Source organism: Maylandia zebra, linkage group LG10 (genome assembly GCF_041146795.1).
Source record: "Maylandia zebra isolate NMK-2024a linkage group LG10, Mzebra_GT3a, whole genome shotgun sequence".
In the NCBI taxonomy this organism is placed as follows: Eukaryota; Metazoa; Chordata; class Actinopteri; order Cichliformes; family Cichlidae; genus Maylandia; species Maylandia zebra.
In genome coordinates this window covers 3,649,413-3,783,242 of record NC_135176.1, presented here as the reverse complement: position 1 = coordinate 3,783,242, position 133,830 = coordinate 3,649,413, and the positions used below count along the sequence as shown (strand labels likewise).

The window sequence follows — 133,830 nt, the reverse complement described above, 5'->3', positions numbered from 1 at the left end:
TCGGTTTGATCAAAAACAAAAGTTTCAAAAGCAGTGACGGTGAATTTTCTGAATCCAAACCGGGAGCCGGTCCCACAGACGGCTTAATAATGCTCGGCTTCTGACTAAACTTTTATCAAATCTAGGAACCGCACGTAAGCCACCAGTCTGAGAACAAGGTGCTCTGTTAGGAAAATAAGGTGTTGTGTGACCTTTCAGAGCCTGAGTGTGCGGGGAAAGGTTTCAAATTCACCTGTGAATTTAACAGAGAGCCAATGAAAAGAAGCTAATATGGGAAACACATGGTTTCTTTTTATAGCTCCAATTCTGGATTAACTGAAGACTTTTCAGGGACCTGTTAGAGTGATCTGGTATTAAGGAAGCAGAGGAGTCGTGCCTAGAAGGTTATTTACTGGCACCTCAAAAACCCGTGGTACATGGCCTGATAATAAAGATGAGTTAATCATGTTTACAATTGAAGGATTAATTAATGGTGGAACTTTATTAAGCAGCAGGGATGGGGTCTAAAAGACACAATGATGGTTTTTAGGAAGAAATGATTGAAGTTAGCTTGTTCTTGGATTGGTCTAATAAAATATCATCATTTATCATAACAGAGCACTAAGTTAGACTTTAAAAAGTCTGAGAAATCCAATAGAAATTGAGTAACTGTTAGAATGGATATGCTTTTAGTCAGTTACTCTGCCAACTTCTAACTTTAGGTGCTGTGACCCCTGATCACCGGAGGGTCAGACATGCTGTCTAGCACTGTGTTAAACAATACATACCAAGTGGTACTCTGACAAACAGGCACTGGACCGACACACAATCTATGTAGCCAACGCATATACGCCCACCTACACATAAAGTCTTTGTTGTTTATCTTAAGAGTAAGGCTGCTTTGTTCAGTAAACAGAGCTTTAAATATGGAGCTCAAGAACAACGACTGCACTGTCTTGCAACAAGAAGGGTCATCCAACCCGGGGCCAACAACGGGATGTTTTTTACTAAACAAAGATTTCCTGTTGTCCGCTGAGGTGCCAACGGATGCTTTTATTGGAGCCAAGTTTACGTTATGCACTAGGAGGGAACTTCCCTTCTGCTGCTGCCGCTGAGCTTTTTCATGTCTGAGCTGCTCGTGGGCTTACCATAACAAAGTTGGCCAGCCCCAGCAGGGGTCATTCTACATGCCGACCTCTCAGAGGATCTGTATTTGAATTCTGAATGAGTGGCCGTGTGCTTTGAAATAACTTGGGAGGTTTGCCATGAGCGTGTGGGATTTCACAGCAGGTGGTGGGATATATTTATTTGAAAAGCATGGAACTGCAGATGTTTGGCCATCTCCATGTCCCCTTACCGCAGTAAGGTCAGTGTAGTAAAGGGTGGTCACACGACACGATCCAGCAAGTTTATTTTAAGTGCTTTTGGTAAATTTACATTCACATATAAGCTTGCTGCTTCACATTGATTCATTTCAATTTCTGATCATTAGAAATTATTAGTAATTATTCAATAATAACCATGTATTCCATTTGGAAATATTGACAGAAAACAACACATTTAGTCCTGCAGACATGTTTTCAGATAAAAAGTAAGAATCCTCTCCACTCTGCCACTAACCTCACAGTAGAACAGTCTTTGTCACTACTATTAATGCAGCTCTCAAATCAGCTTTTTATACTCCCTGCTATGGTTTCCATGTATTGATCAGTGGTAAAGATATTTCTTACTGTGTTGATTTGTTGCGCATTTTCAAAAAGGTATTTTCAACCAGACAACTGTGGCTCATAAGATATTTGGTCATTTTTGTACCATTGCCTCATTGTGTGGGAAAATCCATTAGAGTCAAGTAGATCAGCACTCAGACCAACAACCATGCCACTTTCACTCACCTTTCTTCCTGATGTTCAGTTTGAACATCAGCAGCTTGTTTTGACAGGTGTAAGTAATAAAGTGGCTGCTGAATGTGTGCAGTGTGACTTTATTGGACTGTACAGTAGTTAGTGGTATGCTCTCCGATTGCATACATTTGCCTTTTCTGTTTTCTGATCTGTAAGTATAGTAAAAAAATAAAAAGTCTTAAAACAGTGGTTTTATTATAAAACCAAATAACTCTAAAATGATAATATAGAAAATAGTAACAGCACTATTACTACTGCCCGTCTGACAGTCATGTTGGAGTGTGATGAAGCAAGGACACAAATGTAGAGGTGGAGAGAGAAGGAGCATTAGTAAATAAATACTGGGCCATTTATTAAGGCTAGTATAAGTAGATGGTGGCAAAACAATGTTCAACTAAACACTAGAGCTCCATGAAAAATACTAGGAATGAGGAATTACAAATAGACAGAGTAAAGACAACAGTATGACATAAGAAGGACAAAGGGAGGGCAAAAGCTATATATACACACAAAAGGCTAATTAGGGGACTGAGGAACAGGTGGGTAAACACACAGCAAGGGATAAGGGGATAAAGGAAAAAAAAAAACTCTAAAGGCAAGATATAAGGGACAGAAGACTGCCAAAATAAAACAGGAAGTAATATAACACAGAGCCAGAGACTAAACAACAAGACATGGGGACGCAGAGGAGGCAGGATAAACTGAAACTCAATGAACTGAATATAAACTTTAACTCTAACCCCAAACAGAGACAAGACCGCAGACAATAGCAAAGCTAAAACTAAGAAACTAACGAGGAAATAACAAGTACATGAACAGAATACAAATCTCAAAACATCATAAACACAGGAATCCAAAATTAAGGACAAAACTCAAAATTCAGCAGAAACCCCACACTACATGACACTGACAAAGATCTGAGTCACCATCCTGGGACACACTGTAGCTGTTATAAAACTCAACCTGCTCCACTAAAATGGATATTTAATTTAGGGCAGCTACATTGTTGGATATGCTGGCCAATCACAGGAGAACGTTCAGTGAGAGACTGAGATTACCAAAAAGCACCATCATTCCTGCCTGTGGCCATCTCCCTGTACAACTCCTCCATCTAACACACTGTGAACACTGCAATAGTTACACCCTTTTTATACACGCTCTTTTCTACTCTGGAATATTCTTGTCAATTTTCTTGTCAATATATATATATATATATATATATATATATATATATATATATATATATATATATATTAGGGGTGCAACGATATTCGTATCGATATTGAACCGTTCGATACAGTGCTTTCGGTTCGGTACGCATATGTATCGAACAATACAACATTTGTAATTTATTTTATCAATTTTCCTTCTGACGATGCTGTCTGTGTGGAGCGCTCAGTGAATCTGTGTTCGACTACTCTGCCTAGGCTGCACTGTCGAGCGCAGATCCCCTGAGCGCTCCACACAGACAGCATAGTCAGAAGGAAGAGCACAGGGCAAGCTAGCGAGACAGAAGTAAGCTCTCCCTGCAACAGGCAAATTGAACCTCATTCAGATCTGGCGTTTGGAATTATTTTGGTTTTCATGTGACGTATGACCCTGAAGGTAAGCGAGTCATGGACTAAAGTAAAACAGTATGTTGGATGTGCCACGCAATGCTCAATTACATTGGTGTGAACTAGTGTGTTAGCGCAGTTAGCTCGTTAACGTGTTGGCCGTCTAGCCCCATGCACGGAGCGATCGGCGGTAGCTCGTTAACGGAGATTTGCCGTGTTGTGGCGTTAAGGTCATTTCAACGAGATTAACCTGAAAGCACTAGTGGGAACACAACAAATATGACTGCACATTTACGCCGACATCATCCTAGTGCAAAGACAAGTGGAAGCAGACAAAAAAAAGCAAGCATGCTACTAACTTTAGCCGAGTCATTTAGACAGCTGTTAGCACATGATTCTCCTTATGCTGCTGAGAATATAGCCCAGAAGAAGCGGATAGTATAGCTTTTATTTTGGAAAGAGCCATTTCTCTGTAATAAACTATCTTTTCCAAAGATGAGTGATTCCTCAATCAGATACAGGGCTTGCAATATTGCTAGCCCGACGTCCCGGAGCTAGCGATTTTTTCAGTCGGGCTACCAAAATCTATCTCTGCCCTGCCCGTCGGGCTATTGTAGGAAAAATATATGTCAATGCTTTTGCATTCTTTCAGAAATGTAGCTGGGTAATTATGTCATTGGCATCGGTGAGCCACTGTCAATATGTGACATATTGAAGTTGCGTTTGAATTTGCGCTTGTTTTTTTGCTTTCACTTTGCAATCGTGCGAACTGTGTATAGAGAGCGACAGCACTGATCTGTGAGTGATGATAATTTGTGCACCAATTCCTCTGACATCGTCTTATTAATCGTTAGCTTACTATGCAAACATGACAAGTGAAATTTCCCGCAGCTTAAGCATGTGAGAGGTTGATCGCGCAGAGAATCGCTGAGCTTATGTGAGTGAGTGTGTAAAAGCATTTCAGTTCTGCTGAGCCAAATAAGACAGGTCGGGGTGAAGAAGTGACAGCCAAAGAAAAGCTTACCACAAAACGGAAAAGTTATGACAAATCAGACTATAAGGCAAAAAGAAAGTGCAGCTTTATGGTTTCATGGACAAAAGAATTTCTGTGGCTGCAATATGACGAGCTAAATAACCAGGGCTGCACATAAGTGGTCCGCAGGTGCGCATTCGCTGTCAAAATAAAAAACACGCACAAGGGTTAGGGTTAAATTTAAAGACTGTACTTTTGAGTTAAAATATATATTTATAATTTTAATAAATGACAAATTAAAAATGCATGAACATTTTTTTTGTATCGAAAAAATATCGAACCGTGACACCAAAGTATCGAACCGAACCGTGAATTTTGTGTATCGTTGCACCCCTAATATATATATATATATATATATATATATATATATATATATATATATATATATATATATATATATATATAGCATATATATCTTAATGCTATTTCTTAAATGTGTAAAATCTGTAACATTATGTTACAGATTTTACACATTTAAGAAATAGCATTAAGATATATATGCTATATATATATATATAGCATATATATCTTAATGCTATTTCTTAAATGTGTAAAATCTGTAACATAATGTTACATAATGTTTGGAGTTTAGTCTGTTACTGTTAAGTATTCTGATTCTGATAGTTTCAGGATGAGCTGCCATTATCCAATCACACATCTGCTTACCTGCATCTTTTGCTCTTTTCTTCTCCTCTTCCTTTCTCTTTTTTCTAAACTGAGCACCTGATGGCTTTGAACTTTTCTTGTCCAAACCTCCATTGGTTTTAATTTTGCACTCCAGTATGAACAATCACCCCCCAACCTGAGGATCACCACAACATAACCTCATAGACCTACACCTTAGTTCACAGAATCACTTTGTCTAGTGTTTATTTCTGAGATTTCGCACAACCCAGGATTCAAATCATGAATACATAATGGGCTTGGATTTACAATATTATAAATGAAATGTGCTCTGTTTGGAAGCAGCCGGCCCCCTTCCCCTTTCGATGGGTTGTGTGTGAGACTTTAAATCATCAAATATAAATTTTAAATTGTTATTGATCCCTTCACCCCTCGTCCTAAAGTGTATATTTATTTTCTTACTCTAATTATATTTATTGTTTGTTTACTTGCACTGTTGTAACTGGAGCCTCGTCGTCTCGTCTCTCTATATACTGGACTGTATGTAGCGGAGATGACAATAAAGTTTACTTTGACTTCAGCCGCAAGCAGGCCAGGGGCGATTCTAGAATCACAGGTTTGGGGGTGCTGAGCACCCAGAGAGCTGCCCATCCAGGCAAGATAAACTTTATTCGTCACAATGAGACTTCTTCCCTGTCTCTGTCAGTCCCTGCATCCTTAAATGTCTCCAGTTGTCCTGAGTTCCCTCTGACTGTCTCCTTGGTGCATTTAAACCTCTGTTCCTCCCTCTTCGTCTCCGTCATCAGTCATCATAATTTTACCATCTCTGTGCAAGTCTGCAAATTTCTTTATTAAATCATAACATTCTTAAATTCATCAAGTCTCTCTGTGCCTAGGTCCTCGTCACAAAACATGACATCACTGTTTTGTACATTTTAACACAATTTAATCCCCACATTTGTGAAAGAAAAGCAAAACACTTTTTTGAAAAGTTTGTAACAAAACCATCAAATTTGATAAAGGTTATTTAAATGCTGCTAATGAAGAATGGACTGGAATTTTAAAAAAATATATCCTAACCTTAATTACTGCAGGAGAATAATGAATGATGCTCACAGTGAGTAAGAAGTAAACTGAGTGCATATTTTGGACAGAGACTCACTTTTAAAGTGTATGTATAATACAATACAGATACATAAAAATACACTCCAAAAATAGAGTCCTTGAAATGTACAAAATATTATTAAAAAATTAGAAAAATTGAGACACCTTGGCCTACGGTACAATGTATACAATGTATGAAAAGATCTTTACTGCAGATGCTACTATTGCTCTGCAGATCTTTTCTTTTAACCTATGTCGCCTCAGCTTGAGGTTGGCAAATCTGTCTATCACATTTTGGTGGTCAAGTCTCTCAAGCATCTTTCTCAACTGACATCACAGCCAGTTGCTGGAGTCTGCTTTGACCCATGGTCCTTCTCAGCCAGGTACTGTATGGAGCTCACTCAAGACACTAAAAGACCTCTCACAGCTACAGCTGCTAACTGGGTTTGTTAGGGCAACCTGAATAGCAGTTTTCAGTGTGGGGAAGATCTGATTATCCAGAAGATTGCACAATGTTAAACATATCTGGGATGGGACCAGCCTCACTCTTGAGCTTCAAAAAGTTTTTGGCAACCGTGACTTCCTCTGACTGAAGCTCAATATGGTAATGCAGTGCCAGGGCTGACAACCCAGTTTGTTTAGCAGATTCTGTATAGCAGCTTTAATATAGGGAGAACACAACTTCCAGATTGTACGAGTAAAATTAGTTTTTTTTTCTTTGCCAGTTTAACAGTTTGTGTTGTGCCTGTTAGTATTTCCTGCCTGTTTTCTTACCTGGTTCTTCCTGACCTTGTACTTTCTCCTCATGTTCTCCTCTCTCCCTCTTTGGACTGACAATCATACACAAATAGATTGTATTCAATTAGATAAAAAAAACAAAAACTATTAAGATCACTAATAAAAAAGTCCTCTCTCAGTGTACTTTAAACCAAAAGGCAAATAACCAAACCACATGAACATCTAATAAAAGATATAAATATTGAAACACTGATCCAACATTATCCTTTATCGATGGATCATTTGATTTTACACTTTTACCTGAATGTGGCTCCTTTTTTTGAAAAAAACTCCTCATATCCATTATTAACCTGGCTATCTCTCTGTACACACACACACACACACACACACACACACACAAAACAGGAGTTATAAGGTTAATGGGCATCCAGTCAGTTAGCTAGTTAGTACCTTGGGTTCAATATCAGCACATGCACATATGAGAAAATAACCAGTTTCTCTCATTAGATTTCAAACAGGACAGTGGTAACAGCAGCAGGCTACGGACAATTATAAGTTTTAGATTTTAAATAGGCTGTATACATTTCAATGGGAGCAACAGGACGGTCGCTGATTTTACTACAGAGCAGGACGGATTGTAGGGTGGCAACCGTAGTTGGGAAAACACGTTTTCAACACTGCAGGTTACCTGGTGTAATGTTTTTCAGCTAAAAAGAAACATGGTCTGACTCCTACCTAACTATATAAAGAGTAACTGAAGGTTAAATGCAGCCAACATGTCCTGTTTTAAGCCAGGCACTTACAACTCCGCTCTGCTGTGTCTCAGCCACCATCGCTCTGGCAGAAAGGGCGCTAGAGCCAGAGCAGGGGAGAGGTGAGCTGGAACAAACCACTTTGGGAGGGGGGGAGGTTATCTATACTTTTGTTGTTAAAGTGTTACGTCTCAACCAAGTACTGTATGCTTTTATATTTTTAGTAGTGTGTCACACAAACAGCAAATATTGTCAACAAAATCGCCCCTGAAGCGGGCGCACCGAGGGCTCTCACGCTCACTTTTCGCGGCATTTTGAAAAAACAGCGGTGCAAATTATAAATCTGTCTTATAATGTCTGTTGTTTTCGTGTTTGGTTTGTTTTTATTTTGTTTTATTTTGCGAGTTGGTTATTAGATGCTGCTCCAGCCAGCCAGAGAATCCCCCGCCGCCCTGCCCTCTCCTACCTGCGCCGCAAGCAGCAGGCGCACGTCGCAAGGGCGCCTTTACTCCCAGCAAATGGGCGATAGAAAACCGATTGGTGCCTATGACTTTCCCAATATGCGCTGGCATGACGTCGGGCAGCATGAGTACGAGTAAATGGGCGTGATGCCGCCCCGGGCAACCGCCCGTGTCGCCCGTATCAAAAACCGCTACTGGGTGGTAGTCTGATGAAATTGGGGGGTTTTTTGTAGCTTTCCTACAGTACCGCAGCCACTGTGGTACTGTGATTAGACTTTCAGCTTTAATACAAGTGGTTTAACTAAAGTATTGTTTAAGTTTTACTAGAAATTTTTCAGGTCAATCAAATTCAATTCAATTTCTATAGCACAGTTTTTGTGCTTTTCCAAACACAAAAACTGTCTCCCCAGGACGCTTTATATGGTAAAGACTCTACTATAATACAGAGAAAAGCCCAACAATCCCATGACCTCCTCCGAGCACTCACTTAGCGACAATGGGAAGGAAAAACTCCTTTTTAACAGGAAGAAACCTCCAGCATAACCAGACCCTGGTTACGACCTGCTGAGGATGAGAGGAGGGAAATGGGAAGAAAGACAAACTGTGGAAGAGAGCCAGAGATACTTTTCTTCATATGCAGAATGTCTTTTACACATAGAATTTACGAAAGAAACATCATCACTGGATTTCAAAGCAGCTATGTCAAAAAAACAAAGAAATCCCGATTAAAGGTGAGTCTAGAGAAATGTTCCCCATCAGTTAACAAATGTAAAAATGAAACTCTGAACACACGTCTTTGTCCTTTTTATTTCTTTAGACAACCTGTTAGAGTTAGGATTTCACTGGGTTTTCACCTTTCTATCAAAACAGAGTCAAAGTGCGAACAAGTTTTGGATGCGGTCCTTTTTTCTTCCTGTTATTGGTCTTTAGGAGAGAGCCCTGCGGACATTCTAGCTTCCTCCCGCATTTCAAAGACATGAATGTGAGTTTAAATGATGATTCTAAATTTGCTGTCAGTGTAACTGTGAGCACAAACGGTTGTGTGTCTGTATGCATTATCCCTCTGACACACTAGCAAACTTCTCCAGGGTGTACCCCGCCTCTGCGTTCATAAGAGTTGGGATAGACAACAGACTCTATTGCAGATGGAAGATAAACAGTGGGCTGTTTATCTCCTTTGCCCCACTTTTATTGGTTTCCAGTGTGTGTGTGTGTGACCAGCCGGAGAGAGGTGTACCACCTTCAAGCTAACGACATGTGTTTGATTTAAGACTTTGTATGATCAGTTCCAAGACTGCGAATGCAACAAAGACTCATACATGTGTTAAAAAAAGATTTCAGACATATCTAAATATTTCTTCAAGATGTTTACCCACAATAGCTCTCGGATATTTCTGACCTTAGACTGCACTGTGCATTTTTTTTTTAAATATGTTCCACGAATTTGTAGGCCAGAACAGGAAGAACATTAAGTGGAGTTGGCATCAACTAACTGTTAAGTTTGGCAGTTCAGCTTTTGAGTCATACATATACCTAAGAGCATTATCAGACATCCTATTATATAGCAGGCTGAAAGCGGATGCTGGACGGCTGTTTTCAAGTGATCCCATGTGGGGATTACCATCTCTGACTGAGAAGGGCAGGTAAAAATGAGGGCCAAACTCTAGGAGGTTTCCCTCGATCAAGCAGTTAAGGTGGAGTGGTGCACGGGTTCACAATGCAATCCCTGGGAAGCACTCCTCTGCTTCCTCTCATTAACACAGCTCTGCAATGGAAAATCCATCTGGCTGTATTTGCTGTTTGTTTTTGGAAGCAAGCTGTACCCTGTCTTTGTTCACACTGTCATGCACTTTTGACAGTTAGAAGTTTTTCTTTTTGTTTCTCAAGCAGCACTCTGTTTGGTTTCTATTAAAAAAGAAGCAAAAGAAGAAAAAACACCCCTTAAGATTGTGTTGATGTCAAGAATGGCATTTGTTTTGGCTCAGCTCCGGGCACTGGGTTTGGTTTAGTCTAGACAATTCATTCCAGTGTTTGTTTTTTCCTCTCTAAATGAGTGCTCATAACTCAGTCTGGACTGATATGACTGCTTACTGAAGTGCTGGTCTGATCCGCGGAAATAAATCTTGATTTGTTTCTGCTCAGAGGGCAAAAGTTTTAACAGCATGTTTAACACGAAACCAAATAGCTTCCATAGATATTATTTAGCTTTCAGAAAGCTTTAAATGAACTTTCAGGAACAGAATTTGGGGCAGCCTTAACCGTGAAGTACTGGTTTTTTTTTCCTGCTGTTGTAGATGCAGACTTTCTCCTTGACACGTGCTAATGCACTTGTGCAAACAGCATCCTTTAAACGCAGGAAACAACTGAATTAACACAGACCGTTTTACAATAGCCATGTCAATTTATAGTGTCTACTCTGGATTTGACTGTTCAACAGAACATCTCAAGAATCTCATGAATTTCCGCAGAAAATGGTCAACTCTCGAGTGTCAGATCATCCTTGAATCCGTCATCAGGTGACTTTTTATTACATTTCCTGCTCTCGGCCCTCAGGAACTAGAGTCTAAAAAGGATTAAAGAGAAGAAAGCTCCACTTTGTTTTCCTTTATTGGTGTCATTCTTTCTGAACGCTGTAAAAAAGCAGGCGATGGCAGTAAAGTTCTACTTGCACCAACTCCAAGGCACCACTGTAGTTTCTCTCGGTCGCTTCGACCCATTTCTCAGAACTCTCTGAGTTCTTCGGGGCATAGATTCAACACGCTGGAAACACTGCTCAGAGATTTGGTCCATGTTGACATGATGATTGAGATGGTGCAGTTAGGCGAGCCTGTGCAAATCGTAGCCTCAGTTTCCTGTTTGTAGCAGCACCTGATGTGGTTGTCTGCTTCAAGGGTCAATCACAGTTGCTCTTCTGCATGACTTTGTTGTAACAAGTAGTTATTTACTGTCTGCAGTGGCCCCTGGAGACAAAGCACATACAAACACAACAGAGGTGCTCCAGGACGCTAGGCGCAGTGTTGAGCTCGATTTGCAAAATGAGAAATCATGCAGGGGTAGAAAAGCGCTATTTAAGAAATTGTCAAGTTATCATGTTTAACACTGGCCAAATGAGCCAGACATGGAATGAACCAACAGCAGATGCATGTAGGTGATATTGTATAGCAGCACACAAAAATCATACTTTTCTTCAACATTTAGTCAACAATTAACAGGAATAGTTCAACATTTAGGAAATTCTCTTGTTTGTGGTGAGAAGACAAACTTTCAAAAACTCCCGGGTGTCATTTTACAAAAACAAAAATAAAGAAATCCTTTTTTAATGTTTCTGTAGTATTTAATCCATCAGTGTGGACAAATAATCATATTTATTATCAATAATCATATTTATTAATCATATTTAATTATTTAGAAATAATTATATGCTTACTGGTTTGCTCATTTTTCGTTAAGCTGCCAAAAATACATATATTTACTTGCATCCCTGAACAGAAAAATCTGTTTTATTGTGCAAATGTTATGCTCGACTAATTTCTCAAATTTGGGTGTAAAAATGTGAATTCAGTCACTTTTACTTCTAAACAAGCTTTCTATATTTCAATCTAAATATCATGATCACATCCAAAAATGTAAAGACTGCTCTGCATTCAGACCGTTTGCGCAAACAAAGTCTGCTCGAGTGTCAGTGAGATGCGGCCTGCAAACGCAAACATTTACCTTACCCAGCGCCTACACATTCTGCATATTCATATACCTGTTTATGAAGATTATAAAACATCTGTTCCTTCAAACGGAACACAAAAGACAGTTCTGTCGTCAGAAGATTTCATAACTACGTGTGAAAAACTGCCTCTGACCTGACCCATCAAGGAAAACTCAATAGAGAGAACCTCCTGTCCTCTCCCGTGTCCAGTGTACACCGTCTGTCAGGATGGCTGCCCACTTGAACCAAAACAATGGTGCACTTCGTCACTCCTCTTGGGATATCCTGATTTATGTTATCAGAGTTTATCCATCAAGTGGATCTTTATTTAGCGATGGGGGGGAATGCAGGACCCTGCCTGTGTGTGCCCGTTCAATCCACGCTGCGCTGAAGCGGCACACCAGCCTGTTTGTTTCGCAGCGGTCATATTAAATCATCGTTCTCAGGACTCAGAGGAAGTTCACCTTTGTTCAAAGCGGGGACGTTATCTAAAATAAACTCTGACTATATCTTAAAGTATTTTTCTTAAAATTAGTCAACAGTCCTTACACAAGCATGAGAATTCATTCCGTTTACTCTTGAGCCATGTGATCAGTGTTAAAAGTGACACTGGGTGGATCCATGGATATAAATATTTAGCTTTGGCCTGAAGCCACTTACACTGTAAACATCCCAACCTGTAGAGTTATTTGTTTTCCTTTGTTTAAACCATTTTGACGTCCATATAATAGTGAGAAAAAAAAACAAGGGGATGCTTTTTTCGCCCCGATTGTCTGTATTTATGCAAGCACATCCCCTAACCTCACAGACCTGGCAGGATGCTCAGCATCACCGCCAGTCGAGCAGTGATACTTGAGTAAATAAGCAGAAGGAAGACCTCTGCCCTCCAGGTAATGATCATAATAACAGAAGTAATGAAAGTGAATTATAAGCCTCAAAAACTACGAGACTGTGTTTTGGCAGTGCTATAAGTGCGGCTCTAGATGTGTATTGTTTTGTCTGACTAGTTACAGATGCACAGGCAAAACGTGTCGACAAATGGTGGTTGGAAGTGTCAACTTTTATTTATCCCAAAGTTGGGATATTCCTCCGCTCTAATATGTGTCGGTATGTCTTCCAAAAACAATTGGCATAAAAAGGTAAGGTGTAAAAAACAAAGAGCGCACAGCTGCTTGCTGTGTAATAAGTCCAAAAATCCCAAATTGTGATCTATGGGAGAATTGTGCAAACAGCAAAAAAGAGCATTTTCAAAAGCTTTTTTTTTTTCAACTTAAACATTATCTTCCCAAACTTTTTCTTTTTTCATATTTCACAAGTGCATCTAAAAAAATACAGATCTTATGCCTCAGAGGGAGACCATAGAAATGATAGTGTATTTAAAAATGATTATTCAAAGTGGGCAGCACGGTGGCACGGTGGTTAGCACTGTTGCCGCACAGCAAGAAGGTCCTGAGTTCAATTCCACCATCAGGCCGGGGTCTTTCTGTGTGGAGTTTGCATGTTCTCCCCGTGTTTGCGTGGGTTCTCTCGCCAAAGTGCTTGCTCATAGGGGGTCATATGATTGTTGGGTTTTTCTCTGTATGTATTATTTTAGGGTCTGCCTTACAATATAAAGCACCTTGAGGCGACTGCTGTTGTGATTTGGCGCTGTATAAATAAAATTGAATTAAATTGAATATATATAACATAACATATTGACAGGCTGATGAAACACATTTACACTCATTCCATGTTTTATAGTCCACTGACAGTCACAGCTGTTTCACTGTGAGTCCTCATAGTGTACCTTTACATTGCAATCAACCCTGTACAAGATTAGCTGACTGTTCAGCATGCAGTGATTTGCCATGCAGAAAATAAAACGAATATAATAATGATTTTGCTTCTGTGCCATGCAAATGTAATTAATGGTCTCAGGCTCACCACGCCTGTGATAAAAGTTAGGCTCAACCACTGCTTATAGACCCAATCTGTATCTGGAAGTTCACAGGAGACTGAAATACCAATAAACGCACAAGTACATGCACCCTCCATGTTAGCAGCCAATCTCCAGCTGTATTTCTTTTATTAATCAGATATTTTTCCATAAATTCTGCTCTGCTTGTACACAACATTACCTGTCAGGAGGCTGAGAGCTGTACACTTCACAGCTGCACCAGCTTATTTCACATTTATAGAACAGCCTCAGTCATGAACACTGGCCGGAAGTTATTAAACATTACAAGAGTCTCAGTCAGTGTGGTGGAAACCCACATCACACAGCCATGGCAAAATCAACGTCTGTAGTCCTGCAATATGAACTAATGATTTCAGCTTAGACAATAACAGTACCCGGAGTCTCTACACGCAAGGATATATTAAAAAGTGCAGAAAAGTCAGTGTAAGGAAGTAAAATTAAAGGGCAAGCTTAAAATAATTCAAATGCACTGTTTAATTTAGAGAAACATTTAGACTGATGATCCGAAACATTCCCCCGAGGTACCATGCACATTTAGTTTTTCTCAGACACAAAACTCTCATAAAATTAACGATTGTTTTCATGTGTTAATTATTCCTTGGCAGAATTACTCATTAGCCTTCTCCCTTGTTATCTGCTAGTTGACATTTGCAGCGTTTTTGGAACTTGACACTCACAAGAGGGTAAAAATAGGTGGAAGGCAAAAGATAGAAGAGAGAGTGGATATGACAGTGAGTGACTGTGAGGCTCTTTTCATGGAAAACAGGGTGGACAAACGGACATCCTTAAAGGCTGTATTTATGAGGAAAGCCTCACCTTTAGTCTCTGGAAACATAACACACAACTGTAAGAAATTCAAATGTTTGGACTGTTTGTGTTTCTGTTATGTTCTGCTCCAAATTCACCATTTGGGAAACATCAAAAAACTGAAACGGTCACTTAAACTTTAACACATTCTGGAGCAGTTTCCCGATGAAGGCTTGTTTGTGTCTGCTGGTGTTTCTGCCCACAAACAGAGGTGATAGACTCCCAGTTTGTTTTGTCCTGTACCTGCCAGTAAGTTGCCTGTTCCTGCTGTTAACAACAAATTTATTGGCTCGGGCCATTTGCAACAACGGAAACTGCTTTACATGGCGAGGAGTAACTCTGGAACTAAACAATGGTTACTCTTGTGAAATATGGCAACAGGGTCTCACCTTTGGCTCCTTGTGCCTTCTCCCCCGGCTTATTTACGTAAGCACGTTGTGTCCTGTACCCCATCAGGAAGAGGTGTTGCAGGAAACCCAAAACTGAGGTAGGAATTAGCGCAAACTCACAACATTAGACCCCAAAAGACAGCTTATCTGATCCCAGATGGAGGTGGAAAAAAAGGGTAAACATGAGCGTGACCTGTGCACCAGAACTCACTGGGTGTAATGTTTTCACATTCATGGGGAGTTATTTATGTTGACTTATAGTCCAACCTGTTCATTGTATTTGATTCCAGCAATACTGATTATCATTAAGATGTTTTTTTGGTGCACAATAAACTTTGAAAAGCAGAAGCTAAAAATGTGATAACCCAAAGAAGAATGAAACAAGAACATTTCAGAAACATTTAAAGAAGAAATTAATGTTACCAAGATTTCTGCATGCACAATGTTTATTTTCACTAAATTAAATGACGGCCTTTTTTAAAAAAAAACAATGTTTCCAAAAGACAGTTTAAAAAGTCTGAACTTTTTTTCAAGCACATTTTAAATGTTAATTTGATTGGTGAGGCTACACATGTCAGATTTAATTAAATCATTAAAATGATTGAAATATGAAAAGCTTTTCAGCTCCAGTGACAAAACAATAAAAATGCTATAAAATAGACGTGGACTTTAACTAAAAACAAACAAAATTAAATTGGAGAAAAAAAAGAAAAGAATACCCCTGAAGATCCTGCAAAAGCCTTTGATTGAAGTCCATGCACTTCCATGTCAGTATTGAAACCTTGGATACAATCACAGTAATGGAGGACACACACCCGTGGGAGAGATTCATAGATTTGGCCTGAACTATGAAATTAAACCTGTGCTTGGCTGCAGACACAGTTTTTATGCAAGTGAGAGACATCTGAAGAGAGTTCTTAGTGCAATGTTAGTTGAATCCACTAACAACCAACTGCAGTACTCTGGACAGCTTCACAGGTACCAATGAAAGTTTGGTAAATGCAGGGAAAAGTCTTTCTCTGCAGGATCTCACAAAACATCTTCATTTTTTTCCCTCCAATGTCCCTTGCAGAGCATTGAAAAGACAATGAAGTATGCTGAAAATAAAGCAGGTTACATTTGAACAGCTCATTTCATAAATGCAGTCATGGTCAAAAGAAGCAGCACGGTGGTGCGGTGATTAGCACTGTTGACTCACAGCAAGAAGGTCCTGAGTTCCACCCTTTCTGGGTGGAGTTTGCATGTCCTCCCTGAGTCTGCGTGGGTTCTCTCCGGATACTCCGGCCTTCTCCCACATTCCAAAGACATGCGGTTAGGTCAGTTAGTAAGTCTAAATTGTGGATGTAAATGCAAATGGTTGACTGTCTCCACTGGCGACGTGTCCAGGGCGTACCCTGTCTCCTGGCTCCACCCCAGAAGCTCTGCCCATTCTCAGGGCTTAAAATTAGGAGACTGCAACAAAGCAAAAACTGAGTGAAAATGCAAAAGCAATGTGTGAGAAACTTAAGAGAATAGGATCTACTGCTTATTGATTAACAGATTATGAGCATGTGTGAGCACCTCTATAAAAACAGATGTTTTGGCAGTTTGTTGGTCTGGAATATTAAGGTGTGTGTTAACACAGTGTCAAGGATGAAAGACATCAGCACTGATCTTACAATTGTAACTTAAATCTGAACAACCCAGAAGATTTCAGGAACAGTGTCCTTTGGGCAGACTACACCAAAGTAGAGATGTGTGGCCATAGTGCACAGAGCCACGCTTACTAAAAACCAAACACAGCATATCAGCACAAACACCTTGATGGCTATAAAGCATGGTGGTGAAGGGATGATGATTTGGGCTTGTTTTGCAGCTATAGGAGCTTTCACTCACTGATTCAACCATCAATTTCTCTGAATACCAAAGTATTCTAGAGTCGAATGTGGGAACGTCTTTCCAAAGACTAAAGATTCCAAGCACAGCAATAACAGAATAGCTGAAAAAGAGTCAACATGCTGCAATGGTCCAGCCAAAGTCCTTAAGAGAGTTGTACATAAACAAATGCCTGTAAAACCTCAACAAATTGAAATAATATTTAAAAAAAGAGTGAGTCTAAATTCTTCAACAATAATGTGAGACGCTGATAAAGTTATACAGTAAACAAATACTTCAAGGTATTGCATCTAATTGTGCTCATCTCAGCTTATTTAGCTTTTTTGCCTAATTTTAAGACCCGGTAAGGACTAGATCACTTTTATGTCCCTATACATAGGACCTTATATCCTGACTTCATGATGATCTGATTCTAGTAGGATGATGGGCTTGAAAGAGCAGGCAGAGATGCTTAACAATACAACCAAGCTGAGAAGGCTTGTGGTATATGACATGAGAAGAGCGAGGCAAGTCCGTGTGCATGATGTTACCTAAACTATCTTAAGGGCTTTTTGGTGGGGCTGCAGTTTTGTTTTGTTTGTTTGTTTGTTTGTTTGTTTGTTTGTTTGTTTGTTTGTTTGTTTGTTTGTTTGTTTGTTTGTTTGTTTGTTTGTTTTTTATCCAAGTATCATCATTGTTTGCCTGACTCATAATAAGGCTGCGTCCTACTCTCGATCAGTAGCAGTTTTTGGCCTGTAGAAGTTCTTCTCTGAGCATACGGGTCAACAGTAATGTGGTTACTCTGAATATGAGTAAGTATCCTTTATACTTGTCAGCTCCAGTAATACACATCCCAAACACATGTTTAAAAATTAAGCACCTTAAATTAAAAAAATAAAATAAAATAAAAAATCCGGGTGTCTTGTGAGTGCACATGAGGCTATATCAGCCAGCGTCACCTCTTCCTGACCTCACTCAGCACCATCATTCATCAACAGAGACGTAAAACTTGAGTCTAATGATTCCACATCCTCTCCTGTCTCCTGCTGACGCTGCTTCTCCCTTCCCACTCGCACTTGTCACCTCTGACATAAGAACCATATCTTTTTCATGCTCATCAGTAAATCTGTTGTGCAACAACGTCATTGTTGCACAACAGGTCGCTGTCTGTGGATCTTGGAAAAGAAAAGAAAAAAACAGTTGAGGGGGAGCGAGACAGATGCCAGGTTAGCATAGATACCATGTGTGAACCCTGTGGACACAGTTTGATTATAACTTTGTATGTTTCTTGTGTCCAGTCAGCAGAATGATGTTAAGTTAAATATGTTCAACAGTTCTTGACTCCATACCTATAAATCTTATGTCATAACCTCAGCAATTCTAACTAATGATTATTCTAAAGCATATATTAAATATCAGTGAATCATGAAACATCATTGTCATTAAGTTTAAACTGATTTGTCCACATATTGTTATATATCTTTTAACAGCCATACACTGTTAGAAAAAACATCTTAAAAAAACAGTAATATTCCGGCAGCTGGGGCACCAAAATAATACCGTAAAATAACAGAAAATAACTTACTCATAAAAATATGGTTATTTCCAGTAATGAAAATACAATTTGTTGCCCTAATTTTACATGGGATTTTGCCTTTTTCAAGTGCTTTTAAACATTAAATTAGGAACAATTTAATGTGATTAAACAATGAAATTACCTATAAACAAGGTCAATGAATGCGGCAATATGTATAATAATGCTTAAATGCACAGAAATATACAGTTAACTTAAATAATAACAGATTGCATTCATATAGTGCTCTTTGAGACCCTCAAAGCGCTTTACAATTCCTCTTTATAATTCCCATCTGGCCATCACCAGTAGGTGAAGTGTCTTGCCCAAGGACACAATGACCGAGAGTGTCCGAGCTGGGGCTCGAACCGGCAACCTTCGGATTACAAGGTGAACTGCCAACTCTTGAGCCACGATCACCCTAAATAATGAAAATGATAATAATTATTTGATGTAAAAAAAGTTTATGAGAATTATTTTATATATTTTTCCATAGCATTACATTTGAATTTAACAGTTCAATCTTTCAAATAACGAACAAATATTTGTGAAATCATGATGCATTTGTGAAAGTATTTTAACAATCTAAGACAGATACATTTAAAAAACAAGAAAATTATGTTTTATTACATTACAGTGATTTTACGTTAATTTACATTTGAAATGTGAAATCACAGTCTATTGATGTGAATTTAATGATATTCTAGAAGAACAGTACAAAACTGTAAAATACACAGTAAAATACTTTTATATTAGGATTTTTTTACAGTGTATCATATCATGCTATTGGCAACAACATTAGCTACACATTGTCTCCCTCTGGTGGCTATTGCAAAGGATCGCCTGACCAAACTAGAAGACTTCACAAAGCTGATGTGACTTTTTCTTTTTAATCTATGGCACATTTTGAACATGGAGACATTTCAAGTTTAAGACAGCTGGACAAACTCTGGAAACATTTCTAAAGTACCTCACACATCTTTTTATTCATGATGCTCTGTAAGAAAAACAGTTTTCATGTTGGATTATATTGGGGATCGTATGCATCACTATTGATATAGCTGTGATGGACTAATATCAAACAGTAATATCTGTCATCAGTCCAAATGAGCCTGTGAACTTAATGGTCTTTGCAGAGGTCATAGCTGTGCTATTCTGTGCCATCTGCATTCCCAGGACTGGGCGATCTGGATATCATTCCATGATGAGTCAAGCACTCTATAGTGTTTATCTAAATGTATTCTTTCCTTCAATGTGAGTGAGTATATTGGGTATACCTAATGGATTTACACAATTCATCTTGAATTTTAGCCAAGCTAGTGGCAAAGCTCTGAGGATGCCAAGCTTGTTCCACCAGTCATCTGTCCACACTTGGCTTGACTCTCTTGTAATTTTGTATAAACAGTCAAAGTTCCCCCAGATTATTCATTCTAGAGACGTCTATAATCCCCTCACTTTTCCTGCAGTGTCATGAGATTTTGTGATTTTGAGTCAAACACATTTAGGCTCAGAATTTCCTGGATAATTGTAGTACTTTTGCTTCTCTGCACCACCAAACGTATTTTTAATCAATCAGTCAATATGTGATTGAAGTGCAGACTTTCAGCCTTAATTCAAAGGATGGTACAAAAACAAGTGTTAACTGTTAATTACTGACATTTTCATACATAATCCCCTATTTTGAGAGATTCAAAAGTGATGGGAGAACTGATTTACAAGCACTTTGATGGACAGGTAAGACCAGTTCCCTTGTTATTTCTTGACAATTAAAATAACTAGTCCCTAAAGCATTCATTCTAGTGACATTTATCTAAGCCTCCTAATAACATAATATCTGACGCATCGAATTTGAATTTTATAGCTTTGAACTGTAATTTTAATTATGAAGCCCAAGGAGATGCCAGTGCAAGCCCAGGAGACCACCATTAAGAAAAATACAATCTGAGAGACAGCAAAAACTTTCAGAGTGGTCAAATCAAAAATTGTGAACATTCTTAAAAAGAAAGAATGCTTTGGCCAGACCAGCAATACCAAACGGATGGAAGCCTACAAAAGGCAAATAAAGGACATGAAAACAGAATTATTTCCATGGTGAACTCCACAATATTTAACCAAGCCAAGCTGAAAACCACTGGTTACACTCAAGAACAGGAAGAGCAGATTAGAGTTCAACAGAAAACTTTGCAGAAAGCATCTGCACAGTTCTGAAAACAAATTCTTTGTACCGATGAAATCCAGATGAACTGGTAATGATAAAAAGTCATGATTGAAGCAGAGAAACAGCTCATGTTTGACCATGTTCAACCGCTCATCTGTCAGATACGGTAGAGGCAGTGTTATAGCATGTATGGCTGCCAGTGGAGTTGGGTCACTGGTGTTTATTGATGATGTTACTGTGAATAGAAGGAGTATGAACGCTGAAGTGAGACTTGCTTTCTGTGCAGATTCAATCAGCTACTGTAAAAACAGGTCAGGCACTAATTAACAGCACAAACAGATAATTACTTAAAGCACACTGCAAAAGTAATCTAAGAGTTTTTTAAGGAAACAAATGGGATATTTTTAAATGGTCAAGTCAGTCACCTGATCTCAACTCAGTAGAACAAAATAACGAAATAGGCTGCTATGTATAAATGGATATATTAGTTAATGTAAAGTTTTGTTAAACTCCTTGTATTAAAGCTGAAAGCCTGCACTTTTCATTTTTTCTGATTGTTTGATTCACTGTTGCAGTGTACAGATGCAAAATTACAACTCATGGTGAGTACCATGAAACTTGATGAAGACATGATGACTTGTGATACTGTCTGTTAGTCCTTACTTCATGTGGTACCTATACCAGGATAGCTTCAGCCTATCCCAGCTACCATAGAGTGAGAGGCAAGACAGCGATCTAAACACAACAACTTGTAGTTTGTTTTCCCCAGAAACAAAGAAATTATAATTTAAAAACTGAATTTTAGAGTGAAATAAGTCCCATTTAACCACAAATTCTTGCAGGGCTTTATTCTATGCACTTTATCAACTCTGTCTACATCACCATGGAGTTTAGAATCACCAGTTTAACCTAACATGCATGTCTTTGGATTATATAAAAGTTTGTTCTATTGTTCAGGTGACAAAACTGACTAAATTAAGCAGGTTTCTTAGAGGGGAAGTTGTTTATAACATTTTATGATTATGAACATGTGTAATTTAGTTTGTTCAACTTAATATAATAGAATATATAATAACTTCTTTTACTCTGACCTAATATTAAGTGACTGTCCTGACATTAAATCAAGCTAAAGTTAGTTATCATGGGTAAAGTATAAAAAAAAATGAATATTTTAATTAAAGTGCTACATTAATAATAAGTTGTGAAAATGGTGTTTGTTAGGACACTATCCTGCTATCTGTTTTTATGTTTTATTATCTTTTTATGGCACTAACACAGCGTGCAGTGACAGTTAACATTTAAAAAAAAAAAATATATATATATATATATATGTACATATATATATATATATGTACATATATATATATATGTACATATATATATATATATATATATATATATATATACCTACAGGGTGGGCCATTTATATGGATACAGCGTAATAACATGGGAATGGTTGGTGATATTAAAGTCCTGTTTGTGGCACATTAGTATATGTGAGGGGGCAAACTCCTTAAGATGGGTGGTGACCATGGAATTTGCAGAATGGGCAAAACGAAAAAATTGGAACAGGACCCTCAGTTCACGCAGAAGATTTTGTTCAGTGATGAGGCAAACTTTTATGTGAATGGTGAAGTTAACAAACAAAACCACCGCTCTTGGTCTGACACTAACCCACATTGGACGGATCCCTCCAAGACAGTTGGAACAGCAAAAGTGATGGTTTGGTGTGGCATATGGGGTAGAACGATAGTGGGTCCATTCTTCATCAATGGAAACCTCAAGGCCACTGGATATTTGAAACTGCTACATGATGATGTGTTTCCCTCTTTGTGCACTGAAGCTGGCACGTTCCCTGAGTTTTTCCAGCAAGATGGTGCACCACCTCATTATGGGTGCCAGGTCTGAGCATTCCTAGATGAACAGTTTCCTGGAAAGTGGATTGGTCGTCGTGGGCCAGTTGAATGGCCCCCAAGGTCTCCCGATCTGACCCCCATAGACTTTTATCTTTGGGGTCATCTGAAGGCAATTGTCTATGGTGTGAAGATGCGAGATGTGCAGCACCTGAAACTACGGATACTGGATGCCTGTGCTGGCATTTCTCCTGCGGTGTTGCTATGAGTGTGTGAAGAGTGGGAGAAGAGGGTTGCATTGACAATCCAACACAATGGGCAGCACATTGAACACATTTTATAAGTGGTCAGAAACTTGTAAATAACTCATGAAAGAATAAAGTTACGTTGAAACCAAGCACACCATTGTTTTTCTTGTGACATTACCAATAAGTTTGATGCGTCACATGGCCCTCTTCCTATTGAAAAAACAAAAGTTGTATCCAAGATGGCCGACTTCTAAATGGTCACCATGGTCACCACCCATCTTGAGGAGTTTGCCCCTCACATATACTAATGTGCCACAGACAGGACTTTAATATCACCAACCATTCCCATGTTATTACGGTGTATCCATATAAATGGCCCACCCTGTAGATTGTTTCAAGCAAAACATGCAGCGCAGCACAGACTGGATTTATTTTGTGTGCAGGTTCCCAAAAAGACACAGATTGAAAGAGCCACTGAGGAAAGGAGACTGAATGATTTGTCTGGAGCTCTCGTTTAAGCTAAACTTTGACAGGACTGGACCATAAAGCCATTTAAATGATGGATTAATACTGCCTGTTGCTCAGTTATAAATTGGGAAGAACTGTAATGTTAATTTTAAACATTACACTAAAGAACCATTATGATTACTATCAACATAATATAAGCATTTTTTAATATTTAAAAAGAAAAACAATGCTTGAAATTTGTTTGAAAATTCAGTGAGTCAGTTATAATAATTTTAATTACACATTTCTGCCTCTCTAGATTAGCATGCATTACAAGGCTCTGTAACAACATGGTGGCTGCGTTGACATAATTCCAGTGACCAGTGTAGCATCTACATGTGTACATGGGCCAGTGTTAGTATGCTAACATACTAATCTTAGATGGCACAACACACAAACATTAGACATTAGACTGATCAGCATTTCAGCATTTTCACTGTTAGCATGCTGACATTAGCACTGAGTTCCAAGCAGTCTTGTGTCCAATTACAGTCTCATACAGGTCCTAGCACAGCGGTTAGGTGTTCACATTCTTAAATCAGTGTAGTCCACAGTAACATTTACCTTTTAATTTAACAATGAGCTCCTATCGCTGTGAATCAAGTTCAAAGAAAGTAGAGGGAAACTGATGCCAGAAGTGGCAGATTCACAGACAAAATTTTCAAAGCTCATTTAAGTGCTTCAGTCTGATATTTTATAACGATATGACTGCACAGATAGAAAAAACTGATTATCTAGTACATTTTTCTCCTTTGCATCGCTCCATCTTAAATGAATTTACACCTGGAGAAACCAGCAGCACTTGTTCAACACTGACATTTTTCCCTAAAGTTTAAACCTAATGCAATGCTGCATGAAGACCCAAAGATTGATTCATTACTGGCTTTCAGTCTGCTTTTCAGAATGTTAATGATATCGTGTACAGCAGAGGATGAAATCCCTAAATTCTTAGCAATTGTCAGACTATTGAGCTATTTACTTATGAACCAGCAAGGACTGCTGGTGATGCTGGAATCTGGTTTTGTTGTAGCAACTTCACATATTATCACTGAGAAAATATATACTTTGTACTCATTTACATTTTACAAACCTGAGCGCTGGGGGCGACCGTGGCTCAGGGGGTTGGGAAGCGTATCTGTAACCGGAAGGTCGCCGGTTCGATCCCTGGGCTCTCTGTCCTGGTCGTTGTGTCCTTGGGCAAGACACTTTACCCTACCGCCTACTGGTGTTGGCCAGAGGGGCCGATGGCGCGATATGGCAGCCTCGCTTCTGTCAGTCTGCCCCAGGGCAGCTGTGGCTACAACCGTAGCTGCCTCCACCAGTGTATGAATGCTAGAGTGAATGAATAGTGGCATTGTAAAGCGCTTTGGGTGCCTTGAAAAGCGCTATATAAATCCAATCCATTATTATTATTATTAAGTATGAACTGGAGGACAGTTCTCCTAGAAGACAGCAGACAGGAGGGCTATGAAAACATGATGGATGACAGATTACTGTCTCTGTTGGAAGTCTGGGGAGAGTGTGTAAGAAGTCATCTTGTGAAAGTAGCCTACTATTAGGAAGATCGCAGTGTAGTTGTAGGAGGGTCAGTGGAAACGACATAAATTGGTTTCTCAGGAATGGCTATATGCTTAACAAAAATAGGGCAAGCACAATTTAATTAAAGTCTGGATGGCACCTTTAACAGGGGCCTTCATTCTTAGAAACATAAGATAAGCCATCAGGCATGAGCCACACAAAAAACAACTTGACAGATGTGTAATAAAGCATCTGAGGTGGAGGAAATAGAGGGAAAAGCCTTGTGTTTCAGAAAACCTGATTTTGCCTCACACTTAAATAAAGCTGGAATTTGAGTAACGACAAGGAGATCGTTTGAATGACAACGGATGCAAAAGTTACTTATTATAGAGTTCTTTGGTGAGTACAGAAAAGGCATCTCTACCTAAGCAAATAACAGAATGCCATTAAAGCACAGCAAAAGAGACAATCAGGCTAACTAGCCATAGCTTCTTAATTCCTAGTTTTAGGGAGCTGTAGACATGCACATGTGCATCTTTTACTAAGTGCAAGACAAGACAGACAGATAGATAAGGCATCAGTCACAGTACCTCTGCACAGGTCGTAGTGTCATGACTGTGTGTTGGTGTGTTCCACAAACCCAGTGTGGACCATAGAATAGACATTAAACATTGCTGCTTTGTGAACTTCTTTTTTTAAAGCCTTGAGTGGAGCATCGTCGTTATATTCCATATGTTTTGAAACAGTGTGTCGTGAGCAAGTGTTAAACTGAGGCACTCTGTTCACACAGCAGGCAAAATGTATTCTTCTTTATCATCCTTCTGGAAATTAATGGAGGCAATAATTTACAAAATAAACATCATACTGTATTCAGTAAGAACTGAAACCAGCAACTGAGACCAAAAAACTAGTCAGAAAAGCTTTGACTGAGGTGATAGATGAAGGGAGCTGAGGGCCATTTAATCACAGACTTCTATATAGTCAGACATGTTCTGCAACCATAAATGTCACCTCCTGCTGGCCATCAGACAGAATGCAAAGCATGTATATGTGTGTGTGTGTGCAGACACTCACATATACACACGTGCTCATATGAAGCCAGTAGCCTAGAGGGAACCAGGAAGCACCTCACTGACAATGTGAAGAATAAAGTATCATTATTCCAGAGTTGATGAGTGGATATGAAGTAGCTTGGCACTTTTATTTCTGGATCCCTAAAATGTTTAGAATGTGTAATTTTAGGAGTGTTGTGTAGAGGTTTATTGGGGGGGGACAACATTTGCCTGGTTACAATTTCAAAACAGTTTTCCACCCATTATGTTAAGTTTCAGGGGATTTCATTACATTATACACAAAGGGATTCACGTTTTAACTCTGTGATGCCTCTGCCTTTTAAGGCATTCGCTCTAACAGAGAGAAGAGCCTCAGCTCCCACAGCAAACACTATCTCTCTCCCTGTGCAGGCCCCAGCCAGACACCAGGTCTTATAAAGGCAGAGAACCGCTTTATGAATCACTGTTTTGGATGGAGAAGCCTTGCACTTCGGCCATCTTTGGATAGTTTATGCTCATTTACGCACAAAACTACGCTGGTATAACCGGTAGTGGGTTGTGTTGTGCTGGACCTGTCAGCATCTTTGATGTGGCGCATCTAAGTCGCATCAAACGCAATACGGTTAGACAGCTCAGGCAGGAAGTTAGGAAATTGAGTTTCCAAAATAAAATGGTGAAGTTGGTCGATGTGTGGAGCGCTTCGGTCTGACCCCCAGTTAGCACAACGAGAGGGTGATACTTCTACGGCCTGCTTTATTATTGGTTAATTTGTAGCTACATTAATGCTCTTTATGGAGACCGATTAAGATACACACGTGAAAATAAAAAAGGTTTAAAATGAATTAACCACTCATTGAAACTCTGAGTAAAAACAACATCCAGGTGCCAGAAGAAAGCAAAAAGAAAAATGTAAATATGTAACAACATGTTTTAGGGAATCATCGGCCTCCGCCTGACCCAAGCAACCTCTTTTATCGTCATCATTGTTATTTTAATCTCACCATCATTAACATTAGGAGGAGATAATTGTTTGGAAACGATACACAATATGAGAGCATTACTGCATTATAGCATATGTTCCTTATGTTGATGCTGTTTTGTGTGTTCCTTTACATAAAGACACAACACAAAGGTATTTAATGGAGCGTAACAACTGACCACAATATAGGTTTAGTGTGCATTCAGATTAAAGCCCCCGGAGGGAGGGGCCCTGGTTCTTACCCTCATACACAAAGGCTGAAAGTGATCACCTGATAGATCAGATAATAGATATTTGAGTCGTTTTGTCTCGAACATCAAACATAACTTTCATATTGTCAGTCCCCCAAACCGACCGGAAGTCTCGTCCCTGTGTCTTCTTCCTGACTTTACGGTGGTGCGCATCTCACCGACCTGGAATACCGATTTCCGAACATTTCGGCCTTTTCCCTCCGCTGCACCGTAAAGCCGCGTTTTCGTGCTGCGGCTTGCATTGGCGTTGTGGGGTTAAGGACGGGCTCTGTCGGTCGGTATTATGACAGAGGGAGATGACACACATCCAGAGGGAGCTGTGTTTGTTTTGTATGGCGAAATGAGGATGAGGCAGGGGGTGGAGAGTCGCCACAGAGACGCTGGGTTCCGTCCAAACATCACCGCATTTTAGCACTTCTTCAGTGCTCGGGATTTGCGTTACACGGCATCTGCTGCACCGCTCATTTTTTCCCTTTCTTGACAGTGCATGGTGGAACATGCAGCTTGTTTGAGGACACCCCCCTTCCACATACCCATTGCTGCCATGATAGGCAGAGGTCTCCTCTCGACCGTGGCTCGGCCGGTTGGAGAAGAGGCAGATTGATTTGGGACGGTGGGTCATATCTGCGGATGTTATTCCGTCTGTGGAGCCTGTAAATCTCATCCGCGCGCGCACACCGTGATTCTTACTCAGGGAAAAAAAGGAGAAAGAAAACAACATGTCTTCTCGATCTGCATTACCGTCTGGAAACGACAGGAGTAGTGGAGACCATGTAAGTGCAATTCCAGTCTGCAGCCTGTGTTTGTGTGCCTGCAGACGATAGATCGTGCATCCCTTAAAAAAAGAAGAAAAAAAGATATATGCATATGTGTGGCTTTGGGCAGTTTGTGGTTTTATTCATTGTGCGGGTGGTTGAGGGGAGGGGGGTCGTAGATGGTGATGTTTTTCCCGTTTGAGGCTCTGCTGTCCTGATATTGGACGGATATTTAAACAGAGCAGGCTCTTTGAAAAAAAAAAGGCTAACCTTGGGTGTCTGTGCAGGGAAAGAGCTGATGGCAGGCAAACAGCCCGGAATGAGTCCATCCGCATACGATAACGCTCAGCGGATATGCGCAGAAAGCCTGAAGACCAGCCGTCACCTCTTATTATAAGGCTTGGAGAGATAGTGATGTCACATTATACTCCTTGCTGCTGCTGCTGCTGCTGTTGTGTGTGTGTGTGTGTGTGTGTGTGTGTGTGTGTGTGTGTGTGTGTGTGTGTGTGTGTGTGTGTTCCCTAGAAATTGGATGGGTGGGACGAGAGCAGCACAAGAGGCCAAAATAAACGTAGAGAGAATATCTGGACTGTTCGGCTGAAGCCAGGGGATTACTGCGTAAAATGATGTGCAGTCCATTGCTGCGCAGCCTACAAAGCGATCAATCCCAGAGCCAGTGGGTGTCAGACAGCGCCATACATTGTATGCTGTGGAAAACAGAAACGGCCTGCAGAAAAGAAGCAAGCTGACACCGAACAGGTTCTGCATATGTGGAATCCATCCATCTAATATCTAAATGGGCGCATGACTGATTTATGTTGCATTATGTCATTTCATTGCCCTCAACACTTTTGCACCCCCTCCCCCCACCCCAACCCCATCTGTTTGTTAGCAGAGCTTTCAGCACAGAAGGATGGGTAAGCCAATAGATGTGTGGATGTGTGTGTGTGGAAGTGAATGTGCAGGAGTGTGTGACTTTACGAGGTGTATGATTGATTGTGAATGGAGATTCATCTATTAGAAGTGATCTGGAGCTGTTACTGTTGCATCTCGATTATACGATGATGACAGATGAGTGGATGGAGCGGATGAAGCGGTGTCTTGCCATATTGGCAGTCACAGGTGAGGCTTGGCTTGATGTGCAACGAACAGCGCAGGGGGATTAATGCACTCGCTTGCTCGCCACGCATGCATGTTTGTGCTGCCCGTGGTATTGGTTGGAGATGTTTGATTGTGGAGTTTGGATCCCGACTGGCACCAAGGTGGGGCATAGGAACATGACTGGAAGCAAGAGAAGGAATAACGGAAGGTGGGGGTTAAGGCTATGAGTGGTTGTGTTTGCGTGTGAAACTAAGAGCAAGACGACATGCTGGGGGGGAATGGAAGTGTGATGCCTCAGGGCCCAGGGCTGGCCAGGGACCACTGTGTCGGCATCTGCTCCCTATTTTTTTGTTTTTTTACTTCTTCCTCTTACAAACAGTGAAAGGTGATACCTCTTTATTGCCCCACTCACTACCACCTGTTCTTATGTTTCCCTCTTTAATATCTTCCCTTTGTTTGTCACATGACAAGTAGCTGTTTCATACTGTGCTGCATCAGGCTTTGCTTGTGTGATTGCATGTTGTCGTTTTCCGCTTGAAAATTATCTGTGACTCAAGCTTGAGACTATCAGAACTGCACAGCAATGCTCTAAAGTGTTGGGGTCCAGGATCAACTGTTTACAGGGTTGTGAAAGCTTCAGGGCCACCACATATTCTAGCAACAGCGTTACCTGTATCCCCTGTCAAAATGGATGAAGACATCTCTCAGCAGTGAAGTAGCAGACCTCTGAAGAAGATGATGCTGAGCCCAAAATGGAAACAGTATGTTGTGTTGGAATACAGCTGTTAGCCCAGGAACGAGGGACATGTAGTCACATGCAGATCAGCTCCAGGTTGTTGCTCTTTGTCATTACGGGTCAAACATCTGTTGGAATGATTATGGGATATGGCACCAACTTGTCATTATGAGCTTAGCAGTATTTGATATACAAAGCTGGGTTGGTTATTGTAAGTGTTGTCACCAATGTGTTTTTTGTCACTTACACAGTATGTGTTACACTGTGCAGCGATCAATGTGACAAACACTTTAGCTACTAAAAGAGAGAGGTGTCTTATTGTTTGGAGACAGAGTTTATGAGTAGCTTGAAGAGGCTGCAGGCACTAACTAATGCATGCTATTTTACTTCTGGAGGCCCATCAGTCGTTTGAGGTTGTAGATCATCCTTTAAGTCCTTTTCCAGCCTGCTGCTGCTGCTCTGTGTGATATTGCTGTTGGCACAGTGACCTAACCTCTTCCCCTTCATTTTCCTCCAGCATGTGTCACTGGGGGCCAGCCGCTCAGATAAGGCCACCAGCCAGTCCAGCCGCTCTCTGGGTGCCCGGTGCAGGAACTCGATTGCCTCTTGCTCTGACGAACAGCCGCACATAGGCAACTACCGCCTGCTCAAGACCATCGGCAAAGGAAACTTTGCCAAGGTCAAGCTGGCCCGCCACATTTTGACGGGCAGGGAGGTGAGTTACAAGAGAAACAGACATCAAAGGTGGGAGTGAGTGATGGATATAACTGTAAAAAATGAAAGCTAACACTTGGCCGATGTGCTGGTGTCCTTAATATTATCTTAAGAATCCAGTAGTATGTCTTCATGAGAGCCCTCCTTTTAATTATATTTTCTAAAAAGTAAATTTTCCTTGCCTCCTAATTAGTCCTTCTCTAAAATGTATTTGTGTACTTTTCTTTGAGCCAGCTATTTTAACACAAATAGATTGACTTATCTTCTGTATCTTTAATGCTGAGCTTCAAGCTCCATATTTTATTCTTGGACTCAAGTAGAATTTCTTTGGATGACTCAAAGTTCAAAATAGTCCATATATACTGCATGTGCCTCAGCGAAGTCCTTCAGTTTAAGCCACCTTTCTTCTCATCGGCTGCCACTCACAAACAGAGAGGAGGGGCTAATGTGCTCACAAGGCGTTAGTTGTGGATACAGTGGACTCATTATATTAAACTATAGCCATGTTTAACATGAGCATGCACCACTGCAATACTACATGTATGACAGGAAATAAGGAAACACATACGAGGTCCTTTTAAGGGAAACTGGGAAACTATGAAGTGAAATTATTTCAAACTGTGGGTAAAAACAACCTAATCTAAACACACGACTAAATAATTGCATTACGTCTAATAAGATAAGAGTTAACAAGTTTTTCAATTCAGTTCCATTTTATTTATACAGCAACAACAGTCACCTCAAGGCGCTTTATATTGTAAGGTAGACCCTAAAATAATACATACAGAGAAAAACCCAACAATCATATGACCTCCTATGAGCAAGCACTTTGGCGACAGTGGGAAGGAAAAACTCCCTTTTAACAGGAAGAAACCTCCGGCAGAACCATGCTCAGGGAGGGGCGGGGCCATCTGCTGCGACTGGTTGGGGTGAGAGAAGGAAGACAGGATAAAGACATGCTGTGGAAGAGAGACAGAGAATAATAACTTTTAATACATGTTTTTATAATTTGTAGTACATGTTTTCTTTATGACACTTTATGATTAATTATGTATTTAACAAAGCTCGGAAAGAACTTTCATCATCTACTTAGCAGCGCCTGGTTTAGCAGCACCAGTTCTAGTCAGTAGGGATTAAATCCGCTCAAATTCGCGTGACAACAGCTTGTGGAAGTAAATGTTCCGAGTGGCCTCAGTCCATGTTTACTTGCTGTAGAAGACGATTTAAATATGCCTCTCAAAATGAGATTTTTCTGCATTTCTTGAGTGCTGAGAAAAGAATTCTTAGATATGAGTCAGTTATATCAGTAGGAAAGGCTTCACAGCATCATATAAGAGTGGTGCTATCTTTTTTTCACTCATCAAAAATTCCTTGATGTCTCTTCCAGGTTGCAATAAAAATCATTGACAAAACTCAGTTGAACCCAACCAGCCTACAAAAGGTGAGTTTTTCCTTTTGATACTAATGAGACGAGGGAATATATGTGTTATGTGCTCAGGTACAAAATAGAAACGCACACTGGTTTGATGTTATTTGTCTTCATAAGCAGAAACAAAGCATTCAAGTGAGGTGGATTCTGTTGTGGGTTTAGAGGCTGGTCAGGTTTGTCCTCAGCTGCTTCCACCCTCTCACAAGGGACAGGAATGAGACAGCATCTGATAGAGAGAGGGCTCATGGGATGTGATGCTGTTTGACAGGTGCTAGGGACTGGATGGGAGTGAGAGGAGACCTCTGTTCCAGAGATCAACTCTTGTCTCTCTCCGGGCTAATCACCGGCCTGAGAGGGACTGAGTTATTTCATAAACCACAGTCACGCAACCTATACCTTCTTAGATTGCCATGAAAAGCTTGTTTCTATGCATAACAAAGAAAACAGAAGATTTTGTAGCAGTTCAGAGGTGGACTGGAACAAAATCAGCTGTCCTTGGTGTCTGTCGGGTGCATGGCACAGTCTGGTTTCTTGTTCCTGCTGGGCAGAATGTTGAGATGTGAGTCTGAACTGTAGATACTTGTATGGCTTGTTATACATGGATGTCTGGTATAGATGGAGCAGGAGCTGGGTTTATAGACACTTGGAGCTGGAGACATGGATTGAAGATTTCATTATTTTATTAATTAAAAGCTGTTGTGTCTCAAAATGTGCGCCTCATGTAGCTGTGTGATGTAGAAAAATAAAATGTCTATAGAAGCTCAGAAAATGCATGTGACATGTGCTGCATCCTATAATATCCACATAATGCCAAAGTCTCAACATCACAACATGCACAAGCTCCTCTGCCTGTGCACAAGACGTGAACAGACCAGGGAAAATCAAATCAGGGGCGAAATAATCCAGTTTTATTTGTGTGTAGTATGTGTGTGATTTCATTTGACTGAAGACATCTGCATGTCTGGCTTGATGCAGTCAACAAGACACTACTTCTATAGGATAGGACCCCTTGTTTACATTAATGTGGAGGGTAACACCATTGCAAAAATGTCCTGGAAGATTTTGATCACTGACTTCCTGCAATCCTCATTCTTAAAATCATATTTCTGGTGCTTATTTCATGGCATCCGGTTCAGGAGCTGTAATCCTAACTTCCATGTCATGCCATCTTCCTGGGTGCACCTTTTTTTGGATTGGATTGTGGGAGACGAGAGAGGTGAAGGAATTTTCACCAATTAGGGAGAAAACTCAACACCTGGCCACTGGTTATAGTTTTTCACATACCTGTGGGCTAGTGAAAGTCCTTAGATTTAAACACACAAAAGAGGCCATATTAACACAATGTGGATGGTTTTGTAGAGATTAGTTGAAAGATAACAAAGTCCGAACTTAAGCATGTTAATTCAGGCAGAATACAAAAGCTAACAGTGACATCCCACATCATTGACACCTTTGTATGTATGTAACTGGTCAATCTCGTTTAGATATTCGAGCTGCTTCAACCTGTCCGCACTTGCTACAGGTGCGTGCCACTTTGCAGCTCACCACCATTCCAGTTCCTCTTGTTCTGGCTATTTCTGACTTCATCAGTGCCATCCATCGTCTACTTTACAATGCTATGGGGTCTTATTGCTCTCCCTGCCTTCCATACATGTGCATAGAATTGGTGGAGAGGCCACAGAACAGAGCCTTGCCGCCAAATATAAATTGCTGCAGATGGAAGTAAATGTCTTCTCTTTATACGACAGTCCTGTCTGAAATGAAGTGTGTGTTAAAGACACATCACATCCAAGCAGAAATTTCTATTTCACCGCGTTTCTGCTCTGTCCTAGCTACGGCCAGGAAGCTTATAACCACTGTTCACATGCATCCTGACATAGACCTGCTGTTTCTTTGCAGTGTTGGGGGTTTGTTTATTGTTTTGATGGATCTGACTCTTCTCAGCCTCGTTGTGATGAGCAAGGAATTAATGGGATGGCCTGGATGATAAGACACTTAAGCGCTACGCATCCCAAGATTCCCTCTAGCACAGCTGGAGAAGCTGGGAAGGAGCTTGGTCTTAATACCTAGGTTGCTATGGCAACAGTGATATTGGGGCACTGCTGAAGGAATTGAATGGAGGAGGAGGAGGAGGAGGAGGGGATGGAGGGAGATGTGGGAAAGGGGAGTGAGAAAAAAAAGAATAGAATTGCTTATCGCACCATCGTTTTTTTCTTCTTCCTTTTTTTTGTAGTTGACATCATGGAAGAGAGTTGCCACCAACTGCCTTTTGTTATGACAGTGGTACTGTTACTGTATGTTCATGGAACTGGGAGAGCTGGCATCAATTTTAAAGCCCCTGACTGAAGTGTACAAATATGTGCCTCACAGTATCACAGACAGGAGGGGGGGTCAGAGTCTGAATTTGGCTCCATTCATCACACTGCTGTGTGGGCTTTGCTTGCTCTTAAAATGAAAATCATTTTATTATCAGGATTGTTATACATTTGTCTGCTCCTCTTTGGTTTTTTGTGGTAAAATGAATTGCACATTACTGTACTATAAAGACGAATGACTATATGTGTACTCTGTTCACGTCAGAAGAGATGCATTACAAGATAAGTTATAAATTCTTTGTTATAAAAGCGTTGTGGGCATTATAGGGCACACCGTTATTTACATCACAGACTGTACATGTACTGTACAAAAGGGCTATAATTTCCAATTTTGAAAAGTGAGGCAATTTTTTTCATGCCACTGACCAGCTGGGCAGCACCTCTGTTTTATAAAGGGTTTCTGGTTGCATAGATGCTGAGTTCTCAGTAAACACATTTCTAACGCTCACACTCATTGCCTGTTGCTTTAAAGCTAACTCCTGCCTGTTTGTGATTACCTAGATAACCCATCAATGTATTCACTACCAGGTAATATGTCAGTCAACAGTTCTACAGTATCTTGCTATCTCATTTGTAGTTGCTTCACTTGCTCCCCGTTTGTTGAGAAAGGTTTGTCTCGGGCTCTCCTGACAATGATGTTACTTTAAATTTTCTGGAACCTTTAAACTGGCGAATTGTCAAGGCAAGTGCTCGCAAGCACTGGATGCTGCCCTTCGACAGACTTACTAAATCTGCATGTGAAACGAAATCGTGGTTTTAGGTAGGGGTCATTAAGATGTATGCAGCTAATATTGCACACTTTAGGGAGAGCCTCACCTTCATAACATACAGTATTAGATTTTAAAAAAAAAATTGTTAATGTGAATCATGATGAGCTACTTTAGAGATGTCCAAGAATAAAGTGTATGGCTGGAAATGAGCATGATATGTATATGTATATACAAAGAGCAACATGCAATGGACAAATGTGAGCCCCTAACTGGAATTTATCTTTAAAAAGTTCTAAATTGTGCAATTAGAAAATGACAGATTTGTTATTTTAATTTAAAAGTGAATTAAATGAAATGGAGAAAATAGTTTACATGAAGTGTTTAACTGTGCTCAGTTTCTACTGACATTTCAACTATTTTAGTATTCAGTGTCACATGTGGGAATTAACAGCAACATGCTTCAAATGAGAAGCTCAGCCTACTTATAATTGCTTGACATTTTCATGGTTCTCTGGGATCATAAAACTTCTGGGAAACTCTAGTTTAACTGACATGGATCTCTACAAAGTGAATGCAGAAATGCCCTCTCCACCACTGTATAGAGACTGGTTCCATAGTTGAAACCAGTTATCCTGAGCACCTAATTCCACTGAGGTTTTATTTATCATGAAATGTAAATTTTGTTTCTTCTTCCAGCTTTTTCGGGAGGTACGGATAATGAAAGGCTTAAATCACCCAAACATAGGTAAGTTAATGTACACATTACCATACTTTGTCACAAGGTGTGGGCGCAGCCAGTAGTAAAAAGGTTTGAGCTCTTAAGCAGTCACTGACTGAAGTGCAGAGTGACATCTCACATGTATCAATACCTCCCATTGCACTAATGACTTTCCTCCATATTAAGAGAGCCAGACAGATACCTGTGCATTTTTTATAACATTAACAGCTTTTGTTTTGTGTTTTGATGTTGATCTGGTTCTGTTTTGGGCTACAGTGCAGCTTTTCGAGGTGATTGAGACGGATAAGACCCTTTACCTAGTCATGGAATATGCCAGTGGAGGTAGGTACATCAACCATCATGTCCAGGAAAGCTATGATGGAGCCCAAATGATGTATAGGGTTGCAGATTTGGCATCTAAGCTCCAAAATGAAAACTGTTTGTGAGAGCACTATGTGGCTGATTTTACAGATGCGGTCTTTCTTTAGGATGTGCAATAAAACAAAATAAAAGTGGTACAATTTTTTAAAAACACTGATTCCTTTTTTCATCCATATCCACAGAACAGGTTAAAAAAGGGTTCAGTTTAATATTAGCTTAATAAGATTGATTTTCACTCTCATGTAAATAGAGGAAATATATATATATATATATATATATATATATATATATATATATATATATATATATATATATATATAGTGGAAGCAGCCAGTTAGCCTTATTTAGCAGATGGAATTGAAAGAATACCCTGGTTTTCCTTCTTATTTGACTTCATGTATCTAATATATGCACAAAAAAGGGATTTTTCTCAAAGATATAATCAATGGCTGGTATGTTCTACAGAGCCAGAGTGGCTCTTTCCCCTTTCTAGTATTTACACAAAGCTAAGCTAGCTTTCTGTGTGTCTGTTTGGCTAGTCACACAGGGTGTGTGTTAGCTAACGGTACAGAGGCTGTATTTCCCAGGAAAGACAGAATGTGAAACAACTTTACGCAGAGACAGAAAAATGTGTAACAATGACAGGGCAGGAGAGGAAGAAGAGAGAATATTTTTAAAGATAAGGAGTGCTCAGTGACATTTTATAGACTGGAAACTTGAAGCTAGCTGCTAACTGTGGTGAGGTTTATAGTAATGTACCATATTGGACTGGAGCAGCTAGTGTTCATGGTCAATGTTAGGTTATATCGCAGGTATCAGACATCAAATTCAATTTAAGATGAGAATGTTGATTAGATTCATTGACCGTAATCATCCTTGATAGCTCATGTAATATCAATAACTTATGTCTTGTTGATTCAGGTGTGTCAGTAGTGTAGGGTGACCATATTTTGATTTCCAAAAAAGAGGACATTTGGCCCAGTCATGAAGAATTTTAATAATACTGTTTGTTTAAAGAAAATTTTAACATATTTAAAAGATGCCTTCTTTGTGCGATTAATGAATGGTGAAATAGAAAATGTCATATAGGCTTTTACAAGTCAACAAATGCAAAAAAAATAACTTAAAAACCTCTGGAATTAAATAATGTTACAGAAATAATGTCTCATCTGTATAAGAAAAATTATAGTGAGGTACCAGGGAGGTATTGTGCAATGGTTTCTGCTGTCTCATTTGGCGTTTCTAACCTCAGTTAATTTTGTTTGCACGCCACCATTCTTCCAGTCAAAGTATGATTGGGAATATTTTCCCTGTTCCATGGTTACTTAAGTCGGAGAAATGCCACCGTACTGGATTTCATTAAGAGCTTCAAGAGTGACTTCCACTGAATGTAGCAGTATCACACCATTGACAATAGCTTCAGTCTTGGTGCGGGCACTGCTGAACTTTTTAGGTTTTTGGGGTTTTTTTAGCAACACACTAGTGCAATCCATGGATCTGTAGCTATTATGATGCTTCATAGTATGAAATGTCAGTGCGCCTTCTTTTATACTTCAAGTACATTTCAGAGCTTTTACTTTTTCACTTTTTAAGTTCAATTGCTACTTTAACTTTACAAGTATTTGTACTTCTACTTAATTGAGGAATATTTATACTTTTTCCATCTGTGAGAACTGCTTTCATGCCTTATGAGTCTGAAAACAATAGCTTCCTGGTTTGCTTTAATATTATGTGGCGCGCTACATCCACACAGTTGTTGTTTTCTTGCTTGCGCACAACCAATTTTACAAACATGAAAGTCGATAATACATTTTCACAATAGAAAGAGTAAATCATAACCTTGTGTTTTGGCAATGTTATGTTGTATTTTTGATAAAAATGTTGTTGGGATGTAGTTGAAGTTGGTCATTGAGAAATATCAATAGCAAGACTGAGATCTGTCAGACTCAGTTAATTGATCCATTATAGAAACACAGTGTCAAGGGGTTTAAGTCCTTCCAAACACTCATTCACTTCGACTGGATTTGTTCTTCACTATTTGAAAAATCGCTTTGACGTTGTCTCTCATCATTCAGAGAATTTATGTACACTACATATGTAAAAATATGTACAAAATAATCAATAGCTCCTGGGGTATTTCCAGTGCCTGGTAGACACTCTCTGCATTGGTGTCATATTAAAAGAAAATAAATTCCTGACTAGAAAAATGTCGCTACATGCAGAAATTCAATGAAAGTGCATGTTTGCTTATGTTTAGTTATGATTAAAGACACCCTGCACTTCCGAGTTTTCAGCTAGAATTTGCTATTAATCGAATCGCTCTTAATGAGCAAGGCAGTTGCAGGAGGCTGGACTTTGGTGGGAGAACCAGAGAAGTCCAACCATAATGGGAAAAACACTAGATAAAAGAGGACAAAAACACCTTCACATTAAAAAATATTTTATATAAGTATAATAAAAAGAAAGAAAGAAAGCATTTTTTTCTGGTTATTTATTTACAGTGGATGGCATCATCACACTGTGGCAGGAAAACACCAGAAAAAAATCAAAATTGTTTATAAACTTAAACTACTGGTCCTGGGTTTCTGCGTTTTCAGTATCCTCTCCCATTATAATGATAATAATTATTATTATCAAATTTGCAAAAATTTGTCGTTACATTCCCATCCTGATATAGAGACGCGCATAAAAAAAGTTAGGCTGAAGAAGGAGAATAATAAAAATAAGTCTGACTTATTAATATCTAATGTGCCTCAGTGTTTCAGTGTTCTGACATACTCAACAGTAAATCTGACTAATAATAGTGTGCCTTCATGCTGATGCACTGGCACACCCAATAAGAATAATACATCTGATGAGCAATAAATAATGTGCCTCAATGCTATTGCATTAACACCCTCAAAAAATTGAAAACAGATGTTATTCTTAGGGTGAGAAAGTCTGTTCCACTCTCATCTCCACAGTATCTTATGAGACCCAGTTGTCAGTTAGCTTACCTTAGCAGAACAAAGCAGCCTATTCTATAAGGCTGTAACCTTATACGTATAGTACAAATGGCAGTGTTGTCGATCTTGAACTCAAAAGAAATGAAAGGAAACGTTCCTTCTGTAACAAAGCTAATTTAAAGAAGCCTAAATAACATCTAAATAACCAAAACTACAGTATCACATCTTTTAATCTAAAATTGTGAAATATAATAATTTTGGTGGGCGATTGAACTCAAGTGATAGCTGTCCAGAAATGCATATGTCATGTTCAGGCACTATGACATATTGGAATATAGTGTGCCTAAACCTTTTTATGGCTATATGTGATAGACAGACTCTTTAAAAAGATGGCTGTGGGCTATGCGCTAATAGCTGCTCTGTATTTAAAGTTAATAGCATATGGGACCTCAACATAAATAAGTGAGCAGCCTCAGTGCAGTAATAATGTTGCTTTTAAACAGACTTTAGACACATTAATACCCGCCAGCACACGTATCTGTACACTATCCCTTTCCTGTTTGCGTCCATTGGTTTCTATTTGTGTCAATTTCTCGTCACCAATCCCATTTTTCTGTGTTGTGTCTGAGACCATATCATTTTTTTACTGTGACCTTGGCGAATGTCAGAGGCATTGTGGGGTTTTGTTTTGTTTTTTTTACAAGCCTTTAAGTCAGGGGGTAAAAAACAAGTATTACGGAGTCGTAGTGGTGTAAAATGCCTGTGAAGGCCATAATATGCTTTTTCCTGCAGCATGTTTAAGAGTACATAATAGTGCACAAACACGATAGTATTAAAACAACAGCTAAGCTACTGTAGAGAAATATTAGTGGTCAGACTTGGGTTATGTTTTTCAGTATTTTTATGATGCATATTTACAGATTTACAGCTAGTTTTTCGAGCAGATATAGGAAAGCAGATGTGGAGTCCTGTGAAAAACCCATGATAAACCCCATGATTCAGTAGCTTGTAGAATCAATTTTTGCTGCAATAATTCTCATGAATCATTGTCTGCAGGACTTTTTTATAAATCTCTTACATGTTTGTGGAGGATTTTTGGTGCACGCTTCTTAAAAATGTTGGATTTTTTCGGGCATTTCAGTCTGAACTTTGAGCCATTGCAACATTTTGAATCTTTTGTAGATTTTCTGCTTGAGATCATTATTCTGTTGCATGACTCACTTTTAACGTTAACTGTCAGACAAACTGACCTTTGACTCTAAAATTCTGGCATTCAGAGGATTTCGTGGTTGACTTGGTGACTGCAAGTTGTTCAGGTCCTGTGGCTGCAGAACAAGCACAGATCATCAACCCTCCACCATCAGGCTTAACAGCTGATGCAGTGTGTTTTTGCTGATATGCTGTTTGGTTTTCTCCAAATGTAGCGACAGGCCAAACATCTTCACTTTGGTCTCATCTGTACAAAGGACATTGTTCCAGAAGTCCTATGGTCTTTTTATAATAAAGAGGCTTTCTCTTGCCAACCCTTCCAAACAAGCCATGCGTTCATTCTTTTTGGGACTGAACTTTAACATTTAAAATGCTAACTGAGTCCTGTAGAATCTGTTGGTCTTGTTTTTCACATTTCTCTCAGCCTTGTACTGTCTAACACTGGTGGGGAATTTGCTGGGGCATGCACTCCTGGGAAAAGGGGTAGATGATATAAATTCAAAATGATATCACAGTATGTCAATAAAATATATGATCAGATTTTTTTTTTTTTTTTTACAATATTGAAAGAAAACGGTGAACATTTTTGTTGCTTGCATCTAGCAATCCATTTTCCATCCTTTCCCTGCTGACATTGATTACATAATTACTCATTTTAAGTGTAAATCTACTGAAATACTGCAGCAGGAGCAATGTAATAGTAGTAACATAGTATTATTGCCTGTGACACAGCATAAGTCAAATGGAAGTGTAAAAGTGGTGTTTCCAATAGAAATGAAGCTTATGCGTTCAGTAAGGAAGCTCTGTAGTCACACATCTGTCTGCTTCCCAGGTGTTTGGTGGCTAATCTAAGCATTGCATCACTTCCACTTTCCCACGCTTTCAAGCTCATTGCAGCAGCTGTGGTCCAGTCCAATCATCTTTCTGCCTGCCTTCTTCAGCCGAATCAGCCTCCGCTCTGCTTACTTTAAATCTCACCGATCGTTCTCCCTCGCAGAGGCCTTCATGCAATTCACCTTTCTTGCCATCTCTGCATCTCCCATGTTACTCAGACTCTATCAAAGCATCCATCTTCATTTCCACCACCAGCGTGTAGACTCCAGGGAACGGGGCCCTAATCCCTGTCACCGCTGGGATTTCATCAGTCTAATCGGCAAATAGCTTCATTGAATTCTGTGCATCAATAAAGCACGTTCAGTTCCGTCAAATGATTTTTCCTTAGTAAAATGTGTAAAAAATGATAAAATAACTGCTTAACACTTAACAAGTAAACCCTGTAACTCCTCAGGAGTTGCTTAATTTTGTCACCTAATAGAACTGACAAGTATTGTCTGCCAGCTGATGTTGTATCCTCGGTCAAGCTTTTTAACAATTTGCATAAAGCCCTGTTTTTCCTCCATCTCACCGCATCAGTAATTTCCATCCACTGTTTGCTCTTCCTGTCGTATGGGGCGCACCTAGAGAGTGCTCCAGGGACGCTCAGTGGAGTCATATGTTTACTTTGGGTGACACATCACCAGCTGCTAGTATTTCCTCCTTCATAGCCTGGTTGTACTTTATGGTGTGTTTTTGCCTCAAGTGGTAAAATATGTTTGTTTTTTTCCACTGCAGGGACAGTTTTCTTGGATATTTTGCCAAGTACTGTGCTTTCTTTCAGATTTGTTGAAGTAGCTCCTTTTTTTAGGTATTAAAAAGATATTCCCAGATTTACCTTGTTACCATGCACACGACTGAAGATATACACATGGTGTTAACTATAGCAATGATATCACGATGTGGCATTTTTATATCACGTAAAAAGTGGCCAAACCTTCTGCTTTCATAGATGTGGTCACACACAAAAGAGCTTAGAAAGTATTAAAACTGAATGTTTTGATTGTTTTGAGGATTAAGCAGTTTGTTATGTTATTTCATTATATGTTAGAAGGCGTCAGGAGGTATTCTGTCTCTAAAAAAGGGAAGTGAGATAATTGTGATATTGAAGTAGGGTGCAGAAAAGACTTTTATCAAGTTTTTATGGCCCACATAACCAGACCTGTATGGCTTCAGTAGTTATGGATGTTCCTTCGTGTTGTTAGTAGTTGGAGGCTGCCATAGATGGCAGCCATGTGAATACAGGTCACACAAGCAAATGGGAACGCCTAACAGAAATATTAAATACATTTCAGTGAATTTGTGTCAGTTTGACCATGAAACAAGACACGTATATGCATTTTATATTTTAAAATATCTTTGAGAAATATCCAGTCATTGTTACAGACAGCCATCTTTTTAGGAGGATGTGCTAATTTTAGCCACTTTAAGCTAATGTGCATACCAGGCCTATTAGTACTGTAGCATCGCAACGCCTCAGCATACAGAAGGAAGTATTATTTAGTCTTTCCAAAGTTGTAGTCTGGTCTTATCAAACAAGATAAACCTTAAAACTATTCTCACATGGATTTTCATCACCTTCGGATGGAGCCAAGGTCGCTGCTACCCTCTTCTGTTATGCCTCAGTCGTTCATTTCCTAAAATATCAAACTGTTCCTTTGGTCTGCATGTATTATTTGTTTATTATATGTTTTCATGCAATTACATGATTTGTGGATATTAAAATTAACTTACAGTGCTTGCATCTTATTAAATATTAAAAGCTGCTGATGTGATTAAAATTGACTGTGTACGTCAGCAGTGTTTACTTAGCTAACACCATAAAGCTTCTGGCTTTGTTACCTGACTGATGTGCTGATATGCTCCTCACAGGTGAAGTTTTTGACTACCTCGTGTCTCATGGGAGAATGAAGGAAGTTGAAGCAAGAGCCAAATTTCGACAAGTATGAATACGTTACCTCTCGGTGTCAACGTTACACCAGTTGTTGCATTTTCTTGTCGGTACTTTAAGGGTGTCTGTCTTTCTATGTCCACAGATTGTTTCTGCTGTCCACTACTGCCACACGAAGAACATTGTCCATAGAGATTTGAAGGTGAGGAACCTCAGAGGAATGTCTGGGGCAACTTTCAGAGGGGGATTAAGGCTAGTCTAGGACTAGAAAATTTATTTCACTGACAGATTACCCTGAACTCAAAGTTGTAATCTCTGACAAGTCTTAATCTATGTCTCTGTAAAGGGTTTTTAATCACACTGATGAGTGTATGGGAGGGTAGAATGTGCAAATGCACAGTGGGCACAGTGACATATATACACTATAAGTCATGCCCAGTTGAACTTGTGCATTAGTGGATAACACACAAGTGCAACTTCCCTCTCCTTGTTTGCACTCTTTGTATTAAGTACAACTTTATTCTCATTGTACTCTCTTTTCTCTCCCATCCATCTTTCCTGTTCTTCCTTGTCCTTTCCATCCTGCTGTCCGTCTCTGCTTCCTCCTCTGCGTGAATGGATGTGTGAGTCAGGCAGAGAACCTCCTGCTGGATGCCGATGCCAACATCAAGATTGCCGACTTCGGCTTCAGCAATGAGTTCACCCTGGGCAACAAGCTGGACACGTTCTGTGGCTCACCGCCCTATGCTGCGCCTGAGCTTTTCCAAGGAAAGAAGTATGACGGGCCTGAAGTAGACGTCTGGAGTCTGGGAGTCATCCTCTACACGCTGGTCAGCGGCTCGCTGCCCTTTGATGGGCAGAATCTGAAGGCAAGTGGAAGGCTGGAGGAAACTATCCGTCTGTTTGTCTGTCTGGGGATACTTGAGTTTTCCTTGGTGGTTTATTGTAGCAGCAATAGGTTTTCATGCATTAGTACGCAACAACATTAAAATCACTGATTTATTCAATAGCTTTGATCTTCTAGTTACCAGTGTTGGGACTAACGCGTTATTAAGTAACGCGTTACAGTAACTACGTTATTATTGTGGTAACGCGCACGGTAACTAGTTATTATGCCAAAATCAGGAACGCGTTAATGGTTACTGGGATTTAGATAGGCTCGTTATTCGTTACTTCGTGTGGTGGCTATCGCGGAGCTTCCACAGATTCAGTAACATTAGCAAGTGGTGGAGGCCAGCAGGTGGATGAGGGAAAGGGGACGCAGGAGGAGGAGAGACCCGAGGCGGCCGCCGGTCCGAGTGTCAGGTGAACTGAACTTCAGGTAAGAAGTTATGACCTGCAGTCTATCTGGGTCAGATATAAACCAAGTTTAGGTGGAGTTTATTTTCGTTGTGCTGACTTTTTACAGTCAGTTACAATAACTCGTACTGCGTACTAGCTAGCTTGACAGAGTTTATATACAGCTGGGCGGGTGCTATGATGTTACTGATGTTGAACTTTATTTTATTCATAAGGTTAGTTAGTAGAGTTGCCAACCATCCTCTAAAAAATGGAATCGTCTTGTATTCAGAGAAAATATTACACGTTTCTTATTGAGGTGAAAAGGAACAGTTTGTCCCAGACTTCAGCTAGAATGGAAAAAGACACAAAGCTGGAGTTATTCTGTGTCTGTGCTGCACAGCTGCCTCTTCTTCTCTCATTCTCCCCCCTCCCTCTCCTGTTTCTACTTCAGTCATGAAACTGATCAATGATCAGCTGATCGGCTTTTCTCTCTTGTTTGTTTATCGCTCACTTTGCGCCAGAAAGAGGAAACCAGCGGAGGTCGCGTTAAACAACAGCAGCATGTTTAAGCTTGATCAGCTGTTGTTAGAATTTATTTAATATTAATTTCTAGTATCAGCTGATGTTTGCTGGAGCCACAGCTGTAAAGCTGCTGGTCATGATGTCGGTTTGGTTATCTGGTGAGAGGGAAACATGAAGATAAAACCAGGAGATGTCCTTACTGAATCATCAGAGCTGAACAGGTGATGGAGAAACAGGTTTACCTTTTAGGTGACATGAATGAGTTGAAGGGAAGTTATGAACTGTTTCTGAGAGACAAATAACACCAGCATCCTTTTCTAAGCAGCTGACAGCTGGTAACTGTGCAGGGGCGGGTCTAGCAAAGTGTTGCCAGGGGGGCAGGTAGGGCATTAACAGGGAAAGTAGGGCACAAAGAAATACTTTTCTTTCTTATTCTCATTTAAAATGTCTAGCTTTTAAAAAAATATTTATCTGAATCTTCCTACAAACGATTGATAGATTGATGCATATACAGTGGGGCAAAAAAGTATTTAGTCAGCCACCGATTGTGCAAGTTCCCCCACTTAAAATAATGACAGAGGTCAGTAATTTGCACCAGAGGTACACTTCAACTGTGAGAGACAGAATGTGAAAAAAAAATCCATGAATTCACATGGTAGGATTTGTAAAGAATTGATTCGTAAATCAGGGTGGAAAATAAGTATTTGGTCACCTCAAACATGGAAAATCTCTGGCTCTCACAGACCTGTAACGTCTTCTGTAAGAAGCTTTTCTGTCCCCCACTCGTTACCTGTATGAATGGCACCTGTTTGAACTCATCATCTGTATAAAAGACACCTGTCCACAGCCTCAAACAGTCAGACTCCAAACTCCGCCATGGCCAAGACCAAAGAGCTTTCGAAGGACACCAGGAAAAGTCTTGTAGACCTGCACCAGACTGGAAAGAGTGAATCTACAATAGGCAAGCAGCTTGGTGTGAAAAAATCAACTGTGGGAGCAATCATCAGAAAATGGAAGACATACAAGACCACTGATAATCTCCCACGATCTGGGGCTCCACGCAAGATCTCATCCCGTGGGGTCAAAATGATCATGAGAACGGTGAGCAAAGATCCCAGAACCACACGGGGGGACCTGGTGAATGACCTGCAGAGAGCTGGGACCAAAGTAACAAAGGTCACCATCAGTAACACACTACAACGGCAGGGAATCAAATCCCGCAGTGCCAGACGTGTTCCGCTGCTGAAGCCAGTGCATGTCCAGGCCCGTCTGAAGTTTGCCAGAGAGCACATGGATGATACAGCAGAGGATTGGGAGAATGTCATGTGGTCAGATGAAACCAAAGTAGAACTTTTTGGTATAAACTCAACTCGTCGTGTTTGGAGGAAGAAGAATACTGAGTTGCATCCCAAGAACACCATACCTACTGTGAAGCATGGGGGTGGAAACATCATGCTATGGGGCTGTTTTTCTGCCAAGGGGACAGGACGACTGATCCGTGTTAAGGACAGAATGAATGGGGCCATGTATCGTGAGATTTTGAGCCAAAATCTCCTTCCATCAGTGAGAACTTTGAAGATGAAACGAGGCTGGGTCTTCCAACATGACAATGATCCAAAACACACCGCCCGGGCAACAAAGGAGTGGCTCCGTAAGAAGCATTTGAAAGTCCTGGAGTGGCCTAGCCAGTCTCCAGACCTCAACCCCCATAGAAAATCTGTGGCGGGAGTTGAAAGTCCGTGTTGCTCGGCGACAGCCCCAAAACATCACTGCTCTCGAGAAGATCTGCATGGAGGAATGGGCCAAAATACCAGCTACTGTGTGTGCAAACCTGGTAAAGACCTATAGTAAACGTTTGACCTCTGTTATTGCCAACAAAGGTTATGTTACAAAGTATTGAGTTGTATTTTTGTTATTGACCAAATACTTATTTTCCACCCTGATTTACGAATAAATTCTTTACAAATCCTACCATGTGGATTCATGGATTTTTTTTTTTTCACATTCTGTCTCTCACAGTTGAAGTGTACCTCTGGTGCAAATTACTGACCTCTGTCATCATTTTAGGTGGGGGAACTTGCACAATCGGTGGCTGACTAAATACTTTTTTGCCCCACTGTATACCATCAACACAGTGAACATCACTGTCACAATAGCGTTTGTTTTCATTCAAAGGCTTTATGATTTTCCTATAATGGTGTATGCAGCTCATCTGCAGTCTGGTGTTACCTACATCTTCCTATTCAGAAGGCAGAATTTCCGAGTTCTGAGTACAATCGAAAGCACCACGACTGCAGTTTTCGTGTTGGATGTAAAAAGCGCACGTGACGCTGTGATGTAGGCTAGAGTCATGGCGGCGGTCAACGACGGTCCAGGCGTGGGATTTCTCTCGTGGAAATATGCACATTATCTTTTCCTTTCTGTTGGTAGGTGGCACAGTGCACTGTGGCAAGTAAACAAGCTAGAAGACTGGCAATCTTGCTGGGTATCCAGTTATGGAAGCAACATTAACAAGAGAATTCTGAGTAAAAACAAAGTTACTTTCCCTAGTAACTAGTTACTTTGAAAGTAACAAGTAACTTGAAGTAACTGAGTTACTTTTGATAGAAGTAACTAGTAATGTAACTAAGTTACTAATTTAAAGTAACTTACCCAACACTGCTAGTTACAATGCAATGTTGGGCTGGGAAACCTTGCATCACAGCATTTATGTGAAAGTAACTTTGACTAGTACCACCCACCTAAATGGGTAGGAAGTGGGTTATTTGCAGACCAAACAGCCCTCCTGGCACTTCCAAATCCCACACCACCTCCCATACCTCAAACATAACTCAAAAACAGGACAATTAGCTGCTGACTGAACATGCAATATCCTCTGATTCAAATTTGGCCAAGCATCCTCTGAATGCACCAAATAATCCTGAACCACAGATGCTTGTTTGGAGGATCCACAAAGGATGCCCAAGTAGCATTCCAGTGCCAGAAACCAAAGGACTCCCGCAGAGGTCCTGTATCCATCCCCTGACATGTCAGAGGTTTTGGCAGCACAAGGCACACCAGTCAGCCGTGTTGTGGCTGATTGGTGCATGTTTATTAAAATGTAGACAGTGTGGGTGGCACATACATATCAGACATAAATGCCAAAACAGTCAAAATGCATTTAATTACAAAAGTTAGGATTGATTAGGAAGCCATCAAACTACTGAACTGATAGGATTTAAAATGGTGGTGTATTCAGGCCATATTTAATCAGCTAATAGACAAATATAAATGTTGCCATTCAGCTACTGAGGCCTCTAAAAACTGTTGCATGCTGTAAAATGCTGACAACTGTTGTAGATATCTGGTCTGTCCATCATGCAGCAAGTGGAGCGCTGTACTCTGTGCAGTTTCCACATTGCAGCAACAACAAGCACACGATTATCTTTCTTGCGTTTTGCATTTCAGACGTTTTCTAATTTCTCTAAGTGATAAAAATAAAAGAATCATAAATGTTAAAACAAATGTGCATATTTGCTTATGCTGACATTATGTTCTGGAGATGTCACACATGATTTCAACAGGCCTTCACCTTGTAGTTTGCATCCAAATATGATGTCACATTTGACCTCTGACCTCACCAATTCCATTTCTATTTCCATTTCATTAAAATACTGCCCAGACAGAGAGCTGCCTTGGTGGAGGTTTGGGCTCTCAGAGTGCTTCTTGTTGGTGATGCATTTCTCAGGAAGCAGGCTAGTTATTTAATATGTCCAAAAATATGTACATACTGCTAAAATTAAAAAGAGTTTGAACAATAGTACAAAGTTGCTGAGTTCAAGACTGCTGTTCAAAATTCTTCTCATTTATGTGATTTTATCTACTGTTTCATTTAGTGTATGTTTGCAGATTTTAGCCGTTCACAGCCATTACCGTTTCAGCAACATCTTTTTTGACATACCATAATGCCTGGAGAATCAAAGTAAACAGCTGTCAGAGGAAAGGATGTGGCAAATGTAGCTAGACTTTCGGCAGCATGGAAGGACTCCATTCAGATGGTTTGTACACTAAGGCATCATCATCAGTCTTCTGTTTGTAATATCATTACTCCGTGCAGTCGGCCATGCTGAATAAAAAATGAAGAATAGAACTTTTATCTCAAATTTAATAGTTGGCAATGAATGAATGCCTCCCTCCTCCCAGAGCTCCACTAAAGGAATGGTAGAGACCGATGTATATTTCATTTGTCACATATGTCACTATTGGTAATGAACATGAATGACCTGGTCTTGTTCTTCTCGTATTATGCTGAAGGAAATATGGAAAAACATGTATTTGATGTGGCCAACAGGAACTGAGGGAGCGCGTGCTGAGGGGAAAGTACCGCGTGCCCTTCTATATGTCCACAGACTGTGAAGGCATCCTTCGCCGATTCCTGGTGCTCAATCCCGCCAAACGCTGCACACTTGAGGTGAGCGTCGCACAATTAACAGAGCAGACGTGTTGTGAAATTCCCGCTAATGTGAAGCTCTTCTGTCTTTCCGCTTCTACAGCAAGTCATGAAGGACAAGTGGATAAATGCAGGGTACGAGGGGGATGAACTGAAGCCTCATATAGAACCTGTTGAGGACTACAGTGATCCAGCTCGCATCGGTGAGTCAGTGGGCTGTCAGCCTGTCCACTGAGCTCTATGTAATTAGGATACAAGGTCATCTGTGTTTTCTTACCTTCATCTTTGTTTATTTTTTTGGTTCAGAGGTTATGGTCGGGATGGGCTTCACTCCAGAGGAAATCAAGGACTCTCTGCTTAATCAAAAATATAACGAGGTCACCGCTACCTACCTACTGCTTGGCCGCAAAGGCGATGTGAGTTCTGTAGATGTATCTTACCTGTATTATTTATTTATGCATATTTGACTATAAGGTACATTAACCTTTTCCACACAGTGCTTCAGTGCTTTATCTACCTTCCATCTTCACACATAACCAGTTTAGAATCAACAGTTTACCTTTGAACTTGAGGATGAAGTTTCTGGTTTAAACGCACACAGAGAACATGCACACTGGATGCAAGACACTGGACCAAGAACCTTTGGACTGTGAGGAAACAGTGCTAACCACTGCACCGCCTTTCCAGCCAGTACGGTGATGCAGATGTTAGTGCTGGATCAGCAGAAATTGGAATCGTTTGCATCAGTGTTTAAGTTTGCCTAGTTTAGAATAGTATGATGCCTTTACCAGGCTTGTAGATAAACAACATAAAGCCAGATAGCCACACATTCTCCTTAGCTCAGTCAATGTTGCAGTGCATATCGATGCAGACCGTATCTGGCAAGGATCAATGGGTCCAATGGGACAAAATTAATATTATTTAATTGTTTGTTGTGTGTTTTCAAAAATCTCTTTTTTCATATCTCTTCTCAGAGCCCTTATTCCAAATTCTGACTCCAATCTTTGTGTCTGAAATCACTACATACCATCTCCTTATCTCTTCAAACCCTCTGCACTGTCACACTTTCTAATATCATTCTGTCCAATATCACTGGGACATTATAGGACGGCAGTGACGCCCGCACTGCTAGTAGCCTGTCCCTGGCGAGGGTACGACCCAGCCCTATCACCAACGGGACCAACAAGCACTCCTCAGCCACTGGCTCCTCCTCCTCCTCCACCTCTTCGTCACATAGCAAGACTCAGCGTAGTGCCTCCACCTACCACAGGCAGCGACGACACAGTGACTTCTGTGAGTCTCTTTTCTAAACTCTTTCTGAGCTGTGATGAAATCTGGAACCACGAACTTCCTCCTTGTCCAGTGACCACAAACTGTCATTGGGTCTCGGCTGATATGACAAGGAAGGTTTTCTAATTGGCAGTTATTCAAATGAGGGTCTTATTTAGGTCTGTGAGCACTGTTGTGACAGCTCTGCTTTCACCCAGTCATCCACAGAATATTCCTTATATGAATTCCTATGTGTCTGTGCTCTGCTGTCCTCCACAACAAAGGCGGGCCCTCCATGCCCGTCATGCACCCCAAGCGGAGCCCAACCAGCACGGGCGACCGAGAACTGCGGGAGGGAAGGATGCCTCCGCGCAAGGCTAGCTGCAGTGTGATGGGGAGCCGCAGCCTGCCTCCCTCTAGTCCAATGGTTAGCAGTGCCAACAACCCCAACAAGTCTGAAATCCCAGACCGTCGCAAAGACATGACTGCCACCACGGTAAGTGACACATTTACTCTTCAAGAAGCAGAAAGCTGGGCATCGAACCAAGAGCATAGGTTTTACTGCAAGAATCGGAAAGTTGGTCTTCACTACTCCTCAGCAAGTATAGTTTTACTACTGTTAGCACTCACATAAGTAGTCATTAAGGTTGTATAGCTTCTTAGACAAGTTAAAAAAACACAAACCTTGTGCTGTGTATAGTCAGAAGGACATATATATGTCTATATGTATATATATGTATAGATGTGTATATATAATGGAAAATAAGGAAAGGCCTAAAATAATTATTTACATAATCGCGAAGCTATGGCTTTTTTATCCTTAAAACTATATATATATTTTTTGTCTACCTTTTTTTAAGGTAGATTTTTAGATACAAATCTTGTTTTCATGTTGTTAAAAGGTTAAAATGGTTTGTTGGAGGTCTGTAAATTGTAATAAATATTGTAACATTGTAATAAATATTGTAACATTTAAAAAATGCATTCTAGGTGTTTTATATTCACTCAGCCGTGGTCCTGTCTGCTTCCAATGTAGCTCCAACAGATATCTTTGTAAAATGTCAAAGTTCAGTACAGGTCATGGATTTGCATTACAGTACAGCTTCACTGTATGAATCACAGTTTAATTTCCTCAACAACTCTCTAAGCTAATATGTGTTCTGAAATTACTCTTCTCCTCGGATAGAATAACATCCCCGGAAGCGCCATGACACGCCGGAATACATATGTGTGCACCGACCGTTCAGGAACTGATAGACACTCTCTTCTGCAGAACGGCAAAGACAACAGGTACCACTTTGTGTCGTCAGTAGTCGTACAGATTCACAGAGACTTTAAGCGGGTAGCAGATATTTGGTATCATTAACCTTCAAAGGAAGGTGGATTGGATTGGGGTTTTTAGTCCTTTGTTCTGATAATATTTACGAACTGAGTCACAGGGCACCACAAGTCAGTGTCCTGGTGAGGGTTATGCCAGGGAGGGCATCCAGCATAAAATCTCGGCTGAATCAAATATGCAGATCCTAAAGCAAGAGATTACCATACCAAATCAGTAGGCTATCAGTCAATGTGGTGCTGTTGACCAAAGACAAAGGAAGAGGAGAGGTGGAAGGCATGTTGGTAGGCAGCAATAGGAAAAAAGAAGGCAGGAATGTGGAGGTGAGAGGGCTGTAAATGTAAAGGGAGAGAGCTGGCTGATACTGTATCTGTGTCAGGATGGAGGTCTATAGGATCGCTTTGGCCAAGAAGAGGAAGTGCGTAAAGGCAGAGGCAAGGATTAAGTGGTGGAAGTTGATGAAGGAAGAGCGTTTCGCAGAGTTCAAGAAGGATTGAGATGGTTCAGGATGAAGTACAGGACAATATTTAAAAGAAGAGGTTAGCAAAGAAAAAGTAGGTAGTCAGGAAGAAGAAGAAAGTAGACAGGTGCACTGAGAGGCAAAGAGAGAGGTGGCAAAGGATGAGGCTTATAGTTAGCTGCATGCGAGGCTGGACACTAAGGACGGAGAAAAAGACTTGTATCAATCGGCTATGCAGTGAGACAGAGCTGGAATTAAGGATAGAGATGGAAATGGGCTAACAAGTGACAAGAGTGTGTTGAGAAGATGGAAAGAGTATATTGAGGAGCTGATGTATGTAGAAAATGGGAGAGAGAGGATGGAGGAAAATTAGTGAAATAAGAAATGAAGGGGGTTAGCAAGGAGGGCAGCTTGAAGGGGATGAAAAATGAAAAGGGGATCAGTCTAAGCAACATACCTGCGGAGATATGAAAACGTCTAGCAGAGACCAGATTGTTTAACACAGTCTGAGTGAAAGGATCCTCGAGGAATGAAGTGTGTGCTGGTATGCTTTTTTTAGAACAAGGGTCATGTACAGAGCTGTAATAACTGTAGAGGGAAAAGGTCGACCATGAAACTATGGTTGTTGAAGCTAGGTTAAGAAGACAGGTGACGAACAGTGAGCACTACAGATGGGATGTTTGGTTTGGGATATAGTATAGAGAAGGTCAGAATGAGCTTCACTGTGTCTTTGTGGATCTAGAGAAAGCATGTGATAGGGTGCCAAGAGAGGAACTGTGGTACAGCATGAGGAACTCAGGAGTGGCAGAAAAGTATGTGGGTGGTGCAGGACATGTATGAGGACAGTGAGGTGTGTGGTGGGACAGCAGCAAGAGTAAAAAGGTTTAGAAGATGGTAATGACCTGCTGTGATGTATGGTTTGGAGATGGTGGAGACGGAGTTGAAGATGCCAACATATTGGTACGTTCTGAAAAGAATACGACATCCTTTTAACCATGACGTGGTTGTCTTGTTGATAATGTGGCCAATTTGCAAAATTAACTGTGATTTTTTTTTTACCACTATTCATCAACAGCATGTTTTAAAGCTCAGTTTTTAAAACCTTACAATTAGTGCTGTCAGCGTTAATCTCTTTAAAATGACCTTAACGCCATAACTGCATTAACATGGCAAATATCCGTAAGCGATAGGTGCACTCTATTTAGTCATTAGCACTCATCAGGCAATGTCTATGGGCAACTGACTGCACTCAGACCAAAGGGGGCTGAATAATTACGCACACCCCACTTTGCAGTTATTTATTTGTAAAAAAAATGTTTGGACTCGTGTATGATTTTCGTTTCACTTCTCAGGTGTACACCCCTTTGTGTTGGTCTTTCACATGGAATTGCAATAAAATTGATTCATGTTTGTGGCTGTAATTTGACAAAATGTGGAAAAGTTCAAGGGGGCCGAATACTTTTGCAAACCACTGTATTAATGACTAACCTTGTGTTGTGGATGGATTATCTCAGTTGTTCTCCTGACTGGAGTTTGTTCCGTTTACAGCATCCTGAAATGCGATTGCGTTTGTCCTTAACCATCAGGAACCCTCACGTTAACTTTTATCAAGTGGAAAAAAGTTAGCATTCATCCTCCAGCTTCACTGTGCTAATGTGTTTATGTTATGCTAACCATAGCCGTGTAGCTAGCCACTACGTAGCACATCATTATATACCAGCTAGTCCCCCCTCAGTAACCTTACAAACATCACTGCTGTACTTTCTAATTGTGTAATTTTTTCAGAAATCCCTGAGTCAGAACATGTTATGTCGTCTTTAGATGGAAACTAGCGAGCTAACTCCCAACGCCGTTAAACTCCATAAATCCTGCTTTCATGGATGCCTGGATGTTAAACTTAATTGTTACACCTTGTGAAGAAGCTACACTGATCATTTTATTAAAGATGAATTTAGACAGTTTGTCAGTGTTTGTTTGATTTTGGGACTAGAGGCGGAGTTTGGACCCGGAAACGGCTAATGACGTCAGACTCAAAGGCCAGATTATCAAAAATTATAAGTCAATAAGACTAAAGACTAAATCCTGTTTATTTTTCTTCCTCGCTCCAGTTCCCTGGGCCACCGCATGCCGGCAGCGTCTCCCTCCACGCTCAGCATTTCTGCAGCTGGAGCTACAGGCTCATCTTCCTCCTCAGACCGATGCCGCCTGACTCGAGGCTCCACAATCCGCAGCACCTTTCACGGGGGACAGCTGAGGGATCGTGGTCCCCCGGTCTACTCGGCCCCGCCCACTTCACCCACTCTGTCGCACCACGACACCAGCCCATTGACCCATGCCCGCACCAGGGCCACCTCCAACCTCTTCACCAAGCTGACCTCGAAACTCACTCGCAGGTAGACTTGCACTACGTGTGATCTGTATAGTAGTACTGCTGAATACAAGAAACATGACAGTTTCTGTAGCTTTGTAGGTCTTCATTAGGCGATGAAATCAAAACTTCTTTGATTTAACCAGGAAAGTATTTACAGCCTGGGAAAACTGCTCTTTGTACAAGCCGCCTCTTCTGCAAGTGATAGGATAATAAATAATCAATAGAATGATATTGTTTAAAGTAATGGCTCGAGATGAGAACATTTAATAGTATGGCTTATGTATTCCTTCAATATAAATGAGCTATGAGACATTAGCTTACCTTAGCATAAAGACTAGAAGCACGTTATAAAAGCTGTGCTCCAGTTCACCTCCAAACGCCTTCAAGTTTTTTAAATATTACAAATTCAAGTAAAATCAACCAGCTGGTCGTTTCCTGAATGACTTGAAATTTTCATTGGTTAGGCTTTGAACACAGTAGCTTGTAGTATGTGAGTGTAGTTCTGTTACCTGTATCCTTAAGCACTGACATAAGCTATACTCTACAAAAGCTGTAGTCTTTTTAAGAAAGCTGGAGCTGTTTTGTTTTTGTTTTTTTTACTTTTAACAGAAGCAGACTCACAGCTTCTCCCTGCATCATACATTTGTGGAAACCACTTGCTATAACATTAGCAGTTACTACTTATTAAGAAGATAATAGGGGTGTCCATATTCATAGGCTGCATCCTCCTGAGGCCACATTTGTAGGCCGATTACATCACAGCAACGCGACGAAGGCTGTCCAAATTCATAGACTCCTCCAAATGCGTGCTCCTTTTCCCCAGAGTTGAAGGATGTTATTGTTTGGCTTTCAGTGTTTTATTTGTTCATGAGTAAATCGGTTTGGCTGAGATTACAGCTGAATAAATGTCAAAGGGAAAACTGATTAAACAGAAGTGTGAGATGATCGAGAATTTACACCAGGGTCCTGTTATATTTTAGATAGCAAGGAGCAGACGGCCAAGTTTATTAAACTCCACCGAGGCAGCGATGACGCAAAACTGAAGGCTAGACCGTCCAGTTTCACAGCTGCTCACTTCCGCCTACCTGGCCTTCGGAGGACCCGGCCCACTTAGACTGTGAAGGCCGGGCCCTCGGGAGGATGCAGCCTATGAATTTGGACACCCCCAATATACACGTGTTTGTATGCTAAGCTAACGCTATGTTGGTATTATGTTGTGTTAATGTGACGTTGGGTGAGAGTACTTCTTGGGAAATTTCACTTCTCAAGACAGCTGCTGCCGTTTGTCTTGGACTGCTGCTTCTCACTCGTGACTGAAGTTGTGTTAATCCATAAACATGCAGAAGAACAAAAAAGGATAAAACCTCTGTGCTGGCTCACTACAGAGCTTGACATGAGACATCCATTTTACTTGATCTTATTAATTTTGAGCACAGTAGGAAACAGTCTTAATAATGAATCTGTTACACTACCTCATAGTGTAGCCCTTGCTACATGTACATAGCTTTTATTCAATTTCCATATTCTTATATGGTTATTGAAAAAAGGACACAAGTGTCTCTCACATGTTTTTGTTTTTTGATTTTTGTTTATGGCTTTCTTTGCTGTTCCAGTTGGTGTAAGATTCTTATGAACTCAAACCAAGGACGTCAAATGCATGAAACAAAGTCATGTAGAGTTGATGTAAAGTTCTGTGTTTCATCTTGAGCACAGCCTGGGATGGATCCATGCTTATCAAAACATTTTATCCACCCAGGCCTTTCAGCAAGCCCTGCTGCGGCCCCGGATTATCCCCTCTCCCTCCCAGTCATCATAATCACACATGTCTAATCTTATCAAACCTCAGCTTCATCCTTGCCAATCAGCTGCAGCGCTGCACTCTTTTTCCACCACTTGCTTTCCTGTGATTCACTTATACTCTCTCTTACTCCTCCCCCAAATCCCCTGCTCTTACCCTTTACTCCCTCTTTTTTCTCCATCTTTATCTCGTTCTCTTTTCTCCGTGTCATGGCATCAGGGTCAATCTTGACCCGTCCAAGCGCCAGGGCTCAAACAAATCAGTCTCGGGTTGTACTCTTCCACAAGGATCAAAAACAGTTAGTAAGTTTCCATGTCTCGCTCTTCTTTCTTGTCTGCCTGTGCCGCCCATTTCCTGTCTGCCTGCTCACACTGGAATTTGCTCAAGTTCAGAAATGCCTGATGTTTTTTCATACTGCTTGTCTGCATGCCTCGTGAATGGTCTTCATTCTGTCCAGGTCCCACACACTTGTTTTCAAGCATGGTTGCAATCAAGGAAGAATCAGTGTCATCGTCTATAAAGACTATCCACTAGCATCCCGTGTATACCTGTAGGAATAGTGTTTCCAGTTTGTGGTTGGTGGGGTAAAAATCATTTAATGTTTTCTCCATGTGAAGTTGAGTAAATGAAAGTAAGTAAAATGAAAACGTCGTAACACAGAAGTTGAAGGAAACTGTTTATATCTGCATGCTTTAGAAGTCGTGAGTGAGTGAGGAGTGCCTTTGTCAGGACAAGTTGTTTTGCAACATCACATGCTTGTTGTTGCTGATGCTTGCTCAGTTCCACATTTAATATCCACTTGTTAATGCCGTCTCATCATGAGGCTCGTTGTGCTCTGGTGGATTACCTCTTACGATGCCTGTTTGTCCAACAGGGTCACAAATGAATCTGAGGGAATCAGGAGATTTGCGGTCACAAGGTAAGTACATAAGTTCTGCCTGTGTCGATAGCGTTTAGAAACAGAGAGGATGTCAGATGTCTGACCTTTTTCTTCCTGTTCTTCCCTCCCTCTCCTCAGTTGCCATCTACCTGGGTATCAAAAAGCGTCCGAGCCCCGGGCCGTCGGACGTGGCTGGGATCTGAGAGGCGGCGGGCGGCGGGACCCTGCGGAGGTGGTATTGGCTCTGCGGGAGGCAGCTCTCGGATGTGGCTGCCAGGTCCACCACGCCGGCCCCTTTCTGCTCTCCTGCACCCACGGCGTGGCAGGGGGCCGCGTGGCTTTCGAGGCCGAGGTGTGCCATCTTTCCACAGGCACCTCTGAGACTTCTAACGGGGTGCGCTACACGCGACTCTGGGGGGCGCCGCTAGCTTTTCGGGACATTGCCACCCAAATCTCTAAGGACCTTGAACTTTGATCGAGAGGGTGCGTTTGCATACGAGTGCGTGGTTCCGTGTGAGTGTTGTTGATGTATGTGCGCAAAGGAAATCAAAAAAGGAAAACAAAAAAACAGAGAAGAGGTGAGGGGCTGGACCCGAAAGAAAAGATGTCTCCTTCTGTCTCTTTCAAGACTAACCTCCCCCCTGCACGCACACACGCACACACACACACAGACACACACACTGATAGACACACACCTGATCCGTAAAGTCATACAGACTAAAACATCCACCCTCCTACCCCCTGCCCCCTTCTCTCTCCACCCTACCCAACACAGCTCAGCTTTCCCTTCCCTGAGCTACTGCTCCCACTGGACCTGGATCAGATGGAATAAGTTGAATATTTTTTATTGCTACTCCTAGCCATAATGACTCTTTATTTTGTTATTTATTGTTCTGGTCATTGTTTTTACTCACTGTCACTTTCACCACTGCAGAAAATCACCTCCTGTCTGTCTGACATCCTCATCCATCCTTTTTTTAACACTTTTTTTTTATATGTCACCTTTATATTGTGTTACTGTTTTGTTTTTAAAATTTTTAATATTCCCCCCTCACCGATAGTTATCCTGCTGAAATAGTAACATGCACAAACAAGGAAATGGTCCAACTCAGCAATCAGACGAGCAGCCGCAGTGTTACGTTGCTTTGAGTCGGGTAAATACAGCAGTGACAAACACGCCGGATTAAGGTCAGGGGATGGGGTTGACGGGCCGTTGAAACAGCCAGTCAGAAGCTTGAGTGCAGCACGGAGTTATGGCCTCTCAGTCACATTAGTTTCTCTGAGTGACGAGAGCAGACGCTTCAAATTTAGCTAATGTCGGTCAGTAGTAACTGTAAGGTCAAGCTCCATTTTTCAGCCTTCTTTAACGCTAAATCAGTCCAGCTGATTTCCTCCTTTTATTATCCCAGCAAACATTTCAGTGGTGAGTTAGATCAGTGCTCATTCTAAACATCCAACATGGGTTGAAAAATAGTTCCAAAGGGAAAAATGTGCTGATTACAAAGAGAGGACAAAACATTCTCACCACGAGGGAAACATTTCTTATCCTGATCAGCTGATCATTTATCACAGAGAGTCATCAACAAAATGCTTTTTCAGACATAAACAAGGCGATAACTAAATAAAAGCTAATGCAGGAGGACAAAAAGTGTGATGAAATGCACTTTCATCCACAGATAAAACTGATATGAAAACATCCTGGAGAGATGAGATCCAATCAGAACTAATGAAGTTGTGTAGAAGTGTAGAAAGGTTAGATGCGCATATATGATCTGCCACTGTGAAATGGTACAACTACGTCACAGCTAGCTGTCATGCTCCCTGTTTCTTATGTGAGAATCAAAATATCCAGCACTTGGGAGGAAGAGAAGATCAGACATGTGGACACATTTTGCATTTGATGTCAAAGAAAAAAATCCTTTGGAAATGGTGTGGAGCAACTGTTACCAGTCAAAACTAAATCTAAACCAATTTATGACACCTAAATTATGACTCAAACTACGTTATGCTTAAGTCAAAAGGCCAACAGTTACTGTCAAAATTAAGCTGTCAATCACGTGGGTTGAAAAAAGGGAAGACAGATGGTGCTCTTTTCCCATTACCGGTAGTAACCGAGTTATAACCTCCAGTAATGAAAAAAAGTTCAAGTGCCAAACACTGCAGTTCTTCTAGTGGCCACTTGAGGCAGGCTCCAAATGTGAATCAATCTCCATAGACTCTCATCTTCTTCACAGCACTTAATAGCATGCTTGCACTGTGGTACAGAAACAGTGTTGGCCTTTACAGTCCCTTTACAGATGTGTTAACAGATGTGCAACTGTAGCTCATTGGTGTCTGCCAATCTTTGTTAATATGAGCTACTGAACTGGATCTTTGAACTATGTTTGTGGTATTGGTACCTTTTGGATAATTTATAAAGAAATAATCTGGCAAATAATATAGAATTGCCCGAATAATCCAAAAACCAATAGGTCAGCCACAGAGGCTGTATCCATGTGTTAGTCTGTATGACCTGTATGCAGTCCACTGCAATAATGTGTGGGCAAAAAGATTCTATTAAGGCAGCTGCCACAAAGCTACCATTGAGGCTTCAGAATGCAAAGCTAAAAACCATTTGCTGATTTCACTCTGGCTATGTCCATCATTTATATTTCACTATGTTTGCTGGGATAACGCTCTTAAATTATTACATATGATAATTCGGTGCAGTAAGTTGTCCTTAATGACCCTCTATAATAAATACAGGAGCTAAAATTGGCTAAAATCAACGTCCTTCAGTATTTGTGACCGACCCCCAACCGAGTCATTTAGATTTCACCAACCTTCACTTTTCTTTAGCAGCCTTGTAATAAGTCAGTTGTCATTAGCAGAGGTGGGCCGTCACTCACCCCACCACAGACTTAGAGAGATTCAGTATTTCTGGTGTATTTTCAGTGCAGGGCAGCTCTTCTGCCGCTTCTATTCTGTGCCGTGCGATCTCACCTCAGTCGTGATCTCACTTTAGTCGTCGCCTCAGTTCTGTCGGTGGGAAACGCCAAAAAGTGGATCGGCCAAGCAGCAGCGCAAGCGCTTGGATTACACACTCGCCGTCACACACACAGAGGCGGCGTGCACTCCTCTAACGCCCGCCCTTTTTCTTTCTTCTTTTCTTTTTCTTGTGGTACGTGTATTAACTGCTCTGTCCATTACTGATGACCGTGGGGATCAGGGGAGGGGGGAGCGCTCTGTATTCGGAAAGGCACGACGAAGGCAGTGTGGACAGTGTTTTCTTCTTGTTAGTCCAGTTGCCTTTAAAGTGAACTACTCCCAGCGCCTTCATAAAATACACATTTAATGTAAAAAAGTAAAAAACAAAAAAAAGAGAGAGAGAAAAGTGCGAGAGCTTTCTATTCTCCCTCCCTGTTTTTAGTGAATAATGTACTGTGATATTTGCGTAGGCTACAGAGATCATATTGTTTGGCTGCTGATTTACTGTTAATACTGTCTCTCAGTTGTGGCTTTGCTCATGGTGACCTACCCCCACCACCCAGCCCCACCCCATTCCATTCCCACCCCTACATTTTACAGGGATCGCTGACCTTCTGTTCGCCGCCTCCATACGTACCGCCAACTTTATCCGGTCGAGCATTCGTCTTTCTTTATTGCAGGGAAATGGTCAGCCATCATCCACTCTCTCACATTGTTCTACATTTTCAGTCCAGTATGGTGTTTGCTGTTTCACGTAGCCCAGCAGGGGAAGTCGATGTTGACCTGCCCTCCCCCTCAGGGTGAGAAGCAGACACCAGAGTGGACATCAGGAGTCTGTCCTTGTCCTCTCCCTGGACTTTTTTCATTGTGGTGTATATTAGCATTAGGTAATATAGACCTCAATGCACTTTGCTTTGACTTGAATCAGCTCCTTCCAGTGTACCTGTATAGGTAATACCCAGAACTAGCCACTGGAAGGCGCCAATGTCTTAAATGTGAAACACTTCGATTTGTGGATATTTGCACAGGTACTTTATTTATTTTTTAGAATAATATCATTAAAAAAAAACAGGATTTATATCAGTCAGTTGATGGCTGTATATAAAATATATGAATATAGTATATATCTTAGAGCTCAAGGTTTATTTATAGCTAGAGCAAGGGAAGTAATTCTAGATTAAAGCAGTTTCTGTCAGTGATAATGGGGAACAAAACCAAGCTGCAATCTTGCATGAGTTCAGAGTTTGGGTTATACTGGAAAAAATGAAATGTGATGCACACCTTGGACTGGAAGCTTTGTGAAATGCAGACACACACAGTCACTTTTCAGATATGAGTTGCTAAATGAAATGCCAGAATATCCCCCCACCCCCCTTCACAAAAAGTAACAGAAGGGCTCATGTGAGACACAGTAACTTCACTCCACCTTGTTGCAACAGGATAGCTTCAGCACTCATTCAAGAGGGCATCTTGAGTTTATAGAAGCCTTTGGATATGCCGTAAAACATACCACAGCGTAGAGTATGAGGTGCAGTCAAAGAATTACAAGACTTGTTGCGGCGAAGAAGACAAGGTCGCAGAGACGAGGCTCTGTGTAGCAGAGCAGGCGGTGAGCTGGTATGGTCCAAACACTTGCACGTGCATTTGAGCTGATTGTTCTGTAGTAGGCTGCTACTATAGAACTCTACATTGGAAATACTCAGTGCAGTTTGATTTTATTTATATAGCACCAGATCACAACAAATTCGCCTCTTTATGTTGTGAGGTAAAAACCCAACAATAATATGACACCGAGGGACAAATTCATGCCAGATCCTGGGTCTGAATGTTGGGTCAAAGATGCCCACATGCTGCCTCAGCTCCATGGTACAAAGTGCAAAAGCCTATCTACAGAACTTTGTCTATCACAGGTTTTCATGTTGATAGAGTGACAAAATGTGGAATCACGTCTCTTAAAGTCCTACTTGACATCTTTTACGTACACATGACCGTACCATGCTGCACAACAGGAGTCTGTGAACTCTTTGAGTGCACCTCGTACATAAGAAAAATGATTTAGATCCTGCACGAGGACAGCTGCAGTTGGAATAAATTGTGCAGTTTTAACTTGAATTTCCAAGTCCCTGTCTGCATTCAAGCCATAGAAACGTTTCAGGTTGTTTGCTGAGCATTTCAGCTGGAACTTTTGAACTAAATGGGTTGAAAAAAAGAGAAAAGCAAATAACTTATGGTTAAACAACTCACTCATAGTATAAGATGGATGAATCAGGGGGATTCTACTGTGAAGAATTCTCAAAAAGAGGTTTTGGTGACGTGAGCGTTTGGGTAAATGCTTGTATACCTGCTCGGAAAAGGTGTATCACTGGTCTAAATGGTTTAAATGGTGGATGATGACAGTATTAGAAACCCGAGGGGCTCAGTATTTAACATTCACTGTCATTTCAAAACTGATTTTGGATACAGTTAATGTTACATGCAAAAGAGACTTAAGAACACACACAGTTTGACCTGTATGAGTAATTTTACTCTCTTCTACTGTTTAATTCCTCCCATCAGAAGCAAACTGTAACCTGAAATGAGTGGGTGTGATGCGTAAGGAGAACATGGAGCTGAAGATGAATAAAATTCACTGATGTTGGCAATTTTTTCCGTCATTTTGCCATCTTGTTTTCAAAGCTACTACTTTCCAAAACCTCTATCTGTCGATTATACTGCAACAAGACAAAAACGACTCGTTTAGTTGTTTTACAGGGCACTTTATTATTGAGCAGTATGAGCAGCTTCAATAATCTTTACTTTTTATAACAAAAAGTAGGTGATGCCACATTCGCCAGGCAAGCCCAGCTCAGTGGAGGCTGATCCCAGGATGTTACCAACCAACACGGGAGAACTTAAAAAAAAAAAAAAGAGGACAGAGAAAAGAAAAAGCAGGAAAGAAGAGAAAGAAGTTTTCAGAGTCAAGAGTCTCTAGTTGAGCGGCTGTTTCCTCTGCGTGTCCATCAGTTGGCTCGATTACACATGAACGGTCACGAGAAAAACGGAAGATTGTCCCTCTCTACTTCTGGGCTGGGATCATGCTGTCAATGCTCTCTCCCTTCTCCAGCTTCTTCTCCATCTCAACCATCAGCTTGACACCGTCAACCACCAGTTGGACCTGCTCCACTTCAGAGGAGCCCAGACGGTCGGCATTGGAGATGTCAAACACACCACCCACAGAGGCAGTGTCCACACCACCTAAAGAGAAAGGGCAAAAGTCAGAGTCGCAGTGGAGATTTCACTGGGCTGTTCAAGCTGGTCCACAAGCATATGAGTGTTTACCTGTGCCACGCTTCTGCAGACGCAGCCTGGTGAGGATCTCCTCAAACTTGGGATGTGTGCTCAGCTTGGACAGTTTGACATGGACGCCACCACGCAGGCCAGTGCCCAGGTTGGAGGGGCAGGTCAGGATGTACCCGAGATGCTCATTCCACATGAAGCCATGGTCGTGCTTCTTGAAGATCTCCTCAATCTGGCAGGTTTGAAAGAAGAAGAGTCGTGGAAACATCCTGAACAATTGTTTTCATTTCATCCCGGCTTTCCGAGGCCTGTTATATCTGCATACCTTCTGCAGGCCAACGCAGAAACGCCTGAACACCTCCCTCATGTTGCCACCCTTCTGCATGGAGATGACACGAAGGTGATCCTCCTCATTCACCCAGACCAAGAAGGTCTTGTTTTCGTTGTGCCTGAGCAGATATAGTTTCACATTTAGGGGAACACACAGATAATGCAGACAAAAGATTTCTAAGGAAAATGTTTCACATTCAGCCTGTTAACACTTAATGACAGTGCTCACCAGATGCCTCTGCCATCAGGCCAGTCACGGGCCATACCAGCGCAGGTCAGCAGGGGAGACACGGGCTTGTCAAACAGGAAGTGATCAGCGATCAGCTGCTCCTGCTCAGCATCAGTCATGGTGTTCAGGGGGTAGTACTTTCCCTTGAACTCACCATCCAGGCTGTTCAGAGCTGCAGTTAGGAGCAAAGCAGGGATAATATTGTCCATACTGACACTGGATGCTTAAATTCAAAGACGCAGTCCTTTTCCTTTGAATACTTACCCTCAATGGACAGCCTCTCAATAATTCTGCGCTCTCCACGGCTGTTGTGGGGGGGCAGGGTGAATCCCTTGATGCTGCGACCAGTACGAACACGGCTAGACAGAACGTAGTTGGGGTCCAAGTCGTCACCACCCTAAAGACAAATAAACTTTGAGTCCCAGGTGAAAAAAGATAAATAAATAACAGAGTTCCTGGAGCAATGCACAGATGTGCTAAACCATTAAATCAGTTCAACATCTGAAGACTTGTGCAGTAAGTCTTTTGTTAAGGTACTTCTCCTCCATGAAATCTGCGGTACCTTCAGGTTCTCATGGTTGAGGTCAGTCTTGTGCTTGTCAGTGGGCTTGTATCCACCATGACGGTCAGAGATGACAGGGTCAAGCAGATCCTTGAAGACCTCATAGGACTCCTCATCACCAGCAACACAGCCAACAGTCATGATGAAGGGGTGACCTGAAGAATGTAAGTAAGAAGTGTGTGTTCGGAGGGGGAACAGAAATGAAAGAATTAGTTTTTATGGCTAATGTTAATCAGGAATGAAACAGATTTCTTTATCTGATATGAAACATATCTCACCAGGGTTGTCTACACCAGTCTGGATGACATCATCCAGAGTGTAGCCACTGGGTGTCTGTTTGTCCCTCAGCTTGCCATATATCTCCTTGGTCAGAACCTTGGCCATATGGTTGTTGTGCTTGGACAGATCTGGGAACTCCTCCTCAACTTTGTAGTTGAGCTTGAAGTTGTTGTGGGTGTTTCCGAAAGGCATGATTGCTTTCTAACACTGCAAAATGAGGGAAAAGCCTTTGACTAAATCTTGGAACGATAATAAACTGTTTCATCTGGAGATTGTGGAGGTGATCGAAATAGTCACAAAATTTCTGCAGCATTTGGAGATACGGGATATTCTGTGTGACAGCTGCAAGTTTTAAGCGGTGTCGGCAGAGGAATCTTGGTAACAAGTGTCACTCAATTTCCAGCAGCTCAGATGTCACTTTGAAACAGAGTACAGGGAGGAGTGCCTGTTGGCTGGGTATTTTTAGCACAAGTACATCTGAATGTGTACCCTTTATGTCCTCAGTATCTACAAGCAAAGCTTTATACGTACAATCACAACTGTCCTGATTGCACATTGACACATAAATGCACATAAATGAAAACTTGACTGGTCAGTTCCAGCACAGGCGTGTTTTCACTGAAAGCACTACAAGGTCTTTGTGTCACTGTACAGGATTACTGCAACAGTATAATTGTCACAATGCTGAAAGAAGCCTGATTAGCAGCACACTTGTCCAGCTACTGCGATCCAACAATATATACTCTTCTTACTCTCATTACCTGATAAGCTGTTCAACATGAGTACGTACATGATGCATGCAATGACGCACTCGTTACATCACATGAAATATGATCTGCACCTCAGTCCCAAACTGATTTACAAAATTAGCCGTTCTTTAAATCAGTAATCCCTTTCAATGTGACAATTTTCTGATTAGTTTACAGCCAAAAAGCTCCAAAAGTGTAACTTTGAAACAGCAAAAGTCGCAGATGACACATGGGGGACTTCAGTCTGTCTCTCCTACATGTATCAAACTGCGAAGCACCTGTCCACATAAATCACTGTCCAAAAGAAAATCATATGCAGAGAGCGAGAATAAAGAGTGGAGTGACACAAGTTATCACTGGAACCACAGCCTGTCTGTTAAAGCATGATCTTTAAGCTTAATCTTAACGGAGAACAATTCAATGAAATTAGCTCTTTTTTTAATGCATCATATGGATGCAAATGTACCAGATTTGTTGCACAATTATCCTTTGATTTCATCATGGACTTCATGTCCACAGCTTTTCATTAAAAGAAAAAGTAGCCAGAACTAATTGTTTGTGCTATTTTAAATGCTTTGCTTGTTCTCCCAATCCATATCTCCACGTCTGCTCTTCTTTAACCCCACAAAACTAATCATTTCTTTACCTGCACGCCAGACAAGTACAGAGGTAACAGTCCTTGGGATCAGATCCTGTTCACCACAGCCAAAATAGGGGTCACCCAACTCTGGAGGTCTCTGGCCCCTCTTTATATACCACACAGACACTAGCCATTGGCTTGGCCATTTTAGTGCCTACTGCAGCCTCATTGGCCAGAGCCTCTGCACTGATACTGCACAGTTTATGAAAGAGACACATTTACAGCTCAGTCATTCAAGACGGGTGCTGCAGCTGTAACCTCACCCCCGTCAGCCTCCGCACACCCCCCCACCAACCCTTGGCCCATACATAGCTGTAGTTGGAGTGTGGGAGCATGTGAAAGGGGAGGAGGAGGTCACATGAGTGAGGCTGGGGTGGTAATGGGGAAAGGCCACTGAAATAAGCTGAGTTTCACTTTTGTCAAACACACTTTGGAGGTCAGGGTTCCTTACTGTAGGTGTGAAGGTTAGAAAGAGTTGGTATTTTCTTCACTTATCAAATGGCTGTTATCTAGAAATGCTCCTCGCATCTTAATGGTGAGCAATGTCCCACCACCCACCGAAGCTGGTTTATGCTATGGAAGGCATAAACACACTGAATCAAACAGAGTGATTGGTCAGGTTTCGATCATTGCACTTCTTCTGGGGTGGCTGTAGCTCAGGTGGCAGAGCAGGACAGCTACTAATCAGAAGGTAGGTGGTTTGATCCCAGGCTGCCTCCTGGCTGCATGCCAAATATCCTTGGGCAAGATACTAACCCCATGTTTGCCTACTGGTGGTGGTCAGAGGGCCCGGTGGCGCCAGTGTCCGGCAGCCTCGCCTCTGTCAGTGCGCCCCAGGGTGGCTGTGGCTACAATGTAGCTTGCCATCACCAGTGTGTGAATGTGTGTGTGAATGGGTGGATGACTGAATGTAGTGTAAAGCGCTTTGGGGTCCTTAGGGACTAGAAAAGTGCTATACAAATGCAGGCCATTTACCATTTCTTTGATCTACACCAGGGGTGTCAAACATAATGCCTGGGGGCCAGAACAGGCCCCCCAAAGACTGTAACTGGCCCGCAGTGTGGCTTTGGAAAATGTGAAGGAGAAGACAATTGATAAACTTTTCACTGTATTTTAACAACTCCTGTATCTTTTCCTGCCGATGAAGATCCTCCTCCATGGCCATTCATACTAACCAAAGTAATTAAGTAATAGATTTTAAAAAATTAAATTACAGAATGTTCCCATTTTTTCCCTTTTCAATAACTACTGTAGAAATGTATGATTTCTACGGTGGGTTCGCAGTATAGGACTGTGTGCACAATGAGCCAACAGAACATTTTCTGTAATTCTACACTTTTATTTCGTGCAGTTTATGTGCAACACAGTATTTCTTCATCATGTAGAAAAAAAATACAAAACTTTTCCCTGATTTGTGGATGGCATGATGAACTGTGTTCCAATGTATGGAACTGTTCCTGAGCCCATGCATTGATGTCCATGACAGAGTAACACCTGCTTTTATTGCAGTGTCGTGTTGGGCTGCAAAGATCACAACCATCTAATATTGATTTCCAGCTTTTACCCTTATGTACAGATATTTCGGTAGACAAATAATTTCAAATATTCATGTCAATACATTTTCCAGGTCTTTGTATCCTATTATAGATGTTTTCCACAAGTCTAATTTTCTCTTCTTGTCTTGGAGCCAGTGGTTTGCAGAGTCTGACAGTGATGCGCCTATCTCTTCCTAATGACTATTTTCTTAAGTCATCAGATTGTTGATTTGGTCACTTCTAAACTTTTTTGCTATCTTTATGATCTTGTTTTTGTTTTGCTCTTCAGCAAAACAATGCAAATGCAAACTTAACACTTGGAATTAACTCTATATTCTTTATCGGCTTATTATTTCATGAAATAACAAGGGTACAGGTCTCACCTGGCCATGAAATGATGATGAAAATTTGCACTTCAGTCATATTTCAGGTAAAATGGTGTACAGAGGAAAACCTACAACAACTGTGTCACTGTCTAGAAACTTAAAGACCCAAGAGTCCAAAAAATGAGGGTAGTTCAAATATGCTGTGCATGTATTTAAGGGAGTGTGTTAATATTTTCTGTGACAGCCCAATCTTCATGATTTCTCTGAAGACCGAAGGGAGAAAGATTCTCACGTATGTTTTGAGATGTTGTTGGTACCAGTGCTGCCCCACACCACAGACATCTGAAACCCTTGACTCAAAACTGATATGATAATTATCAGATGCTGAATCTTTGATGGGAATACTGAGCGATGGAATGTTGAGGAAGAAAATCGATGCCACCTGTGACTTAGAGAATCCATCATGGCTATAACACCGGCATCTTTCCAAGAGAGAGGAGCATCCCAGAATGCAGCTCTTTCTGTGGGATGGCCCACCCATCTTTGACTGGCAACTGACAGTTCACAGCTGCTCTTTCAATGTCACCATGTCTGTGAACCACAGCACAGAAAGGACATATCCAGCTATCCAATTCAACCATCCCAGACTCCTTAGGCTTGCATGCGTGCTTTCCTAGGTCCCCTCTCATTTTTGCACTCTAATTCGCCTGCTGTTGTATTGTAGAGGAGGGTCACCGTGCCCTTGCCCTGAATTGAAACCACTTCTCATGTTTCTCAGCTGTCCCCTGCCTGTCCTTCAACAAGTCAGATGTTACCAAATTAGTGCAGGTTTCTTCTATCTCTCCACATACCAATCTGTCCCTGTTAACTAGAGCAGCTACTTTTGTCTGTGCAGAATATTTAGGTACTTTGTAAGTGGCTGGGGTTGTTTTGTTGTTTGTTTTTTCCCTCAGGTAAAAAAAAAATATTTTTGGCATATATAATATATATATATGTGTGTGGGGGTGTGTTAGTAAAACTTAGAACAGGTTTTAGCATTTAATTTTCAGGAGGAAGCAGTATGAGCAGACCCTAGCTGCTTCTACACACAGCTACTGGATAATACTGGTCTACAGCAGTTATGCAACAGGGCGGTTACATCACATAAGCTGCCTTCTACAAACGGTGCTCATGGAGTTCCTCCAGCGTCACAACAAGTTGGAATCACCATCATATTACAGAAATAGTCACCTATTGTGTTTGGGCACATGCTAACCGAAGGGAAGTATGTTTCTAGTCCAAAATTATAGTTATGAGAATTTCAAGATGTTTTATGATTTGGGCTCACCGGTTATGGCTGCTTACATTTCTCTGGAATTTTGGTGTTTTGTTCTTTCAATACGTCCAAACAAGTGAGCATTAATCTGCAGGCTCGCACACACTTTTGAAACAGCGTGAGCCTTTGAAAGGAATCTGTGCTGGCTGCACTGACCCATGTCAGAACAGCACAGTGTCAAGCTGCAGCTGCGTGTAATGCTACACTCTCAGTATTGGTGAGGCAAATTGTGTCACTTGGTCTAGGAATGGGAAATGGGTCATTTTAATTCCAGTGTCGACGCTTATCTGCAGTTCATTCATAATAAAACAGTTTCAAGAAATCATGATTGGAAAAGTAACTTCTGATGCTTTGCAACCAAATACAATGATGGAGCAAGCAGCTAAAAATAGCACCTTTATGGCAGGCTATATTTAAAGCTTCTTTCACACATTAACCTCAGCACCTGTCTGGACAGAACCAGCAGGCTCATGCCCACAGTATGAGCTGCATGTAATATGTAATGTGTTTGTTCTTAATTACTTAATTTCCAGATATCTACATTGTTACGAATGTGTTTTATACTATACTTTCCTGACTTCACAAAAGAAAACCCAAATTGCACCATTTTAAAAAAAATAATTATTTTGATTGACGATTATGCAAATTATCAACTGGAAAAATTAGATTTTATGGAAGCCAGGTTTGAGGTATCGCAGTTGTTGCAGCGCTTGGTTACTGGTTGGCCTTTCTTCATTTAAATTCTAACCACTTGCGTCACGTGCATGGGTGAGGCTATAATTATACCAGGTTTGCTGGGTCCATCCTGGTAGAGCAGCATGTGTACACCCAGAACCCTGATTCAATTTCATTGAGTCAGTTGTCTGTCCATCACAGACAGGACTCGAGGTCCCTTTGCTTTGGCTAAACACCCCAAACACTGACTGCAATAAGCAGTATGAATAAGTGTACCAAACATCCATGGAAGTGGGCGAAGCGAGAGAGTTATTCCATTTGCTCACCAAAGCATTTACAACTGAGTCTTCCAGGTTCTGTTCTAAACAAATGAGCCTGTCAGTAGGATCCCAGAACCTTCCAGTACAATTCGTGACCATGGACCTTTGCATGTTTAATGATCCCAAATGAAAGAGTGTGCTGTCCAACATGAATCCACACCTAGTCCAGGACCATCGTGGAGGAGGTATGTCCTTTCTACCTTTTGTTTTCACAAAAGAGAGGTAAGTAGGGAAGCCATGTGCTTTATTTCAAAGATGGGTCATAGGTTGGGTCTAGAGAATAAAACCTTAAATCTGCATTTGCTCTACTGACCACCAAGGTACTCGTGCCAAAAGAAGTCCACCTGTACTAAAATTCTTAAATGCAGTCATTAGTTTCAAGCCTTACTAAATACAGTGGCACAAAGGTGGTTCACTTCCTACCAGGGTATACACTCATGACGTGATGTATGTCATATGTATGGCATCTTATCTTGATGACCTTGTAGTACCATATCACCCTATTAGAGCACTTCGCTCTCGCACTGCAGGCCTACTTGTTGTTCCTAGAGTATTTAAAAGTAGAATGGGAGGCAGAGCCTTCAGTTTTCAGGCCCCTCTTCTGTGGAACCAGCTTCCAGTTTGGATTCAGGAGACAGACACTATCTCTACTTTTAAGATTAGGCTTCAAACTTTCCTTTTTGCTAAAGCATATAGTTAGGGCTGGACCAGGTGACCCTGAATCCTCCCTTAGTTATGCTGCAATAGACGTAGGCTGCCGGGGATTCCCATGATGCATTGAGTTTTTCCTTTCCAGTCAACTTTCTCACTCACTATGTGTTAACAGACCTCTCTGCATTGAATCATATCTGTTATTAACCTCTGTCTCTCTTCCACAGCATGTCTTTATCCTGTCTTCCTTCTCTCAGCCCAACCAGTCGCAGCAGATGGCCCCGCCCCTCCCTGAGCCTGGTTCTGCCGGAGGTTTCTTCCTGTTAAAAGGGAGTTTTTCCTTCCCACTGTCACTAAAGTGCTTGCTCATAGGGGGTCATATGATTGTTGGGTTTTTCTCTGTATCTATGAAGCGCCTTGAGGCGACTTTTGTTGTGATTTGGCGCTATATAAATAAAATTGAATTGAATGTCCAGCTTAATGTCTCCTATTGTCATGTGTGGCTGCGTGCAGGCAGGCGTGGAGGACCCAAAGTGCAGACACACAGAGCAAAAAGGTGAACTCAAATGCAACTTTAATGGTGGATGGCAAAGAAAAAACAGAAAACTGGCTGAACTGGGAATACAGAAACTTAAACTGGCAGGCAGATGGACAGAACCCACAGCGTGGGATGAGGGAGATCACAACACCGACAAAGGAAATAACAGGGCTTAAATACACAAAGGGAGCAATCAGGGAATGGGAAAGAGGAGGGAAACACGACTGGGACAAATCAGACCTAACGAGACAAGGGAAGCAAAACCAGATACATTGACATGAGACGCGGACTTTCAAAGTAAAACAGAAAAAAATAACACAGATGCGGACATGCCAAGGGGATACAGCAGACAGGGGAGAAAGAGCAACTAAGGAACACAGAACAGAAACCAGAAGGCAGAACTCTCACAAACAAACGAAAAGACTATAAATGATAAATAAAGGCAAAATTAAAGTACAATAGTAAAGAAAACTCAAAACTCTGGGTCAACGACCAAGGTCTCCTAACACCTATGCCGAACACATAACTTGGTCAGTAGCAGATTACTTGGGTATGATGAACTTTGTAGTATAGGGCCCTGTTGTCTGGTATTAAAATGCTAAGCTGGCAAATGCTGAGCTCCAGGTTTTACAAATGATACCTTCCAAATGTGGCAAAGTGGCATCCATCCTTATGCATCTTCCTCGCGTCTCATTGTATGGAATGTCGTCGCCTATCTTTTGTTTGCCAGGTGTTTCCACTCCCTCTGATTGCCCCTCTTGTTTCTGGGTGTGATATATAAAACTTCAAATTTCTCTTTGACCTTTGTCACTGTGTGTGTTCCTTGCCTGTCTGATCTCCCTGTGTGCGTCGAGCCTTAGAGAGAGATTTGGCTTTTATTTTTGTTGGAATTTTTATTTTCTGTTTGTTTTTCCTTTGGGAGCCCCACCAAAGGCCCTTTTCCCTTACAATGCTAGTAACAGATGCCACGGTGCACAGCCAGAGATCCTATTGCCATGGTAACTTATGCTGCAAACCAGATTAGAGGTGAAAAGGTGAAATCACTTCTACTGACCAGCCAAGTCCCTGGAAAACAGTGTCACCATTCCTGGAAGATCTCTGAGACCTGAGCAGATAGGTGGGTCTAAAGTTGTTGTTGTTTTTTTAATAGTGTCTGTGTCAGGGTCTATGCTAGCAGACCATGTGGAGAGAGGAGGAGGACCCAAATGCAGACACTTGGAACAAAACTATAATTTAACAAAGAGCAAGGTTAATCAGGCCCAGTTGTGTCTCCCACCTGTGTGTGATTTCCCAGTGTCCCTCTGTGTATTTATAGTGTGTGTCTGCCTGTGTTCCTCGTTGCGTCGTCTGTGTTACTCCGTGTACTCTGCATTACTCTGTGTTCGTCTCCTAGAAACTGTCTGTGAACCTCTCCGTGAATCCACTGTGTGCTCTCCCTGCTGTCCTCCTTTTGTGTTCAGGTTTGCCATTTTATAGTTTAGTTTCTCCCAGTTTAGTTTCTGTTTTGCCATCCCCTCTTTGTCATTTATAATAAACCACCATCGCATCTCAGTAAGTGCTGCATTCGAGTCCTCTTTCCCACACATCACACGACACAGAGGACAGAGACACAAAGGGAACTTAAATGGACGAGATTACACATGACAAACAGGGGAGACGACAGGATACAAAGACACTGAAACTGTCACGGTTTGCCGGGGCAAGCCGTGTGGAATATGAAATAGGACCCAAAATGCGGCAGCTCTGGTGCAGATGAGTGTTTATTTACAGGGGTGTGAGTACAAACAGCGGTGGCGACAAAACATGAAACCGGAAACCTAAACTGGGTAAACTAATAAGACAAACCAGAATGAGGATGCAGGGAGGTCCGGAGAAATACATACAGGGAGACCGAGGGGAAACAACACAGACGAACCAGCGATTACCAAGACAGAAAATACAACTTAAATACACTCAGAGAACACAGGGAGATTACACACAGGTGGGAGACACAGCTGGGAGTGATTAACATGACGAGACCAGGGAGGCAAACTGAAAACACTCACATAAGACGCAGACCTTCACAATAAAACAGGAACACACGGGGGGGAACAGGGTAAACACCAATTAGAGAACAGAACCAAAATCGCGAAGAGAAAACACAAAACGCTGGGTCAAAAGGACCCAGGATCATGACAGTCCCCCCCCTCAAAGGCTGGCCCCAGACAGCCCAACAAGAAACAAAACAGCCAGAAAAAACAGAAAACAACCCGACCAGGGCGGGCGGCGGGGGCCCAGGAAGGAGGGCTCGAAGCAAAACAAAACCGGAGCACCGGAAGGCCAAAAGACAAAAACAAAAAACGAGTCCAAAACCAAAAGAAACGAAGCACACCAGAACACAGGAAAAAATAGAGTCCAAAACAGAAGAGTTCAGGGGGCCGACAGCACAGGAGTCCAAAACAGTTCAGGGGGCCGGCCAGGGGGCCGACAGCACAGGAGTCCAAAACAGTTCAGGGGGCCGGCCAGGGGGCAGACAGCACAGGAGTCCAAACAGTTCAGGGGGCCGGCCAGGGGGCCGACAGCACAGGAGTCCAAACAGTTCAGGGGGCCGACCATGCGGACGGCAACGGCGGCGACGTGGACACAGTTTGGGGGACCGACCGTGCGGACGGCAACGGCGGCGACGTGGACACAGTTCGGGGGGCCAACCGTGCGGACGGCAATGGCGGCCACTCAGGCGATGGCGGTCCGGGGGCCGGCCGTGCGGAAGGCAACGGCGGCCACTCAGGCGATGGCGGTCCGGGGGCCGGCCGTGCAGAAGGCAACGGCGGCCACTCAGGCGAGGCTGCAGAGGCTGGACTAGGCGAAGCACAGGCTGAAGCCGGACTAGGCGAAGCACAGGCTGAAGCCGGACCAGGCGAAGCACAGGCAGAGGCCGGACCAGGCGAAGCACAGGCAGAGGCCGGACCAGGTGAGGCTGAAGACACGGAGGCTGGGCCAGGCGAGGCTGAAGACACGGAGGCTGGGCCAGGCGAGGCTGAAGACACGGAGGCTGGGCCAGGCGAGGCTGAAGACACGGAGGCTGGACCAGGCGAGGCTGAAGGCCCTGGAGCTGCAGCAGGCGAGGATGATGATGGAGCTACAGCAGGCGGCTGGACGGGCTGAACGGGCCCCTCAGACCCTCCAGCGGAGGCAGGAGGCTGAACGGGCCCCTCGGACCCTCCAGCGGAGGGAGGAGGCTGAACGGGCCCCTCGGACCCCCCAGCGGAGGCAGGAGACGAAGGCCGGAGCGGTCTCTCGGACCCCCCAGCGGAGACTAGAGACGAAGGCCGGAGCGGTCCTACGGACCCTCCAGCAGAAGTCACCACTAAGCCAGCAGTCATGGAGTCCTCTGGCAAACACGAAGGCAACTGGCGATGCACTGAGCACTGGCTCTGCCCAGGCAACGCTGACATAGTGCAGTTCTCAGGTGGCTGCATAAACTTCAGGGGTCCAGAATCAGCCGGGGACTGAGACCTAGCCTCTGGGGAAGCCCTGGAGCGGCAAACTGTGCCAATGGTGGCTGAACCATGAAAAGCACCTTGAGGTGAAATTAGACTTTCTCCCTGCATGGAGTGAATGAGTGAAACCGGTGATACTGGAGCCAGAGCTACGGGTAGCGGGGGCACTGGAGCTACTGGGGCCTGCGCTACAGGCGGCACTGGAGCTACTGGGGCCTGCGCTACAGGCGGCACTGGAGACTGAACTGAGGGTGGCACTGGAGACTGAACTGAGGGTGGCACTGGAGACTGAACTGAGGGTGGCACTGGAGACTGAACTGAAGGGGACACTGGAGACTGAACTGAAGGAGGCACAGGAGACTGAACTGAAGGAGGCACAGGAGACTGAACTGAAGGAGGCACAGGAGACTGAACTGAAGGAGGCACAGGAGACTGAGCTGAGAGTGGCTGCGGAGGAGCTAACCGAGCTGAGAGTGGCTGCGGAGGAGCTAACCGAGCTGAGAGTGGCTGCGGGGGAGCTAACCGAGCTGAGAGTGGCTGCGGGGGAGCTAACCGAGCTGAGAGTGGCTGCGGGGGAGCTAACCGAGCTGAGAGTGGCTGCAGGGGAGCTAACCGAGCTGAGAGTGGCTGCGGGGGAGCTAACCGAGCTGAGAGTGGCTGCGGGGGAGCTAACTGAGCTGAGAGTGGCTGCGGGGGAGCTAACCGAGCTGAGAGTGGCTGCGGGGGAGCTAACTTAGCTGCCGGTAGCTGCACAGGCGATAAGCAGCTCGCGTTGACATCCGCCACACAAAACGCAGCCCCTGAATGAACAGTCATGCAGTCCGAAAATGAAAAAGAGTCCTCACTCACCACAGCCGGCGATTTAGAAGCCCGAACGTCCGGCTGTGGGGTGGTGCGCTTGCGGCGCGATCGGCGTTTCCTCCCCACAGACGGCTCCGACGGGCCGGGCAAGATCACATCCGGCAAGTCGGGCAGCGAGGCAGGAGTGGCTGAGAGAAGGTGCGGTGTGAGCCGGAGAAAAGCCTGCATGGTCGGAGGAAGCGACTGCAGAAGCCATGGCAGGCCAGAAAAGAGCCGTTGTAGCCGACCTTCCACGGCACGACGAAGCTCCTCTGGAGGGTTCTCCAGCCATAGCCCGAGGAGAATCTCCACATTGTACGCAATGTCGTCCTGGAGCTCCTCGGACGAATTCACTGCCGCTGGGTCCATGGTGGCTGGTTCGTATTGTCACGGTTTGCCGGGGCAAGCCGTGTGGAATATGAAATAGGACCCAAAATGCGGCAGCTCTGGTGCAGATGAGTGTTTATTTACAGGGGTGTGAGTACAAACAGCGGTGGCGACAAAACATGAAACCGGAAACCTAAACTGGGTAAACTAATAAGACAAACCAGAATGAGGATGCAGGGAGGTCCGGAGAAATACATACGGGGAGACGCAGGGAGACCGAGGGGAAACAACACAGACGAACCAGCGATTACCAAGACAGAAAATACAACTTAAATACACTCAGAGAACACAGGGAGATTACACACAGGTGGGAGACACAGCTGGGAGTGATTAACATGACGAGACCAGGGAGGCAAACTGAAAACACTCACATAAGACGCAGACCTTCACAATAAAACAGGAACACACGGGGGGGAACAGGGTAAACACCAATTAGAGAACAGAACCAAAATCGCGAAGAGAAAACACAAAACGCTGGGTCAAAAGGACCCAGGATCATGACAGAAACATACAAAGCGCGAGGGAGACTGATACACAGGGGACTTGACAGACTCACACACTGAAGACACACCATAACCAACATAGTGGGGAAGACACAGACGCGGGACGAACCTAGACAGACGAGAACTAAATAGGGAAGCAGAACTCACTATCAACAGAACTGAAGTCTAAACTATACAAACAAGAACATCATAACACCAGCCCATGACAGTGTGAAGTTAGTGAAATTGACAATAATGTTGTTGTTCTATGAGCAATAATATATAAATTAGGATACTTATTTGCACTTGGTGCAAATGAGGTAATTTTCTGTCATTCCACTTTCTGTTTTTTCTACGGAAGTTTGACGGACTTTTCTGTAAATGATAATGATAAAACATAAAATTCTGTAGATTTACAGTATATTTTCTGTATCATGAACTGATATTTTCCATTAATAGAAAAATGTAAATTTCTGTTTATATTACTATTTCCAAGCACTTCTTTTCACTGTAACTCATTAAATAAAGTTCTTTATATCCTTAAACGTACATTTCTATGCAACTACAACGTAGTACACCCTGTGCTCAAAAAATTCATAAATTAAAACTTTTTAAATTAATCTGTGCTTAGTACACAACAACATACAATTAATGTTAAATATTCTTTTATTCTCCTCAACTCAAAAACTATTCTAAAATATAACGACAGCATCCATCTCGTCATAAACAACTAAACAGCTGATACATGAACAAAGTAACTCACAAGCTTTCAAATTTGAGCATTTTTATTTTCCTTGAAATCTGTTTGCCCTCATGTAAATGTGTTTACATTCCAAGTGTTTTCTTCAAGCAGGACACCTGACAAACAAAAAATGTAATATTTAACGATATGTTCACATTTAATAATATCCAGAGTTTGGTTTACATCCATGTCTGTCCACTTATGATACAGTATACACATGTAGTCAGTTATAGCCACTCACCTTTGATGACTGAATACATTCACCTCATTAATGAAGTGAATGTAATTCACATTGTTTTGAACGTTTGTCTGAACTCTTTGGGGTCTTTACCTTGCAATATAACATACTTTGAGTCAAAAAAGTTTGACTGTTTAAGTGGTGCTAAAACTGAACAGATCTAAAGAAGGTGTTCCTGAAATTTGGGTTTATTAGAACAGGACGGATGGATGACCACAGGACTTTTCCCCATATAATAACTAAAACACAAAATAGATTAGACAGATTACTGTTCCAAACTTAAAGATAAAAGTGCATTTACCGGACTTGTTTTGTCAGCTCTTGCTTTTCAAAGACAGTGAGGAGCAAAGTACAATAGAAGTGCTTTTTCTGATGAAGAGTTAAACTGTAAACAGCAGCGTGGTGAATAAGGATCTGTGTCCACGAATCCTCAACAGCAGAGATGGGCAGTAACGCGTAATCTGATTACTTTTTCAGGTAGCGAGTAAAGTAAGGGATTACTATTGCGAAAACGGTAATTAGATTACCGTTACTTTCCCGTAGTAACGCTGCGTTACTGCGTTACTAAAACCGTGATTTTTTTGCAAGAATGTCTCACGACAGTGACGTAAGCGAGTGCGACGTTCGTGACAACAGCTGTGTGCAGATCAACAATGGATCGTATATCGAGTGCGGGAGAGAGTATGAGCGTGCAGCGTTTAAAGCGTGGAAGTACTGACCTTACTTTGAGTTTGATTCCATAAAAAGTGACAAAAACATTAGTGTCCGTTGTGCGTGGGAAGAAAACTTCTTTTTACAGCGAAAAAAACCCTAAACTTCCAAGCAAGCACCGAGTAGCACCGACGTAATGGGAAACTCACAGAGAAACTCGCGGATTCTTCCACTGACCGCTGCGGCACACCTGCACCAGGGTAAACCTCCGCCTACCCCACTCCTGCTTTACAGGTGAAAATAGAGCAACAGGACCGCTGAGTCTTTGATGTTATTTATTTTCTGCTGTGTTTTACTTGCATCTATTTGAAAGACTGAGTGTAAACACACAAAAAAAAAATTATTTTATGTGCTGAAATGTGCAGAAAATAAGTTTAAATGTTAAACAAATTTCTTCCAGTCAGAGAATGTTGCATATAATAAAATTTTTGCTTGATGCATAAAGTTAAAAGATTAAAACTAATAAAACAAGTTTTAAAAAGATAATTTTCCATCTGATTACATTTTGTATGATGGATTATGCAGAAAAAGTAGAATTGGGCTGAAAGATCTATCGCTTTATCACCTCTTCAGGTTGTAAATCGTGTTTTTAAAAAGTAACTAAGTAATTAATTACTTTTGAAAATAAGTAATCAGTAAAGTAACGGGATTACTTTTTTGGGGGAGTAATCGGTAATTAGTTACTGATTACTTTTTTCAAGTAACTTAACCAACACTGCTCAACAGTGACAACACTTAAACATCATAGTTTCAAAATCCTTAATGCACACCTTTTTCTCCACTGTGTTCAAATGCTCTTAACTGTTTAAGTAGAGGAAAAAGTCATATTTCAGACATATTTCACGGCCATTAAACGTTAAACATGGCTCTCAAAACGAGGTCATGGTTACTTCTGGAGCAAAAACCTCTGCTTGTGCGCACATAACCTAAATTGCATCAAATAAGACAATAATAAGACAAATGACTACAAAGTGACACCAGAGGCTGGAGAGGAGCAAGCATAAAGTGACAGGTTGTGTGCACACACTTTCTCTTGGTACCACTCTTCACATACCAGTGTGTCAAAGTCCTGAATGCAGCCTGCATGCTAGTCCATCAAGTTCCATCTGAGCTTTAAATAAAATACACTCAGCTTTTCCTTGGATTTTCAGAGTTGCTCAGTTCATACAGGAACTGCAGCAGTCGGGGTTAATGTGTCGCTGTGTTGCTCCTCCATCTCAGCCATTGAGACTAGTCGCAATTTATTCTGAGGAAAACAAGAGACACAAAAAGATATTTTAAAAAGTTTATATTTTTATTCTTTTTTTTACCTTGAACATAAACAACAGCAACAAAAAACAAAGGATTATGGCTGTGCGATATGACGATATATATCGAATGACGATATAAAAATGTGTATTGTTTCATATTATACACTATCGTTTGTTTCGTGATGTTGCAAAATAAACTGTTTACGGCAATATTTTTTCATGGTTTTGATGGTCACTGTAGTGGCTATATTAATTTCTTAAACTTCTATCTATCTCTTATACTTAAAATAACCACGCTATGGATGAACAAGCGACTGTTTCATACTTTTGTTACCAACAATGACGGTAAAACCATCGTGTGGCTCCGCCGTCCGCTTGTTCATTTTTCACATAAACCTTTCACAAGAAAGCTCAAGATCCTGCTGAGACTTTTCAAAGTAAACTGAAATGATACACATTATTCTCAAACTTCAAATTTCAGAATATGCATCAAACAAATGACCTCAAATTAAAACATGAAGTAACTATAAATTGGCGCTTATAGTCACCATGCGCATGAAGGCACAGAGAATACCAGCATGGCCAGCGAGGATGAGGCAGAACCAGGTAGCTCCAAACAGAAGAACCAGTCAAAACAAGTCGAGTTATTGCTAAACGAGGGGCTACTACCTCTGTAGCATGGACATGGTTTGGTTATGAAAAGCCTGCCATCCATGGATTCTGTCAGTGTTTTGATCTGTTCACCATCAACATTGCGTGCAGCAGCAACCACAGCCTCCCAGACACTGTTCAGAGAGGTGTACTGTTTTCCCTCCTTGTAAATCTCACATTTGATGATGGACCACAGGTTCTCAATGGGTTCAGATCAGGTGAACAAGGAGGCCATGTCATTAGTTTTTCTTCTTTTATACCCTTTCTTGCCAGCCACGCTGTGGAGTACTTGGACGCGTGTGATGGAGCATTGTCCTGCATGAAAATCATGTTTTTCTTGAAGGATGCAGACTTCTTCCTGTACCACTGCTTGAAGAAGGTGTCTTCCAGAAACTGGCAGTAGGACTGGGAGTTGAGCTTGACTCCATCCTCAACCCGAAAAGGCCCCACAAGCTCATCTTTGATGATACCAACCCAAACCAGTACTCCACCTCCACCTTGCTGGCGTCTGAGTCGGACTGGAGCTCTCTGCCCTTTACCAATCCAGCCACGGGCCCATCCATCTGGCCCATCAAGACTCACTCTCATTTCATCAGTCCATAAAACCTTAGAAAAACCAGTCTTGAGATATTTCTTGGCCCAGTCTTGACGTTTCAGCTTGTGTGTCTTGTTCAGTGGTGGTCGTCTTTCAGCCTTTCTTACCTTGGCCATGTCTCTGAGTATTGCACACCTTGTGCTTTTGGGCACTCCAGTGATGTTGCAGCTCTGAAATATGGCCAAACTGGTGGCAAGTGGCATCTTGGCAGCTGCACGCTTGACTTTTCTCAGTTCATGGGCAGTTATTTTGCGCCTTGGTTTTTCCACACGCTTCTTGCGACCCTGTTGACTATTTTGAATGAAATGCTTGATTGTTCGATGATCACGCTTCAGAAGCTTTGCAATTTTGAGACTGCTGCATCCCTCTGCAAGATATCTCACTATTTTTGACTTTTCTGAGCCTGTCAAGTCCTTCTTTTGACCCATTTTGCCAAAGGAAAGGACGTGGCCTAATAATTATGCACACCTGATATAGGGTGTTGATGTTATTAGACCACACCCCTTCTCATTACAGAGATACATCACCTAATATGCTTAATTGGTAGTAGGCTTTCGAGCCTATACAGCTTGGAGTAAGACAACATGCATGAAGAAGATGATGTGGACAAAATACTCATTTGCCTAATAATTCTGCACTCCCTGTACATTAAGAAGCCCCCAAATGCCTTCATGCTGTACCTTAAAGAGCAGAGGCCAAAGGTGAAAGCAGAACTAAGTATTAGTGACAGTGCAGCTGTGGGAGAGAGAGTAAGTGTAACTCTGAATATATTTATGCATCTGTTAATGCTCTATCATCTTGTTTGTGCATGTGCACCAGCTGTCCTGTAGTTATGTGTAGTAGCAGTGTGGCTGTGTATTTATACGAGCTGACAGTGTGTTCTTGTGATCTTCTATCCACAGTGGAGGTCGCTCTCAAAGAAGGAGCAGAAAAAATATTTTGACGAGGCGGAAACACAAAGATGTCATCACGCCACAGAACATCCGAATTGGTCAACCAAAGAGAACTATGTATGTCCAAAGTGCCAACATACAGTTCATCCATGTGCCTTTCACTGCACTGAATGATGAAACAGTCACTGCAGAGAGTTTGTATCAGCTCAGGAAAATTCTGATGTGTTTGTTTTTAGGGCAAAAAGAGGAAGAGGGTCAGAGATCGTAACTGCACCAAAGGTGAGAGAATATTCCGGGGAATCGTTTTCATGTCAAATGTGATGAAAAAAGTCAAAAATCTATTAGAAAAAAAACCCGTTGTGTTTTTGTTTGTGTCTTCTGAACCTGAAGAGGACGCTCAGCAGGCCAAAACACGTTGTGTGAGGCCAGGTCAAGCAGAGCCGTCTTCTTCAGCTATAAAGGAACCACATCAGCTGGATAGAGTCTGGGTGTGCCAGCCACAGACACGTGTTAACACCCTAACCATTCAGGACACAGTACTGGTGCAAATGCCAAACACACTGAACCCAGTCAGTGTGCCTGTGTGCAATGTGCCATGTGCCACAACTTTATTAGTCCCTCCTGTAATAAAGTGAATTATTATTTGCAAGATGATTTGTTCCACAATGGATTGTGTTGCTGCACAGACATTTTAGAGTGGAACACAAGTAAGTCAGGGTTGGGCCAAATCGTTAGGCTGTATGTTATTGTTGTACGTGGCAGAAAATGTTGTTAGGAAGACACTGATTTAACTCCACAGTAATTGGAAAGGCTTAAGTTTGCAGTGCTGTTGAACTGTTGAAGTAAGATGTTTTCCTCAAGGCACTTACACCAGTCACCCAATAACAATGAAACCATGGACGGGTGACATTTCTAAAATTGATAAACTTGTTCAAATACAATGTTAAAATGCTGGAACATAACAACTGAGCTCATAGCATTGAGACAGGGTCCAAACATAAAAGTTATAAACTGATCCCCATGTCACTGAGTGAAATAAGGGTTTGATCCCCTACAACCCAACAAGAATACTGGCTGCCACAGATGTGTTTTGTGCCCATGTGGCACATAGACTGCAATCGATCAATCATGAAGCACTGATTTTATCCACAGAATCAGTTTCTTCCATTCTAACCTTTCCACCATCATGGGCAAGACCAAAGAGCTGCTGGTAGAGCTGCTGCAAAAACCCACGGAGCTCAGCAGCCAGCAACAAATTCTGGATCCTTTGCTTTTAGTTAGCAATTAGCATTAGCAGCACATCCTGCGTCCGATGTGAAAGGACTTTTATGCTGCGCACTGTGACTCACAGCAATGGTCCCGGGTCAGCCCTGACCATTGTGTTAAACTAATCCTAAAGTAATAATGGTATTTCTAACCACTGATATACCACAACTTTATCCTTTCAACAGCTGCTGAAAATAAGGGGACCTAACTGCTATCGGATAAAAAGTGCCCCAATCCAATCAGAGAACAGATGGGTTTGGCTGTCGGAGGGGCACTTTTTTGAACTGCAGGTCCTTGAAGGGTAATCTCTATATAAATATCTGGGCCATCTCTATACAAATCTTTTTTACACATACAAATCTTTTTTACGCACGCACAAATCTTTTTTACACATACAAATCTTTATTACAAGTACAAAACCGATTTACAAGTACAAAATATTTATGACCACATTTTGAGCCCATAGTTAAAATGATCATGAGAAAGGTGGAGGAATTTTACAAAATTACACAGGAGGAGCTTGTTAATGATCTGAAGGCACCTGAGACCACAGTCACCAGAAACACCACTGGTAACACACTACGCTGTATTGAAATCTTACAACACTTGTTTAAGTGCTTTCACAGTCAAGCTGAAAAGGGTAAACACTAACTAGCCCACTGGCTGGGCTGAATGTGCTTTACAGGTCTGCTGCTCTGCCCAGGTCTAGTGTATATGACAGTTAAATCTCCCACGAGGCCTTTTTTGTACCTGTGAGGTGAATCTATTAAGTCACTGTGACTTTCACCTGCTTGCCATCACCAGTGTGTGAATGTGTGTGTGAATGGGTGGATGACTGGATGTGTAAAGCGCTTTGGGGTCCTTAGGGACTAGTAAAGCGCTATATAAATACAGGCCAGTTACCGATTACCATTCACCTACACTAGTGATGGGATTTCCGGCTCTTTTTAGAGAACCGGCTCTTTCGGTTCGGCTCACTAAAAAGAGCCGGCTCTTTCGGCTCTGAACCGGCTCTTCAGGTTGTTTTGTTGCTTTAATTAATTAATTAATTATTAACAATAATATAAAATTATGCACTAAAGGAATTACTAATGTAAAAAAAAAAAAAAAGTGGTTTTATTTATCCATCCATCCGCTTATCCTTTTCAGGGTCGCGAGGGGCGCTGGAGCCTATCCCAGCTGTCATAGGGCGAAAGGTGGGGTACAACCTGGACAGGTCGCCAGTCTGTCGCAGGGCTAACACATAGGGACAGACAACCATTCGCACTCACATTCATTCGCACATTCACACCTAGTGACAATTTGAATTATCCAATTAACCTATCCCCACAAGCTGCAAGTCTTTGGATGGTGGGAGGAAGCCGGAGTACCCGGAGAGAACCCACGCAAACACGGGGAGAACATGCAAACTCCACACAGAAAGACCCCGGCCTGATGGTGGAATTGAACTCAGGACCTTCTTGCTGTGTGGCAACAGTGCTAACCACCGTGCCACCGTGCTGCCTGGTTTTATTTATATATGTTTATATATAAATATATGTGGTGGCACCTAGAGACAAAGCACGTACAAACTCCAAAACACTTTTCTAGCATGAACTGAACTTCCAAAACAGAGCTACCTAGATCACTTAAATTACACAATTGAAAGCATGAAAGCATATGTGTATTGTTTGTGTATTTATACACAAGCATTCATATATAGTCAAATAATAAAAATGTAAAAATAACAATAAAAAATGTTCATTTACCTGTTACTACCACACACCAAATCATCGTTGGTACTTGGTGGCTTGTGTAGCCACTAGGTAACAAAAGTTCAACACTGCGCCTAGCATCCTGGAGCACTTCTGTTGTCTTTTGTACGTGTTTTGAGTTTTTATGTGCTTCTGAGTTTTTACGTGTTTTGGAGTTTGTACGTGCTTCGGAGTTTGTACGTGCTTCGCAGTTTGTACGTGTTTTTACATGTTTTGGAGTTTTTACGTGTTTTGGAGTTTGTACGTGCTTCGGAGTTTGTACGTGTTTTTACGTGTTTTGGAGTTTTTACATGTTTCGGAGTTTGTACGTGCTTCAGAGTTCGTATGTGATTTAAAGTTTGTACGTGCTTTGTCTGTAGGGGCCACCGTAAATATACTTTTATTTATTCACTCCACATAAAGTGTAATAAATAAATCATATAATACAAAAACCAACTAGTCACATTTCAACTTTTAACTATTTAAATTTTCAGCTTTTTCCTTTTACAAATTTAAACTGAAACAACACAAAACACTGCAAACCACAACACAATTAAATATAAATTATAATATGAAAACAAAAAGAACATGCACATTCTCTGTCATATGGACCTGCATGAATTAACTTTCTGAATCCTTTATCATCCGCAACTGAAGATAGTTGTGGATGCTTACTATACGTTGTTGTCCCTGGCTCTCTTTCTCTCCCTCCCGCTCTGTTCCTGTGATACTGAGTGTAACTACCGCCCCTCCCCCCTCTGCCCAGCGTAAAGCACAAGGCTCACGTGCAGAGTGAAGCGGAAGAAAAGTGCGAGAGAGAGGGTGAGAGAAAGAAAAAGGCTGTATCCCAATTCAGGGTCTGCGGCCTTAAAGTACGCAGCCTTAACGATCCACAAGGGCCGTGTAATCAAAGACAGCTAAGGCCGGAAGTGCGAGGCTTGTGAAATGGGACGTCTATCCTCTGCCCAGGTTGCCTAGCAACCATGATACTAACAGCTGGAAACTTTTCAGCATTGTTTGACAGAAATGAAGGAGAAACTCTTTTGTTCATTTGTTTGTTTGTTTCTACATGAGCTTTGATCATTCTCTGCAAGATTAAGCTCAGCTATTGAACGCCGTATATTTTAAAGTAAAGGCTTTTAAACCAAGTTAGTACAAACGTCACTAATGTCACATAACTTTGCCGGCATGTGGCCAACAGTAATGTTTTAATGTTCTTCATTATTAAACATTTGCACATAAATAAGTGACATAATATTCAGCACTTACTTAAAGTTTACTCTTCGGGCGCCCCTCATCTGCCGTTTTTTTCTGCAAATTTATCCACACCCACCGCTGCGCTATGCATCCTGGGATATGTTGGGCCACGAAGTCTACACCACCACATCCTTAAAATTCAGGGAAATGAAGGACGCATTTGAGGGCCGCATTTCGAGCAGCCTTCGAATTGGGACAGCCTTCGTCATGTCGCTGTGATGTAATCGGCCTTAAAATGCGGCCTTTAAGGCTGCAGATCCTGAATTGGGATACAGCCAAAGAAAAACCCACGGCTGGCGATAAGGAGCCGGCTCGCGTCGTTCACGTCAAAGAGCCGGCTCTAAGAGCCATTTCGTTCGCGACCGACCCATCACTAACCTACACCATACCTACAGTTTGTTAGTATGGTCACAACAAGTGAGAACAAAGACTACAAAGAAAACAAACTGGAAGTGTGGGTTGGGTCTTGTATCAACAATTATGGCATTAAAAGTAATCAAGAATAGTATTCCAAAGTAAGGGCAACTTTGGAGTTCATCATTCTTTTATATCCTATTAATGTGTAGATTTGTGCATAATTACAGCTCATACTACCCTCTTCTCCCTTTGAGAGGTTGCTATTCTCATCACCTGACCAAAAAAACCTCTGAGTCATTCCTCCGTCTTCTGACAAGCTGGATTACCAGCCCTGATTACTTTCATACTTACTCAGTTACTACTTTAAAAACACCTTTGTGCTGATTCAAAAATTCTTTCCTGTCCACATTTCCTCCTGAAATTATTATTCGGAGAATTAACACTGGTGTTATTCACTCTCAGTCTGGCTCAATCTGCTGCTTCTTATGGATGAATGAGCCTCAAATGAGACAGGTTATTCTTTCCACGCTTTCTGTGTGTGTGTGTGTGTGTGTGTGTGTGTGTGTGTGTGTGTGTGTGTGTGTGTGTGTGTGTGTGTGTGTGTGTGTGTGAGAGAGAGAGGCAGAATGCAATTATTTCAGCCCATGTAGCCACAGCTTAATGGAATAACTTGCCAAATCAAAGCAGATTACGCTTGCGAATCCATGTGATATCAGATCGTGAATTCAATTTGAGGTGTGTTACAGTGTGTGATAATTGCATTTTCTCATTTCTTTTAAATTGCATTTGATTGTGATTTCATAAACAGCAAGAGGGACAACTAGGACTGTTTGCTGCAGGAAGAAACATATATCATTTATGTAGATCTGGGATGTCCAAACAGGAAATGAAAACTTAAGACACAAGAGCTTCTGACAAATTTTACACCTGTTAGAAAGAGGAAAACATAAAACGAATCACCAAACTTACATTTACAGGAAATGCTCGATCAAAGTGTAGAACAAGTGATTGTAGCTTTACAGAGGAATATGGTTTCTTGGCCTGGAGCTCTCACTAAATCAACAGCAAGAATTACTTATAGATGGCATAGAAAAGATGGACATCCCCGCCACGATGTCATCCATTGGTTTGCAGTGAATATACTTAACCTTGCACCCCAGATTCTCATTTATCAGTTAACTCTAGCATGTTGGGTTATAATGCCATTATGTTAACACACACCTGAATGGTTCAGACCAACAAACTGCCAAAATGTCTATCTTTATAGAGGTCTCACACATTTGCTGACAATCAAATAATCGTGTGCATTTGATTAGCTGTTACTTATGATTTGAGAAATGGTGGCAGATGAAGAAGTAGCTTGAAATGGGTAACAATTGGCCAGTCACAGTTGGAGGCTGTGTCGATGCTTTGTTGGATTTCTAGAATGGCACAGGGAAGTAGAAACACAATTACTGCAGTATTAACACATCTCCAGGACGAATTAGGAGACAAGATCAACCACCACACACTTCTTATTAAGAGGAAAACTATGAAAAACCTTTTTCATATGGCTATCTGAGGGCTCTGCTCATATACTGAAGGTTGAATTAATTCTTTATTTGCTCTTACATAATTAAAAACCATCAGGGTGGCAGCTGAAAGAAAAAACAAACAAACACTGTCTTGTGAAATTTGGAAATTTGTGCAATCTGACTGATGGACAAGTGGAAAAAACTAATCTTCAGGAAGTTGATGTCTTCATTCTGTAACTGGTGTTTGGGTTTTTATCACTTGACATATCTTAAATGCTTAATGTGCAGCCATAGAAACAACAAAACTGTCCTGAACATTAGAACGTAAGTGAATCCAGATAATGAAAAGATACCCTGGATATGGTGAAACTGCCTAATAGTACAAGACGCAGGCCTCTGCCACATCTAAGCTGTTTTAACAACACAAGGCATCCCTACAATACAAAGCAAGCCACAGTGCTGTTGCGGCTGATCTGTGCACACTGCTTCTCCTCACAGTTCTGTATGCTATGAGTAACTATGTGTGTCAGAGCCATATTACAGCACAGCATGTTGCCCTGCAGCTCAAGCTGCCAACCCAGCATCTGCTGCAACCTGTGTGTCTGTGGCTTTCCGCCAGCCACACACACCCTGTCGACTCAGGGTCTTCCTTATGTCATTAGCATGTAGCCTGTAAATTAACCTAAATGACATTACATTTTATAAGTTTTAGGCTATAAATATACTGATTTCAACTGGTTCCCAACATCTATTTGTGTTATACTATGAAGCACTTAGAGAATACTATAAATGAACAAACAATGATCAGGCTGGGTAATTTTTTAGGCACATATTTGCAATTTCTACATGAATTTAAGGTGGAAATGTCTTTATTTACATAAAGACATGCAAAACTGAGGTAGAAGGATAAAAAACATGGAATATAAATCCCTTTAGACTCTCACACATTAATTACATTAATGATAAATGTCAGACTTTCTTATTTAATTTTAGGCATGATCTAAAAATGTGCGAGGCCCTGTTGTTTGATAATTCCCTGAGGAGTGTTTCTGGTTGCTGACTTTACTTTCAGTGAGTTGCGCATGCTTTGAAAAAGCTTTAGTGCAGCACAGTTGTGGATGAAATTAGGTGTCCTCACTAAATACATACAAATGTCTCCACCTTGTGGATGTTTAACACTGCAGTCAACATTAAACTCTTACTGCACTTAACTGCATTTAACACCTCCAATAGAAAAATGATGCAAAATGCATTTAGCGCTTAAGATGCAGACTGAGCCTTTTGATTTCTGTAACTAAACAAGCTTAACTTTAACTTGGCCAAGATACAGACTTCTAAGCATTGCAAAAATCAATGTGCAAGAGTGCAGTTATCATGCAATATCCTAAAAGTGCAAAGTGCTCCTTGCATCAGAATCATCAGACACTGCTTACTGACGAAACCTTCTGGGAAAGGTGTTTTTTTTATTGCAGAAATGTTTAAACCGTACTGCAAATAAAACAATTCCATATTTTTTCAAATGAGCTAAATAGACAACTTTACAAATAGAATGTTTTTTAATTAATAAGTGATTTATTTTGTGGTATTTTCAAAGTGCTTACTTTGACTTAAAATACATTTTTGAAAAAAATACATTCGAATAAGTAATAATATTAGAATAATATTAGAAGATTAATACAAGACTGGCAGACTGCTGTTAAGATTAAGCATTTTTATATTTCCCTGAGATTTAAATACATGAATAAATAAGTACAAGCTACTGAACCTAACAAAAGATTTAATATATTTATCAAAGAATTATGCACACAGAAAAAAACTAGAGGCTACTGGAGGATACAGCGAAATGATATTATTATATTCACCTTATAGTTCATTTTAAACACACTTTCAGTAGTGAGGTTTCTGTAGCTTGTTTAGATAAAGGATTATACGTTAAACGAGATTCATCAAAACTTCATATGAATAAATAATATATAATATGAGGGCTTATATTATATATTAATGTATATTTAATATAAATGAGGTGATAGTAAGCTGATTTTGTTATTGTCTTAATGTGTTTTTCTAAGTTTAGGTCTGCATCCATCACTACACCCAAATTTCTCGCCTGGTTTGTGGTTTTTAGGTGTATAGATTGAAGTTCTCTGGTGACCTGTAATCGTTTTTCTTTGGCACCAAAGACTATTACTTCAGTTTTGTTTTTGTTTAGCTGGAGAAAATTGGGCACAACCAGTCATTAATTTCCTCAATGCATTTACCAAGAGCCTGTACAGGGCCTTGGTCTCCTGGTGACATTGTGATATATATTTGTGTGTCATCTGCATAGCTGTGATAGTTTATTTTGTTGTTCTTTATAATCTGTGCCAGTGGGAGCATGTAAATGTTAAACAGAAGGGGCCCCAAGATGGAACCTTGGGGAACTCCACATGTGATACTTGTCTGCTCAGATGTGAAGTTATCTATTGATACAAAGTATTTCCTGTTTTCTACGTATGTTTTGAACCAGTTTAGTAGAGTTCCTGAAAGACCTGCCCAATTCTCCAGTCGTTTGAGTAATATGTTGTGGTCAACTGTATCAAATGCTGCACTGAGATCCAGCAAAACTAAAACTGACATTTTTCCACTATCTGTATTCAGACATATGTCATCAATAAATCATGTGATGATGGAAATTCTTTTAAACTGCTGTGACTTTAAGAGGCCAGGGAGGAGCAGCATGTTGGCTTGCAACACCGGGGTGTGTCACAGGCAGACCTCCTTTAGTTAGTCACAGAAAATTTGCTACTGTTTACGTACACTGCCTCTATTGGTGGTTTGTGCTCGAGTGGGAGGAGGGGGCGTTCCAGATAAAACTACCGACTGGGAACTCGGAAACAGCTGTAGTGCCCTGTCACGCTATTTGCACCATGTCTGCTGCCGAGTGGAAGAAGAAGTGCGAGGAAGAGTGGAGCCTGCAGAGTGCACCGATGCCCGATGGCCTGGACTGGAAGTCCGTGTATGAAGCCAAGCCCTTCGGAAGAAATTTACTGATGAACCCTGCGCCATACGGTACCATATCACTGTTACACACGCTACGCTTGTTGTTTTGCTGTCTCTCCCTTATCCACAGAAAGTTTGGATTACAGACAGATGGCATGTGTTGCACACATTTATGCTGGTGTGAATTCATCCCTCCAGTATTAGCGGGATTAAGTTAATAATTAATTCATTGTCTTTGGTCATTTACGGAAAAATGGATCCTGAATGCACAGACCCCTCCCCTAACTTGTTTTTGAGTACCTGTGTGCAATCTGACTAATGCAGAAGTGGAGAAGGGAAAAAAAAAACCTGATCTTCAGGAAGTTGATGTCTTCATACTTTAACTGGTGCTGTTTGGGTGTTTAGCATTCAGCATATATACTGTTGGTTATGTAGCGATATGTTTACAAACAAATAGATGCTTTGGGTATAGACATCGGAGACACTGTGACTTTAAGCCCGCTAAGCCAGTATTCTGCTGCACACAACAACTAAACTAGTTTGTGAAATGCATTGCTAACAAGTAAATGAAAACACAAACCCATCAAAGCATACAAAGTTTATGAAACGATGCCAATAGACACAAATCCAACGGTCAGAAATGGAATCTTGTGTTATCTCCTCGAAACTGCGGCCACATTCAGCTTCATATACAGACGGAACAAAAGTGCCTGACGCTTCAGCAGCTGTACTTTTGATAGTTATGTGAGACATAACTTTGCTGAAAACATTAAGCATTGAGTTAAACCTCCTCGTCATTTAAACCGTGCAGTATGCTGTTTTTAAGAAAGAAAGAAAACAGATCAACTAAAACGGCTGCTGTTTTTGTTTTTTTGTCTTGTTGTATAGAGCGCTTTGAGTACTCCGGGAGCGTAGAAAAGCGCTATATAAGAATCTGTCCATTTACCATAAAGATTAGATGTGAAAAAGCTTTTATGACCCTAAGACAACTGGAAACTGAGGTGTGACTCAGAATGCTGACTTAGTGTGTTTTTACAAAGAGGCACGCCCAGTGCTTGTCAGAAAGATAACTCTTTGTCTGTGAGCTGTGTATACTGGGATTACAGTGGCCAACATTGTCTCTTATTCCCTACACAGGGTTGAGTAAAGACATCCCACCACCTGAACCCGAACTGCCTGCCGTGCCTGACCGCGGACCTCCACGATTTCAGCCTGATGGTGAGGGACAGGAGTGACGTTAGCCAAAAAATGAATCAAATCAATGTGGTTTCATGACTAATCTCTGAATCCCCAGGCAACTTCACTGGTTGGACCACGAATTCGGAGGTCCTGCCCTATGATACAAGCGGCATACCTGAAGGTGTTGTGGTGTGTGCATTGCCTCGTTACAGGTAGGTGTTACTTGGGTCAGACATTACCACGATGCTGGGTATAACCGGGATTATCTGCAAATATACTTGTAGAAATGACATTTAAAGAGTGGGTTGCTATATAACCTCTAGTTGTATAATTACAGTGGTAGTAAGTATAACTCTTGTTTGTGGTGGTGTTCCCAGCTGGTTCACCATGGAGCAGGTTGCGGACCTGAAAGCAGAAGGACTGTGGGACGAGCTGCTGGATGAGTTTCAGCCTGAAATTGCCATCCAAGACTGGTGGGTAAATAAACATAAATACAAACAAAAAATGTAAATAAATTAGTTATAGTTGTGACTGCATCATTTTGGTTTAGTTCAAAGTGAAACGATAGAACCTTTGCACCGAGTGAGTAAAGTGTAAAAGGGCCTAATAATGCTAACAGAGTTTACATTGTCAAACAAGTTAAACAGGAGCAGTGTACCAATACCAGAGCCAATCCATATGAGCCTTTACCTCTTCTACAAAAAATGTCAGCAGTTCCTTCAGGAACACAGCAGAGGGCGCTTGCAGGCTAGTCCTCAGTGAATAAAAATGAATGAAACTGAACAGCTAAACTAAGGATGCACAACTGCTTCTAGACAAAAAGATCACACATTATGTTACTTTTAGCAAAAACTGTAATAAAAGGACACTTAATGTACACACACTGGCTACTTATTGATCTGATCTCCTCAATTAATAGCATTCATTTCCAAATGGTTATTGGTCAACAGAGACCTGTGTGTTTGTGTGTGTGTTTCAACAATCTGCTGCTAGAAATTCCCTACTGCTGCTTGTTTCATGCATGAAGTCAACACTGTAGATGCTTTTTTACTACAGTCAAAACCCATAAAAGTAAAAAAGCTAAACGAAACTGAACTATATGCATTCTTACGACCCCTTCTGTTAGCAATGTGATTAAAAACTGACAGGAAGAAAAGCTCATCCCATGACATGTATATTTTGGTCTCTCTTGAACACCCCCTATTAAACTGGAAGTCTCAGTCACAAAGGTTATTGGACAATGCCAAGTGCTAGTCCTAGCTAAAACCATCAACATGGTCATTGTGCACCTTTCAGATCAACCTACCCTCACCAGGCACTTTAAGTGCACTGGCCAAACTTCATATTAACGCAAATACGTAATCAAGCCAGTCACACGGCAGTAAATCAGTGCAGGGGGAGGGGGGGATTCAAGTAATTTTGAGCATGGAATGGTTTATGGTCCTCGGCATGCTGTTTTAAGAATTTCACAAACCGCTGATCCCCTGGGTTTCCCACACAACCAGCGGTAGGTTTTACAGAGAATAACGAAATATCCAGCAAGCAGCAAGTCTCTGGGTTGATGTCAAAGGTGAGGAGATGGACATAATGCTTCGAGCTGTTAGGAACTACAGTAAGTCGATTAACCAGTTTTTAAAACCAAGGTATGCAGAAGAGCATCTCTGAACGTACAATGTGCTACAGTTCTCTTAAGACTCTTCAGGGTCATAGTCTTTAGGATCAGAATTTGGCATTAACAAAATAAAAGCATTGATTCATCCTGTCTTATATCAACAGTCGAGATGGACAGTGGTGTAATGGTGTAGGGAATATTTTCTTGCCACACTTTGGAGCCCTTTTCCCCCCACACTAAACATAATTAAAATTCTACAACCTACCCAAGTATTGTCACTGACCATGTCTGACATTTTTATGTGTGTTGTACCCATCTTCTGACAGCTGCTTTCATCCCTCAATCTGGTTTCTTGAACATGACAATGAGTTATCTGTAATCAAATGGCCTCCACAGTTACCAGAGTTCAAATCCAGTTAAGTAATGTTGTAAAACAGATGTTTTGCATCGTATATGTAGAGCCAACAAATCTGCAGCCACTGCGTAATGCTGTCATGTCAGTGTGGACTAAAACCTCTAGGAATGTTTTCCCAGAATCTTGTTGAATTACCACACAGACTTAAGTTGGTTCTGGAAGCAAAAGGGGTTCTTATGCAGTACTAGCAATGTGTATGCAGTGATTGTTGTACAAGTTGAGACAATAAAGAGATGAACTCCAAGTTTAAAATGCTTGAATTGACACATGCGTGGCTTCTGTTTGCATGCCAAAAAGGAAGAACAGACTCTCCTAACTTCACATATATAGATGTGTTTCCACTTAAGTGACTGAGCTAGATTAAGGCCCCCTAGATTAAGGCCCCCTTACACTACAGACATCCTGGTGCCAGCATAATAGCACTCATTCCCCCAAAGGTCCCAGATATTTATACTATTTGTGAATATAAAGACATTCCACAAGCCTGGAGTGTATATGAGTGTATAGTAATCTGCTCTGAACAATTTAATCACATCACATACAGAAAATGTCTTTGAAGTTTTTAGGAAAATCTAAGTGTGTCATGTTATCAGGTATGAGGAGAGTCAGCTGCATGACTCAATCTACCAGCTGCATGTGAAGTTACTGGGTGCGGATAAAAACACAGTGATCTCAGAGCACACAGTCAACCCCACCGAGCAGCGACTGGTTTACTCTCACGAATGGAAAGAGGTGAGACTCTCATTTCTTTGCCACTACAGTGCACAGTGCTGTATTCCAGCATTTCAATGTACACATCTGTCTTGGCCTGCAGGTGTCACATGTGTTCTCCGGTTATGGACCCGGCGTGAGATATGTCCACTTCTTGCACCGACTGAAGAACAGCTTCCTAAATGGTTTCCACAATACACAGTTCACTGGCAGTGCAGTGATTGTACGACCAAGCAAAAGCAGCCCGTAGGCTAAATCTTACAGTGCAGCCATATCTGATAATGCACTCAGTGTAATCAGTTTCAGCAATATGTAACTGCATTTACAAAGGTTGTCATGACAATAATATAATGATGGACACAATCATCAATATTTGATTATTGGTTTTATGGGAGGCATGGAGGTGGGCCAGGAGGTGTAATTCACAGTTTTTTCTGAAGATTCTGATATGATGCAATAATAAAACATACAGTTTTCTGGTTTGAGAGTTGATCGTTTCTTTTAAGTATTTACATATTTGGGTATTTAAAATATTAGATATGTTTGTGCTGTGTGTGTAAAACACTAACCATGCACTCACTATTTTTACTATGTCAGGAGGTTTTATGAAATTCTTCTTGATGAAGAGCTTATATGTATGATTTATAAATATGATTTATGATCATATTTGAATGTAAAACGTGTTCATTGCAGGTTCTGGTAAGAATTATTTTTCCCAAATGTTTCTTGAAATTACAATGTTTTAATAATGTCATCCATCAGGTTTTTTTTAACCACTTATCTCCTTACAGCTCGGGGCAGGTCTTCAAGGATAAGGACAAACATAGTCCAACATTTTCTAAAAATCTGTTATTCATTCATTCATTCATGATAAAGGCAGTATATTTAAGATTCATTAGTTATTTTTATGCCACATCATAAATATCTGTTCCACATAACACCTATCACTGAAGATATAACATTACCTTTGTGATCAGACTGTCATATTAGAAGTAATGCAAAGGTTAAGTACAAATAAACTAATTTATATTTAAATGTTTACATTTGCTTTGTTTAATGGTTACATAACAACAAAGCATCCAGAATGGTGACCATACTGTACTCTTAGTAGCCTTTTGTTTTCTTTCCAGTGGTGCTTTCTGATTAGAAGTGATGACGGATATACTTGGATTTTTACTACGAAGAGCTCTGTGCATGTCATAATATGAAAAATATTAACAGTGGCCTTTTTAGAACAAACAAATATACATTAATAGCAATTAACTAGAACGCTTTTCAGACCAGAGTAAGACTTTATTCTGCCTGAAACTCCTAACAAGAGCTTACAATGTCATTAGTTCTTGCCACACAATTCTAATAAACTGTATTTCAGCACATGAGCAGATTCTACCCACAAATATAAATATTAGAAGGACAAAAAGTGGGGTTTTAAAAAATTCTGGGGAGGAAGCAAGCCTTCAGGAGAGCACGGTAACATCAACGTCTCATTTGTGCATTTTAATCTGCTTAAGATGCGTTCAGGCGCTCTCAAAAATTATTACATAAACAACGACGTTAACCAGATTTATGTGGCGGGAACAAAGTCTCTTTGACGTTTGAGGTCGTGATTAATATATATTATTTCCAGTCTCAGAAACCTTTGCTCTTGATCCACTTTAAAAGCGTACAGTCCAAAACACGATCTCGGGAGGAGACCCTGAAGGCAGCACGTCACGAGCCGCGTGGGCTCGCAGCATCACCACCTCTGTTAGCCACAATGTGAGTTAACGACAAAGTTCACTTTGAGAGTTCAGCCTGCTGTCGACGCCGGGAAAGTTTAACCAGGACGCGTTTCTAGACTTTCTGAAGCAATGGCAGCCTGTGGTGGAGAAGTCCCATAAAGCATAAGGTAAGACACGAAGGGAAGGAATGGCCAGCGAACAGGTGCGGCGGACAAACCGCGGTTGTGGCGGGCTGCTAGAGGCTACGCCCTCGCGATCCATGTACAGTTTTGATAGCTAACATTAAATAGTGCCGGGGTCACTACGCTGTTACAAACCTAATGACTTTAGTGGTTAAGCTGTCAGTCACACCAGTGAATTATTTATCTATGTAATTATTTTCTATTATAGAAAAAAAGTGAGGTTAAAAGTTGACCGGGATTTTTAAAATTTAAAAGCAATCTTGCGTCAAAAAGGAATGGGTTCGGGAAGGAAATAGTAAGCGGTGTGTGGCCGGTAAAAACAGGAATATAAACATTATACCTCTAAACAAGTACCTCTAGTCCGTATTTTTAAGCCCATAATCTTTACCGTATATTTGCGTTATATAGTACAACTGGAAAAACATCTAGATGGATCATCACTGGTAGCTGCAAGTAAATGTTTGATGAGTGCTTGAAAACGAAATCTAATCTGCTACAGCTCCACCACATGTGTGCATTATAATTCATACCAGAACCTACTTACTCTCCTTTACTGTCCCATGAGTCCAGGATGCTCACAGAATGTGTGTTTGTGTGTTCCCTGGACATTCAGAGGTTTTATATGTTTTATTCAGAAAGATCGCCCAGCTTCGTCCCTGACATTTAATTCTGATAAGGGCTGGACTTCAGAGCTGACATTTAACTGACAGATAAACACTGTTCATTTAGCAGATTGGCTTCACACAGTATCCCCACTCACTCATCTCTTGTGTCCGCCACAGCCCTGGCTGGCCATCGGTGTGTTAAGAGTTGCTGATGTGTGAGACAGGAGGCGCTGACTGCAGATACATCCCCAGTGCTGGTTCATTATATTTGCTTAGAGAGATTATATCAGTTATATCACTTTTCAGACGAGGATCCAAAAAAGCACTATGATTATTCATTTTCTCTTTGTAGTTTTTTGGCATACACTTATCTCTTCTGTTGTAATATCTATAGAGCTTATTAAATCCACTCCAATCAACTAGGAATGCAAAAAAGGTTGATGTTACACTTTGGGTGTATTTGAAACAATTAAATATTATGATGCAATGTCACATTTAAAGAGTCTTTGTAATGAGGAATTCAATATTAGGGATGATTATTTATTTGAGGCATGATGACATATAGATATTGAATATCAGTACCACGACATATATCAGTGCTAGTGGCTAATGTCTATCTGTTGTTGCTTTGTCTTTCTGTCTGAACATTCAAAAATAGTGTGACGATGAGCCGAATGACCCTGTTATGAGAACAGACAACCAAAAATATCCTCATCAGCATCAACTATTGTCGAAATTTTTATTTTATATTAGCCTCACAGTTAGAGCGTTGACGACTACCCACCTCAGCACTCGGGGTCCCTGCTCTGTAACTTGTTGCTATGGTAAGAGTTGATTATGAATGCATATGAAGTAAGACATTTATTTAACAGACCTGTTGCAACTGTGGCACCCTGTTACAGTGCCATGTTCAAATTCAGTGAACTCTATAGACCTGTTCATTCACAAGTGTTTATTCAAGCAGATTACACAATTAGGTGCTTGAGTCCATACACATGTGCGATGAGAAACACCTGGATTAAAAGTGGTACGGTCTCATGCTTTTTCATTCTTTGTCAGTTCTATATTTTTTAAACAATTGTTTTAGTTAAAGCCCAGTTTTCATGTTGTTTGCAGACAGACCGTTGCTGTCTTGCTTATGTGTGATATCTAAGCACAGGGAAGACAATATGTGTTGGGGGTTCAGGAGGTAAATCTAAGTAGTCTACCACTAAAGCTCACTGACACTTATCCTGAAATGCAAGCTCCTTCCCACAGACTCACACGTATGTGAGCGCTCAAGTAAACCAATGCGGCAGCATTAGGTGCAGTCACCCATATGTGCACCATTCGTGAGTGCCAAGGGACAATGGGCTATACTACACCTTACATTTCTCTCATATTTCACATGCGATTCCCCTGCATGTTAATCTCCAGGATTAAGGAAAACCAGGGTCAGGGTCTTATGGATGATACTTCTTTTTGAATTAGATTGGCTTACCTTGTTTGGATATCAGTTGTTGAATAGTGCAACAGTATTAATGAGCCCAGAAAACCTCTGTCACATAAATCACAAGTGAACAATTTCTGTTTATTTTGAACTTGTTAAGCTTGCTGTGATGTATAGTATTTATCAGTTTCTCTGTGAGTTCGTGTGATTAATGGGAAAAGGAGAGTCGGTGCGTATCAGGGTCTGTTTTGTTTTCATTGACTCGCTGGTCTATTGTGTTTGCCAGCCTGCTGGCTGCCTCTGCACATTTTGTTGATCTGAACTAGGTTGTTTTCCTGAATTAACATGTTGTGACTTTTATCCTTCACACAGTGAAGGATAAAAGTCACCTTTCAAACAAAAAAAATAAGTTTGTAGCTTGCTGTGTTTCCATTCTCATAATCTATGTTAGACTTCAGGCGACTGTGTGATGTCACCCAGTTAATGAACAGTACAAGTAACGTATTCACTTATACTGGGTAATAAGTAGAGATTCTCTCTTGAATGAGTTACAGCAAAGGGGGGGAAAGGAGTAGAGATGGCTTACAGGGGTAAGGTGCTGATCGTATGTATCTGAGCTATTATTTTGCACAGCCATCAGTATGTATTTGTATATTCAGTCCACTGTTTATGTTTATGACAGTTTCCTGAATATTGCATAACAGGTGTCCCTGTCTGGGTTCATACTGAAGCTGAGAGTGCTGTTCCTTCTAAGGTGACAGAGCCAGTGGCTGAGCAGGCTGTCTCAGGTAATGGAAACCTCAGGAGCCGCTGTCTGCTGGCTGTCAGCCGCTTGTCTCCCGACCTCCTTTCTGTCCGCCCTCACCTCCGGCCCCATGCTGACTTTCTCTGTCCACCTGCCTTATCTTTTTACAGTGAGGTACACGTGGAAGTCCCAGGAAAAGCAGCTGTGTACGTTTCTTTTTTTTTTTTTTTTAAACACAGGCACAATGAGTCTAGAGCGAGAAACAAGAGACGGAAATGGTTTAGAGATGTCGAATGAATTGTTTATCTCAGAGTCAAACTGATTAGAGAGGAAGAGAGACGTTAAACTCTGTAACTAGAGCTGGGCGATATGAGATTTTTTCATATCACGATATGTTTTTTTCATTTCAGGCGATAACGATATCTATCACGATATAAGCCAAATAACTATATTTGTAAGATTTAAATGTGCCGTTGCTCACAAGTAAAATGTGAAATAATCAGCAGCTTGTTTTTATTTAAATATTTATTTCCCATAATAACTTCAACAGGGTAGATGTACTTAAGGAACATGAGACTTTTTCAGATAAATAAAGGCAAATATTGCAAACTACACAAAAGGCAGCCGCTAAAGCGTTTAAGTTTCAAAATAGAACAAACGAAACAGACTAAATTGTCAATTCCACTTAGAAACAAAATATTAATTCTAAAAATAAATCTTGGTTTGTTTTACAGAAGAACAGACAAAACTGACTAACTTTTGTCAATATCAAATAAACTGAGAACTAAAAGGAAATTCTCAATCTCTCCTTGTTGTATAGCTGAGCTTTTCAAACAGTTGTAACAGTTACTTTAGTCTGACAAAAGCCGAATGACGAATTAGCGCTTCCAGTCAGAGACTGAGGCTACGTCCACACGTACACGGGTATTTTTGAAAACGGAGATTTTCCGTTTTCGTTTTAAAAAATAATCCCGTCCACACATAAAGGCAGAAATGAAGGAAAACGCTGCTATGAACATGCCAAAGCAGCAGGTGGAGCTAGATTCCTAACCGTGCAGAAATGTTGGCCAATCAGAAGTCTAGAAGCCTCGGTGGGAAAAAGTAAACAAAGCTGGGGCATAGAAGCAGAACCGAGTCGTATGTGTGGAGGGACAGTAACTGTGTGTATATGTAAGCATTTAAACACTGCAGAGAGTAGAATTAACAGTAACAGTATTGTAGAAATTCATTTCACCGAAACAATAACGTGGCGCACAGTGTGACGCATGCACCAGTTTACTGTATTTCCAGACTTGCTTTCGGCACAATTTACAGTGCACGCTACTCTATTTTTTGTCAGACTTGAAATAGCCGAAATACCTTCACACTACGGAACTTCTATGGCTCTTCCGTTCGACAATCTCTCCGGCACCATCATCTGTTTTCTCTTCGGTCACGCTCGGTTGATTTTTCTAGTCAGCACACTCATTTCCTCCATTACCCGCTGGCTGCTTCCCAAACAAACACACGTGCGGCTTGGCACTTGTGCTGTACGTAACAAGTCACGCGACGTGACGCTGCGGCTGTGATTGGTTCGGCTCTGCGCTACTTAATTTGGATTGGCTGACCTTTTTTTTTTTTTTTTTTTTTTTTTTTTTTTTGAGGACAAGAGCGCCGAGGTCTATCGCGATAGCTTAATTTCTCTATCGAGTAAAAGTTATATCGCGATACATATCGTTATCGTTCTATCGCCCAGCTCTATCTGTAACCCTTCTTTAGTCTGACAGTATGCAACTAAAGCTGCTCTGCATGTGTACACACACATATATGTATGTATATATGTATATACATACATATATGTGTGTGTATGTGTCTGTGTATATATATATATATATATATATATATATATATATATATATATATATATATATATATATATATATATATATATATATATATATATATATTAGGGGTACAACGATACACAAAATTCACGGTTCGGTTCGATACTTTGGTGTCACGGTTTGATATTTTTTCGATGCAAAAAAATGTTGATCCCTTTTTAATTTGTCATTTATTAAAATTATAAATATATATTTTAACTCAAAAGAACAGTTTTTAAATTTAATGTTGCTGAAACAACAAAATAATAGTAAAAAATTAATCTATCTGATCGAGGAATCCCTCATCTTTGGAAAAGAGAGTTTATTACAGAGAAATGTCTCTTTCCAAAATAAAAGCTATACTACACGCTTCTTCTGGGCTATACTCTCAGCAGCATATTAAACATATCAGTTCCCCATGAGGAGAATCCTGTGCTAACGGCTGTCTAAATGACTCGGGTAAAGTTTGTAGCATGCGTGCTTGTTGTTTTTGTCTGCTTCCACTTGTCTTTGCTCTAGGATGTAAATGTGCAGTCATATTCGTTGTGTTCCCACTAGTGCTGTCAGCATTAATCTGAAATGACGTTAACGCCACAACACAGCAAATCTCCGTTAACGAGTTGCCGCGGATCGCCCCGTACGTGGGGCTGGATGCCGTCAACACGTTAACAAGCTAACTGAGCTAACGCACTAGTTCCCACCAATTGAGCATTACGTGGCACATCTGACATACTGTTTTACTTTTGTCCATGACGCGCTTACCATCAGGGTCATGCTTCACATGAAAACCAAGATAGTTCCAAACGCCAGATCTGAATGAGGGTGGGGGAGGTTCAATTTTGGTTAGCGTTGAGGCAGTTGCCATGTTGCAACAAGCTTAACTTCTGTGTTACTAGCTTGTGCTGTGCTCAGTGGATCTGTGCTCGACAGTGCAGATCCACTGAGCGCTCAACACAGACAGCATCGGCAGAAGAAAAGTTGATAAAATAAATAAAACATTTTGTATTGTTCGATACATATGCGTACCGAACCGAAAGCACTGTATCGAACGGTTGTGTCGTTGCACCCCTAATATATATATATATATATATATATATATATATATATATATATATATATATATATATATATATATATATATATATATATATATAAAAAACACCCAGCACGCCCCTGCGGGCGGTTTATCCTTCAAGCTCGGGTCCTCTACCAGAGGCCTGGGAGCTTGAGGGTCCTGCGCAGTATCTTAGCTGTTCCCAGGACTGCGCTCTTCTGGACAGAGATCTCCGATGTTGTTCCCGGGATCTGCTGGAGCCACTCGCCTAGCTTGGGAGTCACCGCACCTAGTGCTCCGATTACCACGGGGACCACCGTTACCTTCACCCTCCACATCCTCTCGAGCTCTTCTCTGAGCCCTTGGTATTTCTCCAGCTTCTCGTGTTCCTTCTTCCTGATATTGCTGTCATTCGGAACCGCTACATCGATCACTACGGCCGTCTTCTTCTGTTTGTCTACCACCACTATGTCCGGTTGGTTAGCCACCACCATTTTGTCCGTCTGTATCTGGAAGTCCCACAGGATCTTAGCTCGGTCATTCTCCACCACCCTTGGGGGCATCTCCCATTTTGACCTCGGGACTTCCAGGTTATACTCGGCACAGATGTTCCTGTACACTATGCCGGCCACTTGGTTATGGCGTTCCATGTATGCCTTGCCTGCTAGCATCTTGCACCCTGCTGTTATGTGCTGGATTGTTTCTGGGGCATCTTTACACAGCCTGCACCTGGGGTCTTGCCTGGTGTGATAGACCCCAGCCTCTATGGATCTTGTACTCAGAGCTTGTTCTTGTGCTGCCATGATTAGTGCCTCTGTGCTGTCTTTCAGTCCAGCTTTGTCCAGCCACTGGTAGGATTTCTGGATATCAGCCACCTCCTCTATCTGCCGGTGGTACATACCGTGCAGGGGCCTGTCCTTCCATGATGGTTCCTCGTCTCCCTCCTCTTTCTTGGGTTTCTGCTGCCTGAGGTATTCACTGAGCACTCGGTCAGTTGGGGCCATCTTCCCAATGTATTCTTGGATGTTCCTTGTCTCATCCTGGACTGTGGTGCTGACACTCACCAGTCCCCGGCCCCCTTCCTTCCGCTTAGCGTACAGCCTCAGGGTGCTGGACTTGGGGTGAAACCCTCCATGCATGGTCAGGAGCTTTCTTGTCTTTATGTCAGTGGCTTCTATCTCCTCCTTTGGCCAGCTTATTACCCCAGCAGGGTACCTGATCACGGGCAGGGCGTATGTGTTGATGGCCCGGATCTTGTTCTTACCATTCAGCTGACTCCTCAGGACTTGCCTGACCCTCTGCAGGTACTTGGTGGTTGCAGCCTTTCTAGCGGCCTCTTCATGGTTCCCATTTGCCTGCGGGATCCCCAGGTACTTGTAACTGTCCTCTATGTCTGCAATGTTGCCTTCTGGTAGTTCAATCCCCTCAGTTCTGACTACCTTCCCTCTCTTTGTTACCATCCGACTACACTTCTCCAGTCCGAACGACATTCCAATGTCATTGCTGTATAGCCTGGTAGTGTGGATCAGTGAATCGATGTCTCGTTCACTCTTGGCATACAGCTTGATGTCATCCATGTACAGGAGGTGGCTGACAACTGCTCCGTTCCGTAGTCGGTATCCGTAGCCAGTCTTGTTAATGATCTCACTGAGGGGGTTCAGGCCTATGCAGAACAGCAGTGGGGACAGAGCATCTCCTTGGTAGATCCCGCACTTGATGGTAACTTGTGCTATGGGCTTGGAGTTGGCCTCTAGTGTTGTACGCCACATCCCCATTGAGTTCCTGATGAAGGCTCTTAGGGTCCCATTGATCTTGTACAATTCTAGGCATTCCAGTATCCAGCTGTGGGGCATTGAGTCATAGGCCTTCTTGTAATCAATCCAGGCAGTGCACAGGTTGGTCAGTCTGGTCTTGCAGTCTCGGCTGATTGTTCTGTCTACCAGTAGCTGGTGTTTTGCACCTCTGGTATTCTTGCCAATTCCTTTCTGTGTCCCGCTCATGTATTGACCCATGTGCCTGTTCATCTTAGCCGATATGATGCCTGACAGGAGCTTCCATGTAGTACTGAGGCAGGTTATTGGTCGGTAGTTGGAGGGGACCGGTCCCTTCTTGGGGTCCTTGGGGATCAGGACCGTCCGGCCTTCAGTTAGCCATTCTGGGTGTCTTTCGTTAACTAGCAGCTGGTTCATTTGTGCTGCCAGACGCTCGTGGAGTGCAGTCAGCTTCTTCAGCCAGTAGGCGTGAACCATGTCGGGCCCTGGTGCTGTCCAACTCTTCATACTGGAGACCCTTTCTTGGATATCTGCCACTGTGATGGTTACTGGACCCTGTTCAGGGAGGTCGCTGTGGTCTGCCCTCAGATCCTCTAGCCACTGAGCATTGCCGTTATGGGTTGCATCCTTCTCCCATATGCTCTTCCAGTATTGCTCCGTCTCCAGCCTTGGTGGTGCTGTTCTCTTATTGTTCCCTTGCCACTGAGAGTACACCTTTGCTGGTTCTGTGGAGAACAGCTGGTTTATTCTCCTGCCTTCTATCTCTCTGGTGTACCTCCTCAAGCGGCTGGCCAAGGCTGTGAGTCTTTGCTTGGCAGTTTCCAAGGCCTCAGGTATGGACAGCTTGCTGTATTTCTTAGGCACCTTATTTGTCGCACCTTTCTGCAACTCCGTTAGTTGGCTAACCTCCCTCCGTGCTACTTTGATCTTGCCCTCTAGCCTCCTTCTCCATGGAGGGTACTGCCCCTTGTGGCTGTTCAACTTGTAGCTAAGCATCTCACTGATCACTGCTGCCGTATTGTAGATCAGCTTGTTAGTGTCGGTAATCGTGGTTGTAGGTATTGCCCGTAGTGCTGCATTAACATCATCTAGCAGACCTTCTGAGGGTACTTCACGTAATCTTGGTAACCGGCTACGGGGGATCCAGGTTTCAAGCTTGGCCATGATCCTATTTTTCAGGTCAGTTCCTCTCGCACTCAACGATCCTTCTCCTATCGCACTTGGGGCTATGTACCCAATCTCGGGTGGGGGTGATGATATCTCCCCCCTGACCTGGCGTCCTGACTCCTCCTTGCCGTAGCATTTGTGTTGTACCTCGTCAATCTCTAGCTGTGAGAGCAGTCCCTTCTTTCGAATGTTGGAACACTGAGCTACTAGTTGTTTCGCCGTCATTGTGGATGTTGGGTATCGAAGAATCCATAGGTCCCTCATCCTATTCATGTAGCCCCTTCCGCCGGGGTTACTTGCGTAGTAGCATTCCAACAACGCCCTGTTTTCGTCCCTTGCCCACCGATGCCTTCTTATATATATATATATATATATATATATATATGTATATATATATATATATTTTTTTTTTTTTTCTTGGGTTTTTTTTTGTCAGTTGAAATTGTGGCATGGTGTTTACACAGGGATTAGAATTAATAAAGACAGTGTAGCAGATCAGTTAATTTTAATTTGTCGTTATAATACTGTCTGGGTACTAAAATTCCAAACTTTATTTGCAATCATCATGTTGAAGTAATATAGGACATTCAGTAATGTCTGTGAACTGTTTTTTTCTGCAGCTGAATAATAATAAATATAATGTGTAAGTGTAAAAGAACAAAAAAAAAAACCCTTGGATTTGGTGCTTTTTTTAATGAAGGATGAAATTTATACACACTGATTTAAAATACACATATTCTCATTTAAGTTATTCATTCAGCTGCAGGATTAAAGCTCGAAATGTCTTTCAGTTTGTCAAGACCACTTAATTTCGTCTGACTGCAGAAGATTGCTTCTTCTTGCCGACGCAAGGCTTTTGTGACAGCATTTGTTGGACCGAGCAACACACAGTAAAAGTGGGCATCCCAAAGAGGATGCCCACTTTTACTGTGTGTTGCTCGGTCCAGATCTGAGAAGATGACAGATTGACACAAACAGTACAAGTTATTAGAAAGTGTAGCCACATTGCCACGGTCTGAAAAAGATCCAAACTGTCGTCCTCAGCAGAGATTAAATTGGCCCAAACTGCGAGGAACCACCAAAGCCCGAGTCGGTGTCACTGTGTTGTGTAAGAACCAAGCTCCAACTCCAAAGCTAACACGTTCAAGCTTAACTAAAGTTGGAGATTGTGCAGGGGAAGCAACACAACTTCATATAAAATTATCCATTAACAGATTTAATTGATCTCTGCTATTTCTAAGTCAGATATCAGATATAGTTAAAGCACTTGTTCAGAATGCACCTTGTCCCAAATAGGCAGTTTACAAGATATGCTACATGTATAATTTTCATGATCTTGATTTCAGACAACTCAAAACTAAACTTGTGCATCATCAAAGGCAGAGCTGGTTTTGATATCGGTTCATGTTGTGCTTGAAAGTTGTCTCAAAAATTCACAAAACACAGTTTTAACCCAGTCTGTGTATCTGGCTTTCACTGCTTTCTTTCTATCATAAACACACACACACACACACACACACACACACACACACACACACACACACACCACCATGGCAACTTCAAGTCTGTGTTAGAAGAAGCTAAATTATTTGACTAATAATAAATTAGAGTTACAGAGTTGAGTACATTTTAATTTGTGTTAAAGCCGCCAGTAGAAGTACATCTTTACTGACTTATCTTTCAGAAAATGCCCACAGCCCAAAATATTCTAGTGGTTCCATAAAATTTCTGTGAATGAATGCAAACCGTGTCACAGGCACTGATATATACAAAAAGATCATTAGCTCATCAAGTTACCAGTTGTAAGTTTCTTGTGTCTACAAGAAACTTTACCCTACAAAATATCTGAGTCTGGCTGACAGTTAGTGAAGCCTGGTATATAACTGAATAACAACCATGTAGTAATGATGGCAGAGTGTTACCTGCTCCAGAGTGTCAAATGTCCATTATATAACTGAACTGAAGTATTAGGGTTTTTTATGTTTAAGTATGTAGACATTTTTAAAAAGATGTTAAAAATATGTTTGCCCAATCAAGCACAGAGACCCTGTAAAACTGTAGAGCTAATTTCTTAAATCAGTCAGCGATCTCGTTCTGAAGTACAATAAAAAGTTACCTGATGTCAGTCTGGAATGCTATGTGGCCGTCTTCTTCGGGCTGCTCTCGTTAGGTGTCGGCACAGCGGATCATCTGCCTCCACCTCACCCTACCCCACCCCATGGTGAAATTTCAGTGACTAAATTTACAGGATTTAGTGAATGGGATGAAATAGAATCAGTTCCAAAATGATATTGAATGAGAAATTATTTGGACGTTATGCAGTCAGTTGTAATACAGTATGGGACTGTACATTATGGGTTAGACATGCAGTTGAGTCGTGGTTGAAAGTAGATCCCCACACTTGAGGAACTGAACAGCATGGCAGTGTGCCCGCCGTGTTGTAAACTAAACCTTGTGCTCAGCCGAGCTTGCACTGCTGCCGTCCAGATTGATGATCATTTTGACCTGGTGGACTTCTGGGGAACAAAGACAGTAAAGCAGTTGGGTTATCTTTCTCCTGCTGCGTGCACATGGACTTCTCAGAAAACATTTAATTCCTCAGCGGTACTGATTGAGCTGGTGTACTTAATTTATACATGCATAATTAGAGCAAACGTGGCAGATTTTTGTAAGACACACCTGATGGTATAAGTTTGTCTACATTACTCTCGTAGGCTTTCTGAAAGTTTTTATTTGGTTGTGTTCTCACTCATTTTCAGTCCTTTCGTGCAACGTTCCAAGTGGACAATAAAAGAAGAAACTGCCTTAAAAACATCTGCAGCAGGTGATTAATATTTGAAAGGCATGAGACACAAGAATACATCTCATCTTAAGTTTAGAAATGTTCTCAGTTAATAGGTGGCTGTCAAAAAGGCGAATACATTTTTTAATAACAGTAAGTAGAACTTTTTGTCTAGTTTATTCTGATATGCTCACCTTTCTGCTACATTCTGCTTGCTCAGTCTGTTAAACTTGATGTGTTAAACTTATTTTCTTCAGTCCTTTACTTAGTGACTATAATAACTAAATGTGTTTGTGACATGTTTTAAACTGGCTTAAACATTTGCTGAGGGCGCTTTGGAAAATCTGATGCAGTGGAAACAAGTAGATGATTCTTTAACATCTGTAATCTGAAGGTTGCTGGTCTGAGCCCCGGTTTGGACTGTCTCGGTCATTGTGTCCTTGGGCAAGACACTTCACCCATTGCCTACTACTGGTGGTGGTCAGAGGGCAGAGGTAAAGCGCTTTGGGGTCCTTAGGGACTAGTAAAGAACTATACAAATACAGGCCATTTACCATTTTACAGATAAAGTATATTTTGATGTATGTTTGTGGTATTAACTGGTTATTTGTTAGTGGTAAATTTTGCCTATTAACATTGAGAGTTATTATGATATTTTCTTGAACGGCAGGTGAGTGCGTCTGTGATTCACTGTAGATGTTGTTAGAATGCAGAGGAAACGCTTTACAGACGAGTGTAAGCTTGTGCTCTGTGTGCAATCGCAGGCCATGATTGGCTGGCTGTGAAACTGATACACGGTGTGTTATTGGTTTACCTGTGCATAGAGCTTACATCCTGGAAAATTGATCTGTGTCAATCTGCATATAGGTTAATGTTTGAGCTGTTGGGGCAACACAGTTTCTTCCTGCAGTGATGGATCGCTGATTAGAAGGTCTGTGTGTGCGTTTCAGGTCTCTGTTTTGGAGAATATGTCAAACGGGACCAAGACAGGAAGTGTCTTTGGTTTTCTTTTTAGTTTAGACAAGAGTGCTTAGTATTTGATATATATATGTGTTAATTCTGTGATCACTGTAATCAAAGTACTTAACTTGACTGTAATAGATAATCCATTGGTGAATAAGTAACACGCCCATCTGCCTCACTGTCTCTGAGTCTGACTGGTTTAGAGTCACAGCAGAAAGCCATGTCATCCACTTGGTTGTTGGCGCTAACACAGAATAGCCAGTGGTCAGGAAGACTTTGGACACCTGTGAAATTACTCCTGTAAGTCCGATTGCATTTTCTTCGTATTATTGATGCTTTAATTATTCATCTTTAACTCACCTGTATGCCCGACTGCTCCACATGTCAGAAAGAGCATCCCTTTATCTGACAATACCCCACGGCCAGGATACAGGCGGGAAATATTAAACTGTTAAAGGTGCTAACTCTTTTTTCTGCTGGCTCTCCTATCAGTGTAAGATAACCCCAGGCAATCACTTATCGGTGGTGCTGACAGATAGTGGCCGTGTCGGAGGCCGTAAGGGGAGAGGAGCTGTCATCCAGCTCACTGTTCCTGTGCGTGAAGAGGACAGAGAGACCACAGAGTTGTCAACACCCTGGGACCCCTGTACTCCAGGCATTAGAGAGGCTTGTAAGAAGAGAGTGCCACATTTTTTTTGCACTTTATGTTGTTCACTATCCTTGTTTTTTTTATAATCCTTAAAAGACAATAAAGTTCCCAGTGAACATCAGTCCTCCAGAAAAATCAGAGAGTTGACCTGAATCAGTGCCACTGCAGAGCTGCACAGCTCGAAGGGAGGAGCAGTAGTCTGCCAATTTATCTGCCTATTTACCCAGTCCCTGAAGTGGAAAGACTATGAAGCACGCACTTAATGTCTGACTCATAAATCCACTTGGCTCTTCATATGAATGATCCTTAAAGAGTAGGTGATTGAAAGGAAGAGATATCCTTCTATATTTAGGTGAATGCATTGATCAATAATGCATCCAGCTTATCCTGTACCAGCTTCTTGATTAGCTAGCACTCATTATCCACTGAGGCTTTGTTGCATGCTACCAATCATCAAAATTCACCGTGTACTATTCTGAACAAATCTGAGTTTATGTTTTAAGCATGTCTCGTCACAATGTTAAAAAGGTCATATAAAATATTGAAGTCTTTGGTTCTCACTTTTACATTTAGTGGACTTCTTAAAGGGGCTGGCATTCAGATTATTATTTTTTTAAATAATTTTTATGTGACAGTAAAACAAATAGATAAAGAGTGTTTGTAGTGTTATTGTCGTCATGCTCAAACTTGCGCCAAACAGTTTTGTTCTTTGTTCTATTGTCCAAATATGATTATTGGGGAGGTTATTTTTGGTGAGCCTGTTTCCCCCACAACAACCACTGGCGTAAGGTAGCCCTCTGTCTGAGGTCGAGGTAACCGTAGCAGGCCTTGGAAAGTGAAATGCGATGCTGCAGGCCCTCAGGGCTGTGTTTTTGAATCACAACTGCATAATGAGCTGGCAGAGCTCCGGCTGCATCAAAGATGCAGCACCCTAGTATCTGTTTCAAGTCACAGTGCACAATAGTGCAGTGTCACCTGTGCAAGAGCAGTGGAGGCGTTGGGATCAAGAGGAGCACTGAAAAAAGGCTGAAATCTTTCTCCCACCCTGCTATGACACCCTCAGACTCACTGCTTACACTAAATCTCCCTGTTACACTTTGTCTGTGTGGTGCTTGATATTGTTAATCTTCCTTTCAATCAAAAACACGTGTTGGAAATGGCCAAAATTCTAGAACAGCGGTCTCCAATCCCTGTGCCATGGACTGGTACCGGGCCGCGAGAGTTGAGGCTCGGATGTGAAATTCATGGTTTTCAGGGGTTTTATCGTTAACTCTGTTTCCCTGGGTCTTTTCCCGTGTTGTAGTTGTGTGTCTTATTTTGAAATAAATATTTGCGCGTTACCATAGCGACCAGAGAGCATTAAGGAGCAGAGAGGAGGATGTTACTCTCAATGTTGTTGGCACATTTCAGGAGGACGCTGCTAATAAAGTTACACAATTACACAGTGAATTTGTGTTTATTATTATACTTACAAAATACCACAGTTTTTGTCTCAGTTGTATCATTTTGTTTTGTTGTATTTATCCACAACACCTTAATGGCCGGTCCGTGAAAATATTGTCTGACATTAAACTGGTCCGTGGTGCAAAAAAGGTTGGGGACCGCTGCTCTAGAATACTTGACTGCAACATCATGACTCAGTGATCAATCAATAAGTGAAGGTAGCACATCTTTACAGTTAGTGACATTTTTGCCTGTGTTCCTATTTCTGGTTTAAATCAGTGAAGTTACTGAAAACCAGCAGTCTGACATTACTGGCTGCATAGAAATACATGGAGGGTAAGTGAAGAGCACAATAGTAATTGGTGGGGTTATTGGGAAACAAACAAGCCCGGTATATGTTGTTGTCAAAAATTCTGCTTATCGTTAATGTGAATGCAGTTTAAGCATTACCTAGTTGATTAAGTGGAGAGCTAGAAATAGTTGGACTTGACCTCAACACAGAACTCAGGTTCTTGACATTGTTTCCTGAAAAGGAGCTGGACTCTGGTCCACTCTGAAGTTGTATGTTGGGGTTTTCCTTGGTGGAGTAAAGGGTTTCTTTCCTTCACTTTCAGCTTGGGGATGACATGTTAACTCTTCTTTGCATGACGCTGCAGAGGACACAGCTTTACGGGACTCCTTTCTTTGGTGGATTCTTGCCAGAGATTTTCTTCCTGTTAAAAGCAAGTCTTTTGAGTCATTAGAACTGTGGTAGTATCTCTCGGGCACTAAGGTGAAGAGAGGACTGTAGTCTTATTGAGTTTGTGGAACTCCCGAAGCAGCTGATGGGAACCATTAGGCCAAGTGGAGTGTGGCTCAGGCAGTGGCTGAAGTAAAAACTCAAGTCTGAGAGGAATTTGGTGAGGTTGTGGATCAAGACTTTAGGTGAACATGATTATGGCAATGAGGCAACTCAGGAAGGGTTAACAGCACTCCCTCCTTAAGCGCTTATCAGCAATGTCAATAGCATTGTTTAGCCAAATCCAATATTCCATCAGTGCTTAGTATTGTTGTGGTTTGATGTTTTGGAAGTCAGCATGGGGGAGTTGGTGAATTCACTGAAGTGCTGTTTCAGGATGTCAGGAATCATCAGGAGTCTGGATGTGTTCAATTAAAATGTCCTTATCTAGTCTGATGGTGAAGACTTAACATCTCTTGTGACTGCTGTTCTGTTGGTTTTATGTTTCACAATATGCTGTTCTGTCATTTCTACTAATAAATGAATGGATCATTGCTGTGAACCCAGACAACTGGTGGCTCCTTAATCTCATGACCAGGGTTACCTGAATACAAATCCTCCCCACTTTTGGTGTCTGAACCACATTACACGTCCCTAATTCTAACTAAATGTTAACTAAAATATGGATATGCTTTAAACTAATGTTATGAAAGTCCAATTCTCAATCGCAATGTTGGACAAAACATCAGTGCTGAAAACTAGCCAGTTTCATTACTGATCAATTACAAATTATTTAGAGGATAGCAAGGAAACTGTTGCTAGTAGGTCAACATCGACCATATGACCTGCTATAAAGTGCTGGATTCAGATGGATAATCTTAGAAAAAGTCCAGAGTTGGATACACGCACATATCTTCAATTTTTATCCATGTAGTAAACATGCGGGAAGGGGAGGAGCTTTGACAGTTGATACTAAAACACGTCTAATATTTAAAATGCTCACAAAGATCATAATAATACCAGAAATGAAGCAGCGTGTCTAGAATTTTGTGTGAAGACTGCAGAACTGTTCTTACAGCCGCATCCATGTTTTTATGTTGTTTTTATGGTAATCTGATGTAGAGCATATTTAAAATGTACTTATTTGCATGCCATTGCTGTTATAGTTTACATTAGAATTGCTTTAAATGCTGATGTTCACATTCTTGGATAGTGCATCCAGACCACGACACTCGAGGACGAAAAGACAAACTACTTGCTCCTGATGAATGTAGTGTGTGTGTGTGTGTGTGTGTGTGTGTGTGTGTGTGTGTGTGTGTGTGTGTGTGTGTGTGTGTGTGTGTGAATGTTGGCTAGAAAGCACTTAGGCATGTCTGTATGAAGGTGTATTAGTGGGTGTACGAAGCTTGTTGTCATATAAAGCGCTTCGAGTGCTCGAGCAGAATAGAAAAGCAGGGCATAAGAACCAGCCTATCATGTACCATCTAAGACATGGTGAGATATGTAAACTATCGTATACGATAAAGATTTTCTCTTTCTCAAAAAAATGTGTGCTCCTCTGCTTCACTAGGAGTTTCTTTTGACCCAGCGGTTCCCCCAGTGAACCCCACCCCCAGGCCCTTCCTGACTCAGGGATACCATGGGACCCCCTCCGGTTTACCTTTCCAGCCTCCTCTTCCTCTCGTTCCTCCTCCTGTGCCACGCCGGGACCTCCTTCAAGCCCCAGGTTGTGGAGCGAGCATCTGACCCTGAGCTGCCGCAATCCTCTGGTAACACCTCAGGCTCTGGAAAACGGACGTGTTCTGACACTGTGGTTTGTAAACCCGGCATCCTGCTGCCGGTGTGGCTACCACTCAACCCTCCACTGGGGGAGCAGGCAGGGAGGGCAATCATCTATTTCCTCTGTCTCATGTACATGTTCCTGGGTGTGTCCATCATTGCAGACCGCTTCATGGCATCTATAGAAGTCATTACCTCGCAGGTATTATTGAACTTAAAATTGGGAATTAAAAAATGCAACCATTAAATTTTTTACTATCAGGGTTTTGTGTTTGCTCATAGTTGAAGAGTGTTTTGGCTCCTTTTTATCAGGAAAAGGCAAATTTTGTTTGCACTTTGAGCTTGCATTTTTTTAAATATCAAAGTAAAGTGCCAGTATATGTCGCCTTAGATGAATTAACAGATATGAGAATTAGGTAATAAAGAGAAACAGTTTTAAAATATTTACTATAAATTTTTAAATTTTCAATCTTCAATTTAAAAAAATAATTTTATCACATTAACTCGTTGCCAAAACAAAAGTAGTTCTAGTATCAGGCCCACTGTGTTTGAAGCATCGACTGTAAGTATAAGATGGACAAAGCCATTGTCACCTCACCCATTGCTGCTGGATTCCACTTTTGAATCACAGTCTTAGTTTGTTTGTTTTTCTGGGAGCTAAAAATGGACGCTAAAGGTAGTAATCCTGGTTAGCAAGCTGTAGACATGCTCATCAGTGCTAAATAACAGGCTAGTTTAAATTTCAGTACCAAAACCAAAGCACAAATCTCTTGGCTGTTCTACAACTAGATAATTATTTTACAGATAATTCTATTAAATAAGTGGTGGCATACCTGTCAATCAAAGCAGCCAGACCCCTAAATTTATGCCTTACACAAATTAAATTACCACCCTCTTCCAAAAATGCTGGATCACCATGTAAATGTAAAAGCAGAATGCCTGATTTTGCAAATCCTATAAATTCATATTTTGTTCACAGCAGAATACAGTTTCATGCAAAACCAGTAGAAACGTTTTAAACTTATTAGATGACCTAGCAACAGGTCAGTAACATGACTGGGTGTAGAAAAACTATTTTAGAGAAGTAGAGTTTAAATAAAGGTTTGCCAATCTGTTAAAAAATAGAATATTGTTCAACATAAAATTGTGAAGGCTTTGAATATCCATCATCTTTAGTACCTAATATCATAAAAAGATTGATACATGTACACAAGGGATGGGGCCAAAAATCAGTACTGGATTCTTGTCTGTGGCAAAGCTTGTTTAAAATGGACCGTAGTAGACTCAAAAACTGTGATTAGAGTTTACATTTTACACAATGTAACAGCATTTTGAAATTAGAGAAGCAGTCCTCAGTGCAGTTATTATGAAGAGTAAAACTGTCAACAGTCAAATGAGCTGTTTTTTGTACCAGACCGTAAACAAGATTTCCAACCTGATGTATTTGGGCATTTCAAATATGTCTTAACTGAAATTAAGCATTTTGGGCATTTTCCCAAACTTCTGTGACTGCAGGAGAAAGTGGTGACCGTCACCAAACCCAACGGTGAAACCACAGTCGCAACGGTACGGATCTGGAATGAGACTGTATCCAACCTCACGCTCATGGCACTGGGCTCCTCCGCACCTGAGATCCTGCTTTCTGTTATTGAGGTGCACAACTCATTACATTTGCAGCAACATATGCGTAACATATACAACAAATGCTGGAGCTGTATGTGCACTCGGAGTCTGTTTTGAATTCTAGTTGTTACGTGGCTCTTATTCGGTTCTAGTTAGCTTAACAAATGAGCTTTGATTGACTCTTTTTTTCTCACTTTAACAGGTGTGTGGGCACAACTTCCATGCTGGGGAGATCGGCCCGGGCACCATAGTGGGCAGCGCTGCCTTCAATATGTTTGTGATAATTGGTCTGTGTGTGTGGGTGGTCCCTGACGGAGAGTCTCGTAAGATCAAACACCTCCGGGTGTTTTTCATAACGGCTTTCTGGAGTATCTATGCCTACATTTGGCTCTACCTCATACTGGCTGTCATCTCACCTGGGATTGTAGAGGTATGTTCTGATGGTTGCATACATTTTAACTGAAAAACATATGTACTTCTGGCCACAGTGCTATTGTTGATTTTTGGAAATGCAGCCTCTGCACTAAACACACTTTAAAAATGAGTATTTCTTTAAAGTTTGTGGTTTTATGAGATTATTTTCTTGAAAAAATGTGTTGTACTCATAAATATACAGTGACTAGTGTATTATTATTTCTTTCAACAAATTGAAAACTCATTGAAAATGCCATGTTGGCCCTTCACGTGGAATACACAGGACCGGATGAATATGGCTAGAGACTGCCCGTACACCATAGGCCAGGCTTGGCCAACTCCAGGCCTCGAGGGCCGGTGTACTGCAGGTTATAGAGCCTTCCCTGGGTCAACACACCTGAATCAAATGATTAGTTCATTACCAGGCCTCTGGAGAACTTCAAAACATGTTGAGGAGGTAATTCAGCCATTTAAATCAGCTGTGTTGGATCAAGGACACATCTAAAACCTGCAGAACACCGGCCTACGAGGCCTGGGTTTGGACACCACTGCCATAGGCGGAGGAGAAGAGGACTCGTAGGGGTTTGCATTCTGTGGAGGCAAACTTGTAGTTTGTGCCGGCACTTGCGGACAGGATCATACCCATATTTTTTCATCTAAGAAGGGGTCCCCTTTATGAAAAAACATAAATGCGAGTGGAATCTCCTGAAATGAATTCAAGTCTCCAGCACATTTATTCCGGATATTATCACAGTTACCTTTTGTCAGCAGATTAGACGTGTGACGCTTCTGACTCCGTACAGCTGACAACGGTCCAGCTAAACAACAATAACAGCTGGTTATAAGCCAGTATTACCCCAGCTAATGATAGACTAGATTATTACAAAAAGCACACGGGTTGGTTACATTCTCATATAATACAAGAGAATTCCCTAAATGTCCAAGTCAGCAACGGTAGATCCACTTCAAAGAAACTTCCACTAACACTGGCTAAAAGCAGCTAGCAGTGGCAAAAACAGCAGTACTTATGGACGGAAGAGTTGAGGATATCTTCAACAACTCACTGCAGTATCCCTGTCGTCAGTCAGAAGTAAGCGTCATTGACTCATACGCTCACACTGGACTCTTTTTACACAGTTTTACAGCCTCCTCCAGAGGCAAGGTAAGGAGAGGTAAGAAAACAGGATTCAGTTGACTTCAATCTGCAGTCTGCTGAGATCTAGTGGTGAGAATTCACACCCCGCAGCTTTAAATATTAATGCATTGTTACTTTTATTTGTATGACATTAGTGCCATTTGTTTTCAAATGTTTGTTCAAATTTACTCTCTGCTAAATTTACTTTCTTTCATCAGAAAGTAATAATCATACCAATTCTACCAAATGTGGCAATCCTAACAATCTTATGCCTAAGCAGCAGATCTGAAAATATCTTTTTATAGCTTCCCTATGCCCATGTGCTTCGTTGGCATTAATTAGTTTGAAAGAACCTGAAATGTCAGTAAGAGGAAACTGTGGAAGACCTGAAAGATCAATAATGCTCATAAAAACTACATCTCTGCATGGCAGAAGGGCAAAGCAAAGCATCACATGACTGAGCTGCAGACACAGAAGTGGTGGCTCACTGTTGCACTTTGCAGTGTTCATGTACGGACGACAGATTAGCAAGAAAACAAATATTTAAATCAACACCTGAATTCTGCTGTAAAGAACAAAAGGAAACGGTGGAAAATGTAAGTGGCAAGAATCTTCAAACAGATGCGGGGATCTTAAATACTGAATCTTACATGACATTCAAAATATTACGAGCTGTATTACAAGGTTTGGTAAATCCTCACTTGGTAACCCTTTGCACACCCACAGTCTGTATTTTTAGATGTTGTGTTTCTAAAACTCACCCAAACATCTAATTAGCTAAAAGGTATACACATACCTTTTATTCTATTTTTAATATATCAAATGAGTAACTGATTATTTTTCATGTTGCCTGCATAATCAGGTGTGGGAGGCCATAGTGACGCTGCTGTATTTTCCGGTGTGTGTGATCTTGGCTTGGATCGCTGACCGCCGCCTACTCTTCTACAAATACATGCACAAGCGTTACCGTGCTGACAAGAGGCACGGCATCGTGGTGGAAATGGAAGGGGACCTTGCTCCCAAAGGCATTGACATGATCGTGGACGGAAAGCTGTCAGACAGCAGTGCATGCCCTGGAAACTCCTCCACTGTTACGGTCTCTGTGCAGACAGGCAATGAACTAGACCCGAACAAAGATGAGGTAAGACTCAGGCAAACGTCTTATTGAGCCACTCAGCCTGAAGGCTTTAAAAGAGCGTTTTTTTTCTCCATTAATTTCAGGTTTAACATCTGTTTTGTTTTAGCTAATTAGAACTCTGCTCCCTGTAGGGGTCAGCGCAGCTGATCATCGTCCTCTATCTCACCCTGTTTCTAGCACCAACCCTCAGCATGCCCCCCTTCACTACATCCATGAATCTCCTCTGTGGTCTTCTTTTTTTCCTCCTGCCTGGCAGCTACATCTTCAAAATCCTTTGTCCAATATATCCTTCTTTGCTTCTTTGGCACCTGTCCGAACCATCTCGACCTTGCCTCTAACTTTGTCTGCTAACCGCTTAGCCTGATCTGCCCCTCTGATATACATTTAGTTATGGCCAAATATCTCGTCAATGACATGAATGTCATGATAAGTTTATTTTCTAGTGATTTCTTTGATCGGTTCTTTATCCAGACTGGAATAATTATACAGCATATATCTTGAATGACTGAAAAACAAGCATTGGGTTGCACAAGTTTGATTTTGTTTTACTTTAATCCACTCAGGGTCAAAACTTTGCTTGTATCCACACTAATGGTTAAATGTTCCTCAACAAGTTCCACCTCAACCAGGTACTTTTGGTAGCCATCAGCAAGCAACTGCTGTAATTCTGACTGGATATTTGACCAGTTTCAAGCAAAGTCAACAAATTTTGATTAGGATTGAGGCCGGAATTTTGGGGAGGCCATTCCAGTAACCTGATGTTACCTTTGCTTACTTTACCCATTACAAAACCAGTTTTGATGTGTGCTTGGAATCATTATTCTATTCAAACACCCAACTGAGACCAGGTTTCAACTGTGTAGCTGTTGAATTAAGGTGAAGCTGAAGAATTTGGAGGCAGTCCTCAGTCTTCATTATTCCATCCACTTCATGCTTTGCTGCATGAACTGAATGTGATGCTGCCACAACAATTCTTGACCGCTAATACGATCTTCAGAAAGCCTTACCTTTACTCTTCCCAATATATGTCTTGTCATTGTGACCAAATATCTCAATCTTTGTTTCATCTGACCATAAATTTTTGCCCAGAAAGCATTTGGCTTGTCCATGTGGGCAGCTGCACATTTTAGAGAAGGAGCATGGACTTCTTTCTTGGTCTGCAGCCTCTCAGTCTGTGGTGATGTCACGATGTCTTCTTCTAAATCGTGGCAAAGTGGTCCCACATCTAAATAATCTGCAGCTATGTACATTGTTTAAACTGGTTATCTTTGAGTACCAAAGCTCCTCCCCTTAACCATGTTGAAAATTGCTCCAAAGCCAGATCTGTGCCGAGAAACCAACTAATTTAAGTGAACACTACAAATTCTTCCAAGAAGTGTGGCCAAAACTATGCTAACAGCTCGTTGATGGCAAACCCACTAAAATGTAGCCAAATATTAGTGGGGGTATATGTATGTATTTTCATGTTCATGCTCATGATGAATGCATGTAAAGTTCTTACTGCTACTGCACACATTTCCAATCAGTTCATTTTTGTTTAGAGCTCAGTGAGTTTATAAACAGTCATATTTAATGGTCACACTAGACATTAGTTTTTAGTTTAGTTTCACTTTATTAAAGATACGCATGGGTCCATAGCAAATAAAATAAATACAAAGTACATGTAATATTAAATAGTGGCAGTTCATTATCACGTTTCCTGAAGCAAATAAGATTTTATCTCAGTTGGAGTCTCAATAAGGGAATTGCAGAAGAGCAGACAGGTCGTCAAAGAAACAACGACATGTTGTGTCATCGCAAACTAAGATATTTATTTTCGTTCTGGTGTGAGCATCCCTCTTCACATCCCCACTGCAAACCCTGTCTGGATAGTTACAATAAAATCTCTTCTTGTAAGACACTGTTGAGCAAATCGTTTTTAAAGGGTGTTTTTACATAACATTAAGCAACACACATATCTGTGTAAACACAAGACCTAGTCTGACTACTAGTTCTCCTGCTCTGATAGGTTGTCCGCATCTTGAAAGATCTTAAGGAGAAACACCCAGACAAAGATTTGGACCAGCTGATCGAGATGGCCAACTACTCTGCCCTGGTTCACCAGAAGAAGAGCCGTGCCTTCTACCGTGTCCAGGCGACTCGCATGATGATCGGTGCTGGTAACATATTAAAGAAACATGCTGTTGAGCACGCGCGACGTTCAGGCCACGAGACTGATAAGGCCACGTGCTCGCACATTTGTTTTGAAAGCTCCCAGTATCAGTGCACGGAGAACTGTGGCTCTCTGACCCTGGGGGTGATCCTCGATGGGGGAACTGGTCAGAATACATTCTATGTGGACTACTGTACAGAAAATGGTTCTGCCAATGCTGGAGCAGACTATGAATTTACTGAGGGAACCCTGGTGTTCAAACCAGGGGAGACCCACAAAGAAATCAAGGTAAGAAAGGGAAAAAAGGTAATGTTAGTGTCAGTGTTTAACGTTTATCGTCACTGTCAAGTGTCAAACACAAAAATTGTCCTGGAGAGGTGACCAGGAATCTAGATTTCTCCCCTATAGTTGTGGTGTCTGTCATCAGTGGGATCAAAGAATCTGTCATTCTGAGAATTTAATTGTAGTGAATGTTCAATAAAATGGTTAACAACCACGTGCATCTGGAAGGAATGTAACTTTAAAATACTTTGCTCTCTCCAGGTGAGGATCCTGGATGATGACATCTTTGAAGAGGATGAGCATTTCTTTGTGCGCCTTCAGAACCTGAGGTTAGAGGAGGGTGGAAATGAAGGGATGGGGACTCCACCCAAAGGGAGACTAGTGGAGCCGCTGGTTGCTACGGTCACCATCTTGGACGACGATCATGCTGGCATCTTCACCTTTGAGCAGCATGTGCTGCGGGTGAGTGAGAGCACAGGCATCCTGACGGTGACTGTGTTGAGGAACTCGGGGTCCAGGGGCACAGTTGCTGTGCCGTACCATACGGAAGATGGCAGCGCCAAGGCAGGAGTGGACTACGAGGAGACCAGAGGGGAGCTGGAATTCACCAATGAGCAGACCAGGTAAGGTATAGTAACATAGAGGCAATGACTGGGAGATAGGGGCACACTGTTAATCTAGCTATAAGCTGTCATTCCTGACATCTCTACTTTGGCTTCGGTGCTAAAACTTAAGCCTATATTTATTTTTCACTTTAAGTCACACAAAGTGACAAATAAAAAAAGGTCTGCTTGAAATTTTTGCAATTTTATGAAAGTATTCACAGTCTATTGAGCTCAGGTGTGTCAACTGGTAAATTCAGTTCATTGGACATTACCTATGCATGTTACATATATATAGGTGCAGATGCTTAAGAAGCAGAGACTATGTTGTATTTCTGAGTTTTTCTTCCTGTGTAAAATCACAGAACTGTTCTGTATAGAAATAAGTGCGTGTGTGTTTGTCTGTGTGTGTGCTTGTGTCTTCAGTCAGACATTGCGAGTGTGCATTATAAACGTGGAGGAGTATGAAAAGCAGGAAAACTTCTTCATTGTGCTTGACGACCCCAAATGGCTAAAGCGAGGACTCTCTTGTGAGTGTGTAATTATTTCAGATTTCATTTTTAATGTTAAAGTGACTTCTCATGACTCTGTCACTTAAAAAAATTAGTATAAGATAACAGTTGTAGTCTGTTTTTCCTTTCTCATCTACACTAATAGAAAGCATTAGATCGCATCAATGTGCAAGATCAAGTATCAAAACAGTAACAACAACACACGCAGCTGAATGCTGCAAGTAACCTCACACGCAGGCGTTCACTACTGTCTCTGTTTCACTGCAGCACAGACGCTACAGCTAATTATGAGTTACTGGTGTAATTATTTGTTCGTGTAACCTCATTGTGTCAAAAAGATGCAGAAATTGGATATTTGCATGCCAGTGGAGGGGAAAGAAGTAGTCGTGTATAAAATAATTTTTGTGGAAGTTCAGAAGGGAAATGAGTGTAAGGCTGTTTTATCACAGCATGAAAATATTGCTTGTACTCAGTCATTATCTGTCTTTGTTCACAGCACTGCTGCTAAACCAGGGTAAGATTGTTTGGGTGTGGTTTTGCATGTGATCTGTGCAGCATTTTAAAATAGCTGGCTATTATTTTGAAATTCCAAATCCTTGGCCCTAAATGTGACAGTGTGAAGTGGTCGTTTTGCACTATCAGCAGAAATTTGCATTTCTTGTTTTGAGCTCAGTGAACGCCCAAGCTCTTGCTTCTTTTTACACTCACTTTAATACCTTACTGTCAATTTGTGAGTTTGTCTCAATGGGCATGAAGACGTCTGTAAAACGTTTATGAATACATTAATATTTATTCCACGGGTTTGTGTTTTTATTAAAAAAATAGTGGCAGGGCCAGAGGATGAAACACTAAATGTGCTTGTGAAGAGGGCCAAACACTCGGGAAGTACATGTAGAAAGACTGGAAAACCTGGCTAGCTTATGTGCAACCCAGGTGAGCACATTTCACTCAAGCAAGCAGAAACCATCTTTGGGCCAGGAAAAGCTTCAACTCTGTTGGGAATGCGTTCCACAAGGTTTAGGAGTGTGTTGATGGGTTTATGGGAATTTTTGACGATTCTTCCAGAAGCATATTTGTGAGGTCAGACACTGATATTAGACAAGTAGGCAGTTGACCTCAGGTAGAGGTCAGGACATGCCGAAGCATGTTGTGGAAATTTTAAATAACCTGCAAACACCCCCAGGGAGCATTTTGAAGTGGTTTAATAACATATTGCAATATGGATATGTCAGCTTCCACAACTCTTACATGTTGGCCCATCTCACGGGTGGGGGGGGGCTTTACCTTCAGCCCCATCCTTAAAACCTCCCTTGAGCAGGATGTCCGTCTACAATGGATCCACTGTGAAGGTGTAATAAAACTTGGGGTCCACTTGTGATAACATTCTACATGCATGCATACAACTGGTGACAGGACTGATCTTGCTATACTAAAGTGAGAAAGCGATATTACTATTACTAATGTGATATGATTAAAACATATGATTAATACAAAAGAAATCTGCCACCACAAGCATTAAGAGCTCCTTTCATTGGAACTATGGGGGCCAAGCCTATTTCCTGAAAAACAACCCCACACCATAATCACCCCTCCACCAAACTTTACAGTTAGCACAAAGCATCAGACAAGTAACGTTCTCCTGGCAACCACCAAACCCAGACTTGCTAGATAGAGAAGCATGATTTGTCTCTCCAGAGAACATGTCTCCACTGCTCCAGAGTCCAGTGGCGGTGTGCTTTACACCACTGCGTCTGACGCTTTGCATTGCTCTGGGTGATGTACGGCTCTAATGCGGCTGCTCGGTCATGGAAACCCATTCCATGAAGCTCTCTACACACTGTTGTTGAGCTAATCTGAAGGCCACATGAAGTTTGGAGGTCTGTAGCGATTGAATCTGCAGAGAGTTGATGACCTCTGTGCACTATGCACCTCAGCGATCTAAGTGTCCAAGTTTCTGTTGTTCCCAATTGCTTTCACTTTGTTATAATACCACTAACAGTTGCCTGTGGATATATTTATCAGTGAGGACATGTCATAACTTGTTAGACAGGTGACATCTCATTGCAATACCACAGTAGAATACACTGAGCTCCTGAGTGTGTTTGTGGAAGCAGTCTGCCTGCCGAGGCGATTGAAACACCTCAATATAATAATTTGGATGGGTGAGTGAATACCTTTGGCAATATAATGTAATTGATGCACTGTACTGTGCACTTGTCTTCCCACTCTGATGGCAAAATTTACAACCAGTTGTAAATGGTTAAAAATGCAGAAGCTACTATATAACATGTTACATTGTGCTAGTGTGCTATTTTTCTTCACCTTAGCTTCAACTGAGGTTAAGAGCACGTGTGTAAGATATCATTAAGGCTTGAATAGTGATCTCCTGTCTGCTCTCTCTCACAGTGAATCCCACCCCTGAGGAGGAACAGGCCAGGAGGATCTCTGAGATGGGAAAACCCATTCTTGGAGAGCACAGCAGGCTAGAGGTCATCATAGAGGAGTCCTGTGAGTTTAAGGTGTGTGTGGCGTGAGTGGGGGGTGTTTGTTTCTTATATTATGATGCTCATACAAGTGTTACACTGCAAGTAAAGTGGCAGTTACTGACATGAAGTTATGTTAAACACATGCAGCCTGAAGATTGACAAATTAAACCAGAACTTTACTTGCAAATTTGGACAAATTCCTTTAAAAACTTTGAAAAATAAATGTGTAAGATTGTACAAGTATGTGGTTTTCTTCACTAACCTCCTGCTGCCTTGTTGTGCGTCAGAGTCCCAATGGAGTACTAGACCAGGTACAGTTTCTACTCACGCGCTGTTTGATACTCATCTGCTTCCAATCTATCTATTTTATTTCATTCCATGTACCTTTATTTCCCATACATAGAAGGAATGTATGTGTACATTGTGTATTGTGTAAGCACTGCTTGACTAAGTCCATCTCATTTGGTACTGTGTTTATACCCATCAGCCACTATATTAGGTATACCTGTATAATACCAGGTTCAAACCCCTTTTGCCTTCAAAAATACATTTATTCTTCATGGCAGAGATTTAGCACGATGCTGGACGCATTACTCAGTTTGGTCCATGTTAACATGACAGCATGACTCAGTTGCTGCAGATTTCTCAGTTTCAAATCTCTTGAAAGGTACTCTGCTGACTGTGGAGACCGTTTGAGTACATTGAACTCATCGTTATGTTTAACAATCAAGTTTGAGATGATTAGAGCTGTGTGACAAGGCACACTATCCTAACACTTGGGATTATAAAGGGATGAAAGTGTGCCAAGAAAAAATGCCTCATAATATTATATCATTACTGCAGAACTAAACTGTTAATACAGGGTAGGATGGATCCACCCTGCCAGATTCTGACCATCCAAATGTGGCAACAGAACTAATTAGACTGATTAGACCGGGCAACAATGTGAGTTGCTGCTGCTTTCCTATCCGCTTGAAACAGTCTAGCTTTTCTGCTCTGACTTCACCAGGGCAGTTTCACCCAGAGAACTGGCACTCATTGACCAGTCTTTCTCTGACCGTTCTCCTTAAATTCTAGTGTGAAGGAAAATCCCAGTGGATCAGCAGTTTCTCAAACAACCACACCACATTCAGAGTCACTTAAATCACTTTTCTTCCACATTCTGATGCTCTCTTTGAACTTGAGCAGGTTGTGTTGACCCTGCGTACATGCCTAAACGCTTTAAGCTGCTGTGTGATTGGCTGATTAGATATTTATGTTAAAGAGCAGTTGAACAGGTATACCTAATTAAGTGGCCAATATGTGTTCTTATTCTCAATTAGATAGATGAATGATCATTTAAATAGTATTTATTCTTTTTGGTGTCGGGGTGTGTGTTAAATAACAAAACAAGTTCAAATGAAAAGACATTTGAGACGTGGTTTGAAAAAAGTCTTGAAACTGTGTAATGTGAACCCATCTGTTGTGTATGCATCCATGTAAGCAATGATTGTTTCTGCTTGATTACCAACATATTTAATTTGTTGCAACAGAACACTGTGGACAAACTGCTCAAGGATACAAATCTGGCCGTGGTGATTGGTACGCGCTCATGGAAAGAGCAGTTCATCGGGGCGGTCACAGTCAGTGCAGGTCAGTGGCATCTTTGTATTTATTTATTGTTTTGTGTTTTTGTCATTTTTTTGGAGCTTCACTTGTAAATTTCTGAAATTCAGGTTTGCCTGTGAATCTTTATGCATGAAATTTATTGCACTGCATGTAATTTTATTACAAGACTTTGTGAACGTTATAATTAAGACTTGTACTTTTGAAACCAGGTATGGACACAATGTGGACTGGGAAGTGTGGTAATGTCTCTGTGTTGTAAATGGTAAATGGCCTGTATTTGTATAGCGCTTTACTGGTCCCTAAGGACCCCAAAGCACTTTACACAACCAGTCACCCACCCAGTCACCCACTGGTGATGGGAGCTACATTGTAGCCACAGCCATCCTGGGGCGCACTGACAGAGGCGAGGCTGCCGGACACTGGCGCCACCGGGCCCTCTGACCACCACCAGTAGGCAACGGGTGAAGTGTCTTGCCCAAGGACACAACGACCGAGACTGTCCAAGCCGGGGCTCGAACCGGCAACCTTCCGATTACAAGACGAACTCCCAACTCTTGAGCCACGATCGCCCCCAAACAGAACTCTAACTTCAACAATAAACTTTTGGTGGTTAAAACTGACTAGTGTACAGTAAACGTCGCCTTGGCTCATGGATGTGAAAGATTTAAGATGCTTTAAATACTGATAATATTTTTTGATGCGTTGGGTCTTACAGGGTTAAAGCTTCATCTGATACTATGAAGCGGTCTGTGATTGGCCCAAAGTGTGATTGCACCATTTGTAGGTATTGACGTCTTCTCTTTTTTTTGCCGTGTTTGATTTACTTTCTCTGTGTCTTGGTAAACAGGTGATGAGGATGAGGGAGAGGAGCAGCGAGTGCCCAACTGCTTCGACTATTTCATGCACATATTTTGTATCTTCTGGAAGATCCTGTTTGCTTGCGTCCCACCCACAGGGTACTGGAATGGCTGGGCGTGCTTCATAGTGTCAATCACTGTCATTGGTATTTTAACAGCCATTATCGGAGACCTAGCCTCCCATTTCGGGTGCACCGTCGGCCTGAGAGACACTGTCACTGCAGTGGTCTTTGTAGCACTGGGGACTTCTCTTCCTGGTTAGTGAGGTGTTCTTGTTGTCATAGTTGTTGTTGTAAACACTCTTGTATTGCAGAAGTTTGAATTAGGAAAGTGAATGTAAGAATGTACAGCTGATTAGCCTCATTCTCTAACTTGACTGTTTTTTTTTCCAGACACCTTTGCTAGTAAAGTTGCTGCTACGCAGGATCAGTACGCAGATGCGTCTGTGGGAAACGTGACAGGAAGTAACGCAGTTAATGTGTTTCTGGGCATAGGTGTGGCCTGGTCTGTGTCTGCCATATACTGGGAAGTCAAAGGGAAGGTTTTCCGTGTGGACCCAGGATCACTGGCCTTCTCTGTCACGCTTTTCACCATTTTTGCCTTCTTGTGTATGGGAGTGTTAATGCTTCGCCGAAGGCCGTCCATAGGTGGTGAACTAGGAGGCCCACGCGTCCCCAAAGTCCTTACCTCACTGCTGTTCTTTGGACTCTGGTTCCTCTACGTCCTCTTCTCTAGCCTGGAGGCCTATTGCCATATACAAGGCTTCTAAATGAGCACAGCTGTGGAGAGTCATGCCTGCACAATAACACACACACACAAAACTCCCACTGATAAACAGTTGCCGTCATCATTTGACATCTGCTGCCACGGTTTAGAAACATACGTATACACACCACAGATTCAACCACGGAACATCCGCTGCCGGACTGTGAAATTATTGTGACAGCACTCCTTCATTTTCACCTCATGAAGTGCAGCGACTGCTTTTTAAGAAAGCAGAATAGATGTGAAGTCGCTGGATTTTGCTTGATACCTGGAGACTCGCATCCTGGATGCCCAGGATTTGGTCGTATGTCTCCCCACACCTGTAGAGTCTGGGTCAGAGCTTATTTTACAAGATGACTATTTCAGGCGTTTATATACAGTAAGCTGCTCAGATACATAACAGTTGGAAGAACACTACTTTGCTTCATATGTTTCTCTCGCAAAAAGAGAAACTTTGTTTGTTAGTTCATTGTTGTCAGTATTCATGAATCCAGGTGATTTGAAGGAAGACTGCAGGCCACTCAGTAGCAAGTGAGCTTTTTTGACAGTCCACAGGAGAAGCAATAAGCTGCTGTTATGAAATATCTCCCACTGCTCAGTTGTGTGTCTGTGTTGCGTTAGGTGACATGAGGCACTGTTTGATGTTTAGCGCTCTGCACCTGCTTAGTTTGATCTCATTGTAGGCATTGATAATAGCAACACTACATGGAGCCAGTATTGAAATGTGAAACTGATAAAAAGTTACACGATGAATTTCTCATAAGCACCTTGTGTCTGCCATTTAGTTTGACTCCTTGAAAACAACGATTCATTCACCCCTGAAGTCTTATCTGTTTATTTATCAATGGTGTAATGTTATTGTATTTCTAATTTTATGAATTTGACTGTTATTGACAAAAGCACGTTGTAATTTATTGTAAGTTGTCATAATTACATTTAAATTTTAACTGCATGTGTCTCGATGAGGTTTGTCTTCAAGTCCACGTAAGTAAGCATGATGGTATGACTTATTGGGGTTATACACTTACCTGTTCTGTGTTTAACAGATGCATTTTAAGTTTGTGCACCCAAAAAACATGGAAAGTGAGGTTAAAAAATATTTTTCTCTTAAAAGAAAGAAAAATCAGTACATAATATATAATTTAATATAATATAATAACATGTCATGCAGGTCGGACCTCAATTAAAGCCTAAAAAATTCACTATCTGAGATTTTAAGCAGAGCAAGATGAGTTGCTGTTGCTGGGGAGCAACTGATAACACCTCTTATTGTAGAGAAAAGTCACTGATAGCATTAAATGGTATGTGAAGAGGAATGTCAGCGTATTTTGTTTCCTTTTTTCTTTGTTGATTGATTAGAGGGAAGGTTTGTTTTACGCTATTGTTCTTTTTTTATTAAACATAGAAAAGAATGGATGATCCACTCACTGAAGAACGACAATGTCCTTATTTATTGAACCTGTGAAACATGGGGGGGGGGTTAAATCACCTGCGATAGGTCACATGACCAAGACCAGTGACACTAATATCCAGTGTAAACCACGTCTTATACAAGACAAAGAGTTGACAAATAATCGTCAAGTAATACATATTACCTTGGCATGGGTCAGTTAAAGATGGTGTTGACTTTGAAGACGAAAATGTTTAAATAAAAACACTTTATAAAAGACTTTCTACAACCCAGGATTCAGTAGCTTGTAGAACCATATATAGCAGCCTGAAGCAGCTGACTTTATCAGTCTTTGTTGTGGTTGTGGTTTTAGCCCACTCTTCTTTAAAGTGTTGCCTAAGTTCACTGATGCTTGCAGGCATTTGTGCCGCAGTATTTCAACAGGGTTGAGGTCTAGACTTTGACTGAGCTTTGGTTCTTTTCCTTGCTGCTGTGTTTGGGATCATTGTGCTGTTGCATGATCCAATTTGGGCCAAGCTTCAGCTGTATTACAGAGAGCCTCACATTAGACTGCAGAGTTCATCATTACTGACTGTTACCCAAGGTACCCAGGTCCTGGGACTGTAAAACAAACCCAAATGAGCAGATGTTCGTGATGTGCTGCGATTAACTTTAGCCAAACATGAAGATTTTTTTTTCTCAAGCAGTCCACACCACAAACAACAGTAAAAATTGCATCTAAACTTCACAGCATCAGGAGACTCACAAAAAAATCATAGAAGTATTCATTCTGTGCATCAGATGTTTTCCTGATTGTTTACAACTTGTTAACTGCACTTATGCACAGGGGCTGCTGCTTGCTGTATCCTGCAGTTATGGCAGGTGTATCAGATGAAACTAGGTGCACGCTTCATTGGCTTTGCAAGTGATGGTGCAGAAAAAGGTGTAAAAAGGCCAACCTTTATCTGACTCATTTTCCTCACTGCATCATTCACAAGTTACAACCTGCGATTCAAGACGGTGCAGAACACGTGAGTCAGTGCGAGTCACTTCTGACTGATGACTGCGATACTGGCATGAGTTGTTAAGGATATCCTGAACTTTCCTGTTGGTAAGTTCTGCTTTTTTTGCTGCTGTTAGCCAGCAACGGTGAAACTTCCTTTGAAGTGGATCAAACGTGGGAAAGAATAACTCCCCAGGAAGAAGCATCTGGCAGGACTAGGCTCAGGGAGGGGACTCCATCTGCAGCGAGGGGTTTGGGGCGAGAAAAGACAGGAGAGATAAACACGTAAAAATGATCAAGCTGTTCAGAGGGAAAGTTTGATTTTTAGGACACTTGAGTACAACATTAGCCCACTGGCTTAATGTTAGCTTATAACCAGCTGTTGTTGTTTAGCTGACTTGTTGTCAGCTGTCTTCAACTGCTGATAATAAGTGATAATTGTGATGTCGAGAATAAAACCATAGCCATATTTATTGACGTTTTCATGTCTTAGAGCCCTGACTCCAGGAAGAGGATGATGTTTTATCCAGATCACGCTCTGTCTTTCCTTCACGTTTTCACTTCTTTGGTGAAGGGACTCTTTTTTTCAGATAATAAAGGTATGGTTCGTCATATCTTAAATGTTAAAATTTGCTTCCACAGCATGCAAACGTGTGCAATTTCTTACTGGCCATATGTTCAGTATTTAGCCACATACAAAAAATATGATCAAAGTATTCAAAATGGGAGAGCAACATGGCCACAAATCAGCACCTGCTCCTATGTATTTATAATGAATGAACATATGTCTATATGAAAATGTTTCGAAACATATAGCCATGACTGAACGGCACCATCTACTAAGTTGGACAGCACATGCAACTCCACTTGTATGCACAGCAACCTTGTGCAGCGCAACATTCAGTCTGGTTGGTGTCTTGTATTGTCAAGCTCTTGAATTGTTCAGATCCGCTATAACACGCATGCACTCAAGGAAAACTGCCCAAGGATACTTCAAAATGCAAACTGGAATACCCAAAGATTGATGCACCGACCTTCCAATTAGTAGACAACCTGCTGAACTGACCGTATACATGCATGAGGCTGTTTTGAGATGACTTCCAAGCTGCTATTAGCAATACTTAAATACTTAAATACGGGATTTGATAGTGGATTGTTTACTTTATTTATTTGAATATTTTACACTAAAGGAAATGTGTTTATCTTGTTACTGTATATCTTTTCTGTCTTGTAACTGTCCTAAACACTGGACTCCTGTTGAGAGTTACATTATTGCTGCAACAAAATCTTACTTGCGATGATCCAAGGCAAGGGTTTTCATTGTGTAGCCTGCAGGCAAGGAACCACAGTAATGTTTCGTGCAGTCTGTGAGTGCCACGAGAACAGTGTGCAAAATTGTACATTTTATCCATAGCTCAACAACAGCCTCAAATATTTAATGCACATCCATTTGATGTGAGAAGTTTTAATTAATAGGTGAAACGTGCACATTTAAGCTGATTTGTTTCTCACATCTGTAACCAGATAAACATAAAAAAGACAGAAGAATAAATCATATCTTCTTGTGTGTCTATGTGAGTGATATTATGAAATGACAAAAGTGGAAATAATATTTTCAAAGCAAATACAGAATGCCTGAGATTTTCATAGAATTATTTTCCAGGTCAGTAATAAGGACAAATCTACCATAAGCTGGTAGGTATTGGTACATAGAAAATTGCCAGAAATGAGCAAATAAGTGTTTAATCCTCAAAATTCCCCAGTGGAAACTGTACTTGGTGTTTCACACCCTGTTTGAATTCTACTAAAATCATGTGGTATTCAGCAGGCCCTAAAATTCTAATAAAACCTCAGACATAACAAGACATAATATATATCACTCATTATTCATTTGTCAAGAACTAAAGCAGAACAAAGAAGCATTTGGAAGTGCATCCTTGCTACTTTTATAAGAAGAAGAGAGTAAATAACACCTAAGTGCTGTTAATCAGATACACTTGATTAATCTTCATCAATAATCTTAGTTGCTGCCCATCAGTTTGGCAAGGGTTACATGGACAATTCGAAGTCCATCATTATTATTAAGATTATTCACAAGTGAAAATTATTTAAGAGAGTTGCCAATCTTCCCAGGACTGGACGTCTCATCAAATTCACCGCAGGGTCGTCCCATGGAGTCCTCAGTTACTATAATAACCCCCCAGTTAGCATTCTTTTATGTTAGCTTAAAACCTGTCTGTCTTGCCTGGAATTATTTCAGAGCTTAGAGGCAAAATCCACATCTGTGTGTGTGTGTGTGTGTGTGTGTGTGTGTGTGTGTGTGTGTGTGTGTGTGTGTGTGAGAGAGCATCTCCCTAAACCAACCTGCACAGAAGGAGCATATGGTGACAACTTTGTATGTGCAGTGAAGGTCAGGAGGCTCCTCCTGGTGGCTGAAGAGTATGTTGGAGGGCAGTTATAACTGTGTTCTCTGGGTGTGACGCGCTGAGAGCAGTTGGGTTGTCTGAACAGATTTGTCTGATGTCCACTCGCAGCTGTTCCAGGAGTGCCGGAGACACTGCCCTGTGAAATGGTGAAACACAGATTCTATCATTTTGGAAATAGAAAAAAACCCTGTTGTTTTATTTTCTAATGTTTCTAATTAAACCCACGGTTTTGTAGGCAGAGGACAGTTACAGGCACCATCATTTACAGTAATGTTTGGAATGATGTCATCAGGGGGCGTTGCTCTTGAAACACTGGCAGCTTAGCCCAGCCCTGTAATTGTTTGGATTTCACTTGATAAAAATACCTTTTTAAAGATGTTTAGTATATTTGATAGTAAAATCAGGTCAAACTGTCTCACAGCTCCTGCTTTTACTGTGTTATAATTAAACTTTGTCATCTCTGTCTTATCTGTTCTCCTCTTCTTCCCCTTTCCTGCTCTCCTGGTGTCTCATCAGTCTGCTGCACTCTTAATCAGAGCTGCACTCTCCTCCTGTTCTCTCTCCTGTCCTGGTTGTAAAAAGAAAGCATCACCCTGAGCCAACCTATGCAAATCTCACATACTTTAAATCTGAAAGGAAAACAGTAAGTACTTTAATACTCACTCTCAATACTTAGAGAGAACAAAATGCACAGTGGAATATTATCAGTCATGGATTAGCCTCCCCAGCTTCCAATACTCACAGCTCCTTCATTGCTGACCATTTTGAGTCAGAATAAATGAATATTAAGACAATTAGGCTGCATAACACTGTATCCACACAAGTGTTTTATAATTACAAATACGTGCCATAAGTATGATACATGCGATTATCAAAGAACCATTTTCATGGTCTTAGAGGACGCACGTTATGTATAATACATAACAGTAATATTACAGCTGAATCTGATGTTTTCACAGTGATTGGCTGAATATGCTCCATGGATGCATATTTCCATGAATGATATAGTTCGGTTTTCTCCCATAACATTAACGTGGTGTGGCTTGCTGCAGTACAATTCTAATTCTAATTGCATTTTTGTTGTAACCCACACCTAATTTGTTTTTATTTTGTTATCCTCCTTCATTCACTTTATTTTGCTGTCTCTGTTTTTCTGATGGGGACGTTACTTTGCAACCTAACATCCAGAGATATTAATGAAGGAAACGCTCTTTTCAATTCACACATCTTTTCATTCCAAATCCAAGACCTTAACTGGTGAAAAGGGCAAATTTAACCCTTCCACTAATATATTTTATAATTGCTTGATTATTTCTATTCATTTTTTTCATTAATGTGCTGAATTTAAATGTTGCTGCTGGACTTAGAGTATTGTCTTTTTTCCCTCAGGGCATCTTTGTATGTAAAAGCAGAGAATGTGAGTCCTGTAGCTCAGATAAATGTCTCCATTTCACAACACAGTTTACTGTTGCTGAACTTTCAACAGTGGCTACAACATTCACACATCTGGAACTTCTAGTACTGAACATGTGAATTATTTTGATCGATTATTTAGATAGATACTTACACTAATATTGGCCCAAGAAACATCCCAAATAGACCAAATCTGATGATGCCATAGCCCCAACACTACATACTGCCCTCTCGCACCTGGAGAAGAGAGACACATATGTGAGAAGGCTGTTTGTAGATTAGAGCTCAGCATT

At 41.4% G+C, this 133,830-nt stretch overlaps 4 protein-coding genes and 1 long non-coding RNA gene across 10 annotated transcripts; 4 read left to right on the top strand and 1 right to left on the bottom strand.

Moving 5' to 3' along the window:
- Positions 1 to 27,130: 27,130 nt before the first annotated feature.
- Positions 27,131 to 62,786, top strand: mark4a (MAP/microtubule affinity-regulating kinase 4a). Of its 5 annotated transcripts, XM_076888910.1 has the most exons (19): positions 27,131 to 27,767; positions 28,037 to 28,666; positions 30,104 to 30,301; positions 31,688 to 31,741; positions 35,511 to 35,559; positions 35,809 to 35,874; positions 42,813 to 42,883; positions 42,977 to 43,033; positions 43,464 to 43,700; positions 48,965 to 49,084; positions 49,167 to 49,266; positions 49,370 to 49,479; positions 50,170 to 50,356; positions 50,617 to 50,828; positions 51,519 to 51,622; positions 54,237 to 54,521; positions 56,517 to 56,599; positions 57,172 to 57,216; positions 57,316 to 57,504. In XM_076888910.1, the coding sequence occupies exons 2-19, from the start codon at positions 28,565 to 28,567 to the stop codon at positions 57,378 to 57,380; spliced, it is 2,145 nt and encodes a 714-aa protein (XP_076745025.1). In that variant the 5' UTR covers positions 27,131 to 27,767; positions 28,037 to 28,564; the 3' UTR covers positions 57,381 to 57,504. The 5 variants fall into 5 exon arrangements, with proteins under 5 accessions (XP_076745025.1, XP_076745023.1, XP_004576176.1 ...); XM_076888908.1 differs by lacking the exon at positions 56,517 to 56,599 and having other exon boundaries at positions 57,316 to 62,786; XM_004576119.5 differs by lacking the exon at positions 28,037 to 28,666.
- A 93-nt stretch (positions 62,787 to 62,879) lies between these two features.
- On the bottom strand, positions 62,880 to 66,344 carry ckma (creatine kinase, muscle a). The gene is made up of 8 exons (XM_004576120.5): positions 66,216 to 66,344; positions 64,820 to 65,027; positions 64,542 to 64,696; positions 64,244 to 64,376; positions 63,980 to 64,151; positions 63,746 to 63,869; positions 63,463 to 63,652; positions 62,880 to 63,378 (listed from the first exon to the last, which is right to left on the bottom strand). The coding sequence occupies exons 2-8, from the start codon at positions 65,010 to 65,012 to the stop codon at positions 63,200 to 63,202; spliced, it is 1,146 nt and encodes a 381-aa protein (XP_004576177.1). The 5' UTR covers positions 65,013 to 65,027; positions 66,216 to 66,344; the 3' UTR covers positions 62,880 to 63,199.
- A 39-nt stretch (positions 66,345 to 66,383) lies between these two features.
- Positions 66,384 to 82,481, top strand: LOC101474014 (uncharacterized). Its single transcript, XR_191975.3, has 4 exons — positions 66,384 to 66,900; positions 81,847 to 81,954; positions 82,074 to 82,116; positions 82,228 to 82,481. It is a non-coding gene; the product is annotated as an uncharacterized LOC101474014 (long non-coding RNA).
- An 8,332-nt stretch (positions 82,482 to 90,813) lies between these two features.
- On the top strand, positions 90,814 to 95,345 carry nccrp1 (P1, F-box associated domain containing). The gene is made up of 6 exons (XM_004576114.6): positions 90,814 to 91,012; positions 92,081 to 92,161; positions 92,238 to 92,334; positions 92,500 to 92,595; positions 94,743 to 94,881; positions 94,964 to 95,345. Exons 1-6 carry the CDS (start codon positions 90,871 to 90,873, stop codon positions 95,108 to 95,110), a joined length of 702 nt encoding a protein of 233 aa, XP_004576171.2. The 5' UTR covers positions 90,814 to 90,870; the 3' UTR covers positions 95,111 to 95,345.
- A 1,177-nt stretch (positions 95,346 to 96,522) lies between these two features.
- On the top strand, positions 96,523 to 128,252 carry slc8a2a (solute carrier family 8 member 2a). Of its 2 annotated transcripts, XM_024804101.2 has the most exons (13): positions 96,523 to 96,748; positions 113,523 to 113,933; positions 115,247 to 115,384; positions 115,557 to 115,784; positions 117,766 to 118,044; positions 120,050 to 120,481; positions 120,737 to 121,098; positions 121,504 to 121,607; positions 123,996 to 124,108; positions 124,363 to 124,386; positions 125,608 to 125,707; positions 126,531 to 126,797; positions 126,933 to 128,252. In XM_024804101.2, the coding sequence occupies exons 2-13, from the start codon at positions 113,592 to 113,594 to the stop codon at positions 127,307 to 127,309; spliced, it is 2,766 nt and encodes a 921-aa protein (XP_024659869.1). In that variant the 5' UTR covers positions 96,523 to 96,748; positions 113,523 to 113,591; the 3' UTR covers positions 127,310 to 128,252. The 2 variants fall into 2 exon arrangements, with proteins under 2 accessions (XP_024659869.1, XP_024659871.1); XM_024804103.2 differs by lacking the exon at positions 124,363 to 124,386 and having other exon boundaries at positions 96,526 to 96,748.
- Positions 128,253 to 133,830: the final 5,578 nt, after the last annotated feature.

Coding starts and splice junctions, on each gene's coding strand:
- ckma (XM_004576120.5), bottom strand. CDS start 65,012: ATGCCTTTCGGAAACACCCACAACAACTTCAAGCTCAACTACAAAGTT. Junction 64,697..64,819: donor GACTGGTGTAGACAACCCTG/GTGAGATATGTT, acceptor TACATTCTTCAG/GTCACCCCTTCATCATGACT. Junction 64,377..64,541: donor TCAACCATGAGAACCTGAAG/GTACCGCAGATT, acceptor ATTTGTCTTTAG/GGTGGTGACGACTTGGACCC.
- nccrp1 (XM_004576114.6), top strand. CDS start 90,871: ATGTCTGCTGCCGAGTGGAAGAAGAAGTGCGAGGAAGAGTGGAGCCTG. Junction 91,013..92,080: donor GATGAACCCTGCGCCATACG/GTACCATATCAC, acceptor TTCCCTACACAG/GGTTGAGTAAAGACATCCCA. Junction 92,596..94,742: donor GAAATTGCCATCCAAGACTG/GTGGGTAAATAA, acceptor TCATGTTATCAG/GTATGAGGAGAGTCAGCTGC.
- slc8a2a (XM_024804101.2), top strand. CDS start 113,592: ATGGGACCCCCTCCGGTTTACCTTTCCAGCCTCCTCTTCCTCTCGTTC. Junction 115,785..117,765: donor TCTCACCTGGGATTGTAGAG/GTATGTTCTGAT, acceptor CTGCATAATCAG/GTGTGGGAGGCCATAGTGAC. Junction 121,099..121,503: donor TTCACCAATGAGCAGACCAG/GTAAGGTATAGT, acceptor TTGTGTCTTCAG/TCAGACATTGCGAGTGTGCA.
- mark4a (XM_076888908.1), top strand. CDS start 28,565: ATGTTGCATTATGTCATTTCATTGCCCTCAACACTTTTGCACCCCCTC. Junction 31,742..35,510: donor ACCCAACCAGCCTACAAAAG/GTGAGTTTTTCC, acceptor TTCTTCTTCCAG/CTTTTTCGGGAGGTACGGAT. Junction 42,884..42,976: donor CAAGAGCCAAATTTCGACAA/GTATGAATACGT, acceptor CTATGTCCACAG/ATTGTTTCTGCTGTCCACTA.